Here is a 117,786-nt window from a genome sequence, read left to right as displayed (position 1 = left end):
AATGTTGCCACTACATAGTAAAGACACAATCACACCTCCACGCATTCACACATGACATGACACATAGTCTGCAGTAACAGTAGGCTCCCATAGCATTCCAATAGGTTTAAGTGTGGTCACTTGGACCAAATGAATAGAAAGTATTTTTTATCACAGAGTGACAGCAGTGTGTGGTATCCCATTCCCTCCCAGCTATAGCTCCTGTTAGTCAATGTTTCGAAGATTCATGGAGGTCAGACTTTGATAGTGACCTCTAATTCTTTTGGAGCTGGTCCTTTTCTTTATGGTAAGTATACGGTAACGGAATTACACAGTGAAGTTACTCTCAGTTTTTAGATAGTTTTAATTAGCTCCACCACTAATAAAACATGTTCATCGGTTTGTTTTAACTCTGGCCAGTTTATCTTGAACACAAATGAAAGGAGTGGCATGACATTTTCTCTGCAATATGACATTTATTCTCCCAAGAGCAGGGAAACCTTTTCATTTTACCTCCCTTTTTGCCTTTATCCAAGCACTGCAACTTTTAAATCTACGTATCCACTGAAACATTAGCTAAACACTTTTTTCCCCCCTGTACAAATTCATTGATCCAAATGAAGAAGAAGAAAAAGATCGATTTTCGTGAACTTTAAGTCACAAGCAGGACAAACTTGTTTGGTTATACATTGTAGTTCAACAGTTAATGATTAGCCCTGATTTAGTCAGACAAAAAAATCCATAGCCGCTGTCACTTCTCACCAACTGAGCAGTGCTCCTTAATATGCAGTATAGTAAAAGGACTGGTAACTGTGAATCGTGTTGGGGGAAAGCAACCTTCACCATTGGCTAATCATTGACGTGTCACGCTGTGCTTCAGTTTTTCAACTGTCCTTACAAATACACAACACCAAATCGCAACTGAATGTTATCACACCATATCCTCATAACTAGGACAAACATGATCAAGGGCCACATCAATAGGAAGGTTGTATGATTTAGATTACAACGGGATCCATACATTTCCTTTAAAACCACTTCCTTAAGGAACAACGGAGTCTGATTGAAGTGAATTTCAAAATACATACTTGCCAACATGAAAGTGCACAGAGAACTAATTTGCAAGTCGGTTTCCTCCGTGCTCATTTGGCATTGTGTTTCCATCATGGTAAGGGGTAGTGACGTATACTTTCCACACTAATTGGTTTGGGATTTGCTTCAATATGGCGAATATCTTTCACAAACAAGCCAGGGGAGCTAGAGTGGAATGAATGAGGGTGCGGGGAATGAACTGAGAAAAGAGGAGAAGCGAAACATCTTTGAGAGTCATCTAATGTCTCCCACAGTGCCTGCTTTGGTTGGCTGATGCTCGCTTTTTTTAAATCAACACACGCTGACATAGTTTCATTAGTGTAAGGCTGAGTGTGTGTGTGTGTGTGTGTAGCACTCAGAGAAGCGCAGTGCTTGTTTGAAAGCAGGTGCAGCAAATGACTCCGTTTTGAAATGTTGTAATTGTGGCCAAAAGTATATTAGTATGTAAGTAATATTACTATGTAATATTAAGTAATATTACTATGCACAGTAAGGGAATACATGACATTCCGGGTTGGTTGTACTGATGTTGCAGTGGCTGAAACTGAGCCTGAATGTGAAATGAGTTCCCGGTCTTGAATATTATTGTATCAATCAGACGAGTTTTATATCAAAGGGATATTTCTAAAGGACATGATTTACTGATAAATGCACAAAGAGGACTCACAAAGAGGAAAACAGGTGTGTTAGATATGGGTCAATCCTCTTATGCAGCAACATTTCTATGAATAAATCATCAAATCCATCCATCCCATCAAATATTTCTAACAAATAGCTTAAATTATAGATTCAGGTCTTCTTTATCACATACACAGAATAATGCACATTAAAAAAATCTTTTTTTTCTACTTTACTTGACCTTTTTTTCTGCTAGTGTAGACTGATATAAACCAGACCACCCATGAGGATGAATATCAATGGAGCGCCTGGAATTGGCTAATATGTTTTCCTAACAGGTAAACATGTCACTATTCTTTAATAATGCATAAAACCATACGTAAAAAAAAAAAAATGCACGAGAGAGAATGCAATTACAGTACCATGAAAAATACCCAGCAGGCTTCAATACAAACAGTGAGGGAAAAGATCCCATTAGTCTGTGACACATTATTGGAATTCTAGGTTCATGTGACTCATGTTGCCATTGGTTTCTATTTAAGACACATACGGACAAGTGCCTCCATAGATCAAGGTGAACGATAAAGTTACGTTTCGTAGAAAGGGGATATTAGAAGGTGTGAGGAAGGAACCTGAAGACTCCACACAGGGTGATTCAGGCCTCCATTCAGGAGCTTGAGGGCCTGCCGTCATCTGATAAGGAAAGTGTCTCATCAGCAGACTTTTTACTATGACTTTCATGCCCAGAAAAATAAAATGGACTGCATTTCAACATTCCTAAAAGGGTAATACACTGTGTTTGCGCAGTCCCATAAGGGAAGATGACTCTGTCTATAATCCAATGGGGGGCTGTAAAGTCCAGGCCTCGCTTCAGCTTGTGGAGAGGAGCAGAGAGAAGGCTAAATATCAACCGGCTTCCCAGCACTTGATCCTGAGGGATAAAGAGAGAGTCGATCTCCCGGCTCGAGATGCGGAACTCCTCGAGAAATAAACTGTCAGATCGGAGCAATTTAGTGAAATCAAGACCCTTTAGGTCTCGTGGAAAAAGTCCAATTCGTCGGAAACTGAGGAGACTGGGGAAGAGCATCTGAACAGGGAGGAAAAACAGCAGCACGGCCTCAGTTACACAATATGCTTTTCAGCCTTCTTAATATACTGTGTTTTCTCATTTAGGTTCAAGGCCGCCCGGTTTGTCGGGAAACAGAGAAGGCAGAAGGTCACTGCCTGTGGAGAAATAAGAATGCAGTATTTCTGAACAACAGCTCTCCCCACCTACAAGCTGTCATTTTCAGCATTTGCCTGTTTTCTCCAGTGAGGGATACGTCTTCCTGTTAGTGCCAGTGTAACCCATGTGTCAGAAACATTCGATGGGATTTGCTTGATTTTGCTGCAGCAGGCACCTGCAGTACAGCTTTAAGTTCTACATGTCTACATTCTGGTACTTTGGTGCTTTTGTAAGATTCATTTGATTGATTTTGCATCATTAACCAGGACAAGTTGGCCTTGGGAAAAAAAGAGTCTGTTTCTGAGCTGCATGTTGGTTTTTAAGCTCCGAGTAAACCCAAAAGCCTGAGCATTCAAAGCTGGTTTGACTCTCCGGCTCTCCATACTGCACAAATGATGAGCCAAGTGTTGTTACTACTGAATCAACCCCTCGTTATGAATATGAAATGGTTTATGTCAGAAGCAAAAGTGCAGAAAGAGATGCACGAGATCCTGTATCACAGTGCTGCCTGTAATGTCTGTACTTTGCTGTTCTGTACACTGTAAGCTAATGCCCTGGATGAAACAGAACACCAAATCAACAATCTTTACAAAATTAATTTTAATTTAGAGTTTGAATCGTACAGAAATTCAGTTTCAACCTCTTTCAAAAGCACAATGCTTTTTATGCTGTCTTGTTAGTGTCACCAGGGGGCGATATTACCATTTTCCCTTCCGAGGTGGATTTCAGCATTTTACCACTTGAGGCTTTTTGGAGGATATTTGGAAAAGCAGCAATACTTCTGAACCTTTTAAAATACAGTACAATTACAGACCTGATTCGTTTTTTAGCTCTTCAGCGGCTTAATGTGCACTCATATTAATGATTGCAAACAGCATTTTATTGTAATAGAATCATTTTTCGCAGTTGCAAATACTAAAGTGTTAGAAGCCAAATTATACAGTTTTGTTTATTAAATATTGATTAGATCATTTTACTGCTTCAGAAGAAGCTGTCTGGGCTTCAAATAAAACAAACAAACAAATAAATAAACAACAAGCAATCAGATTTGTATTTGTGTATATTCACATTCAGCATTCACATATCACATAGATTTCAATAAGAATGTCCTCAGTGTACAACATTAACAATAAATAACAGGCAGCAGACTATTTTGCAAACACCGACGAAAAACAAACAAACTACAACGGACAAAAAGAGGCAGATGTGGACAGCTGGGCCCGGGGCGATGGCATCTGAACGGACAACAAATAAAGTATTTTTTGGGTCTAGAAGGTTTAGGTTTGTCAGAATGGTGCGAAAAAATCAATGGCCTCCTGAGGGGGCCATTGATGTGCTCTGATAGGCCAACTCCTCTCTTCACCGCAGAGCAGGAAGGGAGTTGACTGGGTAAGTATGTCAGGGTATCATCTCAGGAGATGTGATGGGCTGACTTTAGGCACACAGACGATAAAAACCCAAGCTGAAGAGGTTGGCACCATCAAAACCGCAATTCACGCGGAGCTGCACTGGACCACATTGGAATGCGTTCAATGCATTCAACAACAGAGTCAGGCGGATCTGAGAAGGCCACAGTCAAAACCGGCAAAGACCAACACGAGTGTCCTGCGAGGGAAAAGAGGAAAGCTGCAGAGTTATCTGTTAATGTGATTCATCTCAGGGCAATCTAATCCTCCAGCAGTTCCAATAAGCCACACAAGTAGCGGCCTCGAAATATTAAAATTCAAGACCAGTTCCTTTTCTTATTACCTACAATATGCTGGATTTCATTTTCTCTCGTCACCTTTAAAAAAAAGAAATAGTCTCCTCTGCCCCCACTGTTTCAACCGCTCGTGCTGGATTGTCTTCCCAAGGACGAGTACAGATGTGGAGTTGTTCCTCCATGAGGGCACCACAAACTGACTGCAGGGCATCTGAGCGTTCCACTCCACAGCCGGTCTAATGTACCACGACTGTCAACAGCTACAGAAACACTCCCGCAGAGTCAATCTTTACTTGCGAATCGATGGCATAATCTCAGCTTCAAATCACGGGTGGAATATAAAATGAAACTGCTCCGGAGTTAAAGTCGGGCTGGAAAGAGGCTGATTTTGAATCGATTCCATATCCTGTACTGATACGACTGGATCTGTCAAAACTCAGTGAAACAAAAGCCAATAGCTTTGCTGAGAAAATGTTAAATCACTGTCGAGGTTTCAGCAGAGACAAGTCATGTCTCCCAGCCTTGTTATGTCAGTCCTGTATTTCAGAAGTGTAGAACTCACTGGTAACAGCTAGCTGCAGCTGTGACAACAATCATGTGATGTTCCACTGATGTCCATGTGATGTGACGTGTGTATCCCAGTGTCTCCTCCTCATTGAAGGCAAGTAAGTAAGTTCGTACAACCATTTCTCCATGAAAAGTTTTCATCGGGTCACAACATAATTCATTTCCAAACCCATTTGTTGGTCGTCCCAAAGCCGTCGGGGTCTTTGCTTGTCCCAGCAGCAGAGTGCAGCGTCACAACTGAAAGAGATGAATGGCCTCATCCTAATGTTTGGACCAGGCAGTCTGCTGCAGTCTGCTTGAGAAATCAATAAAGATTATGAGGCATTCTCTGCAGGCAGATACAATGACAAACCATAAAACACACTCTTTTGTGCGAGAAAACAACCAGAGCAATACTTTATTTTACAAAGATTATTTTGGAAGTTCTCCCTATGGCTAAATGTACAGTGAAAGGAGACATGGCAAGAAAAAATCCCAGATCAGATTCAAACCCTGGAAAACCTGACATCACACGTCTCCAATTCCTGTGAAAGAAGCTGAAAAAACGGCTGTATTGCTTATGGAAACATAAGAACTTGGCACAGGTAAAAATTCCCGTGCAAAGTTCTTCTACCGAAGAGCAAGCATCTACCAAGCGCCACTGATATTGGTGACAAGAGGTGCCTGCGAAGAGCTCAAAGGGTGTTAAAAGACAATACCCAGCCCAAAGCAAATACACTGCTCTCAAAGAAATGATTGCTGTGTTCAGTAGTCACGGGCCCAACTCTTTCAGGTTCAGTCCTTATAACTCCAAACCAACTTGTTGGAGCCTTGAAAGACGCAATTGGTAGATTTCGACTCTTTAGTAAGATCTAGCGGCAGCTGTAGGAAACTTTAGCAAATGCGAATCCTCCACAGTTTACGATTCCTCCACAAGGTCGGCTTAAAAAAAACCTTTTTTTCCTGTTTGTTTTGGTAAATTCTATATTAGGACGTGACTTACAAATTTGAAGGTAGCCAAATGTATCAATTCAAATATTGGATTTTATTTCGCATTGTGCCACTAGAAGACACTTCACACTAATAGTTTGTGCTAGCAGTCTATACGGCACTTTATTTAATTTGATTGTTTTCCAGAATAAATATCGTTTCTTTTTTGAAGATTGAGAGTACTCGAAAAATGACGAAATGAATGGGGACAATTCAAGCATTGTTTTCTACTAGAGTACAAAACAAGCAACCTAATTAACAACAAAGCAACAAAAGCTCCCGACAAGCTCTGCAGGCAGAGTATCTGACTGCAGAGATCCAGTATCTGAATAAATCACTGAAAAGTAGCGTACACCATGGGGCCAGCGGGATCTCGCTCAGTGAAAACCGCCAAGCCGAGGTTCGGGGAAGATGTCGTCAAAGTAGAGGGGCCCTAGAGGGGAAAGAATCAAATCATTAGTGGGATATGTGGACAGCACTTCCATGAAAGAGGACATTATAACAATGGCTTTCACTTCTACTCTACAGACCTGATGATAATAACTGTATTATTACTGAACTGTAGTTAGTACATTTTACATGGTCAGTTCATTTGCAGGAGAATTTTCTGTTGAAAGTTTTCTTTCTGTTCATTTCTTTTAGAACCAATACTTACCTCATAATTACATGGTAAACAGTACGTCGTCTCTGATGTGTTAGTTATGTTTCATACAGACCATAATGTTATGGAAGCATTACAGGGCACAGTATAATCTAAAAAAAGACATATTTTTTGTCTCTGCATAAGAAAAAGGTTTCTAAAAAGAATAATGTCAAGTCGTGCTGTGCGTCATGCTCACACTGGACCTATAGAGACTACATTGTTGAAAAGGATCCTGAACAAATGTCATTACATTTGTATTGTGCTGGAACATTTAGAAGAAGAGAAATCCACCTGACTGCTTGAAGCCGAGCAGCGGAAAGAAGAAGGCTGTAGTGACAGTTGGAGTTGGCACGGAGGAGAAACCGCTCCAAAGGCTTCAAGATGGTGAGGCAGAGCAATCGCTCGCTACGATTAAATATAATGATGCGGTTGGCAGAGACATCAGTGGGAGGAAAGGTCAGGCTTTTTGAAGTGGAAAGAAGTTGAAGGATGGATTGAAAAACGATTGACTCATCAAATGTCAGTCCACGGGAACGCGACACCTGCGGTGTCTCTTATTTACACCTCCACATGCATTCCTAAAGCATCTCGAAACAGCCAGACTACCTTGACAATTTATAAATTAAAATAAATTCTCCTTTTACCTCCCAGAGGGATTAGTACTTTCATAAATTAGTCATTCAAAAAAAGTTTCCGTTTTATACAATATGAAGAAGCAGGACAAGTTATCTACATTCAGAGGTTTTGGTCAGTGTCAATGAACTGTCATTTTTTTAATGAAGCATAAAAAATGTTTGCGTGTTTATTTCGATCCTGTGGTAGTGATAGTTAAGCCCTATACACCTTTTGCATTAACGCTACATTACACGGTTGGCTTAGTTTGGATGTATTTGAGTGTCTTTGTCAAACATTTACATTTTTGTTTTGATTGGACACCTGTTGTAGGATAATAGGAGCATTAAACATAAATCATTTTGAGACATCCTTTAATGGCTTGGACTAATATGCTTCTGGCCATATTTGAGGGTGGTTGGTGCAACGGCTGTTGAATGAGAAGTCATATTCGTCCAATTAGATCGTTAAGATTTGCCTTTGTGGTGGACAAATTATGATCCTTTCCACAAGTAAATGTAGCAATGCCTCACCGGAAAAATATGAAATTTCAATTCAGATTCAGGCACTTCCATTTTTAGTCAAGTAAAACCACACAACTGTGATCAGCTGCTCTCCAACAGGCATCGAGACTCTCAGATAAATGTAGTGGAGTAAAGAGGAAAATATTTCCCACTGAAATATAATCCAAGTAAAGTATAAGGTAAAAATATGATGATGGTAGTCTTGCATTAGTTATGGCTCACTGGGGCACTTAAATAGAACAGATAGATCTTTAATGTTAATAGCAGCAACACTGTTTTGTGCAGATAAAAAGGCCGATTGTGACCCTTCATGCTAGTTCAGACCATCGACTGTACACACAAGACGGTCCAGACGACTCTCAGCTGCTACACGTGGCACACTGATAGTTGCTGCTGCGTATATCAAACGCACCCTGAGAGCAACGGCGGTCCATTTAAGCTAAATACACAGTCTGTGCTTAACACTAACACACGCTGTCTTTGACTAGCATTGCTCTATTCGCGCTAATTAGCACATTCTGCTGTTAAGAAACACTTTTTGCCGCGAGCGCTGCCTGCTTGTAATATGGCAATTCAGTGTCTCGCTCACCTGCAGCCAATTACGTCTTCAGGAGCAGTCTGTGGAGCAGTGTCCCTCAGCTGTCAGCTGTTGGCCTCAAACACAAACTTCAGGTTGGGACCACACTTTCTTCAGTCTTCCTCAGTCTGTTTATGTGCTTGGCAAAAATGTCTGCTGAGGCTGCAGCCAGGTGTGTTTGGTTGTTTGCTCTTCCCATCACAGAGCTGCTTGTGGACGCTTTCTTGGCATCTGCTAACTTCTAATTTTTTTGCTAACTATGAATTTTTAAATATCAATCATTAAACACTTTTATTATAGCTTCTAAACACACAGTTCTACACTCAAATTTCTTACAGTTTAGTACGCTTTAGTTCAAAAATAATTAGCTGCACAGATGGCATCTTTGCCTGTTGCTGCATATCTAGCTGGATTGCTGGGTAAAAAGTTTCCCATCTCGGTTTGTTTCACAGTTCATTCTCTGCAGTGTTTGGAGGTGCTTTGTTGGGTGACGGCCAACATGGCGGTCGGTGTCCTCACTTAGTGGATTTGACATACTCTGGCGTCAGGTTGGCTAATATGATCGTGGTGGGGTGGAGGTAATTCTTGTCACTCCGTTATTTCTGCCGTGTGACACCAAGTGCTGATCTTTGCTGCTTTCTCGGGTTAGGAAATGACGAGGCCGGGGCACAACATCAACCTTGGGCGGTCTGCATTCACATAAATCTGTTCCATCGCGAGTCGGCCCGACTGAAATGTTAAGATTGTTTCTGCACCTTTTGAACTATGTGCCCCCCAGCCGTCTGCAGCGTAATGGTGTCACCCAATGGCGAGATTTGCATCAATGTAGAGGTTATGTCGTATAAAAGGTAATATTTAATACTGAATTGGATAGATAGATTCACATAGTAATATACTCGTAACATACTGTATCTTATAGGATGACATGTGTCTGCTGAAGTTCACTCTGGCCCTGCGAGGAAAGGATTTATCACACGAGTAACAAAATCACAACCGAACCTAAACGGCAACAATAGAGTCGAGCCCCGTCTGTCAAAACCCCTCAGGTACGATAGATAGTCCAAATAATTCCTGAAACACCACAAGCTCTTGACTTATAATGCTAGTTGTACATGCATACTCGTTGAAGTACTTTGTTTGTATTCATGTCTTTATTTAATGTTGATGAGTCACCGCTTACTTTTGAACTCCATGTTGTGTTTTGCTATGGCCCTTCAGTTATCAGCCTGAGCAGTTTGGATGACAGAGATTCTGCTGCAGAGGCCAGAGGTTGTGGTTTTGTGGCTCTGAAAGTGTTTTTCCCCCCTTTTTTTGCTGCCCAAAGACACACACACACACACACACACACACACACAATGTGCATTACTAAAGTAATCCCGCGTATTGTGCAGTTGGACAAATCAAGACATTTGTCAAACTGGTTGTCTGAAGCAGAGGCTTCAGTATATAAAGTAGAATGACAAGATGAAGTGTAGATTGCATTCAAGGAAAACGACACACAGGAAATGGACCAAACTGAACAGATCTCCTGGTAAAGCATTCATGATCATTTCTCGGGTGTGAAGACAGGGCAGCATTTTGGTCATTTTTATGTGTCACATTGCTATCCTGTCATGAATATGAATATTATGTCGTTTCCACGAGTTACCCACAAAAATCCTTTCACAATGTGGCTGTAATTCAATTTGACTCCTTTACACTGCTGAACTTTAAAAACCCTCAGCAGATGCGTATAAACAAAGACCTGGCACCTCACAGTAGTCATTAAAAGCAATACCACGTCAGCTGCATGATTGTCTGATTGTTTAAGTGTTAAAAGAAAACGCCAGGGACACGTTCACCTGGTTAGTCATTATGGATTTAATGGGATTTATTGGGACTGTTAAAATGGTATGAGCGCCTCACAAATCTCATCAAGAGTTTATAGCGTCGTCATTTATCATGTCTAGTCATTGTTTGTGTTTGTGTTGTTTAAATATGAAAAGGGTTCATGCGTTTCCATTGTCTGTAGGAGGTGAACAATACGTCCTCTACGCATTTGGGATGAAGACTTTTGACATGCGTTTTGATCAGAGGTAAGGGTTCAAAGATCCTCTACATGGTTTAATTAACTACAATGTCAAATGTTTAACATCACTGCAAGAGTGGAGATGATGAGACTGATACCACCCTAACAACATGGAATCATTATGACTTGAAGAAGAGATGAATATCTCATCTATTATTCAGTTTTTGTAGATTATTTGCAAAACAAAACGGAATCATTATCCTTCATTTTGTTCCGTCTAAGCTGAACCTGCAGTTCTTACTTTGAAATGTGGCCGTAAAGCGTTTTTTTCCAAGGTGGGAACTCAATGAAGAATTGCGTGCGGTCATGTATCTCCACACTGGTACGATCGCTGACTTCCCTTTTCCTCACTTTGTCCTTCGATGATCCTAACTGAGATGGGTTGAACTGACAAAACCTCTGTGCTGCCAAATGAGGGTGAAAACACTTTCAGAACACTGTGCCAGCTGTGGATTATTAGCATCGCATCAATATGCACAAATAATTGGAGTTTGAAGTGTTTATGCAGATGTTGCTGAGGTTACGAGTGTGTAAATGACTAACTGGGATGAATCACAGAAACACTGATACTAAGCCCTATTTTAGTGTGACAAACACCATTATTGGAGGTTGCAGACATACACGTGTACAGATTGGCATGCATTAACCTATGACTGATACATTGTACATGGTTTGTGTTATTAACACACCTTTTTAAAAAGAGGCCACAACACAGTTCACTCATTCTCCTCTGCCTGCCGTACCGCTGAAGGTACAGTTTGAATCCACTGGATGTAGCTGGTGGTCATCGAAGGGTCTTTAATTAAGACGATGCAAAAGTGCATCTGGCAAAAAAAAGCAACAAAAAATTGCTCATAAAACATCTGTGTAAACACGTACCACGTTCAACACAAAACAAAAATACAGATGTCACTGAACAAACAGAAAACCGAAGTTGGAGACAGGAGCCACCAGCTGGAGACGCATTTAATTTACAATTTAGAAAAAATAAGAAATCAATTTGATGAGTAGTTTGCTATTCAGTGTGGTCACAACGATGACACTTAGTTTATTATTTTTTTACTTTATTATTTTGTTTCACAGCATTTTCGCAGTACAATAGTCTCCAGGGATGACAGTGTCTCCGAAATGTTGATTAGAAATACTGCATGACTGACATATTGGCCGTGGTTGTCTACTTCAAAACACTAAAAACAGTATACAGCATATGTAGACAATCAAATCGACACCAATATTACTTTACACGAGCGAGTATGAAAGGGCAAAAGTACAACATGAATCAAAATCTTGCTTTATGGCGAGGCAGAAAAAAATCAAAATGGAGCAGAAAACACTGATGCAGAGAAAAACCAAGAAATAAAGGCACCCGGGTGCCTGCCCACAATAGACCTAAAGAAGAGAGGGTGTCTGGTATGATTTAATGTATAAAACGGCTTATGTTATTTGCATCTCCATGGAGAAAACATATCATAAACGATTCAGAATTCGACTTCAGTCTGAGGTAATGGTGGTAGTTTGTTATGACTGCTTGGCTCACGGAGACGCCGCACCACGAGCCAAAAAGCAACATAAATGCACATGATAATTGTTCTGGACTACGCTGGATCCTTTCAATCTCTTTGCTTCATCTTTTCACAGGCTTTTCACAGTCTGTTAACCCTTCCACACTAATGGGCAATTTAACACTCGGCGCACATGGGCCGTGGGAGGGTGGGTAAGTGGGTGAGTGGGGAGCAGCCACATACTGCTGTGCACGGAGCCTGTGGACACCAGTATACGTTTGCATGTAATATACACACAGACCACTGTGCACATGTGTCAAAGCCTTTTTTATTTCTGTTTTTTTTATCATTTGTGTATTCACCAAGGCACATAGCTTCTCTGTCATTGAGCGTACTCGGCCAGTTAAAACAATAAGAGCCACTGGACTAGAAAATGTACAGGCTTGGTACTGCAATGTTGAGATTCAGCGTTAGCTGAAGGCCAGACACTGACGATTATTAATGGCGTTCCTATGGAACTATACAGGCTGCCCCTCGGCTAATGGAGCACGGTAAAGCGACCGACCGAAATGGCTCTTCTGGCGTTTTTCTGATGCGCCTCTCTGTGTGTCTGCGTGCATGCATGTTGTTAACGTGATGGATGTGTCATAACCTTATCATTGGTAATGAGCTACGATGAAAACTTCAAACGCATGCTTGCTCTAACTTATTATAAGCAAAGCTGCAAACGTGTCAAAACATAGTGAAAACACAGTTTGACTACTCTACAGAACGGCTAGCAATCCAGATACAGCGAAGGGACACTTGGGTTACTCACAACAGGGAATGGGGCCAGCGCTTGGGGGGGGGGGGGGGGGGGGAAGAAACTCTACACAAACACAGCCTAAGGTGGGAATCTGCTCCCTCCAAGGTCCACCACTTAATGTGAATCTACTGTATGTTAAAATGTGCCTTCCATCTATACAGACGTGCAACATATCAAACTCTTAAGAAAAAAAACATACACTTGAAACACGTCCGCACACACACACACACACACACACACACACACAATAAGATGTAATGGACTTGGCCTCCTGCAAACCTGTCTACATCCGGATCAAGCCTAGCATTTGGTCAAATTCAGTTTAAGTTGTTTGCCTTCATGATAGCGGGCTTTCTGTTGACATACGTGGCCCAGTAGCCTAAGTTGAAGATGAAGAACAGAACTGGGAAAATGATGCGCGAGATCTTGTCCACTTTGCTGACACGGTTGTAGGACTTCTTGGCCTCCGTGTAGGGGTCATCCATTCTATGGAGGTATTGGTGTTTGGCCGCCGCTCCGGCGGCACTCTTGGAAATGGTCGTTAAACCTTGGTCTTTAGCCACGTCGATGGCGTAGGTGGTTCCAACAATGTTGAAGGTGTTGTTTGCCTTTTTGGACAAAGTCGCAGATTCTCTTCTCTGAAAAGGAAGAAGGCAGTAAAGGTAAAGGTTGTCAGGGGCGAAGCACCAGACTGAACAATACTTCCATTTGAACTCATAAAGAGGAAATAGAAGCAACACCACGAGACACGACACACACAAGAACAAAACAAAAGCCTAACCATATCGTTAATCCTGGCCATGTTAGCCTGAAACGGTTCCTGAAAAGAAAAGTAGAAAAGAAAAAAAGTTTACCAATTATATTAAAATTACCCAACTTACATACTCTATTCATCAGTATCTAGCTGGAAGTACTTTTGAACATGTTACACTATTAATATAGTGAATTCAAATCTGCATTATACAAATCTGGATTGCAGAAAAAAAGGTTGCGATAAAAATTCCAGACCATATTAAGAGTGTGGAAGTGATATTAATAATTGAGTTCTGCAGGAATGAGTTTCAAAACCAAGAAATGAGTCAGCATTTTTGCACCTCCAGTTCCCTCGTTTCAAAGTCACTGGGTTTTTTGAACGGGCTTTTGGTTCGATGACTGAAATAAGGTCTGTGGTCAAGAGATTTTATTAAAGTTTTGTTATACGTCAGGAAATACCAATCGAATGAATTTTGAAGCTTTTATGCGTCATAAAAAATGGTCGCGAACAAGCGGCTGAGTGAGACTACAAAACACGTCATCACGCCAACATGTCCGTCTTTAGCTTAGCGGTGGTGACCGCATTCACGCTTCAAAAAGCATCAAAGTGGTGTTCATTTGTGTAGATTATCTTGCTCAGCAAAATGTGCAATTACCATGAATGTGTGTTTGCCACAGAGCTTATTCTTTGCCATGATCCAAAATCCAATTGGAAAAATCCCATTTTGTCAAGGGGGATCCAGTGCGACGCTAACTTCCGGGTTGGTCATCCCTGCAGCACTCTATATTTTGCATCACTGCAGAACTAGGCTGGACTGGCATCTAATACTGCCAACAGTAGCAATAGCAGGATTGGAAACAAAGCAAAATAACAGTGCCTGAAAACTTCTCTGACAAACTGCCTGAAGAGGCCTGGCTGCTCTCATTCACACAAACGGCTTGCGATACAACAAACACGACAAAAGGATGTGTGTGATGAAGCTGGCTGGAGAAACTGCTTTCTTCCTGCCACTGCACAGAAATCATTAGATCGTCTTTGATATTGAAATCGCACAGGGAGACGGAATTTGATTTGCCAAATTGGTACACTGAGATAGCTAAACTAGCGTCACCAGAGGATCCTGTCAGCCTAAAAGAGTACAGTGCAGTGCACACGGTGAATGTGAAGGAACAAGTAGGGCACCGAGATTGATCACCGGGCACAGTTATAGTTTCCTGTGTGACATGCGGTGTGTGCGAGCCTGGACCTCGGCCATTTCCTTCACTTCGTCCCCACTTTAAGCTCTGCAGCGCCACTAAAGCACCGTTTGTCACGTAACCGAGTGTTTCACTTTCAGTGCTCCCTGTTTGCACTTTAAGCCCAGCTTTAATTTTTGCTCTACTTTTTCGGCTTCATTTCATTTTCCTTTCCTTTGACTCCATCTCTTAAATTAGCATAACTAATGTCCCCTCTCCCCTTCACGCTGCATCTCTTTCCCCACACAGCTCATCACCAAATGTTTTGTTTGGTCTTTATCCTCAACATTCAACCTCCCTGCACAATGGAGGCAGAAAAATGGCTTTACACGACATGTGCTACAGTGTGTTTGTTGAGTGTCTCAGCTTGACCACTTGGCCACTATGATGCTACACAAGCAGTGGAATAATATTGGCAGTAAACATCACGATAATGTCGAGCTTCAGACTGTCTGGCCGAGGTGACGGAGGCAGCAGGATTGAGGAGGACAAGCTTTCAGTGTGATCAACTTTTCTTCCTCAAGTGAGCAGGAGGAGGACGATCCTTCGAGCTCCTTTGCGAACGCAACAAGTCTGGCAGAGAACCTAACAAAGTTCGCAGACGGTTGATTGCATTAAGCAGAGAAATGGTGAGACGCTGCCTGGAGGGGTCTATCTGAAGTCAATTAGTACAGAGAGAGAGACAGAGTGTCGCTCTAATGACCCCTGGGTAACCAGACGCTCTCCCAGGTTATAGATTCCTCCGCACTCAACACCACCGCGAGCCTCCTCTATCACAGCCGTGGCTTACATCAGCAGGAAAAGTGACTGGCTACTGTATCGTGTTCTATGACCTTAATCATAGCCCCCTAATCTCTCCGGTCCTTGGCAGTAGGGACGCTCTTTGCACAGAAGCCTGACAGACGAGCCGAGCAAAGTCATTTTCCGTTGCTATTTCGCCGAGCTGTCCTCTGCGGTAATTTATATGGTCTAATTGTTGGGCAAGCCACATGTGGCATTGGGCTGTGTGGGTGTGTGTTATGAACCGAATGTGACGCAGCACATAATTTACCTCCGGCCAAAGATTCTTGCGCACTATTCAAAGTAATTTGGCTAGCCGCGGGCACAAATACAGCCCCGAACACAATGAATATATTGACCTTGTCTTTTGTTACTTCTGCAAATTGTTGCATCAGAATGCCTTCATCACTGTGGGTGTCCTGGGGGTAATTGTGCCTCGCTGTGCCCTGCTGTTTGGAGCTCAGTGTGTGCACGTGTGCGTGTAACCGACCCTTGTGACAGTCTGTCCCGGTCTAAAATTGGAGATGAGGTGTTGGCATGTTTGATAGCCTCCAGTGTGTGAGCATGCGGGTGGATGAGGACGCAAACTGTGTTTTTAGGGAGCTGCAATGTCTCCGTTTGTGTCCCCGTGTGTGTTATTTCAGAGATTTTGTAAATCTGGTAGTTGCTTGAGCTTGATCTCATCACTGCAGGTTGCGTTACAAGTTACCTAATCCAGCGTTCATGCTTAGGATTGGTGATCAGATATGACCACCTCATATTGCTATATGACAAAGGTTGTTTCTAGCAGTCAGAGAAAGCTTTGCCAAGGAGCAAATAATCAAGCATAACACCTCCAGCTCAAAGCGAAATGGAGTGGAAAACTTATCAAAAAAGGCAATAATAAGAGGCCTCCAGAAATGGCAGCTCAGTTTTTTTTGTTTTTGTTTTTTTCCACCTGAGCACACTGGCTTTCCGTTCATAACTACCGTACATAACAGTTTGGTTAAACTTAGCTGTAGCAACTTCCCTGTTGTTCAGACAAACGAGCGGCATCGTCACGCTGGAATGTGACTGCCAGGAACGATAATGACAGGCTGTGCCTCCAATTTTCTGACGACTATTATTGAAAAATCTGAGGTTGTTTGAGCCGCAGGTGTGAGCCGCAGGTGTGAGCCGCGGTGTGCGCGTCTAACGGTGATCTCTCCTCCGCTCCAGCAGCGACGCCCACCGCACAATGAGCCGGTGCTTCCTGCGTCTGCTGATGAAACCAGCAAACAATATCGAACGCAGTCGAGTCCAATCATGTGTCACGGCGCGCCGAGAATACGGAGGCTTTCAATCCCACCCAACTACCCACCGGCTAATTTCTGTAATAAGCACACCTTCAGCCGGTGGAGGGGAGCGCTAATTGGGTAGCTGGCTTGTCAAACAGAATGATGGGCCACAAAAGAGAAAAGAAAATGGCATATAGAAACTCCATAACCAGCCATGTAAATAGTGCACATTGACTCTGCGGCTCACTATTTCAGTCCTCAAATAACAAGGAAGCCTGAGGGCGGTGAAGTCATCGTTTGGTTCTATTAAGGTTGATGACTGGGGACGTACTGAGCTAAAACTACCCTCCAGCCTTATAGGTTCTCCTCCTATAGGTTCATTTTTTTATTGTAAATGTGTCATAAAGGGAAAAAGCATCTGATCCCTCTGCTTTCCAGTAGCTTGTTCTGGCGGGGAGTGTGATGGGAGTGCCACGTCTCCCTCTGTGACCCCATTCTTTTTTATCTATCATGATACTGCATGCTCAGCACAGCCCGCGAGAACGCAGCCCAGGCTGTTGCCATTAAGACGAGGCATCAAAACGAGGAAAAAAAAAAAAAAAAAAAACCTCCTCTCTACTGCAATGTAACCCTGCAAATTATCCTCACCGACTGAAAAGTTCCATAGCAGCAATACGTATTTCTGCCAATCACTCAGAGGACCAAATGTCAAGCTATGAAAAAACACTCGAGAGGCTGTACTGATTGTGTCAAACTGTTTGTACATGAGTAGCAGAAAATAGATTCGTGGCAATGTCTGCCGCAGTAGAAGAAATACGTTGTGCGTCTGTGGCTGTTAGAAGTATTCCAGCAGCTTTTACCGAGCCACTGTTTACCAGATAGGACATATTTCATGATGGTTTTAATTAGATGTTTTTTATGTTATTCCCAAGCATAACACCAAACCCAGAAGGCCATCATTGTAATGTAGCTTTACTTCTTTTGTATATTGCCACTGTTCATGTGTGCCGATCCATTTAGAGTATGAAATGCCTTAGGAATAAATCCATTATAATTAGTTTTTCCCTTTTAACACTGTTATTGTGGTGCCATCGTGGCCTGGTTTCTCCTAAAAACTCGCAATAGAACAAATGAATTTAATATGAAGCAAAGTAATGAAGTCGTACATTTTCTTGCTCTTCAGTTTCTAACATTATCGATGTTGGTGTTTGCCAGCTCTCTTGCTGTTTAGTAATCAGTGTGACTTCGTAAACCCCATTCGTTCCACAAATTACACACAAGTTATAAATGTTACGCAATTCTTAACCCAATGGGAGGATTTTTCTCATGTAACTGACCTTTTACAAAAATGATTTTGACGGGAGAAAAACACGTTTTGTAGTCTACTTCTCAGCACTGTCAATCAAACCACAGGGCTGCCAACACCTGATTCTGTCAATCATGCGGTCCATACCAAAATAGGAAAACAATGTATTTGTTCCTTTTCATTACTGGAGCAAATGAGCCTCTTTGAAGCTTTAAGCTGTGGAGAATTTCATACATTCATGCACAGGACCAAGTGCTTCAATTTAGCTCATTGCTTCTCAGTGAAACTATCGAATGCCTCTAATATATTTCATTTGATGTGGTCACTTACAAAACATCATAGAAATAATGTTCAAGCACTGAGGTTATCATGTTGCACTTAGAAGGTTTTTATTCATGCGACTTCGTCATAGCTCGAGAGAACAGCATCTTTTTTTGGAACGCCTGCAAAACCCGCCCTTAAATTGAACAAAAGAAAAAAGAACTCACCGTCACTCAACGTACTCGTAAACGAGACACAAACAGCCCAGACTATTGACGAATTAAAAATCCACCAGCTGTGATTTATTCGATTTCATGAATAAAAGTGTCAGCCTCAGGTGATTCATTTTAGATGATGCGCACTCACTTTTTAATCAGAGTGTCTGCAACGCTCCGACTAGAAGGGGGCCATGTTTTGTGGGGGGGGAAAGGAGCTAACGCTGACTTTAGGATGAGACATATGCTGCCATCGTCAATCAGGGCCAGCGTCTTTTGGAGTTTACTTCTGTTTCTGCTCCCACAGTTCCGCCCCACTGTCCCTGTTCCATTTGGCTGTTAATGAATAAATAAAAGCTCTCTTTATAGAGTACTCCGGGCTGCTTTAAGGACGGAACTTTCTATCAATGTTTCCAACGTGCAATTTGCTCACGTCGCTCCTCGTCGAGTAAATTGAGAACTTACTGAGCAAGTTGGAGCATTTCTAACGAGGTTAACCAATCAAAAGACGGAGAACAATTGCGATCATCGGCAGGAACGTAAACTCCTCTCTGGCAAAACGGATGACGCGTTTGTGATTATTAATGTTGTTTCAGCACAAAAGTGTGGCCGTGTCATATCTATTATTGAAAAAAAAAGGAAAAGAAAAGTATATATAAATAAGAATCACTCACCCTTATCTCCATGCCCTCTGTTTTCCCATCCCATGCCCAGCTGCGTTTGGTGAAGTAGTTGACTGTGGCAAACTCAATCAAGGCAGAGAAGACAAAGGCATAGCACACAGCCATGAACCAGTCCATGGCAGTGGCATAGGCCACCTTAGGGAGGGAGTTTCTAGCACTGATGCTCAGGGTGGTCATGGTTAGGACAGTGGTGACCCCTGAGGATAAAATGAAAACATCAGCAAATGGATCCTTTCTTTCCACAAACACTTAAAAGAAAAGTTCATTTTTTTTTTGTTACAACCTGGGTCTAATCTTTCAGAGGGTTCTTTCTACCTTTTTTTTCAGATATTTTGGAAACCACGAAGTCCATTTAAGACAAACTTTGGACAGGGATGAATTGTCTATTTTAGCTCAAAACAAGCAAAAGATATACAAGAGTTAAAAGGTGGTCCATTGCATTCCAGAGCTTCAACTTTACTCTACTGTGTGAAATCAGAAAGTAGAGATAAACGCTGCGCATATTTAGTGACGGCCACCTCAAGGGCACTGTGTGCAAAAGTTGGCTACGCTGAACAACGCACGTGAAAGTGAAAACGGACTCCATCTGCACACAGCGTTTCACATCCTGGCCTTTACATTCAGTGCTGCGGGGGATGAAATGTGGGTCGGACGACGGTCGCCCATCCAACCACATAAAAGCAATCACTTCATCTGTTCCAGCCTATCTCATCTGATGGAAGAATAGATGCACAGTCGGCTCTAAAAATGAATACTGTGTCGCAAGAACAGGGAGGTCAACCAATTTCAGTGAGTCAGGGGTGAGAAATTAAAATTTGTGACAAAAAGATTGATGGGTAACTACTACTCGCTCTCTTCAAGGACAGAGATTGATTTATTGTCTGCCGCTGCATTTTGCATGTCTTTGATTTTTCCAACTTTTTTTGAGAAGCCTTTTATAAGGACCGCGTTAAAAAAAGGTTGCTGATAAAGTTGCTGTTGGCTACGTTGATGATAAGATAAATGAGGGTAAAAGACATTGAATCTCTGAAACTTGATAACTGGATGATACAACACTCAACAGCAAAGAACGGATCCTTCTTTGAGCCGATCAATGCGACTGTGTGAGCAAGAAAAACAGACGTAAACACCCGCAGGGAGCCCTCCTGGATGACGTCGCAATCATTCCACTGAGAAAATGACACTTCCAGCTTCTCTAAATCTCCTTGTGCGACCGGAGTTATTTTCAAGGTTCAAGGGAAAGCGTTTGTGGAGGCGTGTGTGTGGAGAACTGAAGGACCTGTGGTTACTCAGAAAAAACTTCCATAGAGAATGCAGCACAACAACAATTGAAAGAATAAAAGGCAAATTACATCTCATCTTTGAGCATAGGGTGATCTAAGCAGACGCAATGTTCTCATCATGAATGGCGCTGCACGGACGGATTGAATGTATTAATCACAGCACAAAGGGACGTGTCATATGCAGCTCACTACTTTTTAAATAATAACTTATTAGCATATTATTTGCACAATTGAAGAGACTGGGAGGAACATTTGGTTCAATGATTCATTGTCCTCGATAGATAGATAGATAGATAGATATATCTTCCATGGTGGTCCACGGTAACTTTGGTGGGGTTACGTCTGTCTGTTTAAAAAAAAACCTGATGTCTGGTTCTTTTTATATTACAAAGAGCTCAGTGAATAGTAAACGCTCCAGGCTGCCTTGGATATAGTCGACAAAGCTGCCAAACGTCCTCTTCAAGAGATGCAACACGCATCGTCTGTCACCTGCCTCGCTCGATACGTTCCAACTTTACTTCGACTCATCTTTGATTAATTAGAGTCGGCAGTTACAGAGGCTGGAGGAACAGATTTGGAAATAATCTAAAACTAAAAACCACTCCTTCACGTCCATGTGCACCTAAATGCGCCCAGCTATGTTTGTACACCGTTACGTTAATTAGAACTTTTTTTTAAGCCCTCCAATCGTTTTGCAGTTTGCTGAATCATCTGATGATATGAACGAATGCAGCTCTTTTTGTTTTGTATTACCCCATCATATAAAAGAAAGCGCCACCGAATGATCTAACCTGTCCAATCAATCATTAAGTGCATGTTTTAGTTGTATCATCAACACAAGATGGCACTCACCAAATACAGTGCGAGCAGGAACCGATTCTCTGTTTAGCCAGAAGGAGACCTGAGACAGTATGACAGTCATGATGCACGGGAGGTAGGTTTGAATCACAAAATAGCCAATTTTCCTTTTCAAATGGAAATATGTTGTCATCACTACATATTCTCCTGAGGGAGAGGAGAGAAACAGAGAAAGAGATGGAGAGAGACACACAGGGTCGTAATTATTAATACACACAAGCTGAAATATTCAAGGTACGATTTATTAAAGTTGAAACATTTGCATCATCAAAGTAGCTCGTAGGACTGTCAGCCTCGTAGAGGAGCCAGTAAATCGTAGAAATTATATAGAAAATGCTGCTTCAGAGGATTCCAAGAGCGTGTGATGTTCACTTTGTATATAAAAGAAAAAAGTCAGACCGACCTCGCTTCAGTTTGAACTAGGACAAGCATAACAGGTGGGATTTGGAAAGGGTGGAAAAAGAAAAGAAATGACAGACGACGTCGCTGATTTGAATGTTTTTGGTCCAGATTTGACGGTCCACTTGTCCTTTCTGTGAAAAGGAGTTACAGGTTGTGGAAAAGCAGCACTTGCGCTGTTCGCATACTAGAAAACTGAGGAGAATGGCATGTCAGGGAAAAGCTTGAGATGAGGGGAAAATGTTAATAAAGAATTCTGCCACAGTTCCTCTTCGCCGTAGATGCGAAGATCACCGCCTGCGCCATCCTAACCCTTGATATTGAACATTTCCTACAGCTTTGGTTGTTGTCACTGACGGCAGCAAATGTTCCCCGAAGCACCAGCTCTCACTGCCATGTTTGTAATCTGTGTTGCAAAGATATGAGAAAAAAAAAAAAACACATTGTTCCCTGCGGTGTCTTTTCTGAGCAGACTCTCACTCTCAGAGCCGAACTGGCTCAAATCCTCCGGCTCCCTTGGCTCGCTGGAGTCCATTAGCTTTAAAGTTTAAGGAAATTACTTTTTTTTCCCACATCTACAAGCTGAAGCAGTTTATGAAAGCAATCATGTTGAGTCCACCTTGAATTTTTGTATTCGTAGCCGGACTAGTTGGTCCTCTGCAGTTTTCTTGACTTGAGGTTAAACTACAAAACAACACTATTAAAACGGGCTCAAAGAAAGTGCGGTTATCTCGACAACTTTCAACATCCTTTTTTGCTTCCCAAGGAGAACTGGCTGAGAGCCATCCAACAAAGCGGTTCCATGATAGTGTAGAGTAGACTCTAACCACAATGTCTCTGGGACTCAATAGCTCACCTCTGGAGTGCAGGATGAGAAAAACCGCTTGGCTGCAGAGGTTAAATCTCTCAAAATGGAAAGCCAGTGTTGCTCAGTTGCAATCTGTCTGTAATTACCAACCGCCCCTCTGCAGCAACCTTTCTATAGCTTTGCAGTAATAAGTACTTCAGCACTCTATCAAGTCCTCGTGCACTGTTCCCTAAAGCTGGAGGTTGATGTTGAAAATGTTGTATTGTTGTTTGCCTGTTCAATCAAAATCTATCAAAAATAATGTGGCAATTTAACATTTCTTTCTCACATTAATATCTCATCAAAAGCATGGGCTGGCAGATTTTCCCTTTCACTTCTTTGCTTACTGAAGTTAACATTGAGCCGTATCCCAAAACGGAGTGGAAATAAGACTTTCACCTCTGGCACACCTCCTCACATTATCTTTGTAAATGTGCTGAATAGTTTCCCGAAAAAGTCATTTTCTTGACGGACCCAAATAATGCAAGCTGAATCCAAAACGCCAGAAACTGGAGAAAAGTGCAGACTTTGACTGAATGAAAACAAACAAGAGTGCCAGTATATGTCAATCGAAATATATAGAGGGGAAGGCAATTTCATTTACTACATAAATAATGCAGAAAAGGCAATAAGAGTTTATATTTTCAAGGAAGGGGTTTCATCACACGACGCACTCATTTTTGTTTCACTGCTTGCAGTTTCCTCCATCAAAATAAAACTTGGTGTGTCAGACCGCCGTGAAATGTGGCTTGAGGATGGCATATAGTGTACCTGTGCTGGAACTGATGGTTTCTTTGCCAATAACATGTCCCAGTAAGTCATACTGGTTCAGCCTGGAGCCGTCCTCTGCGACAGTAACAGACAGTTCGTGTCCATGGGTCCACAGGTAGATCACCTCGTTATTGGTGTAAGCGTCTGGGCAACAGAGAGAACAGTAATTGGCACAAAATAGCTGCAAAACGAATGACATTCCCATCAGCCCCAGCCGTATTTAGTGCTAATTAGCAAATGGTAGCATGTTAACACGCTCCACTAAGATGGTGAGCGTGGTAAACACTACCTGCTAAATATCAGTCGTACAAGTACAGCCCCACAGAGTCAGCGGCATGGCTGTGGACTCTTGGGTGAGAATTGATTGAAGGGTACTTTCACTTCTAGTGGTTGAGTATTTTTGCTATGTTGCTAAAAGAACCACTTCTCATGAAAGTATCCCACAGTCTCATATTCCCAGTGGTGAGTGCAGTTTGAGTCCTCTGAAGTTTTAAGTTTAAGTTCTGAAGTTGGTATTCTCTGTCCTATTAAAGTCTGTTTTGTTGTGACCAACTGGAGTGACTTACAACTTCCAAATTTCAGAGGACAGGCGTGTGCATCCATCGGGAAATCCTCCAGGTGCATGGGGCACTCGGCGTGAATGGTCAACCTGAGGGGGGGGGAGACAATACTCCACCGGTCAGGCTGCAGCATGGTTACAAACACATCATGACGTATCTCACCAGAAACAAAACTGTGCATATTCACAGACCAAAATTCTACAGTCAGACGTGATATGAACGTGAAATAACAATATACTAATAGTAATAGCTGTATTTAATTTACTAACTAAAGTAAAAACAGAAACTATACAAGAGCAATTACACTCAAGATTACAAAACACAGTACTCACAATCAGTGTTGTATAGTAACTAATAGTGCAGTACTGTAGTGGTGAGATTAGTAACCACATGTAGGTAATGTAGTCTGTATATATGATACCATCTAGTAAAACAGCATACACCAGAGTACTTTATATATTATTATGTAATGATAATTTGTGTGTATTAATGCAGCAACACATTTACATATAGTATCATACCACTGTATACTATTGTATGGGATATGAAATATAATATAAGATGGCGTGTAGTAATACAGTATATATAACGTAATATATAGTATAGTACATCAATATAGCATTGAATATGAATATAATATAGATAATGTCTGATAAATATATATATTTGGTGTGTTGTAACAGCTGGAGGAGGAACAGACATTGCTCTCTCCTCCCTCCCGTAGACACCAGTGGTAATGAGAGCTCAGCTGACTGACAACAAAGAAAACAAAATCTCCAGAGTTGATTTCATTTTGTCCAGTGGCCGAGCCACACAACGCACTCTGGGAAGTAAATAGAGACGGCTCATATTATCTCACTTGTACATGTTTAGTCAACATGGGGATTACATTTGCTGAGTTCAAAGCAAACAGCAACCCACAGAGCCGTCCTGCAGTGGACTCGTGGCACTCATAAATGGACCACAAACTGGGGTTTTATAACTCGATTACAACGTTTATAGTGCATGCAGCAATTAAAAACTGGGTTATATGAGCAACCGGGATGAGCAAGTAAATGTAGTTTTTATATTATAATTTGTAAAACATGTAAGTCACAGTGAATGTAGCTGATCACGTCTACAGTTCCATGCTTGTATAAGTTGTGACATGTAAACTTGTACACTCTATGGAGAACAGGATGAAAGAAGTAATGTATACTCACCACTGTAAACAGTTTATTGCCTCAAGTTTATTGCAGCCCAGATATTAAAGCTAGTAACTTCACGGACCACTTCTTCAGACAAACTTACTGTTTCCAATTAGCTCCTTGTGTTGCACTCGCAACAACCCCGTCACCCTTTTTACACCCTCTTGGCTGCTCTGTGGTGCTACCTCATTACTGATAAGTGGCTCAGTAACTACCCAAATTGACGCAATACAAAATAAATCAAACTGGAGCAAACGCACCGCTGCATATCATACAGAGCTTAAACCGGCAACTAAATGATGAAATTCCTCTCATTCCTCTCGGCTGTACTGATGTTTTTTTATGTAAACCGAGACAAACTAAATAAAATCAATGAATAACAAAATGAAATTACTTTGATAAAATACAACAAAGCAGGCTGTCTTTGTGCACGACCAGGTCTACAGCCATGCTCGCGGCGTGTGAGGCTTCATTTCGGCACGTCAGTGCTTTGAGTTAGATGCTCACAGCAGCATGCGAACATGCTCATAATGGCCATGTTTACCAGGTATAATGTTATCCATCTTCACCGTCTTGGTTTAGCATGTTAGCATGCTAACATCAGCTAATTAGCTCTAAACACACAGTACAACTGAGACTGATGGGGATTAAGTTTTATAGGCATTTGGTCATAAACAATTCCGACCAAATGGGGACGCTTGATGAAATGTAATGGGATCAGTAAATTACTACAATTCTTCCTCAGGGGGACATGAATGGCATCCATCCAAGAGTTGTTTTGCTGTTTCAGTCACGATTGCCATCACCAGAGCCGCGCAACTAACATGATTACAGAGCAAGATTGACGGTAGAATATGAAGTACAAACCGTGTATTTAGTTTTCTATAGAACGTATGTTCTAAATTCAACAACTTTATGTTAAATCTCTGCTTTAAGGCAGAATTGCACCAACTGATTTACATTTATATTTGTTTCTGGTGGTTCATGAGCTGTTTGGTCCAATGTGGGGATTTAACAACAGACAAATTCTGGCAAAAAAAGCTTAAACCAAAAATACACACCAGTGCCTTTTGATGAGTACATTTTACCCATTTCATAAATTGATATTCTCTATAAGGGGAACATAATTGCTTTACTAACCAGTTTGAGGTGAAAGGAGAGCGAGTGATAAATGCTCTCACACTGAATCAAGACCGCAGCAGCACTGGCAGACAATACCAGCTCCTTCAATGCAAGAATAATGACGCAACCCTGCAGAGCGGAGGCCCTCGCAGAATTTGTCCGTTCAGATGCTGCAGACGTGCTGATGAAATGGATTTAAGCGGTTGTCTTGGGCGGAGTGTAAATCAACACAAGGAGCCATGCTGATGCGCTTCTGACTAAACTTCCTATAAAAATAGATGGATTTATATTCTAAAACCTAATGCCCGTGACGGGTGCTCAGGCAAATTTGAGTTATCAGTCTCTCCTTCGGAGTGTTACCCAGTTGTACATTTTTGACTAAAACCCCTTCAAATAATCAGCCAATGCTCCATTATGATGGCAAGGTGATCATAATGAATTACAAAATTCTTTCAAGTACGGTACTTATTAGAAAAAAAACATTTCATAGTAGCCTCAGGATTTCTTATATTTTTCAAGGTGTCAGTTGAAATGGAAAAGGTACATTTTCTTTTGTAATTTTTTAAGCTTTTATTACCCCAAATAAACCACAGGGTCTGAATGAATCCCACTGCGAATGGAACACAAAAGAGAGCCACTCCAGAACTGACGTTTTGAATGGGGGCTTGGAATTGAATAGAAATGTAGGTGCGATGGCTACTAAGCTGGGTCCAAAATATGTTGCTTTAGTCGCTCAGTGGTTTATCACACTTCATCTCACCAAACATCTACTTGGTTCTGTAAACACAACAGTCCTTGTAATGCTTAATTCTTGGCCTTGGCAGAACTGCCAACACATCATACATCTATTCTTTTGGGACTACACAATGATTTTTTTTTCATTATTTAATTTTCACCCTTAAATAGATCCTGACCTTGTAGCTGAGCATCAAAAAAGTATTTAATTCAAGTGAAAATGAGTGTTTCAAGTTTCTGATGCGAAGGCTGATTGACAGAGTTGATGATTAGATGCGTTGATAAGCAATGAATTATTCATCCAGTCGTGAGTGTTACTGTCAGTATTTTGGTTGCCGGCACTACTTACAGTGTGTTTTAGGCACGGCGTATGCACAATGGCACTCTTTGATCAAGTGATTATTCACTGAGTTGTCTGTATCGAAAAACATGTGGCCAAGACTGTCTGCAAGTCAGTTATCTGATACCGAGTCAGACGGAATGATCAGACATGATCCAGCTAGCTGCAGCAAGAAGCTCCCTGGATTTCACATGTGGTTTTAAGTGAAATGTCTTAACATCTATTAGATGAATTGCCATTAAAGTTTGCTACAGGCATTCATGTCCCACTCTGGATAATCTCTATAAACCGATACCTGCATGTCAATGCAGAATCTGTAGGCGAAGGGACAAGATTCTGCAAGTGTTCTAGTTTGTGATTGTAGTTTTGGAGTCTGAGTAGTATTGACCAACCACGCTTCAGGTAAACAGTTCTTGGAACTCATCTTAGCTTTTTTTTTATTAACCTTGCCAACTGGCTACTTGTGAAATAATCCTGTCTCTCAGCTCAAACTCCATTCGGCTTAAGTTGCTAATTGGACTGTGAACGGTGACCTTTTGTCGTGAAGGAAGTCTTGGTCCAGATATCCGGATACCCCGCAGGCTACACCGGAACCCCAGAAACACGGTCTGCTGTCCCCAGAGGATACATTAGCTCTGAGGCGGACCAGTATTCTCCTCTAAGTGACAAGCTGCTCCTCCAGTTTTTATTTCTTTTAACTGTTTATCTGATGACATTAATTGCTTAATTAAAGCAGTTAAATGGTTCATTATTAAAATCCCCACCAGCAGCAGGTAAACATGTTGATGCGTCCAATACTTTAGTTCATGACCACTAAACTGCAAAACTAATTTCATTCCCACTAGAGGTTGAAATTACAAATGACTTTGCTGATTTGAATCATTTAGTTTATTTGTTTTTTTCCATCCATCCATCCATTATCTGTTAGGGATGCACCAACCCGACTTTTCCGGCCCCGATTGCAACACCTGGGCTGTGGGTATCAGCCGATACAGAGTACATTACTGCTGGCATGGCTGTAGACTCTTCGTCTCCTTCAAGTTCATTTGTCAAAAGTGTCTCACCTCATCGTGTAGAGAAGCGTGCCGTTGTCGACCAGCCGTAGCAGTTTGTTTGGAGTCGTCATGTTGTGGGCCACCGATTTCTTTCCGTTGTGGAAAAATGTATCGGGAGTCCAGATCTTACTGGCCAAGAGGTTGTTGAGGGGTAAAACCTGCATGGGCCCGTCAAACTTCAGCCTCTCGTCCCTCCAACTCTGACGGAAGAAGACGTCGATGGTGTACTCCTGAGGGGAGGAGAGTGCAAAAGATCAGTTTGATTGAACAAGCACATGTATCCTCGATCCAACAGGATACATGTGCACACACAGAAATACATGTTTCGCCAGTTATTGTAGAATATATGGTGCGTCATGTAGTCCTGCATCATCTTATGATGACTCCGTCAACAATGCAGTGTTTACCTTTTCAGGACTGACACACAAATTAGCCTCATCTAGAAACCCTTGTTATACATCTGTTTCATGTCTTATTAATATGCAACAAAGTCTTTCTGTGTTGTCACCAACACACGAGCGATAAGTGACTGCAGGAAGTAGCCCCTCGAAAGGACTTTATTTCACATCGTTCATTCAACGGGACTCGGTGTCCTAGCAACAGACTTCCCTCATCAGCTGCGTATACAGCGGCTGTGCAGACTGAACGCAGCTGTCTTAACAGAGTGAGATGGAAATAAGCTGTATCTCACGCAACAGCTCACATTGCTGGTGATCAATAAAGTCACGCCATATGTCTTTCTCTCTCATTTGCTCAGGGCTTTTGCTCGCACGGTGAAAAGGGGGCTTATAGTGCACCGCTCACCAGTGAGCCGTCGCCGGCTTCTCCGCCCTGAAAGGAAAACTGATAAAGTCATTGCTCAGCGGCTTTAACAACAGGAAGCCATCATCCTCAGTGTGTAACAGTTTCCACTCAAGCCATCAACAGGGCCCCGCTAGACAGTGCTGGGTGGACGTCTCCTAATTGATGTGATTGGCCTCCTGGCGGCCGGCATACAGCACCATAAAACAATTACGCTGCGTGTGTCCACACGACAGTGCTCTTAATAAAGCCCCCAGAAAGCTTCCCAGACAGATAAAAGCAAGAGTAAGACAAACACATGTTTCTCTCAACCACTATACCCCCCCCTCTCAGATTGAGTTATGTCCCCCGCATTTGATTATTTGCTGTTCAGCAATGTCTAAGGCGTCTAGAATCTCTACATAGTGCCAGTCATCAAAAACAAAGCTGGTGAAGTATGTAGCCTAGAGAATTACAGGCCCATTGCTTTGGCCAGCGTCCTGTCAAAAGTCCTGGAAAGAATTCTGCTGGACAGAATACAGGACTTCATCACCTCCACAGATAACCAGTTGGGCTTCAAAGCCAAACATGGCATTGTAAACAAATACAGAGGTCAAAACTCATCAGTTCTTATGTGTTTTATTGATGCCTCCAAAGCTTTTGCTCGTGTTAATCATAGTAAATTATTTTTTAAACTGAGCCAAAGAGGTGTCCCCACATACATTGTGAGAATTCTGGCTTACTGGTATGCGCACCAGAGTATGCAAGTAAAATGGGGTAAAAGTGTGTCAGTCCCATTTTGGGTTAGCAATGGTGTCAGACAAGTTCTGTTTAATCTGTATATTGATGATCTGTCCAAGCAACTGAAAGCCTGTAATACTGGTGCATGATGGGTAATACTCTGGTTAATCACATCATGTATGCAGATGATCTGGTGATCTTTAGTCCTTCTAGCGCTGGTCTTCAGCAGCTCCTCACTATATGTACTGTGTACGGTGTGGAACATGACATCAAATACAACGCCAGTAAGAGTGCTATCCTGATCTGTCCAACTAAAGAGGACAAATGTCTAAACTTCCCTGACTTCAAATTGTCTGACAATAATCTTGGTGTCTGTAGTGAAGTAAAATATCTTGGTCATTTTTTAACAGAACACATGTCTGATGATAACGACATTTCCAGGCAATGTCGTATGATGTCTGCACAAGCAAACAGTCTCTCACGTTAGTCTGGTCTGTGTACAGATGGAGTGAAGATGTCTCTGTTCAGAGCATATTGTACTCCACTCTACACTGCACACTTGTGGTCAAACTACAAAAAAAAGAGCTTACAGAGACTTCAAGTAGCGTACAATGACGCCATGAGAATACTTTTAAAGAGGCCGAGATGGAGTAGTGCCAATGAAATGTTTGTGGCTGCACGAGTCAACACTTTCCAAACTGTTTTAAGAAATCTCATGTACAAATTCATCTGTCGACTGAATGACTCTGTAAATGGGATCATACTTGTTTTAACCAACATAAGGTTCAGCACCACACGCTACCAGTCCCAGCTGTGGCGACATTGGAACAGCTGTCTCTTTGTAAGGCATTGCTAGGCCGATGTACTTTTATTGTTTGTGTCTGTCTTTTTATGTATCTGTCTGTATGGACCTCGAGTCTGAAATAAAGTCCATCTATCTATCTATCTATCTATCTATCTATCTATCTATCCATCTATCCATCTATCCATCTATCCATCTATCTATCTATCTATCTATCTATCTATCTATCTATCTATCTATCTATCTATATTTCTATATTTCTATCTATCTATCTATCTATCTATCTATCTATCTATCTATCTATCTATCTATCTATCTATCTATCTATCTATCTATCTATCTATCTATCTATCTATCTATCTATCTATCTACACATCTAATAAAAAAACACTCATGGAAAGAGGTTTATAATATATTCAGGAAAAAGTAAAGACTTTAAATACATTTGACTCAAGTAATCATATACTTGTGCGATCTGATGATGCTTGATTACAAAATAATGTGCATTAACATGTCAACTTATACAAACTAGTGGAATGACATCACACTTTACTAGAATTAACCAGAAAGGACAAAACTCAACTCAATTGAAATTAAACAAATATTACAACACTAAATAGATGACAAGAGCTGTGGACACCGTAACGGGTGCTACTTTGGGCTAGTTATGAATATTATATTCCTGCCAATAAATCCTCCTAAATCCTCCACACTGTTCCTTTAAGTATGGGTGAAATTAATTATTTAAACAACGGTAACAGTCATCTATCTTCTTTCACACTAATTACTCCACATTGAGTTTTGGTCATGAATTAAATGCCCATTTCAGACAACAAAGGACTCTCCGGGTCACAAGAAAGACTGATGGAAACGCATAGAGGCACGAGGGCGCTCACTATATGGTGATTTATTGCTCTTTGTCCTGTGTGTCTTTGACCACAGCTTTCTGTCAACTCCACAAGAAAGTTTGCTCTATCCTGGCCAGAAAGACCCTCGAACCATTTAAATCTCCATTACCACAGTTAAACTCTTGTATGCACTTCACTATTCTGGCCCTTTTCTGTATGAGATCCAACAACAATGCCAAACCTCATCCCAATCAGTGTAAAACATCCCGTGATGAATAAACAGACAGCGAAGCCATCATTTGTTTGTTTCCGTCGGATGGGAACCTTCTGTAAACACAGTGAATTCATTTGAAGATTGAAAGACAGGAATGAGGAAGAGCGCAGTCAATCTCCACACTCGGCCAAATGGCACAATCGGTTCAAATGCCGGCTGGTGTTCCTCCAGGGACTGAGTGATTGATTGATTTCTCCTTGACAGAGGAGACGGAGCAGAGCCTCTATCCAACAGTAGTTTTCAAATGTCTGTTTTTTTTTTTTTTATAGCAACAAAGATTATGAATGGATTTACTGTAGCGAGCAACTGTCGTCGAAATGGCATTCATGGCACCTGTTACAAATAGATGCATGAATATAGAAATCGCCCACATAAAATACAGATTCCCTTTTTTATGCCTGTGTGTATAAATATATCAAATATCTGTATAAATATCCTATATATTTTGGCATCCCGCCTGTACTAGGAAGCAAAGCGACTCAAAGGATATGTGGGAAGAGAAAGAACAACCGCCCCAGGATGGATTAGAAGTGGGACCTAAAGGTGGTACGTTTATGTTATTTATACTAACAATGGATCAAATGCCTTCTAACATTTTGAAAAGGGTCACTTGTCGTGACAAACCCACAGAGAATTAACGCCGACTCTGCAGTTCATCACAGTTCTGCGGAGCATTTCGGCATCTTTCAGCTCATTGTTTTATGGATCTGGACTACAGTTTTGGTTTCTCTCTTATCAGCATCATTTCCAGACACAGCCGGCAGCTGTTTTCAGCTACGAAGCTCTGATTAACCCCGTGTACACGTCCTGCCCAGCAACAAATGGCAGACAGACAGCCGTAGCAACTAGAAGAAGAAGAAACATTCCTTTATTAGTCCCACAGTGGGGAAATTATTCTCTGCATTTGACCCATCCCTGTATATATAGGGAGCAGACAGGCACCTGGGGAGCAGTTAGGGGTACAGTGTCTTGCTCAGGGACACTTCGACACAGGACACGCTGCAGCCGAGGATCGAACCGGTGACTTTTCGGTTGGCGGACAACCCTCTCTACCCAGTAAGCCACGGTCGCCCCCCAACTACACTCAAAAAAATAATTCATTGGATGAACTCAATTAAATTGTGGGCAGGTTTTCCACCGAGGAAATATAGTTAAACCTACCTTAAACTAAAAACATCCATGCAATATAATTAAATTGAGTTAGTCCGACTCAATTTTATCAAATACAACCTAAATAAAAAAATACCATTCATGAAATGAAATTGATTTGTGTTAGTCCAACTCAATATAGTACAATTCATTGGAAATGAATTAATCAGGTAAAAAACTTTTTTTTATTTGACCCCCAATTAAGACACGAGACAAAACCTAGTTCAAGTGTTTTTTATTGAAAATGCTTAAATACATTAAATATGGTACAAATCTGACCATCCATGATTCTAGAGCCTGCATTTCATTTTTTAAATATAATTTGTTTTTTTTACAAAAACACTGATCAGAAAAGGATAGCAAAAAAATTCCAAAAGGATCTATACAGTGCATCTTTCATCGTTTTTAAATATTAAAACAGTAGTCTTGTAACAGCTCCACAACTGGTGACAAATAAATACCAAGCTATCCCAAATCCCTTGGCGCCACAAACAAAGACGCCATGAGGGTGGAGGCTATGCACTGCTCTCCAAACAGGGAATATCATTGCACTGCAGTGTAGTCACTCACCATAAACTATCATTTCCAAAAAGCACAAAACTTCCTGCAATCGATATGTACAACCACTATTGCAAGTGCTAAATTCCCACTACTTTGGTTTGTCAAGAGCAATACAGCTGTTTTCTTTCCTACCAGTACAGATGGTAGTACAAAAGGACTCCTTTACACTGAAGAATAGCCGATGATGTGTTATCATGTGCAGAAACAGGCAACTTGGACCACTTTTGGGCTACAACAGTAAAATCACAAAACATCCACAAACTAAAACTTATAGATTATAAATAACAAGGATACTCAGTCAATGGAAGTTACAGCGTATTGAACTGTGTTAGGGTCCATTTCAACTCGAGTAGAGAGTCATTCAATCAGACAACGAGGAAAATGGACGTGCAAGTTGACGTTCAAGCGTAATCACACTCAAGTTGGGATGTGGAGGTGAATTGGGCAAAACTTTCTGCGGGTAAACACTTAACCAAGCTTGCAGTGACATGTAAAAGTTCCGTAATTTACAGTCTCTGGCTTGCCTCTGTGCAGCTTAGTCAATTTTTTCAAAATGTCAGAACCAGGAAAACATCCATGAGGTCATGGATTGTCGTTGACTGGGCGGAAGATGAAAGTAGAAAACATCCAAAAGATCTGACAAGGTTCTTTGGCTTTGTCACTTGGTGTTCACCTCTTGTGCAAACATCTTGATTTTCAGCTCCTGTATCTTAGAATTCAGCTTGTGCCCATCCAAATTCATTATGACCTTCTGGAGAAGCTCAAAGATGTACTTGAAGTTGTCTGGAAAGCTTAGATTAAGGGCACAAATTAGCCCAAATCATGATGAACGCCATGATGACACTGTCTACGTTGTTCAGGACTTTAATGCAGTTGATCAAGTCCCACGTCCTCTGGCTCCCAATCTCTTTGGATCATGTAAATCCTTATGACAGTGAATGCGATGTCCCTCACTGCATCCTCAGCGGCGGAAGCCTGACAACAACACAAACACAGAAAACTTGTGTTTAAACTTGTGATTAATCCACAAACATGTGTGTATATATATATATATATATATATATATATATATATATATATATATATATATATATATATATATATATATATGTGGGTAACACTTTGACGCTACATGGGAAACATATTGCGATAAACTTACCAGATTGATAAAGAGTCTGGATCTTCATTGAGGTAGATGACAGGCTTCTCAGATGCCCTTCCCTTTTGGTGTTGATGTCATCACACTAAAGGTTCTGGATAAAAGCAGAATAAAAGCAGGCCATTTACTATTCATCAAATGTTTTTAAAAAAGCAGATATGGACAAGAAAATATTACAATAACCACCCCAATACAGTGAAACTAATATTGTATACATATGTACTAACCAAATCATTGATGGTCAGGACATCCTTGACCTTTTCTCCTTCACACCTCCTTTGCTCTTTAAGCCCTGTATCAGGGAGTCTGAGAAGAGGTCCAGCTGTGACATGAACTTTGATTGCAATGGCTTGGTGGTGATCAGCAGGAACTCTGCATTGACCTGAATAACAAACAAAATACAGCTGTTTGTTACTTGCTTATTATAATTACTATCACATTATGTGGGATTATTAGATTCAAATTGCGATTGTGAAGCCATTAATCATCAAAATGGTAAACACATAGAAACACACATTTACTTACTTAACTTTGCTGGAACAGGGAAGGGGCCTCTGCTCCACAATCTCTGGTTGAATGTGCAGTTCAGCATGTGTGATTTAGAAGCTTACTCCATGTATTAAATGTACATGGGCAATGTATGGACATGTATAGCGATAACTGCCCCTACAATGCCCATGCAACAAGAAATACCTGCTAGCTAGTTCCAAACTGCATTCTTTACACTGACACATGCAGAGTCCTAAAGAGAATAAAGATAATTAGTACATATCAAACTGAACAAATAACAATGAGAGATCAGCTTGCATCGAGCATATAACCTATTACGTGCTATCATTAGGAGGTTGCCTCAAGAAGCTTGGTAATGCTGATCAAACTGCAAAAGATGAGATAAATATATTAGTGGAGGGAAAGGCTGGAATAATCCAAAGTTCACATAAAACAAAGTCAAGTCAAAAGTGCTTTAGAGCACTCACATATATAATGTTACCATTTAGAATAGACTAGCAATTCACCTTTTACAGCAACACTAAAGCTACATACAACAGCAATCAAATCATGCAAGCGTGTTAAATAAGATTAAGACAGTCATTTTAATAAAATATCAAACTGTTTGCCTTGAAAACTCATTCGCACTCCTGCCTGCGTTCACACAGTGTAAGGTCATAGAAATACAATGAGTAGAACGGAATCGATGTTTGTCTTGGTCGTTTTACTCGTTCAAAAGAAAATAGTGCTCAACACTGTGCATTGACCGTAGTATAACAGAAAAGTTAGCCCGCTACATCGATCAGTTCTTCACAATGACGACGGTACACCTACAAACTGCCGCTGCTCTGATCCAGTTACATCGGTTTGAATGGGAATGTCCGTTCTACGCTCGTTCTATTTCTATGGCTGCTGCGCTAAAACGCCGCTGACTTCCGTGTGTTCATGCATCAGGTGCCCGCGCGAGTGAGAGGAATTCAGCGGTTTTATGAGCTCATGATTTATTCATATTAAACATTTTTCAGTGACGAAAACGTGGCTAAACCCACTACAACTGAACGCCCACTACTAGAGAGAGTGTCCTTCTGCGGCCTGCTCTGCCTGCCGACATTATGGCGCTGGAGAGGGGGAGACCGTAGTCTGCTCGTTTAACTGCTCTCCTACTGTTTTTTAGTGCACACAGTTCATAAGGAAGCCTTCGGCGCTGCGTCCAAGCCGTATTAATGACAGTACCCTGATCTCTGGTCTGCTCTATAATGCAAACCACGTTGGCTACCTAGCTTGCTAGCTAGCCTGTGTTGCCTTCGATCTTATTAAAAACGGAACAGTCGTGTGGCTAAGTTATCACGTCTGTTCCACACATTGTGGTCATTATTACAGAATGGAAGCCTTCATTGACAGCGAGGTACAGTCTAAACTACTACAACAAAATATATAAAGTTACTTACCAAAGAATGGACGGTCGGTTTGAATCTTGCTGCAGTCGGAAAGGGGGGAAAGACACTGAGAGCACGTGATCTGGTACAGGCGCAAGGGGTAGTCCCCCAACCAAACACATTTATTTTGAGTTGATACACACCATCCAACCTAAATAAATCTAATAAATGAAAGTATTCATGCATTTTATGTTAGACCCATTAAATATAAATGTGTTCATTTTTTAACTTGATATATTTAAATTAATCAAACACGATTTAAATGTGTCACCTTTAAGAAGGGCTTGAATCGTTTTTTTGAGTGTAGCTGGTGAACCACAGAGTTTATCAACTAGAGAGCCAAATATCTTTACTTTTTGTGTTAAAAAGGGAAAGATTTGTCTGCCTCTTGCAGTGTCAATACATTGAAATGAATCAGGAGAAACTATCCCCCTGTTTATTCGCATGATTCATAATGATGTAGAAATCACCGCCATTGTGCTATATGCCATAACTAAATGGGTCTCTGATGTTTTCAATTCAAGGTCAATTGCTGAACACTCGGTAAATACTGCAGAATTGTCAGAATTGAAAAGAACGCGCAAGTGGATACAAATAGGTATTAGGAAACGAGGGAACGAACAAGCTTGTCACGCACACGCAAAACATGTCTCCTTTGCTCACATGAGAGTGATAAGAGGAGCGGTGGAGAGTGAGAGAGAATGAGAGGAAGTGAGGAAAATGATAGCGGTGGCTGATAAGGTGGCAGTTAAGGTAGGATGTACACCAGACTGGGCTAAATGAGTCTCGACGTTAAAAAAGAAAACGACAGTGTCTGGTTCTCTGATGGCAGGAAGGTTGTGTCTAATATCTGATCGAATATTAATGCAGCCTTTTATCTTCAATTAATAGGTTCATTAAATTCTAAACATTTACATATTAGATCCCATTTCAAAAATGTCATTATGTTTAAGTTTTAATTTGGTTTTACTCAATAGATCTGAGCATTTTAGTCTGGTGCTTGTTTCGCTCACTTGATCTCTTGTGGTTTTACAGCGGATGTGCACGCTTTTTATTTTGCCTTTCATTGAATTATCTGGTTAATAGAACAACATATCCACCATTTTAAATGCTACATCTCTTTCCTTTTCCAAATATGTTACAAAAACACAATTCATGTCACATCCTGAAGACGGGGACCAGGACATGTTGCCGAGTCCCGGAAATTGAAATTTCCGATTATTTCTGCACAGCAACCTATCGTCCGATGGTCCTACTCGATGTACATGTTTTGTCTGCATCAGCTGACTTGCTTTGACAAGTTTGACGTGGTGCCCCCTGACGAGACGTGCCACGCTAGAGAGCCGTTTCCCCAATTTACTGTGCATAAATGTTGCATGTGATATATGTTTACAATGGCTTGTTTCCGACAGTCAACAGCAGACCGGAGAGAACACTCTGATTAGCTGGTGTGGTGGTGATGCAGACGGCTTCCTGGAGGCAGTGTATCCATGCGGCGTGGCTCATCTCAACTTCTCAGTCAAAGACTTGATTAATGTCTCGTCTAATTACTGGTCCTTCTGGCTCTCGGCTTGTCAATTAGTCTCTCTCGCTTCGCTTCTTGTGTGCCGTTCACCTTTCCCCTGCTGGGAGTGTAACCTGTGTGAGACTTCTCAATGAGCTGTGAATCCCACACCAACTCTAATTATCTTCAGTGTTCATCAGCTTCTGCATGCTCTGAGGCATAAACATGCTTTAGCACTCTCATTGTGCCAAACTAACATTTCGGGCCTCGAATATAATCAGAAAGTGGTAAACACAAGAAGGATGTGATGCAGTGAAACAAAGCTGTTTCAAAACAGCAGCGTGATGTATTTTTAAAATCTGAGACACATTATTAAATGATGGTTATTTCCAGCTGCTCTCAGGGAAATAAACATCAGTGGCTCCCATTTAACAAGGAAGTAAGACCGAAAAGAAACTTTGGTCAACATGTAGAACAATACGCAAACCCATCACCTCATGATCTTTGTAAATAGAAGTGCAGCGTTTATTTTATTCACTGGCAACGTCCACGAAGTGCTGCGCTCTGGTACCGCAGTGACGTCGTAGCTCGGTGATCGGGTGGATAATGGGCTTACAAAGACTATAGAGCTGTAAATGGCGGATGATACGATCAATATGGTTACTCAGTTCTGCCGCAAAGTCCCACAGCACAGTCAGCACTGTTTGGCCACCACATCTTAATTATTACTCCAATAATGTTAACAGAAGATCACTATAGTTTACAACGCCACTTTTCACAGCAACCATGTCGGGAAATTGGATTTTGGAACAAACTCTAAGACAGCCGACCAAAGTATTCGATATGCCATTGATTGTTTGGGCAATTAATCAGGCGCCAATTTCGTCTTCAAGCTGCATAGTTAACGATCACTGATCGACCAGATTCTAAAAATGATTCTTGGGCAATCAATGCGGGGTGCAAATTGGGCTTGATCCGCACAGTGCCGTCTTTGAGTTGCCTAAATATAACCACAAAAAACACGAGTTTCTTCATTTGCCATTTCTGTGAAAACAAATAAAATACAAATGCAGATTCCTTGAAATATTTCTGCCCTATGTTGACAAAGAGCATTTTCCGGGCAGCGTTACATTTTGATCGAAACTTCATTTTTGTTGCAGTTTTTTAGAATGGGCTGTCATGTGAATGATCAAAACAAAATGATTATAGGATGAATTATAAAAAAATATCAAAACACATCAGACTGATGAAGTCAGATGAAACAATGATTATAATAACTGAGAAGTAATAATTGTATGGTGGATACAAATCATTTGCAGATTATGTCTTGAGGAGGGAAACCTGTTTTTCCACTCGATTTTCTTGATCTACACGTGTCCCATCAGTCAAACAGCACATGTTTCACAACACAAGGCTGTCCCATCCTACACCATTTGCTCCAACGTGGTTGTCGTCACCAATATGATTGCAGTTGGGTAATCTTCTCGACGCTCAGAAACTAGGGCAAATATAATGGGTTGCTCTTAATCCAAAACGAATCACTTCCTGCCATTTGTTTGTAATATGATTGCAGGGTTATGAAGTCTTCAGTTTCTCGTGGCTCCCATTTTCACATTCAATTTAAGGTCGTTAACAGACCATGCCTGCTCTGCTTCCAAGTTGTTCTCGCCCTGAATCATATTGTGACGCTAGGTCACGAGACATGAATTATGAGTGAAAAACAATGAAGCCCTATTTTTTGGCTGAAAGGTGTAAGACATTTGCGTGAAAAGGGGCTTAATTGGGCTAGCAACTCTTTGAACAAGGTCTACATGATTGATGCAGAATACAGGAGTTCACTTCCAAATGTTAGTAACACAAAGCTCCATCTGCTCTGTTCAAAAGACCTTGGACGGCCCAGGCGTTTTGAAGTTTGAGTTTCGAGAGATTGTGATCTCGCCATCACTGACATCTTTGTCAAAGTAGGCTTCAGCTCAGCACCTGTGACAGCCTCAATCGCTTCCCATTTCATCAGAGCAGACCCGTCACATCCCGACATGAAACGGGTAAATGTGCCGTGACACTGCATGAATGAGGTGAGACTCGTGTGGGGGAGGGAGGGACAGAGAAGAAGACAGAAGAAAGATTAGCAAGAGTAAGTAAGAAAGGGGGGGGGGCTTGAGGTAGAGAGACGCATCCACCTACTTACCAGAGATCAGCGTCAAGATTGTAACTCACATTCTGGGTCTTGGTGTGACACACTGCAGAAATCGGACGCGACTCTGAACAACGCTCCCTGTTATCGGCCTAATACTCGAGTTTCACTCCGATTATGCAGTTAGCGGAAGGCAGATGCTGCGTATTGGGGTCAGAGTGAAAAGCTGAACGAGTGGCCCGCAGAGTGAGCAGACATTTCTGGGACACTTGATGTAACGGAGATGGGTAATTGGACGACTGGATGTTTACGACATAAAGTATGAGAGGCCTAGGGTATAGAGCGTGCTCTGTCTAGCAGCATCTTAGTTGTATACGTTTCTCCAGGGGTTCATGCTTCACAGTGTTGTCATGCTAGCGGCGTGACCCCAGAGATGGCATTGACAGTCGGTCAGTCCATCACTGTGGTCCAGACTGAAAGATCAGCAATGGATGGATGGATTGCTATGAATTGTTGTGTGTCTTTGGTGATCCCCTGACTCCTCATTTAACACCACTGTAGCAGGTCAGAATTTTCACAAATCCAGTGAAATATCTGTACATCTTCAAAATGTACTGCACAACATTTTGCACACGTTCATGGTTCCCAGACGATGTATCATACTGATTGTGCTGATCCCTTGACTTTTCCTCGAGTGCCACCAGCTGGTTGATTTGTGGTTTTGAGTTCAGTCTCTCAACAGCTGTTTGATGGATTGCCATTATCCCCCCCCAGGGGATCAGCAAACACCTGTTATGCTAGCATGCTAGCTCTGTCGTTGTGAACACGTGAGCATGCTGACGTTAGGCAGAGCAGTAAGTACTTAGCTTATCAATACTTATCAATAATCCATTCTATGAAGTGAACAATGTACTCAAACACTATTCTCACAGATGTTGTGTTTAAGGTCGCCTGCAGTGAATGTGGTGGGTCAACCAAACTATTTTCAAAGACGAGTGAGTAACAAGAGCATTTACAGAAGGTGCAGTAGTGTTCCCTGATTGAGGTGATTTGGTATTAAATGCACAATCCAGTGCTGTCTCAGTGTCCCATTGCTTCCTCTAGCCTCCCCCTCACACTAAGCAATAGGCTGCTCTCCACCCTCTAATCCTTAAATGTTGATCCATTCAATCGAAAACACTAGCCATGAATACATTCCTTTATGTCTTTTAACAGCTTCAAGGTTCCTAATTAATGCCAAAAATTGACACGGATAACCAGTTTTTCACTTTCATTTCCACATTGAAATAGAAGCTGATGTGTTTAACCTTTGGAGTCTGTATTTAACAGATATTCAAGCAGCAGGGGTGAGTCTAGGTTCACTTGTATTGCATAAAAAGCAATGGTGGCATTTATGGAGTGGTATATTGGTTTCCATTGAGGAGCCACTTTCAATTTAAAGCTTTTTTAACAGTTAACAAGGTTTATGAAATGACTCATTAAAGGAATCTGGTGAGAAACCACTAATGCAGTAACATAATGATACCAAGAAGGAGACAAACAGATACTTTGCATGTCCTTGGCGGCATACAACTGATTTCCCTCAGTTTATTTTAATGACTAGATAGCTGCCCAAAATTCATCTGTTAAACTCTGGCGAATTGTCTCCATTACAGCATGCTTTCCTTTGGGGAACACATCAAGGCTAGTTCATAAAAAGCTTCTCTCCACCTCTGAAATACCTCCAGGATTAGCCATCTCCTCTCCTTTAGGTGACCTAGAAAAACTGGCCAAATGCTTTTGTTTCCCAGAACCGTGTACTGCAATGCTCAACACTCCGGGGCTGTCCTGCTCCACATTCAAAACAACACATCCGACTCATTCTCAAACGCACGAACCAGAAAACACGATCGCACGACCCTGACCTACTGTAGATTTGCCTTCGTTGGCTCAGAATACCAGAACTCTTTGTGTTCAAAGCCCAAATATACTCCTTTAAAAATCACGAAAACAACGCGCCCACTCAGTACATTATACATTTACCTGATCTGTAAACCTGGTGCAGCTCTCCGCTTGTTGATGCAGCAGTTATTCTCCCAACTCAAAAGACAAACCGAGCCACCCACTCACTCCCAGAGGGTGCCCTGCCTCTTGGAAATGGGTGCACATTTCAGCAAATCAGACCACTCATTATTGAAGTCCACAGTCAAGGCCGACTTATTTAGTGCTGCCAACTATCCGCATTTGCTCACTGCACTGTATAATCGCCGGTCTTGTCCTCTGATTCCTTCCCCTGCTTAGAGGGCCTCAGAGCTCCGAGAGCTGATCTGTGACCAGCGCTTTATTCCCGAGGATATCATGCAACCCCGTTCAGGGGCTCTGCAACACAATGTAGCCTCATTCACAGAATGACATGTTAAAGTATCTGTCTAAACCTTTTCGGTGTGCCCACAACAATGTAAACAGAAAATATGAAATTGCGTTATACACTACATACGTCACAGATAAGTAAACACATGTAATCCACATTGCAATGTACATTTACAGACTTGCAGCGCGTTGTACAAGATGATACTAAGTCGTCTGTTCTGTATTGTGATGCTTCCTGAGGGCTGATTAGCCTGACATTTCTTTCGAGGCTGGAGTGTGTAAAATCTTGAAAAGCAATGCTCGAAGTCTTTATGCAGTGTTCGTGTGCAGACGCAGACAGATTACGCAGCGCAGCCTGGGGCCACAGCCTTGCCTGGGTAATGATCAGTGAAATCCTGACATCACCTAAAACTGCCGAATGCAATGCAGAAATTTAAGAAATTTGATACGTCGATGCTTCGTTTCGACATCTGTAGAAGCTAAAGGGCACATTGATTGCATTACAAAAGCACAAGTGTGTACGGACGACAGGTGTTGTTGCCTTTTGACAGCAGACAGAAAACACCTGATGTGACCTCACGAACGAAACATTTCCGCAAGTGGGTTGCCATGTCCTGTGCAGCCATCATGTGTGCCACTGACTGTCCTCTTGATTCATGATGTTGCCAAGTGGAGAATGAGGAGAGGATAAAAAATTGGGTCCAGAATTGAGACCTGAGAGACCCCAAAGATGATATCTGCTGAAAATGATAAAGCACTGTCTATTGTAATAAGGGGGGGGGGGGACACTATTGTCAGCATCAGCACAGTGTTAAAGAAGGGGGAGCATTTGTACAATTAGTAATGTGTAAAGACTAAAGTATAAAGCCTGTATTGTAGTAATAGTAATTGTTTGCTCAGTGCGCCAAATGACTGTCAAAAGAACAACCTTTTAATATTCTAATCTAAAATAATATCAATAAATATCTGCTATTTCGTAACTCCAAATAGACTGACTGCCATGGACAGATCATGAGACAACGGGCCCCTGGACATGTAAAAGGTCATTCTGTGTCTTTTCCTGATGAACGTTGTGTTTGTTTTGTAGTTGTTTTGCAACTCTTTGTGGATTCTGCATCTGTTTTTAGTCATTTTGAGTGTCTTTGTAGCCGTTTGAAGTCCAACAACAACTGTTAACGTGTCACTTCATACAGAGGTTCGCTGGACCCGGCAGGCCCGTTCAGTAATCCAAACAGCCATGCTCATGCACCGCTGACGGATACGTCCAAGTATTTTCCTCAAGATAAACAAACTATGTTAATGACTAAACATGAATGCTTCTAAAAAAAGAAACTGCAATTGTACAAGATATGCCTGAGGGGAAAATAGATCACAGCAGTGTTCGATGGTTATTGTATTAAAAAGTAGTTGAAGACAAGTGTCTGCCAGAGTCTGCAAAATTAGTTTTGTGCTAAATTTAAACCTCATCATCCTTCTTCGTAAGTGTCCCTGGTTCTAATGTCCAGTGCAGATGAGCTACGTATACAGTCCATCAACAGAGAAGTAGGAGCCACATCATATTTTATATTCACGTCACCCAGAGCTGCGCTGATTGAAAACATGTTTGTTGGCTTCTGAATCAATCACTCAGTGTAGTTAATATGCAAATGTGGATGTGATTAAGTATTTAACTGTCACTGAAATATGTAAGCTTTACCTTCTTTGTATGTGTGTGTGTGTGTGTGTTAATAGGGGGGTAATTGTACAAGTCCATTGATCACAATGATACAGCCATAATTTGATATTGACAAAATGTTGAAAATGGTCTCTGCATCTGGAAATCTGTCCAATAAATACCGCAAAAATGATCTTAAAAATAAATGAATTAGGGGCAGCAAACGGCAAAATGTTTTTAATGTTTGTTTTATTTGTGAAATTTTAAATATTGCCGTCGCATTCAGAACCGGAACCAGACAGCGTTGCATATGCGCTGTTTTAGAGAGACGATGGCGAAGCAAAATGAAGTTGTTTGTATGTGGGGTTTTGTTCTGTTACTTGTGGCAGCCGGAGGGGCAACCTCAGAGGAGAAGTGGTAGAGGGACGATATTGCCTGACAGGGAGGCGGAGCCCCCATGTCAGGGAGTGGAAAAGAGCGCCAAACCACCATCAGCCCAACAAGCAACACCTGAGGAGGAGAGACGAGGGAGCGACCACACCCTATCAGAGGAGGAGGAGGGGACTATAAAAGGGCCCCGGACACAGGAAACTAGGAGAGAGTAGGAGTGGAAGGAGACGGAGAAAAAGCCAACCCATTGGAGACAACTGCCTTACCCCTTGATCACCCTGGAACGTCTGACTACCCGCCCGGCTCCCGACCCCTGCCTGTACGACTACCCTGCTCCTGCCCGCGCCCTGGACCGTATGAGGAATACCCGTTGTGCACCGAACCGTGGAAGTGAACACCGACCATCCCTCTGGAAAGCGGACAGTGTATTGTTGAGTGTCTATCCTACCTCTATCCACTCTCTATATTCAGTAAAAACCTCACTTGCACCATTTATCTACCGACTGGTTGTGTTTATTGGTCCGTGTTGTCGTGAAACCCCCTTGCCACCCCGGGGGCTGTCGCAATTTGGTGGAGAACGTGGGCACAGTCCGGTTCTGGCAACACTGACCGATAGACCGACCGACCCAGTAAGCATGGCCACCCCGGTGCCATTTCAAGAGCTGCTAGCGGGGCTAATCGCTAGCAACCAGGAAACCCAAAAACGCCACGAACAAGCCATGCAAGTACAAATGCAAATCCTCCAAGCACAGCAGCAACAACAATACCAACAGCAAGTACACATGGAGAAGTATATGGAGGTACAAACCGAACGCGCGGAGGCGATGCAAAGCGAAATCAAGGGCATGTTACAGACACAACAGGAGCAACGTACCGTGGAGAAAGCCAACCCAGCGCGCTTCCTTCTCAAGCAGACGGCAGCTGACGATGTTGAAGTGTTTTTTCAGATATTCCAGACAACGGCACTCCGGGAAAAATGGCCAGAAGAGCACTGGGCTGAGTTGATAGCCCCCTTTTTGATCAACGAAACGCAAGTAACGTATCAGGACTTAGAGCGCGCTGGAAAAGTTGACTTCCGGGTGTTGAAAGCGGAAGCGTTACAGCGATGCGGGGTCACGCTGTTAATAAAGGCACAACGATTTCATGAATGGACATATGACACCTCCCTTTCTCCGCGAGCCCAGATGCATGAGATCAAGAGGATTACGACGGCCTGGCTGCACGCAGAGCCAACCGAGGTGTCGCCCACCGATCGTGTCGTCATGGACAAATTCCTTAGATCCCTCCCGTATGAGGCAAAAAAATTGGCCGGCCAGAGAAACCCCCGCAACCTCGAGGAACTGGTAGAGATCATGGAGGGTTACCACGCAGCACAAGCGTTAGTGCGTGGGGGAAGAAACCCGAAAGTGGAGGGGTCCACCCGCAAAGAAAAGATGAGAACGGAGGAAACTACCTATGTGTCTCCCTCCTTTCCCCCAGGCTTTCCCCGACGTCGGCCGGCGTTTGGACCGGAAGAGAGGAGGTGCTACCACTGCGGCGAGATCGGGCACATCGCCTGGGAATGTCCTCACCGCCAGGACGCACCCATGCCCACGGCCAGTGAGGGGAGTCGCCCATGCGGACTGATTACCGGATGCTGGGCCACTCACGAGGACCACATGCCCCTCACCCCGGTCAAAGTAAACGGCCGCGACGCCTCCGCGATGGTGGACTCCGGGAGCGCTATTACCTTGGTGAGACCTACGTTTGCTCAGTACCCGCTCCTAACCGGCACCCGAGCGGTCACGTGCATCCATGGGGAGACCCGCGAATACCCCACCACCGCCCTCGAGATATACACGACGAGGGGTAGATACGTCGGCACTGCAGGAGTAGTGGAAGGACTCCCCGTAGAGGTGCTGGTCGGCCGAGACCTGCCCGTGTTCCAGGAGCTGTGGCGCAGCCTGGTGGTGAAACCAGGTACGACCCCTCACCGAAAGTACAAGAAGAAAGCCATCTGTGGGCTGGGGGAGGAGATCTCCACCGATCCCCTATCGGAAGGAGTCGCCAGTGCCGTGGCCCGGGCGTTGGTGGAGGCCACCCAACCCAACCCCGAGGACGTATATGCCACAGCCGTCGAGAACGACGGACCCTCCAGCCCCAGTGAGCCCGAAGGAGAGGCGCCGCCCATCCCCGAGGAGGCAGATACCCCCTCCCTCGAAGAAGAGGAGCTGGCCGGGCTGTTTCCCCAGGACCCGGAGGAGCCCATCTTACCCGGGCCCCTCACAGGGAGGTTTGGGACGGCCCAGTTGGAGGACCCCAACCTAGCCCACGCCCTTCGGCAGGTGGCCGCCGTAGACGGACGACCACTGGACGGGGTAAGAGACCTCCCTCCCACACATTTCTCCATTTATAACGGGCTCCTCTACCAGGTAGTAATAAGGGACGGGGCCCCCCTCAGGTTGTTACTGGTACCACGTCCTTTCATACCCTCTGTCCTCCAGTTAGCCCACTCCCATATCCTAGGTGCCCATCTAGGAGTGGAGAAAACCCTGGAAAGGGTGAGGGCCAGGTTCCACTGGCCCGGAATAAAAAAGGCCGTGGAGGATTACTGCCGGAGCTGCCCCGAATGTCAACAAGTGGCCCCACAACCCCATCACAGAAACCCGCTGGTGCCCCTGCCGATCATCACCGTCCCCTTCAGCAGGATCGGGATGGACCTAGTGGGGCCACTACCCAAGACCAACCGGGGACACAGGTACATCCTGGTGATAGTGGATTACGCCACCCGGTATCCCGAAGCCATTCCCCTACGCTCTATGGCCACCAAGGGCATTGCAAGGGAGCTGGTGATGTTGTTTTCCAGGGTCGGAATACCGGAGGAGATTCTCACCGACCAAGGAACCCCGTTCATGTCTAGGATCATGAAGGATCTGTGTGGCATGCTGAAGGTGACCCAACTGAGGACGTCGGTGTATCACCCCCAAACGGACGGACTAGTAGAACGATTCAACCAGACACTGAAAAAAATGTTGAAAAAAACCATGGACCAGGACGGGAAGAATTGGGACCAACTGCTACCCTTCCTGATGTTCTCCATCAGAGAGGTGCCCCAGGCATCTACCGGATTCTCGCCCTTCGAGCTCCTGTACGGTCGACGACCCCGGGGGCTACTCGACCTGGCCAAAGAAGCCTGGGAACACCAACCCTCCCCCTACCGCACCATGGTGGACCACGTCGAGGAGATGAGGGTGAGGATGGCATCCCTCTGGCCCATCGTCCGAGAACACATGGCCGAGGCACAGGCGGCCCAAGCCCGCGTGTACAACCGGGGAACCCAACCCCGAGTGTTTAACCCAGGGGATCGGGTGTTGGTCCTGGTACCCACGGCGGAATGTAAGTTTCTAGCCCGATGGAGGGGGCCGTATGAAGTGATGGAGAAATTGGGGCCGGTAAACTACCGAGTCCGGCAACCAGGTCGGAGGCACCCGACGAAGGTTTATCATGTGAACCTGCTCAAGAAATGGGTGCGTAGGGATGCCATGCTCTGTTTCTCTCTCTCTACCCTCCCAGGAAAAACGGAGCCAGTCGAGGTACCCGTGGGAGAAGAGTTGACCCCCCGGCAGAAGCAGGACGTCCGGGAAATGGTGGATCGGTTCCGGGACGTGTTCTCCCCGGACCCCGGATACACCACACTGGTGCAACACCGGATAATCACCGAGCCCGGGAAGAAGGTGAAGCTAAGGCCGTACCGCATCCCCGAAGCCCGCCGGGGGGCGATAGAGAGGGAGGTACAGAGTATGCTGGAGGCCGACATCATCGAACCCTCGACGAGCGAGTGGTGCAGCCCTATAGTGTTGGTTCCGAAACCCGATGGCTCAGTCAGGTTCTGCAATGACTTTAGGCAGCTCAACGCCATCTCAAAATTCGATGCCTACCCGATGCCCCGGGTGGACGAGATGATAGAGCGCATCGGGAGGGCCAGATACATAACCACCCTCGACTTGACTAAAGGCTACTGGCAAGTGGCAGTAGCCCCCGAAGACAGGGAAAAAACGGCCTTCACTACTCCCATGGGACTGTACCACTATAAGAGGCTGCCGTTCGGTCTCCACGGAGCCCCCCCCACGTACCAGAGACTGATGGACCAGGTACTACGTCCCCATCGAGAATACGCGGCAGCCTATCTGGACGACATCGTCGTGCACGGGGAGGAATGGGGGGCTCACCTCCAAAGACTGGAAGCCGTCCTGAAAGCTCTGCGAGGGGCGGGGCTGACAGCCAACCCCAAGAAATGTCGCCTCGGCCTCCGGGAAGCTGACTACCTGGGGTACACCATCGGCCGCGGCTGCGTCAAGCCCCAGGTAGGGAAAGTCGAGGCGATCCGGGAATGGCCCCGCCCCCGCACAAAGAAACAGGTACGAGCATTCATTGGGCTAGCTAGCTACTATCGACGGTTTGTTCCCCAGTTCTCTGCTCTTGCAGCACCCCTGACGGACCTAACAAAAAACCGGCTGCCAGATCGGATCGTATGGACGGCAGAGACCGAGGACGCCTTCGAGAAGCTGAAGGAAGTACTCTGTTCTGAACCAGTGCTGGTGACCCCGGACTTTACGCAACCGTTGGTGGTACAGACGGATGCCTCCGAGACCGGGGTGGGTGCCGTCCTGTCCCAGCTGAGGGATGGAGAGGAGCACCCGATCACATACGTAAGCAGAAAATTATTACCGAGAGAAACGAGATACGCCACGGTCGAGAAGGAATGTTTGGCCATCAAATGGGCTCTGGGGGAGTTGAGATATTATCTGCTGGGACGACACTTTACCCTGGTCACGGACCACGCCCCCCTGGTATGGATGTCCCGTTCAAAAGACAATAACGCCCGGGTCACCCGCTGGTTTTTATCCCTTCAACCGTATGCTTTCTCTGTTGTCCACAGATCCGGGGCCGCTCATGGAAACGCGGACGCCCTGTCAAGACGGGACGCCCTAGGTTCCTGGAGCAGTCCTCCCCCCAGGTCGGATTTAAGGGGGGGGGTATGTGGCAGCCGGAGGGGCAACCTCAGAGGAGAAGTGGTAGAGGGACGATATTGCCTGACAGGGAGGCGGAGCCCCCATGTCAGGGAGTGGAAAAGAGCGCCAAACCACCATCAGCCCAACAAGCAACACCTGAGGAGGAGAGACGAGGGAGCGACCACACCCTATCAGAGGAGGAGGAGGGGACTATAAAAGGGCCCCGGACACAGGAAACTAGGAGAGAGTAGGAGTGGAAGGAGACGGAGAAAAAGCCAACCCATTGGAGACAACTGCCTTACCCCTTGATCACCCTGGAACGTCTGACTACCCGCCCGGCTCCCGACCCCTGCCTGTACGACTACCCTGCTCCTGCCCGCGCCCTGGACCGTATGAGGAATACCCGTTGTGCACCGAACCGTGGAAGTGAACACCGACCATCCCTCTGGAAAGCGGACAGTGTATTGTTGAGTGTCTATCCTACCTCTATCCACTCTCTATATTCAGTAAAAACCTCACTTGCACCATTTATCTACCGACTGGTTGTGTTTATTGGTCCGTGTTGTCGTGAAACCCCCTTGCCACCCCGGGGGCTGTCACATACTGTAATAAAACGTTTATTCCTTCATGTCACATATTCATTATTAAGGTAAAGTACAACAGCGTCGTATCTGAATGACTCAAAACATAAGGGGACAAATGGCATGGCAACCGTATTTTCTATTTTGGCAACCAAAAGCTTAAGGTTTAGTGTCGAGCCCTTCCAAGTTCAACAAATACAATTTGCACCAAATACGGTAATCCATCCAGAAGAAGTCATCAGAAATGAAGGGCATTTCACGAAAGAATTGCAGCCCTTAAGTTATCGTGTAATGAGCAATAAATCATGAAATGGACTCAGTGTCACGCAACAAACAAATCATTTTCCAGAGAAGATTATGTGTATTTGTGACAATAGCCCCCCTTTTGTGAGACCACAAAAATCTCCAACTCAAAGTTTTCCAAAACCATTAATCTTGCTACGTCACACATGCTGTCGAGCCAGCTCAGTGCTGAGCCGGAGACTCAACCCGGTGCTCAGGGCGGTCAATTAGAGCTGCATGATCAAATATGTCAAATGCTGCATAAGGTCCCAAGACAAAGCATGAACCGTCTCCGGCGCCTGCTGTTTAAAGGAGGTCATCGGCAGCCCCGAAATGGAATTAATCCACAATCGTGCCGTATAACAAGAGAGTGCTCCGACTACAGACAACATTGGTTGTCGTAATACAATGCCATAATATAAATGTCATCTTTTCCTGCCGGTTAAAACTGCACCACAGTCGATTCTGTCTTTTATAGCTGAGTCGTGAAATTAACAATATAAGGCCGAATGGCTTATACCTGCAAATCACATTAGTAATGACTTTTCAATGTGATTGTACTACCCAGCACTGTTGGGCTAAAAATATTACCCTAAACAGTATTGCCATATGAGGTTTTTAAAATATTGTACGGCTCAATAGGCCGAGTATTTTGTTGAGTATTTTCAAACATACTTTTTGGTGCCGTCAAGTCACATTATATTTGAGAGAAGGTGGACATCTCTACGACTGATACCTCCAAAACTGGGCAACTCATGGCAAAACAATCTAGATTGTTAAATAGCACTACAGGCATGAGGGGAAATATACGTATTTTTGATATTGGGGTGAACTGTCCCTGTTAAACAAGATGTTTTGTTTCCGGAGGTAGTCAGAAGTGTTGCATGCATGACTTACTTTTTCTCTTTCGCAAAGCTGGAAACGGCAAAAAACATGAGAGACGCCAGCCAAAATTAAATTCTATTATTCTGCAGAGACGGTTCCCACTCTGCACAATCCAAAATGACAAATGCTCTGCAAGCACTTCTGTCACAGTAAAGTGAACACCGATGACCTGCATAGACGTGATGACGCATGAGGATGATTTAGGAGTCAGGAAGAAGTAGAAACATGAAACATGCTCACCATGTCTGTGTCCGACACCGGCCCAAAACTCGTCACATAGATGTTTGTCCCCACTTCTGTCACACTCTCTGAGGAAAGAGACAACAAGGACCAAAAAAAAAGAAAGACAACATTACAGTGAAGTCTGTGTACAAAAAGCTTTGCTGCAGCTCCGTCTTTGTTCAGCTGATTGTTTGTGTCCACGACGGTGAAGTTTGCCGGTTGGCATTTAACGAAGCCGCTTGACACAGAAATTCTACTGTAATCAAGGGTTAGAGGACCGCTTCGAACTGAGGGAAGAAGATTTATGTAGGACCTGTGACGAATCCGTGCTCCTGTTGGACGGCTTATCTGGATTCTTGCTGTCTTTGTGCATCATTTTGTCAAAATCGTGTCAACTTCGCTGTGCCACAGATTGCAGGTTTCAGAACATAATGCGGGACAAATAGTATAAGACATTTCCCAAAAATGCATTGCTAGACAGCATTGGTAATAGTACTCTCAAGCATTTGGCCCAGGAGGGTTTCTCAATTTAGGGGCAAAATGTTGCCGTGAGCAACTTCACAGATGCTTTTGAAAGTCTTTTAGTTGAGTAAAACTACCGTTTGTTTGGCTAAAACTAGTTTTGTCCACCACAGCATAAAATCTGCTCTGGCCCCAGTCTGTCTTTGGAGAAAAGACATCCCTTTTGACCCAAAATTAATTTAGTTAGCCTGCCCCAAAATCATTTAACAGTCCCTGAGGGACAACTTACCCAGGAATAATATGCAGCAGTCAGCGTTAAGGATGCAGCTCTGTGTGTTTTTTTTTTATTTTTATTTTTTTTTTTTACAAATAATGGGCAGACTTTACTGCTATTACACAATTATGTACACATTATAATCACATTAGGCATGTTGTAGTCTATTGTAGTCTGAATCTGGCATGACGGTCACAGGATTTGTCCTCCATGTATGCTCCCAGAGGTCCACTGTAGTTCTTCAATCATAATCACATGTACCGTTGCATGTTGCGTCGTATTACAAGCGCCATTGCTGCTTTTGTTGCGTCACAACAATGATGAATGGATCGCTCTCGATACTGCGAGATGTCCCAATTGATCATTATGTGGTAAATTAGCCAGGACTTTATTTATCGTCAGCTGTGAAATAATTGTTTCCAAATACTTCACAAATGATTTGAACGCAGGGACGTGATAGTCGTGACAGATCTAAAATGTGCCCTCTTCAGTGTGGGCTGAATCAGCTCCTCTGGGCTCAATGTGTGGAGCGGGCTTTTGGGCCATTGGTGAGACAAATAGCTGCTCCCAGTGGTGCAACAGCTAGAGAGCGATGAGGCCTTTCTCCAAAAGTGAATGGATCCTCCCAGATCTAACTTGACCACCCACAGGTGAAGTCTCCAATCCTCTGGCAAAGGGCCCCCACGAGAGAAAGGGATCCACTTCCACATTAATCATTCCTGTGACACAAATAGCTCCCGCAAATGCATGATTATCACAACACCCAGTCAGCAGTTTGCACGGCGGGGGGAAACAGAATGAGTTGCCCTCTTTCTGTTTACAACAAAGCACCAGAGCGTCGGGAAGGGCTAACGGATGGCGCTGAAAATGAAATGAAATGGATTTTCTCCAGTCTCGATCCGGTCCGTTGTCTCTGAGACGGTCCCACGTGACTGTTCCTCACAAGGACGCAAGAGGAGGAGGAAGATTGGTAGCCTTGTTCATGTCCACGCTGAAGCTGTTGACTTTGACCGAGTGTTCTGGCCATGCTGAAGAGGAAACCCAACTGGTGTGTCTGTTTGCAGGGAGATGGTTGGATTATCGAAGACCTAAATCTAAACCAGAGGTCTTTCAATCGTAACGTTGCAATATATTCTGACAAAATGAGACGAAAGAAGATCTATCTGCAACACAAAATGACAGTTTTAATTAGGGCTGGGCGATAAATCGATTTAATCGATTAATTCGAATGTGTGCTTTAAGGCGATGTGTTTTATTGAAAATCGAGAAAATCGCCCCCACCCTCCCCCCCCCCCCCGTTGGGTTCCCGTAGTTGAGTGCGCGCGCATTGTTTACAAACGAAAACAATGGCGGCCAGCAGTGAAGCTCTCGTTCTTAAGAGAGGGAAGAATGTGTCTTCGGTGGTCTGGAAATGGTTCGGGTTCGTGTCATCTGACACAGAACAAACAGCCTCAAACAGAGGCATGCCGCCGAGTGGGAGAAGCGTTGCACCCTGAGGAGGGAGCAGGACCGCGGGAGCACAAGCGACGCTGTCTTCCTGGCAAAAAATATTTAGAAAAAACATGCACTACTGTTTAATACTGTTGGTTATGTTGTGAATGCACTTGATTTTGTTTACATGCACTTATTTACTGTGCAAAATATGTTATGTTGATGTTAGATCAGATGTTGCACTTTTGAAAATGTGAATGTTAAAGGGTCACATACATTTTATTTCATGCTGTGTTTGTATCAGTGTATTCAGTTAGAAAAGCTTACTGTAAAAAGTTACATTTGCACAGTTGTTTACAATGGAAGGCTACTATTTAATGCCATTTAATGTTATGTTTAATTTAATTTTATATTTAAATGATTCAGGGAAACAAAAGAGTGACCAAATACTTTTTGTATACTACAGGCACCTTTCTACAATGTTCAGGTTTTGTTTGCACTTTATTTTTATCAACCTACGAGGGAAAATCATCACAAAATAAAATAAAAAATTGTTTTCAACAGCTTCTGTCATCTGCAAAAATTTGTGGGGGAAAAAAATCGATTTAAATCGTGAATCGGATTTTTTGTAAAAAAATCGGAGATTTTTTTTTTAGGCCATATCGCCCAGCCCTAGTTTTAATGCTGTTTAGCTATTCAAGGGAATAGATAGATAGATGTACACTTTAATGTTCCATAGTGTTGAGTACTGCTGCCAAGACAGTCTGTAAAATATAGACATAAGATGATAATTCCTGTTTTTCATGAATAAAAGAACCATAAAGAAGAAATCATTTAAATGTGGCCATCTTGCTGCTTAATAAATAAAACAAGCCTATAAGCCTTCATAGAAACGTTATGAAATTCATCATATAGTGCATGCAACTACATACATTCAAGTGAACACGCGACAAAGCGCATGGCTGAGCATATGCTCCTGTTTTAAAGCGATGATGCTCTACTATGAATGAAGTGTAAGATTTCAACCAATAGGAAACGTTGTGGTCGTTCCAGTGCTTGTGGCTCATGCTGTTCTCGTGTTTGTTCTCGTGCCTGTAATGGTCTCTCGGGCCTGGTGGAAGAGCGCGTTGCGTTTCGCTGCACCACACAGGTCTCTACGTTCAGTGTCTGCACTACAAAAGGAAAGCATCCCGACCGCGAGTGGCACAGGCCTCTCGCTCGCCACGCCCTCGGAGATGTGAACCCCGGCACGGAGGCAGAATGTGACATTAACGGCTTGCGCCTGGTTCATTTCTCCGGTTGCTGTCATGGACAAGCAGCAGAGCAGAAAGGACCATTCCAGCTGGCTGGCTGAGAAATGGCAAACGCCTGCTCGAGCATGTGGACTTGCTGTTATGCAGCACCTTGGGGTGCGAATGTTTGGATGAAATGGCATCAATTAGAGGGATTTCCACTGACATGTGCTGATTTGCCAATTGGGCATTATAGAACAAAGACTTCCACCCAAGGGAAAGCAGATTTTCTGCACTAAGCAACCTGACTTCAGTGTGATCCTGGTGTTGGTGTGCTATTGTTGACAGCAGCGTGTAGACTTTCACAATCATCTATATTCTTTTTTTCCTAAACAGTGACACAGTGATCAATCTGTGATGCATCAAACATTATGGTGTTGCTCACCTCCCAGCCCAGGACGTAGTCTGTTGTCATATCCATCCAACAGCCTGTCTAGAATTCGGGTGAAAATGGTGATATTGTCTTTGCTGTCATCAGGCAACGGCTCTCTGTGTCCAACGACTGCCCTGCAGGAAGAAACGGAGACAGAAAGGTGGGATCAAAAGATGGAAATCATATAAAATGTAATAAAAAGTGAATATAAAAAGTGATATTTTGCCGCACTGAGAGTGGCATGCAGCGTCCAGTGGTGTGAACGAACGTCTGCTGTTTGTTTGTATTGAAAAGTCCATTTTACAGTCGACTTACAGGTTTCATTGTTTTATTCACCACTATACAAAGATGTCTCAATGATTCATGAACACATTATTTATAACAACTTTCAAATGCATGTTATGAGAATTAAAGTCCACAATCACCTGTCTGGTTTAATATTTCTCTCGCAGTTGATCCGCCTCAAGCGTCAATCAATATTTGGATAATAACGTCTGGTTGTGTTTGTTTTTGTTGGATTCGTCTTAACAAGCTGGAACCTCCATATTTACCAAAAAGACAGTCGATTTATGGTCATAAAGAAGGAAATACTTTGCAGCATTTTGTTCGAGGATTCATCATATGCTATCAGCCCCTGGTTATTCATTTACATGCTGTCCAATCCCCTGCAGAACAATACTGCGGTGAGATGAAAAGGCCACTCTATCGTAGGTGGAACACTGATGAGTTAATGAGTAGCGTCTTTTAATTAAACCTAAATCCCCCGAGGAGCTGACCTATAATATCCAAATAAACCCCATCAACAAGCGGTCCTGGTGCTGCTGATGCACAGCGTTGTGCTTCTTGGTAAAGACAGAGCTTTAAGGAATTTCGTGCTTGAAGAGTGACCCGAGCTGTCCCTGAATGTTGCTTAAAGGGAAGCGCTCAACAGCAAATCTGTCTTTGCTCGGCTTCTTTGAAGGGCTTAATCTGTCCGATAATAACAACTCGACATAAGAGTCCATCTGAGCTACAACACCAACAAAACACTGACTGAGTGAAGGTCACTACTTAAAGTGTATGCAACTGCAGCTGTTACCGCTTTAGGGTGTTTGCTGTTCAGAGCACGCAAGAATGTCATTTTGAATGTCTGAAAATGATTTTGAGGCATTTGGGGAAAATGAGCTTATCCAAGTAGCTATTACATATGTGGGCAATAAATAAATATCAATTAAGCATCCCGGCCCCCTCATACGAAATGGACTTGTATTTCTATTTCTAGTCTTCCAACCACTCAAAGCACTTTGCACTACATGTTTATTGACCCATTCATACACCACAGGCACAGCCCACGGGAGCAATTTGTCTTGCCCGAGACACTCGACCCCGAGCTGGGGATCGAACCGTCGATCCTCTGATTTGAAGGACAACCCGCTCAACTCTCATCAAATTACCCATATAATAAAACTTTATTTTTTGTTTCGTTAAAGTTATAATCCTCAACAGAAATGAAAACCCCACGGACTGTGTGCTGTGCTATTAAACCTTGCTTGCTGTTACCACTGTGACCACGGCTGTTGCCAATTCATATATATCAATAATTATCCTGATGATGTCAGATATTTCAGGCTCCGTATCTCCACTGAGACTCAGCTTTTTAACACTAAGCTCACAATTTTGCACCTCATTGAGTGGGGCACAGTTTGATATATTCTGGTTGTCAAGAGCATAATTAAGCTCTGCCAAAAGGGTTAGAATATGACAGTATAACAGTGTACTCGTAAATATTTGAAAGAAATATACATTGCTGGCTTTTCATTCACAAACCTTATCAAAAAGGGACAGGAATGCGTGTTCCAGGCAGCTCAAAACACACGAAAAACACCAAGTATCATCTCACTCAATAAGAATCACACATCGAGACGGAACCGGTGGAGAGTCACAAATGAATGAGAAACCTTTAGCCCCTGTGATACAATTCTAACAGTGTGTGTTCCACCCTAAAATATCCACTGCATTTGTGTGCTTTACTGAAACACACGCTGTCTCTCTCTCTCTGACTCACACGCTGAAGCACACACACACACACACACACACATGCTAACATCTTCCAGTATCAGCCAGCTGTTCAAATTCCCTGGTGAGGACAAAGCAACGGCACGTTCCCTTTTGAATTCGATATCGTTTTTAAATACACAGGGTTTATAATCGAGCCAGCCTCTTGTTTTACTTCCTCGGTCCTCTTCATTATTCTCACCTTACGCCTAATGAGGAAAGAAAAGGCGAGAACAGTCATTATATTCCTCGACTGTTCACGCGTAAAGAAAAGGATTTAACTCTGTCAGAGACTGACATTGTTGAACGTTTGTGTGAGTTTTTGCCTGAAGGAGAACAAGTTCTAACAGGAGCAGAGACGGTAACGGTGCTGCACCGCCGTGTATCTACTCTCATTTCAATGTGATGCTAAATTTGACATCCTGCATCCATGAAATATTTATTTATTAGTCATGGGTTTAGCTCATAGATAATGTTCATTTTTGTAACTGCCATGCTGTCTGATGGCATAACACTGTATCCAGTGTGCCCCACATGAGAGGACTGATATGTCTTGTGAGGCAAGCCTTCTTTTTTCTGAGCAACAACATTGTAACAAATGATTCACTCTGAAACTGCACACGTGGTTGTAAAGTGGTATATCAAGGTGACATTTACTGTTGGTGTTGGTGCACCAGTGAAGGTGGGGAATCTAACACCTTTATGATTGTTATAGGCTGGTTTTCACAGCAGACATTTAAGCTCAGGTGCAGCTAATGCTCAATTTTCTGAAGGAATTGCAGTGCGAAAGCTGGATGTTGAAAAGCTGAAACTAAACCGCTTTGCTGGCTTTAAAAGTTGAGTAACATCAGACATGTATGAAAGACGTGGAATATGTTATGGTTGGTTGAAAAGCCGGCTCGAAACTGAGTTGCCGGCCTTAGAAGTCGATTGATGCCCATAATGTATGAAAGATGTATAAGATTGTACGGTTTGCATGGATCATCGAGCTGAAAGTAGGAAATGTCTAAGATCTGTCTGTCTGTCTGTCTCTATCTCTCTCGGCCTCTTTCTGTCTATGTGTCAAACTGCGCTAATTAGCTCATCTCAGCTGTGTGTCTCCTGCTACCACATCCAGCAGACCTCAGACTTAATAGAGCAGTGAATAGTGCACAGTGTTGGCTCGAGGCAGGTTTGACTCGAAGACATCGCGCCATCAAACACGGCCCTTCGTGGTTGCTCTGTGCAGCAGGTTTTTGCCTGTCCGTGCACAACCGCTACGCACATGGGCGGAGAACGTGGAGAACTGTGAGGAGCTGTGAGGATGTTGGTTTGCTGCGAGGAGAAACGTGCAGGGAGTATAAAAGATCCGTACATTTCCTCCTCGCGATCCTGAGTCAGCTCATGGCGTCATTAGACGGGACGGATAGCAAATCAAGGATATTATATTTTCTTACAGCGTATGGACAGTTAAACAACTTTATAATGTGTGTGCAACAGACGTAGCTTTAGTGGAAGTGTATTCTCTCCGAAGGAGAGATGCGGCATTGAAATGTTACTCTGCAGATATAGTTTCTTAATTAGCCGTGTTCCGTAGAAGTCTTCTCTTTAATTATTGCTTAGTCCCGCTCTGCACCGGATTTGCGATGTTTTTCAGCTGAGATGAAAGGGACAGAAAACATTTTAGCGATTGCAAAATAGAAAAACTTGTGCAACTAAGTTTACAGGGTCCAAAAACCATAATATGTACATAGAAAGGACTTCAATGAATACCTCTCAATGCTTTCATGTCACTAGTGTCCACTTTTACTGTTATTGATGTCATTGAGTAAAGGTTCTCTAGCCACCGGCTAGCTCACGGCCGGCGCTCTGCACTGTGCTCAATCCGTCGTCACGGAAGCTTGGCACCCTCCCTCCGGTTCCTGCTCGGGCTGATACTCCGTTACTGCTCTTGCCGTTGTTTGCACTGATAGCCATGTTAGCACTGTTAGCTGTGAGTGGCAGGGTCAGCCTTCGCCATGTCAAGAGCCACGTGGAGGGAATGGATATGTTCTGAATTTCTCATTGAGCACCTTAAAGTTCACGGACGGTGCAGATCATAAAGTAGCCGGTTTCTACTGTGGAGGTAACCGGCAACGTGAGAGAGAGCGAGACGGAGAGAGAGAGAGAGAAGACGGCACAGACTTTTGTTGGCCGGTGAAATCAAATGTGTGTGTGGGCCGAGAAGTCTTGAGTTAGTTGACGGGGCATGAACTGAGTGAGTGGACTGGATCTGATCCACGGTAAGTGCTCTGAACCAGTCTGACAGGTGAAGGATTGCAGGCTTTGCCAGGGAAGAGATGTAGCGGTGGTCTCCCAGAGCTAACGGGGCGCCTGCTGCCAGCCAGGAGGCGTGTGGAGTAGGTGGGGAAGCTGGAGCCAAATGAGCAGTAATGAGAGTGTGAGATGAAGGTGCTCCACGAGCTGACAGCGATGGCAAATAGATTAGCGAGGAGGAGTAATCGTATAACGTGCCAGCTAAAGTCTGCAGATGTGCGTTCCTTTCATTGACTCATTTGGCGTGTTTCATGAGGCCAGTTATTTTATCCTCTGGATGCTGAACATTTGAAGCGGTTTGCAAAGAAATCCTCCCCCCCCCCCCCCCCCCCCCCCACCCAATGCAGTGCCCAATGCAGTGGCTCCAGATGGAGCTGCGTGAACTCGCATTGCCTCTCGTGATGTCACGTGAGTCGGAGTCGGTTGTGGCCGAAGACTACAAGTTTGAAAATTAGAAAAAAGACTGGGGGGGTGTGGAGTTGATTGAGTGAGCTCACCAGAGCGCTCCTCATCTCTGCTTCAGACTAGCAACTCGAGGCTACTAGAATAAAGCACCGGAACCTACAACCCAACTGTCGGTGACCGAGTTTCGTTATGGGTGGTGTCGGCGCTCCCATCCCAACAAACATTTCACTGCTGCTCATGCGTCTTGAATTCAAAGTGGACACCTCCGCAAATGCCTCGGCATCCTCCCCGAACTACCTCATCTCTCTCTAAGTGTCGCTCTAAGAACCCTGATACCCATCCACCGCTAACGTGCCCAGACGACGCATGCACTCGCTGAACTGTCTCGCTACTTAGAGCCTGGGGGGGCGACCGCAAATCGGGATTAGTGAGGCTGCTTGGAGCTTTGTGAAGAAGATATATTGGAAGCTGATGACTTTTCTTGACTTGTGGTTATGGGGGCCACTGGTTTATTTATTATATGTAGCAACAAATATTTAATTCCATCTTCCTGTCATCTAAATCCCACAGTGGGGGGGGGGGGGGGGGAGGCACAGAGGAGGAGATTCCTAATTAGCAGGTTCTTGATTAATAAATAGTAAATTCCAAGCTTGAATTCATGCATGTGTTAACCTTTACAACATAACTAATCTTCCTCACCAGGTCCTCCCACTCATATTTTCTCCCAGTCCACCGGCAACATATTGATGATGTTATGCGGCAGCGCATTATGCAGCATATTGTCTCTTAGCAATGGATGTCTTGTAACATTCAAAGCCTTTACAATATGACAGATTTTACTTTAATTACGTCTTTCTTCCACTGGTCTGTTTTGTGCAGATAATATGCACATGGGGGGGGGGGGGGGGTGATCATTGCTAATATACAGTAGCTTTGGCTGACTCCAGGGACAGCTGTCACATCCCTATTTGTTCATAGGTCAAACTTACTCATGTTGCTTCTTTCATCTTGACATCCACAAACTTTTTTTAAGGAAGCGCTGCCCTAAGAAGCTATTAGAACCTGGAGCTTGTGTAATGAAATGTGATATAGATAAACTGAGTGGTATTTAACATCTTTCAACGACAGAAGACTGTGATTCCTTTAGAGAATGTAAATAACCTCGCAGTGTGGCTCTCGGTATGGCAATGTTGGTCTTTCCACCATTTCGGTCCAGACCTAAAATGGATGGAATCATAGACACTTCTCACCCTCAATGGTCGCCATCTTGGCTATGTTGCGGAAGGGGAGGTTCCAGCAAACTTGGCGGAGATGGTGGCGTAAACATGGACTACACATGCAAGTTAAAGTAAAATCACGTTCATTTTTTGTCAGTTTTTTCATGCAATTGTCAAGTAAGCCAACAAGCCAGCCAGGTATTTTGGCAAGGGCGACAATCACGGTCAAATGCTGGCGGTTGCACTCCGTCTGGTTGCAATCCGCCATTAAAAAGAAGAAAAAGCGCTCAAATGTTGCAGTCGTCACTTCCGGTACTATAGGTGCACAACAGCAGTGTTAGATTTGAGGCAACATTCACGCACTACGCAAGTAAGTGCAAGTACACACAGTGTACTATACTACATGCAAGTGTACTACCGGAAGTATCTGAATTCAGACACAGCATTAGTCTTGTTAAATATATAATTCCCAAGCTTTTTACACAATATCGATTGTCGAGCTGTAGCTGAACAAAGTCCGCCCCAGTAACCTCCTCCAGCTCTTCCTGCGGGATGCCCACGAGCTCCCCTGCCAGCTGGGCTGGGGTCCCTGCAGCATGTTCAGGGTTGGCCCCTGGGCCTTATCCCAGTTGGCCGTGCCTGACACAGGCACTTGAGGGACATTTTCAGCAAACCCTCAAACCACCTCCACTGGACACACTTTGTAATGTGTGTTTGCAGTCGATGCCAAGCTAAGTTATGTGTCCACTGGGAACATTTCTTTTGAGCGCCGACTTCTTTTACAGATCGTTATCGACTTGGGAGGACAAAAATGTTGCAAATTTGAGGCGGTGCCAAGAGATTTGCATTGGCTTTCTTACTCAGAACAGAGGGCTGCTGAAACGAGTTCAACTTTGGAAAAAGGTTTTCAATAGTTGCTCAGCAATAATGTCTGTCACGGCCAGCACTTCCTCCCCAGCATCTGTTTAACACTTCCACTTAAAGGAAGAGGTGGAGGCCAATGGGGGCCTCCTTGGCCCATTGATCACCATTAGAAGCCAAGAGTTGGAGTATGTGTTTTAACAGGCACAATCTGTTCAGACAGTGGAACAAGAGGAAGAAAATAAAATCAATTGGAAAATGTTCATTTCCAGCTGGTACCAACAAATGGTCACGACACTGCTGTTCTTTACCCTGTACTTGATGGTGTTGAGGGGGAAAGAAGAGATGCTTTCTGTGTGGAAGTTGGCTCAATAATTCCTTGTCGCACTTTGCAGCCTCAGCTCTGCAGCTGTGCATAGTTTTGTTTACAGTGGGATTTTATGTCATCCACTGTCATCCAATGACTCAGATGAATCTCAAATGTCAAGCTGTTTTTAAATGCACAGTTATTATTTTGGTACATATTCTTGTCTTTAGCTGAAGAGCACTGTTCCTTTCTAGAACTGTGTTCCTCTCTCTACATTCAATGCGCATTCATCCTGTCTTTGCCTCCCACACACACAGTCTCAATTCCCCAATCCATCGCTGTAAAAGCCTTATTTGATCTCGGATTTGAAGAGTTTTCGCCTCCCGTGTTGTCCTTGATCTTTAACAAGCTTGAATACACTGCCATGACAACCAAGGTCAGAGAGGGGGCAAGGGAAATGTCTTTCCGGTGTCTGTTCAAGCTGCAAAAACGAAAGCTGACCCGTCATCTGAAAGGCTCTGTGTACATGGAAAGCGAAAAACTGGAGGAATGTTATTTGACACATAATGAGAGCTAGGTCGGCTAAGTTCAGTGTTCCCATCAAAACATGCCAAAGAACTACTCCAACATGATCAGAAAGTGCAGTGCAGGCTCAGTGGGGAGATACACCGCAAGGTTTTACTGCAATCAATTCATTTCACATTTCTTTTAAAAGGAACAAATCTATTTTTTTTTAACTGTGATTAAAGGGCATACATTTTGCAATATTTTTGGAAGCACAGCGCCACAAAATGAAGTAAGCTGGATAGGACAACGGCCTCCATACAGCAGCAGGAAATTATCTAACATAAAAGATAGGATCTGAAACGGGTGATATCAAGGTTTGTGACACCGACCTACTCTCCGAGGCGTTTGGAGAAGAAAGCCCCCGGCTCGCGCTGTCACATGCAGCACTGATATCTACAGGGATTACAACAGTGCAATCACCTGCATCAGCAGCAATGAAGAGACCATTTATAACTGTATTCTGCATAACACCCCCACGCTAGGAAGTGCTGTGAAACCTTCTTTTTCATGGAAGAGGATGCAGTAGACGAGTTCACATGGTAAACACTTTCCCTATAAAGCCGCAGGAAAGCTCGATTAAGCACAACTCAAGAGTTGGTGATCTTGAGGATGTCGTTCCCCCTTTTTTTTAAACTCAAAATCACGTTCCAATTTCAAAGGAGTATGGCGTTATTTCTAGGGGTGTAACAGTTCACAAAACTCACGGTTGGGTTCGGTACGATACAGTGGAGCCACGGTTCGGTACGTTTCGGTACAGTAGAAAACTATAAATGCCAGAGAAATGTACTTGATTTGAAAATATATTTATTCATTACAACTAACATGAAGTTATTCTTTGACTTTGAACAATGATGGAACTATACCTGAGTGACTCATCTTCTGGGGTGTCTTCTTAGCAACACATAAGCATAAAAAACAAAAACTGCTCCTTAATGTCATGTAGTATTGTTACTTACATCTTGCAAAAGAGATTTTTTATCTCAATGGGACTACCTGGTTAAATAAAGTTATTTATTTTTTTTTTTCAAACGTATTCGGTTCGTCATGTGTACCGAACCGTGAGCCTCGTACCGAACGGTTCAATATGAATACGCGTACCGTTACACCATTAGTTATTTCAGTGAGAGGAGGTGAGACAAACAAAATCCAATACATCAAACTGGACCGTTTTCACAAAAATACTGGCCACACAGGCCGTTCTGCACTCCATGTACTCCCCAACTAGGGAGTGTGCGTACATTTCCTTTTATAAATCGCCCAAATTGCTTTGATTTTAGTGATGCTGAAGCCACAGGTAAAGGACACATACAGCCGGTTTATTTCAGCCAACATATGCAACCCCAGGGCAGGGCAGCGTATGTCACAGTGTTTGGGTCCTCTGTGAAACATGGAGGCTGAAAATATTGGAGCTCCTCTCACTGATTACTCGCGTCCTTGACAGCAGCGTTATGCTTTCATCATTTTCCATCTCGGTAACACGTGTTCTCTGTCCTCATCTCTGATCGCCATGTTCCTTTTTTAACTTCATCGCTCTCTTCATTTTGCTGACTCCAGCTCAAATGTCCCCGTTTCCAGATGTAAATGATACTCATTCCATTGAACTCATGCATATCACTGACAGGTATGCTGGCGTTTTTTTGTTTGTTGTCGATGTACGGATAGGAGGGTGAAAATGCACCTTTTCGTAATGAATATTTACCAGTTTACGTTAACACATTTCACATGAAAGTTTTTATCCTTCGTTCATCGAGGTGTCGCCAGAATGGGCCTCTGCAGTGAAAGCTTTGTCCGCTGCAACCTGTGTCAGTCACAGCAGTCCGTCCGGCATGCCAACCGCTCTGCGACATCAAAGGCAGTCACATGACCCTCGGTACACACAGCCGCACCGGGACAGTACCCGGGCCAAGTTATGGAATAGATTCAACATCGATGAATCTTACTTTTAATAAAAGGAAAGAAGGAAAATCATATGTTTGCAAAAAAAAATCAGGACATTTGTGATGAGATGACGTTTGATATTTGGCGGGAGGAAGTGATTAGCACATGATGTTGGAGTGACCTTCTCATGTGATGGAACTGCACAGTAGAGAAATTAGGGCTGCAGCTACAGCAGTTATTCCTAATATTTAATAATCTGCCGATATGTTTTCCCTCTCTATAGAATGTCACAATTTCCCAAAGTCCACGATGATTTTGCTCGAAAAATGATTTTGACGATGAATCAATTATCAAAAGAGTCGGCAATTATTGATGAGTATAGTTACCATAATAACAAGGAATTAATAAGAAACCTAGAAGGTTAGCGGTCCACCGATTTTTAGCGTTGCACTCCTGTAAAATTGATATATTCAATTTATTTGTACAGCCCAAAATCATAAATCTTTAAATACAATCTGTACAGCATACGACATCCTTTAAAGGAGGAAACAACAGGAAGGAAGCTCAGGGAGAGCAAGAGGGATCCCTCTCCCAGGATGGGCATGTGTACAGAACTAACAACACAGTCAATCCATATGATACAGTGTTACATAATGAGCATTGCTATAGCAGTAGTAGACCCAATAATAGAGTAATAATAGAACACTATGGACAATTAAAAGACAAAAGTATCAAAATCGATGCAGCAGAACCAGTGATGTCATCTTTTTTTCATTAAAACACGGCACCTCCATTGCCCACAATGCAAATCCGGGCAACATGTTACGACAACCCGGTAACGCACATCGCGCCTCCACTTGCGACACCTTGGAGGAAGGTGGTAGAGCTACAGGTACGACAAATCTGTGAGGGAGGTGCTCGCACAATGCACTGTGAACAGCAGCGCTGCCGGTATCTTATAGTCGGTATAGTCTTCTTTATTAGTGCGCCTCGGGAACAACGGCTTCCTACTCTACAGCTTGAAGATGTAAGTGGATACAAACACACTTGAGAAAATGCTGAGCTTATGCAGTAGAAAGAAAATGGTTTATTCTGCCAATTCAAACAGTGAGTAATTTAAAAAGTAGTCCATAAAAGACGAGAAGTCACCCGTAGCTAATAACTGGACTGCACCCAACACTAGAACTAGAAGTGGCCCAAGCTCCCACATTTCATGCCTCTTCATCATCTTTTGTCCTTGGTGTGGTGACTTGAAGTGTCCGGTGTAGCTGTCCCCAAAACCTGTGTGATGAATCTCTTCTTGCTCGTGTTCCACCATTATGACAAGTGTGACTGTCTGGCACGGGTTTAACAGACGGAGCAGTAAAACTGTCCAGAGTTTAGGTTTGGAAAATGCAACATTCATACGATACATTTATTTTTGCTCTGTTGAGAGAAAGAACAGATAAACACCGTTGATATTTCTCTTCTTCCTCTAAGACTCTCCTGGCTCTCCAGTGATACAAAAAGTAGAGTAAATGCTTAATACGTTGTGCTTTGCTTCCAATTAAGGCTTTTGCTTTTACGCTTAAGTGCACTGAAAAGGAAGCAGCATTGTTTATAATGCGGCACGTTAGTTTCAATGTACAATCAAACACTAATTCTGCTCGATATCTTAAAGGTGGAACAGTAATTGTCTTTTTCTCTCTGCATTGTAAATGCACATTCAACACACTGAAGAAACAGACACAACAATGCTGAGTATAAATAACTACACAGGAACTTGTACTAAGTTATCTGCATGTTTTATCAGTTCCAATAAAATGCTTTTACAAGTCTTTACAAGTCTTTACAAGTCCAGCCATCTGCCAAAAACACATTTGCAAACCAAGCTCCCCAAAGTCTTAGACACCATCTGACTATGTTGACAAATATATTTCCAGTTTATTCCAAACCATGCTGTGGAATACAATGTGGCAATATCACAAGGCCGACAGTACTGCTCATTTTGCGTTCATCTGTTCCCTCTGTAACTGCAATAATACTTTGGATCGTGAGCCCCAAACCAAACATTTGCAGACCCACAGCTATGATCTATTAAACAATCACAATATTAAAAGGATGCTGATGAACATAATGCAGATAAGATAATCATCAGCTTAACTAGTGGCAATTATTATTTCATTTATATGCACAGATATTGTGGTTATCTTGATTCTGTGATGCATTTAAAACGCTCAGGCTGGATAATCAAAGCCAAGACAGGAATTCTTCCCCAAAAAGCTATTTGATAGCCAAAGTAGTCTGAACACATTTCTTTGAGTTTAAAATATGCAGCGCAGCAAAGCTTCTGTGTCTTTAGATTTTATAATGTAACTTTTGGCAAACATTGGTTTTCAGTCCATGCCAGGGAGGAATCTTCTAGCATGTTTTTGACCAGAACTCAAGCCCTGTAGCCTTGATAGCAGCAGAAAATGTTGCTGCTGCAGCATGAGAATAAACTGCTCACCTGCTTTGAGTTCACAGCAACAGGGGAGAAGTGTGTGTGGTATGCAATTGATTAAGATTTCAACCAAATTAATTAGTTTCACTAACAGCAACACAAACGCAGCCTTTTCAAAGGCACCGTTCGGTGTAAGGATTTGAATCTGCATTGAACGGACTTGTCTATCCATAGCGTTACCTCAGACAGATTCCACTTCAGAGGGAGTCGGGGGTGGATGTTGCTGTTGGCAAGCAATATGGGATCAAAATAAATGATTGGGTTTCATAGACAACGCTGCATGGAAAGAGAGTCGGAGCCAAAATAAACGAGATAAATACGACATGCAAAAGATACGGCTTCAGCGCTGTTGGAACAATAAAAATAATACGATCAAACGATATCTTGAGGGTCCATTCTGAGAGGCAGCAGGCATTTAAATTGACCGAGTGCAGACACTTTTTTTTGAGAAATCCAATCCAGCTTCAGTTCGATTCATGCCTGTCGGGGTTGTCCGCTAATTGGTAACTTTGAAGATGGCCAGATGCTCACTATATCAATCGGAAATGATCTGAAACTCAAAGGTAATTAATGAACAGATCAATGACATGTCAATGAATTTGGGATGTCGGAAGGACACTGGTTTCACATGGCTCTGCTGTTGCTTATCAGTGTACGGCTAGTCTGCACATTCTCGAAGAAATCAGGCTTTTCTTAGTCACGCACTTGACTTTTCAGTTGCCGTGTGAATTGAATATTAACAGGAACTGAAAGGTAATTGCAAAACAGATCAATGACACTTCAAAAGAATTAACAACAAAGGTTTACGCTTAAAGAACAAAATCTGTTTTAATAATTCCTTTTTAAATGAATACTATACTTCACTTGATATCGCACTCGGAGGTTGAGATGCAGGGTCTCGGGCGTATATTCGCTCATTCTTTCTGATTTAATATTAGCAACACCGAGTCAACCTTTTGACTTTCTTTTTGAAGCAGTTGCCTGGTCATTCAATCAGCCAAGTGGCTCAGCCATGAATAGATTACCCTTGTCCAGACCCGTGACACATTAACCTTGACAACACTCCCGAAACAGAATGTTACCTGTTGACCAGGTCACATCTCAAAGTGATGCCCCTCTCTGCCATGCCGTGAATAATTCATGCGAGATGGGATGAGAAAGCAAGTCGAGGCTGGACAGCTTCCCTCCAATCCATAGGCAAAGTGTACATATAGCACTCTCATCCTTATAGCTATTGATTATGTGCCACGTTGGCCAGCAGCTTGGCAATAGATTGCAGACAAAATAGATAACAAGACACCCCGAGTGTCCAAACTTGTTAAGTGTTGACTGTGGAAGGGGAAGGCCCGGGGTTGGAAGCGAGGCGAGCTGGAGGATTGAAAAGACCTTCGCGGATGGAAATGAACACGGCGCTCTCATTCACATGTACTACATGGATTCCTGGGAATAATAAATGAATCAGCCCACGTCTCTTAGTGTGCGGGAAATGAGGAAATTTGGTGATGTGCAGAATGACGGACCCTTATATGTAGGATTTGTCTGTTACACCTTAATCCATGAGGTAAGTCTCCTGCCTCAACTGCAGTAAAGCCGATTCGGAGCCCGCCGATAGCATCAGGGAGGTGGCCGTTCTCAGCGGGAAGCGGCTCTGCTGATCCGCAGATATTCTGAGAGCATGTGCACGCTGACATTCTGAGGATTATTTCCAAACCTCCGGCAACTTGAACTTTGATGGACAATTAATATACGCTTACACTTTCAGATGCAAATTTCCCCACGTTTATTGCATGTTTGGATTTCTCTGGAGGCAGCATAATGTCTTCCCTCAAATGAACCCGGGCGGAGCCTCATTTAGTACGTAGTACGGGTTAAACTGAATAAAATGTGTTAAATAAAGACTGCCGTGCAAGGGCTTTGCATATGTGGACAACATTGTGTCTCAAGTCATTTCAGAGAGATTAACATTTGTGAAAATCCTTGTCACATGCTGCGTTAGGTTCATGCATAATGAATTGCATTTGCTTCCTGGGCCCTGTTGGAAAGGGTGTGATGACAATTTCCCGTGCCTGAATATGTCAAGACTTACATTTCCATTATTAACCTGCTGCTCTCATCACATCTAATGGTTTTCCCATATTATTTATTTACATCCTGACTACTAATGCCAATGATTCTCTCCTCAATCTTCTTTTCTGGCCTCCTACTGCATGATCAAACCAAAGCCCAGGCCAGGCTTCCAGTACTTTAGCAGCAGTTCTTAACTATGGCAATATTAATAATCTATTAGCCAGTATTTGTTGTAGTTGCCAATGTGAAAGTCAAACAGTAGTTTGTCCCTCATGACGAGAAACAAAATACTTGAAAGGACAGACTTTTCTATTTTATTTGAGCCATATCTGTATAGTATTTACCCTGCACTTAGCTAAACTGCTTGACATGTTTTTTTGCCTTAATTTGTTTACATTTTGCCAAATTGGCACCATTAAAGTACACAGAGAGACACCTAGAGACACATATCACTTAGAATACTTGATACTGAAGAAAACTTTAAAAAACGTGACGATTCTCAGGCACGTGCTGGAGTTTTTAACGCATGGAAAATAATTATATCCTCAGAAAGTGTACGTCACACTGAATTTAAAGATTTGCATAATCATGTCTGCATGTTTAGATTTCAGTTATGACTCTGAAACGGGAGGACTAATGTTGACACAAATTGCGTCTCAGCGTCTCTCATCCCCTCAACCGGCCCGTGCCCCCCTGCAGAGGTGCGTCTCACAGTTTGAAAACCTCTGATCTAGATCGATGTGGAGATACCAACAAACGTGAGCATTGATATGCTACTACAGCCTCCACTCCTCTGGGAAAGCTTCCCACTATTTCTTTTTCAGAGAGAATCCCTGCAGCCCCAAAAGCAACAGTGAGGTCGTCCAGTGGTGTCGGGTGATGAGGCCTGGCTCTGAATCAGTGTTCATCCCAAATGTGTTGGATGATGCCGGGCGCTCGATGTGGGCCTGTCCAGTTTTCTCACACCAAACTGTAAAAAAACGATTTCTTTGTGCATGTGGACATTGTCATGTTGAAACAAAAAAAAGAAACTGAAAATCCCTTTTTAACTACATGGCGTAAATATCACTGTATGCTGTAAAGTATTAATATTTCTGAGGGGTTTATAGCCTGAGCCATGAAAAGTAGCTTACAAAAACAACAAAGCACATATTCTTGGAAAAGATCTCTTGCGAGTTTTGGCCAGCACCTTTTTCCTGGCGACCTATTTCTATTTAAGTATATGTAATTACAGACCCGGTGTGCTCCTAATAACCACGGAGAGCCAAGTGGCACACTGACAAAAGCGAACTTGGCTAATCCCTTCACACACACTGTTCTGATTTCTCTCCCCCAGCCGGCTTTCTTCCAGGTTCGACGAGCCTTTCCGAGCGTGCAAAATCTCAAAGTGATTTACACTCCCCGCCATAATGCTAACATGGCAACCTGGGCAATCTCTTCGTTTTTGAAATTACAAGGAGTGTGGTTAGAATGACATGCTGGAGCTTTTTCTTTTTTTGCTGACTCTCGCCGCACACAAACTGAAAACTGTGCACAGGATGCAGGAGTGAAAATGCTGTGAATGGACAATCATGGCTGCGGTGTGCTGCACAATGCAAATGAATTCACCAGTCAGTGAAATCCAGACCGATGCAGACAGTAGGAGAGCGCGAGATACATTTCCAGTAGCTGGGAGGATGAGCTCACTTCATGTTTGCTCTTTTAAGGCCTAATTTAGGACAAAATGTTAAAGTCACAGTGTTGCCCTGAAAGTCCTTGAGTGGTCTACTGAGAGGGCAGGAGAAGAGAAGGAAGACTATTCTTACCTTAATCATTCAATTTCATAGGTTTTCTCAGGCAGTCCTGCAGATTCTTTTTAGTCAACACCATTATAGAGGTCTGGTTATTTCATTTACCAAACTGACAGTCACAGCTGAGACCATCTCACTGTGTAATAACAAAAAACCTTTCTTGCCGTTTCTCTGCTTACAATATAGATTAACTTTTGCTTCTAATGGTGTTGGTTAGATAAGAATGCCTGCTGCAGCAGCGAGCCTGATTACGAAAGGTATTATTCAAGACGCATCGCCGGAACATCAACCGCAGGGACGGAGTCGGGGGACATGAAAATGGGTGGGAGGGTAAGGTAAACGGCAAACAGAGGGGAGACGGAGAGGTGAAATACGCCATGTTGTTGTACCTGGCTTCAGGAAGGAGGTTGAGGAGCAGGAGGAAGATCCACATGCCCAAGTCCAGTGGTTTAGGCTTCCAAAGTGCAGCAGCCATATCCGTTTAAAGAGAGGACTCCTGTAGAAAAGACAGAGGAGGCAGAGAGAGACGATGTCATACAGTATTCACTGACAAACATTGACTTGTCACGAGAAATGACGTAAAAATGTGTATAACTTAACAGGTAAATGAAGACGTGATGAACATCAAATGATTGAGAAATTCATACTTTATTTCTAATCATTATTTAAGCTTCAATTATGGAGCGCCACCCTACTTAACCTGCCTGCTCTTATCTGTGTTTTGTTTTTACCAGCTCTGACAGTGTCTCACTGCATTGTTTTCAGCTGATGTGTGCGTGTGTGTGTGTGTGTGCGTGTGTGTGTGTGTGTATTTGTGTCTGTGTGTCATCATGGCAAAGTATGGTCCTGGAGATACCGACTGTAGCGGGAACGACTGTTTGCAAGGTGTTTATACTTCTGTCCGTGGACATATTTCATGGCCGTGATAGGGTCATAACAATCGACTGTATATAAGAGGTGGATGTAGTCGGCGTCAAGATAGCCATTGGTTTCTGGACCGCCATTTTGAAACCTTGAGTTTTGCATTTTTCATTGGATTTTTAGCCGTCGCCATCTTGTTTTTCTGCAACCAGCAAAAGGACGTAACCCTATTTGGACTGTGAAGGCATGACGTAGCGATGCCGTATACGGCTCTGGTAGAGGTAGTTAACTGTCAATCACGAGGTAGCCACACCCTAAAACATACTCTGCTTTATGTTCCATTTGACTCTAAATGGACCATCACTTACCAAATAAACATCCTGCTGTATTGAGGAAGACTTGAAAATGGCGATTGAGACCATAAACTCATGTTTACAATGTTTACTGAGAAGTAGGGTCATTTTCTGATGGACTTCCATACACCTAGCCTACAAATCAGTGAAAGGATAGGTTTAAAATGTCACTGCTAAGATATGTACTGCACACACGTATTCTTCAGTCCATAAATGTCAGTGAGCAGTGGACATTTTTCTTCACTTGTGTGGTGATATTTGCTCTTTGCTGTCTGGAGGTAACCGTCTCCTCTCAGCCTCTGCTGATTACTTGAGATAAACAGCTATCTCATATTAGGGAAGACATCCGCTCTAATTCATATTTAGTTTTATTATTTGGCTCTTCGGTGGGATTTCCATTTTTAATGTAACTTAAAGATATTAAATGTTTCACTTTGTGGAGGTCATCTTTTATTCTTCATGTTTTCATTCTTTATGCTTTTCTTCCTTTTAGTTTTTTGGTAAAATGAGTTATTCAATTATTTTGAGGTATTTGTCCAGGTCTAGGGAAGGGTTTTAAAACATTAACAATAAGCCGTTCTTTAAAAGTAAAGCATAAGGTACAGGCCCCCCTCCCCACACTAATCATTTTGGCACAGTCCCTAACGTATCCTTACCTATAGCTTCAACCCTTACCATCACAGATGTGCGCCAAAATAATCAAATCCAACTCAAACCGAACACATCAAATATTCAATAACCCACCTAAATATTCCCAAACCTAATTACACTGCATATCATACTTCCTGTTGAACTCATTCATACATTCATTGTGAGTGCGTGCGCTGACACCCGCATGACCCTCAGCCATCGAGAGAGAAGACGTAGTTTACAAGCTCCCAAGATGCTGAGCAGCACACTCGACTCAATTTGACCAAAAAACACTTCCAGGATAATACGTCACATTAAAACACAATATACCGCAGCACCCAGTCTCCTTCTTCCTTATGTCGCCACTCTATGGCCGTTGCATAGCGACTGGATTCTAACACTGTAATCATTGGTAATTATGACACGGCGGTTTCAGTATGGACGTTTAGGGAAAGATGAAATGACCTCTCATGACAAGTACATGAGTGCAGCGTGAAATCACCAGCGAGATGAGGGGAGGAAAAGGAAGCTAAATGTCTGCAGCGGCCGCTGGAGCGTGCACACACACACACACACACACACACCTACACACACACACACACACACACGCACACACACACACGTGTAAAGCAGCTGCGTCTTACTTGAAAGGCTTTCATTGTGCTGTTGTGAGAATCAGCCCCCCTTTCATTGACGCCGTACGGAGAGGGGAGATCAAACGGCTTCCTCTGGGGTAGCGGTGTTCTGGGTGCCACTGTGAGGCACTGATCATTACAGGAGGAGTAAACAAATGAGGACACGCTTCAGGTTAGCGTTCAAACTAAAACAAAAATGCTCTAACCTGTGACCGACCCTCTACACTACATTTGTGATGCCTCCGAGTGAAACCACGTTTTTTTTGTGTTGATATCGATTGTGGCTGAGCATCAAGTGAAAGATCCACATCTTTGGCATCAAAGGAACCGCACTGAACTGGTTTGGATCCTATTTATCGGATCGATCTCAGTTTGTTTATGTAAATGATGAAGCCTCGATGAAGACCAACGTCAGTTATGGAGTTCCACAAGGTTCTGTGCTTGGACCAATCTTGTTCACCTTATATATGCTTCCTTTAGGCAATATTATCAGAAAACACTCTATAACCTTTCATTGTTATGCAGATGATACTCAATTATATATATCGATCAAACCAGATGAAACCAACCAGCTTGCTAAACTGCAAGCGTGTCTTAAGGACATAAAAACCTGGATGACCTGCAACTTCCTGATGTTAAACTCAGACAAAACTGAAGTTATTCTACTAGGCCCAGAACACCTCCGAAATCAGTTATCGAATGATATAGTTTCTCTAGATGGCATTGCGCTGGCATCCAGCAGCACCGTCAAGAATCTTGGAGTTACCTTTGATCAGGATTTGTCTTTCAACTCTCAGATAAAACTTATTTCTAGGACTGCCTTTTTTCACCTACGTAATATTTCAAAAATCAGGCACATCCTATCTCAAAGCGATGCAGAGAAATTAGTTCATGCATTTGTTACCTCTAGACTAGATTACTGCAATTCCTTATTTCCAGGCTGCTCTAATAAATCTCTTAAATCTCTCCAGCTGATCCAGAATGCTGCAGCTCGTGTACTAACAAGAACTAAGAGGAGAGATCATATTACTCCTGTATTAGCTTCTCTGCACTGGCTCCCTGTAAAATCTAGAATAGAATTTAAAATCCTTTTACTTACCTACAAAGCCCGAACTGGTCAGGCTCCATCATATCTTAAAGAGCTTATAGTACCATACTGCCCTACTAGAGAGCTGCGATCCAGTGATTCAGGGTTACTTGTGGTTCCTAGAGTCTTAAAAAGTAGGACTGGAGCCAGAGCCTTCAGTTATCAAGCTCCTCTTCTGTGGAACCAGCTTCCCGTTTCAGTCCGGGGGGCAGACACACTCACCACATTTAAGAGTAGGCTTAAGACTTTCCTCTTTGATCGTGCTTATAGTTAGGGCTGGCTCTGGCTTGCCTTGGACCGGCCCATGGACAAACTGGTATAGGCACAAACTACAGGGGGACTTCCTACACTGAGCACCTCTCTCCTCCTCTTCTTCACCTCCGTCTGTATGCATTGATGTCCCATTAATGCTCATTAATAACTTTACTTCTTCCCCGGAGTATTTGTGCTTTCTCGCCTCACAGGATGACCGCAGTTTTATCTGGACACTGGTTCTTCAACCAGCCATGGCCCGGCTGACACCTACTACGATCTTCATTGTTAACATTATTAATCCTATTACCGATACCATTAATGCACAGTACTGATTTTGTCTCTTCCCCGGAGTCCTTGTGCTTCCTCTCCTCACAGGTTTCTATGGAGCATGGTTTCATCTGGACCCTGGTCCTTCCTCCTACCATGGCCCTGCTGACTCCAACTGCTAATATCACTTTTATTATTACTCGCATTACTATTTCATACTACCGATACCATTAATGCACATTATTGACCTGCTTCTTCACCAGAGTCTCTGTGCTTTCTCGCCTCACAGGTTCCTGTGTATCCGGGTTTACCTGGACCAGGTGTTGCCTCCTGTCGTGGTTGTGTCATACGTTGAATGTGCTGTAATTACATTGAATGTGTTGTAATTCACTATCCTGTTCTACACATGACATCATTGCACTTCTGTCCATCCTGGGAGAGGGATCCCTCCTCTATTGCTCTCCCACAGGTTTCTTCCTCTTTCCTCCCCGTTAAAGGGGTTTTTTGGGGAGTTTTTCCTGTTCTGATGTGAGGGTTCCGGGACAAGAGGATGTCAAATGTGTACATATTGTAAAGCCCTCTGAGGCAAATTTGTAATTTGTGATTTTGGGCTATACAAAAATGAATTGAATTGAATTGAATTAATAAGTCCTCGCTCAGGCAGTGATGCTTGTGAGCCAAAATACTTCGACTTACCAGCCAATTATCTTCAAACATGTATTTGGGTATGTGTGATTAGAGCTGCTGATTTCTCTGCAGTTTGTAACCCCACAGTATTTTGAGAGGAGCCAGTTGTAAGAACTTTGTTTCTGTAAAATGAAGTGATACTTTCATGTCACTGCATTTGATATTTAGCATCTTCACAAGCCGTACCTTCTTATTGTAGGTTTAAATTGTGCATGAAACATCTTGACGGTTTCAATCCATGCCCTGACTGGGGATTTGACAGTAACCGATATACATTGACGTACTGCTTCATGAATCCAAGGGCCATGAGGCGTTATTGATGTAAAGATATTTACAGTCATTCTTTATGAACCGGCATGTGAGTGTCCTCGTTGCCATAAATATAGCAGCCATCCATCTATTTTCCCCCTTTTGGCTGAGAAATACTAAAGTGGGTTACTTCTGTAACATGGGACAGAGATCACGATGGTCCCAGTGAGAAAAATTAGCAAACATTGTCAAGTAAGCCATGTAATCTTAGCTATAACCTGAATATGAGAGTATCCAGGTGTTTAAAATGTTTCTTTTACATGCTTTCACCATAAACTGAGTTACTTGAGTGGCCGCTTTTAAAAACCAAATTGTAAATGTTGCCAATTAAACAGAGTACAGTTTATGCAGATTACCTTATATTTCATAATTTCAGCCCTCATCTCCCTTTCAACAGATGACGAGCTGAAGGGCAGGCCAAGTCCCAGACTGTGTCGCATTAAATCACTCTTGTGTTGCTCGACAAACGCTGGTAAACAACAGACAGCTAGATGTTTTCCCCCCGTGTGAATATCATAGTAGGCATCGGTGTTATCAACCTCCTTTCTTCCCCTCTTTCATTTCTCTCTCTGTACATTTTGGTTCGCGTTTAAACCAATTCTGGATCCATTAAAATTTTATGTTCCTCATGAAAACTCAGAGGTCAGACTTGTCATTTCCTCGTCTTAATGTCCGTCTGAAAATTGCATTGCTAATTTCCTGACGTGTATCGCAACCTATTCAAGCCACTTCCACTCACGCGAAGGGTTGTCTTTGCTCATCTCGTCTTCACGTGTCCTGGACGAATAGATCTTTTGAACGTACTCGTTCTCTCCTCCCAATGTTCAGTCACAACACAGTGTTTCAACACCGATTGTCTTTATGGTTTGTAATTGAATGGTCGGGTGGGTTCTCATTAAAGAGACGCAGCACAGAGACTGGCGGAGTCTAATAATGTGCTCAGTAAACAAGAAAAGTAAAAGTTTCAAAAGGACGAAAGAAATAAAAGCCAAGAGTTAAATTATTCTCATTAGTCACTCCATAAACTCTATCACCCCATCTCCTATAGGATCTCTGTTCTGTTCTGTTTGTTCAGTACATGTGTCCTTAACACGAGCAGCAATTAGAGCAGCAGTAGCATCATCCAGAAAGCTTACTACAGCACTCTTACAAGTGTCATCAAATTCTTTCCACAAAAAAAAAAAGAAAGACAAACGGGCATTAAAAGACGGGCTGCCAGCCTGTCGTTCACAATTCTGCACCCGATTTACAAATACCTGTCATGCAAATGAGGGGCTCAGTGCGTCAGCGGTTCCCTGAGCTCGGATTGTGCTTGAAACATGAAGGAAAAGGGGAAAAGACACGGTGCTTTTGTTGGCAAATTAAAAATAGCTTGCCTAAGGTGACAGTAAAGAAACTCTCCATTTCCACACTCTTCCAACATTTGCTTTCAATTCTGTCAGTTTTTTTTTTTCTTCTTTTTTTACTGCAGTGAGTAATGTAATCACGTTTGACAGAATTAAAAAGGCTCTGAATGTTTTTGATGCAAATTAGATGAATAATCTGACTGGATGACTATGGCGTGAGGTTTGTTAAACAATACAGACAATAAGTGGTAAAATAATAAGTGGCAGGGCCTCGTTTGCTTTTTGAAAGATGTCAGTTGGGGACAATTTAGTTGAGTTATTTTCATGGTTTGGCAGTCAGTTGAGATCTAAAGGGAACTGAAATGTCATATTGTAGAGTTAATGGTGTGCTTTCTATGCAGGTAAATCCCCAGTGGTGCAGCTACTGCACATGGAGTCAAAGAGCAGCTGAAGACCTCATCAGCCAATAAGCACTGACTGCAGTAATTGTTGAATTTAGGACACAGCTCTACAGTCACGTAATCCAAGTGGCTGTTGACTAAAAATAGCCCTAAATCCTGTCACATTTGGTTTGATGTGATAGTCTAGCGCCGAGAATCGAGCAGTGATCTTTGTGGTCTGAAATTCAACAACATATTTTAAAAAATAGATTTTTTAACTGCACCCACTGTGGTGGAAAACACTTCTATTCACAGTTGAAGAAGACAGTCTGTCAGTCATTTCTGCGCTTACTTACTACAACTTTTTCAGTCAATCCCGATAATTACCTGCTTCTCATGGCAGATACTGACAGATAATATCGCACGTTTGCATTCACCTGCTGTTAACCCAAGGTAGGCAGTTTTCAGGAAAAGGCTAAATGCACGTACGTAACCTGTAGGAGTCGTTCATTTTAAACATTGTCCACAGTAACCTGTACAACACCGTCCCGATTGTGATTGTGATCCCAATGCTGTTATATAGAGGCACATCTATGAAAGGCAATAACTAACAAGTGGCTAAATGAGACAACAAAACGTCATCAAGTCGTCGAGTACACTCGCGCTCATGTTACCGTAGCGTAGCTCGTTTATAATCCCTTTACTTCTGCCGATTACATTCGCGCTTCAAAAATCAAAGTGGAGTTCATTTGTGAAGATTATCTTGCTGAACAAAACGTGTCTGTGTCATAAACTTTCTTTGCCACGAGAGCAAATTTTCTGCAATAATCCCCAAAAAACAATGGAAACATCCTGTTGGCTTTTTACCACTTAACAGTGTTAGATAACATATCATCCTCAACTCGGTTCAAATGGCCACATTTAAAACATGGAGGGTGGTGTCAATGGTAAGAGAGGGACACACAGGTGGACCTAATGAGCGGGGACAATTTTTATCTCTCTTTATTGGGATTGTGGGCATGAGCGTTATTATGATCATTAGGCCTCATCGTTGCCAAATGATCAATGTCAATGCTGCAGAGCAAAACTGTCTCGACCAGGGCGCGTCACTATTATGTTACACCAGTGATCATTTGTCAAGATTTAGGTTTGTTCCTCCCAGACTTGTAATGAGAGTACAGTGGATGCATTATGAGCACAGCACCGTATGGCAATTCGCCTCTCTGATTGTTTTTAGGGCAGGACAAAGATAAATTTCATGCTGTCATTTTCATCTTGCTGAGCCAAGGTTTAGCTGACTAATGTTCAGTGTAAGTATACTGTTCACAGGCGCTGAAATGCACTATAAAACTGTAGCATAAAACAGCCCAAGTGGTCCAGTTTAATCAAAGCCAAACATATTTTATCCTCTTCTGAATTTAAGGAGAAGTGACTTGATATACGTTTTTATTTGCGCTATACTTGGCAGGAATCTAAAGAAAAAAGCCTCGCTGTCTTTGCCAAGCCTTCTTGGAAAAAGCTTATTCTCCCTTTGACTGCATGGGTGGAATACTCTACGACATCCTAAAACACACTGTTGTCCTTCATTAGCATGAATGAATGAATAGAAATATATACCAGATGGAACTTTTTTTTTCAACAGAAATAAATTTGGACTTGCCATGCCGTGTGCGTACAATTTACCCGAAAGTAGAGAGGGAATAACAGAAATCTCGTTTCCATAATTAGGCCAGAGTGCTGAAAAGCAAAACACTGTCAGAGCCCTTAAACATTTGTAATTTGACATTCAGAAGGAGCTCAGACCTTTTTCCAAAAGTAAAATAAAACCTGCTAGCACAAGAATGTGGCGGTGATAATACAGTGCATGTGACAGTGAATCTGACTTGATACGTTTTTCAGGGGCTGTGAAAGAGACATGAAACTTCCTGTAAGCACTTTCGTGTACAGTAGTGTTTAAACCCACTGACATGCCGCCTCTGCTTCCATAAAATCATGATGGCTTGCTGCTCTGGGAAATGGCCTCATATAACACTGCTCCCTGGCCCGCATGATGTGTTTCAACCCAATTTTCCTTCCCTTTTCACATGTAAAAGTGAGGTTGGAGTGTTAGCTGGATCTAACACTACCATCTGTGTCCCAATGAAGCTGATGTGGCTAACACCTTGGTTCAATATTACTATAAGCCATCTACAGGTCCCACCTGTCACGTCGCTAATGGTTAAGAACTATAATGCTTACAGTTGAGCATGTTTGCACACGCGGAGCCCAGCTGGGTAATTCGCTGTACATACTGCTGAATCTACAATATTTGATATCCATTCATCAAATCTGTTAAGTATACAATCTATAAATGAGTGTTCCCAGACACTGGTACCAACTGAGCTCAATGAACAGCATTAACTCAATAACCCTGATGATTAAAAAGACAAACACATTTCATAGGGAACCTGCCCTTACTCTGGATATTTATTTACCCATTAATAATTGACGGGTCACAATCAGTTATTCTTAAATGGACTCCAGTTGGAAAAGCAATACTTCTGATATGTTACTGAAATCACACATGATTATAAAGGAACTGTAATGGGGCGTCTGTCCCTGCAGTAACATGCATTACACTGTTGGGAGGAAGAGATCTGATCAGATAAACACAATGATCATGTAAATCAGTGTGACTTTAACAATTAGAGACACGGAACACCAAACTAATGGTGATCTGCTTTGTAGTCATTGCAGCCATGAAGTAAAAAGAAACAAAAACGACTGGAAAGCAGCTGTTAAACCGTGGACAGGGCGCCTGCCTTGTGGGTGAAATCTGTCACGGTTCATCAAGATTCCTAGTGAAGAGCAATACCTTCCCGAGCACTCACCATGTGCACATGTATTACCTCCAGCCTTGTTACGCTGTCTGCAGCTCAATGCCGGCGCAATTCAGATGGCAGGCCTTCACTGTTGGTACTTTTACATTCTGTTAATCGTCTTAATGACAACGTTGTTACTGGTTTGTGTTTTAAATTTCAGAAAGTAGCATTTCACGTGTAGTAATGGAGAATAAGTAGGACGTGTGAGCACTCTTTTGGGCTGTAGTTGAAGGTGCAAATGCCATATGTGGGATTGGGGGAAAGAAAAATCACGATTAGAGGGAACACTGTGTCTGGCTCGAGTAATTCTCAGCTAATGCTGTTTTAACATCATCATTAAATAAACCGAAAAAAGGGAACAATAACATCATTAGCAGTGGTTCTACTGCTAAGATACATGTTAAAATTAGCTTAGAAGCTAGCGAGTCGGACATGTACTGTTAAAAGCATCTTGCCGTTCAACCTTTTTTGTTAACAGTCCTAGTGAGAGGTAGGTCAAAGGTACTTCATCCATATTGTAGCGACCCTGTCAGTAACAGCTGGTAGCAGAGGGGTTGCTGGTAGCAACTGTTCTGTGTCGGGAGCTCGTAAATGTTGTGTTAGACCGGAACCGGAACCGGAAGTTGCGGTTGTTGTGGTGGAGAAAAGCTACGGAAAAAAAACGTATATAAAGCGCACCGGACTATAAGCCGACGCCTCAAAGCGTGGGGTAAAAAGTAGCGGCTTATAGTCCGAAAAGTACGGTACTTGCAATTGGCATGTACTGTGTGTACCATGTGTCCATATTGCGTAGTGTTATTGGTACTCCCCTCTGCAAGCTGGGAACATCATTATAAGTGGATGTTATGTAATGAGGAGGCTTCATCAGTGATAGAAGGTATCGATGTATTGCAGTAGGCCCAAAAGGAGGATGTCATTGAGTCACGTTTACACGATATTCAATAAAAACAAAATCACAAAAAAGCCACTGCTCGTTGGGATATTTGCATGAATAAATAAGCGACTGTTTCAGAAACCATTTCACATATGATGCATCCTTTTTTATTTCCTCTTCCTCATTCCTTACAACTTTTCAAACTAATGTATGACACATCTGTTTCTGAACGCTAAGGAAACTGAAAAAGCAGAACGATGGATGTTAGAACAGGGCTGTTGACGTGAGAGTGCACTTCATATGACAGTGACTCAACAAATGGCAACGAAGGCTGAACACGGTGAGACTTTTTCTCCTGCCGCCTGCATTGACACGCATGTTTAGCCTGTCGGATCACAGTGGCGTTGACACATCTCCGTTGTGTGCAGGGAATGATATTGCAGGTCATCGCTGTAACCTACCGCTGTGAGGCTGCTGTGGGAATCCAGATGAGTGTGGGATGGTAGCGTACAATACAGCATGCAATACCGTGTCAGTGGAGGGAGAACAAAGGGAATTGGATGTGGACTATATGGTGCTCTGGATGCACAGAAAAAGGGGGGAGACCAGGTGTAGGAGATAATGCGGTACTTGAACCAGCAGATGTAATTGAGCTTGTTCCACTGGTAAACAGCATGTTCCACTTGTTTGCATGGCAGTAATTGTTTTATGATTAACCCCCTGAATGCTGACTTAGTTCATTTTCAAATCCATTTGTATGTATCTCACTGGTTGCTTTAGGCCAAGTGGGTCTGCTGGCCCCATATACGGCTCCTTTACTGCAGGAGTTAACCCTTGACACATACCACTCAGGAGAAAATCTATTTTAAATCAGTAATGACCAATAAAAAAAAAGCTTTAAATAGGCAGTGAGAACTCTCATTGACCTGAAGTCTTATTACAATCACAAATACTGGATTTCACAGCATTCCCAACACCTGGAGCGATGAGCTTTCTAAAATGGGAAATTATGGAAAAACTTTCCTCAAAATGAATTTCACGATAAAAATTACATTTTAAGTGACAATCCATCTTTAGAACTCGAAATATAAAAAGGAATATGCTAACAAGTTCAATCGAAATTATCACAATAAATCATTTCAAAACGAATGACATTGTGTGCTCAAACTAATGATGTGAAAAGACATAAAATGAGAGAAAACATATCCATCACTTGGACGACCAGACAAACAGTTGTCCACTACGCGAGACGCTGAGTCACCGCTCCATCAAATTTGTCTCCCAAAGGAACGCTGGCTTCAAGCCAGGAAGCAATAAATTATGAATCGTTATTGCACAGGTTACATTCTTGTTCGTTTTTTATGTTAAGTATCCAATAAAGTACATTGCTAACGAGACATTTCACGACGAGCCCAGAAGCAACAGCGTCTCGGCTATTTAAACTTTCACACTGTCTAGTTTCGTTAATGAGCTGAACCCTCCGTGTCACATTGGGGTTTTCGGGCGCTATGCAAAATACCTTTTCCAAACTACTTTTTTCCAACTGCTCCTCTGAACCACTCTAAAATCAGCTTCCTATACTAATGAGCCGTTAATTTAATGTACTGCATAGGCTCGAGCTTCAGAGGTCTCAGATCGTTATCCTTTACATCGCCAACAGGTGGGCCTCACTAATTGGTGAACGACTAAAAAGCACCCTGATTGGTCCAAAAAGGCAAAAAAGCAGTACATAACAATAAAATTCACAAGGTCATTACCCCTGAAACAAACTTGGGATATATTGTGCCACACTGATAATTAAGTACATCACCAGCCTTTTAAAATTTTTTGTCCATTAAAGCTAGTCCACCCTGACTTATTAAAGCACAGCTTTCTAGATCGTAAACTAAAAAATCTGAAAAATGTAAAAAATGTAAAAAAACACCAACGATATCTCAATGCAATCCATTCACAAGACTGGCAGATAGTCCACCAAAGTCATCAGAGAAACAGGGTAAGACATGATGAGAGGCCACAGGGCAAACATCCATCTTAACTTCATCTTTCCTTTTTCAGTCTTGTGGTTTCACAAAGATTTAAGACGCACCAGAGCAAGATCACGAGATGGGCTGCTCTTCGATCGATGTGACTTCCATGCCATCGCCATCAATCAAATGCCCCATATATCCCTTTGTATCACTACTGTGACAAAATGGTCCGTGCATGAACATGGCAGGTGTTGCCCGGACTTTCACTCCTCTTGACTTTTCCGCTTATCGCTGGAATATGGGTTTGATGGACTGGCAGCATTCACGGTACCCGGACAATGAATCCTAATGACTTTGGTGATACCCTAACGATTACTGTATGAGGTTGACTTTTGTGATTTTGCGTGAAATTGACAACTATTGGATGGGTTGCCATGGAATGAAAATCCCTTGACTTCTCCTCTAGAGCCATCCACAGCATTTGTGTCGTCAGCATGGCTGTAGGCACTTAGTGTTGGTGTAAAGTGTTTTGCAGGAGATTGCCATCCGTGAGCGTCTTGTTAAGACAAGTGGTTATTGATAACTTAAAGGAGTCTCTAAACGTGTCAAAACATTGTCATGAAATTGAAACGGCGACCACTGGAGCTACGATCCATCAGGCAATGACATTGTCCCAAAAGAGTCCATAAAATATTCTAGAAACCCTGGAACTTCATGAGAGTCAAGTGGGCCTTTAACACTGAATCCATCCAACTTTAGGGTGCGTCTGTGAAGTGGCTTGATCAGTAGCTATCGATCACACTAACGGGTAAAGTATTCACGGGCAGGTTGGCGATTCAGTGTAAGTAGAAGCTATTGCCATTGCTAACATGAAGGACAGCTCTGTAGCCCAACTGTAATTGGAATTGGAATGTTTCACTCTAATGGCCATACGAAGAGAAGGAGAGTTCAGCACACGCACTAGACCGGCCCAACAGAATAATTTAAGCCATGAATCAAACATCTACGCCGTGGTTCACCTTGAAGCTCCGTTGGCTCATCTTTGCCACTTAGACGGAACTTGTTGTGTTGAATTCTGAGTCTTGTTTTCTCATCAAATCCAAACAAGGATATACTGTAAGACTTCTATTAGGTTCACTACTACTTTAAGATGAATGAAGCGGCTTTCAAAAGCAACAAGCTTATTGTATTTCTGGATTACTATCGTCTGATCTGCTGCTATAGTAAAGCCCCAATTCATGTTTCTAACCTTACAAGGGAAAAGGACAGTATTCTATTCCTCTCCTCAGCATTTCACTTTCTCTGCAGCACAATTATTGACTGATATCATGTATTAAATAAATAGGAAATAAAGCGAAAAGCTGGATTTTCACCTTGCCAGTTTCTTAAATAACCCTTGGATGCTTCATAGGTCTGCAGTATTTCATATTGAAGAAGTATGCAATCTGTTGTAAAGATTTGCCATGAAATACAGAGAATCAGCATAATCTGATCCAGTTTAAGACTTTGAACGGGTTGTTCAGTGTCATGTGTGTGTTATTAGAAATGTCCATGTACTGAATAAATACCGCCCTTTGACTGAATTTTAAATAGGCAATTCATAATTTAAATTATCGTCATTCAGCCAGATATGAAGGCGTGTATGCCACAGGCAAGAGCTGGCCACCCATTTCCCCCTGTATGACACAGAGGGATATTACTGATGGTGTTCTTCCCTGAAATACATTAGGCTTGCAAGAAATATTTCATCTTATCTCAAGAGCAGACTGTGCCTCAAAAAAAACCTTACGCTGCAAATGTGAATCCCACAAATCAAGGCATGCGCACACATCACATTTTATTACCTTCTTATTACACCACACAGATGGGTAGAAGACATATTTAAATTAGTCCATGAATGTTTGTATATAATTAAATTCATAGCTTTTTGCGGGATCCTCCAACGTTGTAAGTTACCTCTCGCCCGGTCGAGATGATGATCAGCTTTCCCTCCAGTGTGAATGAGGTGAGTGGGGCTCTGAACGGGGCTGCGATCAGCTTTTTGGTCCCGCTGCCTCTGTGGACGAGATGTTTACCGGGGCTTTTGTGTGGCCAGTAGGATCCCACTTTGTGTGAATGATGGCAGCTGTGAGGGTGCCTCTGGCAAGTGCGACTCCAACTAAGGCTGCTTGGTCTCATGTAGCGTACAGCACCAGCTGCTCAGGCTGTGCAGCACTCCAGCGAGTATGACTGATTGAGGCTGAGGTAAGCACGTCTCTGGCGAGTGCAACTCCGGCTGCAACTGTGGCAGATCTCGCGGCAAACGCCACGCGCGCTGCAGCTGGCTACTTGGACTGCGGCTGCATTAGCCCGACTGTGGCAAGTGTGACTGAGTATCTGTGACGTGCACGATTCTGGGTGCTCAGTGTGGGCTGACAGACTGTGGTGAGTGGTTCTGGTGATCAAAGCAGCTTTGACTGCTGGTGCAGCAAGTTATCGCTCCGGTGGAGTTGGCTGGTTGAGCAGAGGCCGAGATGAACACAACTACAAGTGCGACTGACTGCAGCCGGGTGAGCGAGACTCAATTATTAAGCACCGTTCACTCTGTTTTCCAGCAGCAATGAAGGGTGAGGCTGATAAGCTGCAGTTCTACTGCAACCTGGAAACACACTCACCAGTGTGTGTTACTGTTCCAAGTAGCGACACACAAGCTTTGGAGCCATTTTGTATGTTGTTGTGTGACTAATCATTATGAACTTCACATTGTGAATTATGCCAAGTAATTTATTGTTTATTCTAAAGATTATATTTAAATTCCCAATTGATATAACAATTAGTTTACTTCCAAAAAATAAACCTCTTTTCTGATTAATATTTCAATATTTTATTCAATCATCTCTTAAACACAAACAACAAGATAATAGAACCTTTTTGTCAGATGCCGAATCAGAAAATGACGAGTCATCACATTCAAAAGGACTGCTGTGACAAACGTTTCACTGAACTAAAAACATCTGTATTTCTGCTTTAGTATTTGAGTTCGAACTTTAAATGCTCATGTAATGGATGCATTTCATCACTGGAGTAGTAATAATTAAGATTATTGTAATGTTAGTGGAACCCGCTTTCTCACTCCTACGTGGCCGTTAAAGTACAAAAAAAAAGAAAATAACTGCAGAATAACAATGTCAGACGACGCGTGGTGCAAAGTTGCAGTACAGAAATGACAAAGTGCTCCGGGATGCTTTCGCTTGCGGAGGTGTTCGTGCATAACAGTTAAGCCACTTAACTGGCTGTGATAAGCCACTTCCAGTTTACAGAGTTTACAGAGCACCACCATGTCGGGTTGCTGTCAGAAATCCTTCCAAACTTAAGTGCAGCGTGGACGAGGCTTTTATGCAGCAGCTTGTTCTCGGGACGAACGCGTGCTTTGACCGGGCCATTCCTGCGATGCGGCGTCGCACGTCATGCAAATTAAAGTGTTTTTGAAATCGATTATGTCTACGACAAGCCCTAGTACTGTATATAGAAGAAGAAACATTCCTTTATTAGTCCCACAGTGGGGTAATTATTCTCTGCATTTGACCCATCCCTGTGTATATAGGGAGCAGTGGGCTGCCAATGACAGGCGCCCGGGGAGCAGTTAGGGGTACAGTGTCTTGCTCAGGGACACTTCGACACAGAACACGGTGCAGCCGAGGATCGAACCGGTGACCTTTCGGTTGGCGGGGGTGGCCACGGTCACCCCCCAATACAGTACATTCAGTATAGCGTGTTGCTAACTTGAAACTAAGAAACCTCTTTCCTGTCACATAATGGTTAGTACTTGTCCTAGTAGTACTTGTTACTACTAGTTTCTGTCACATAGGACAAAAACAAAGTAATTCCTTTGCATCTTCCTGCTTCATTGGGGGAAAACAGATACACACAAGGAATAATGGTGCGTCAGTACTGGGGAGGGGTTGTGGAAATAAAGTTTGTCAAACTAAATAGACACTTAACTTATATTACCCTATATTAACTTATATATTATTATATTTACACATAAAACCAGAACATAAATCATCACCGAGTGCGCCTGGTGTTTGTTTTTCTTTCTTGTGCCTCTGAAAGACGAGGCAGCTTTCATTTATTTTGGTGCCACTTATACACAGCAAACTAGTAAGATCACAGTCTGGTCTCAAAATAAACGGCAGCTGATACTCCCAACAAAGCGGCGAGTACTTTCAATTTCCGAGGCACTTCTCACAGTAACACATTCGTGTCTTTGAACTCATCGGAGAGAATGATAAGAACATTAAATTCTAAATTCTGCGGTTCAAAAGCAAAGATCAACATGGAGTGCTCCCCGGGATCCACATGGAAATATGATGGTAGTATAAGACATATAAGTATTTCTAAAAAAAAACACCTAAAATTCCCTGACGCATGGCAATATGGAGCAATATATCAGAGTATTTAATTATTAATAACAAGGTATTGTGAAGAAGCGGGTGTCTTGGTGCTTTTGTGGGTTTTCGGTGTCTTTCATGGCCTGTCCGCCGGTATCATTGTTGCAACAGAAACTCACTGCAGCGTCTAATGTCAAGCCTCGGTGCTTTCATCTCTTCAAACTCGTTATTATACTCGTCACCAATCGATAGAAAACTCGAGAGTCTGATGAGACTGGTACGGAGACAATTGATTAATCAATTACTCGATCGAGTGAAAATAATTGATTGCCATTTTCGAAGATTCATTGTTTTTGTCGTTTTGTTTCTTACTGGCCATTATCAGCATGGACTCCGGTGTTGAATTGATGTGTCGCTTTTATTTACTGTATTTCCATGCACTGTTCTTCGAGGTCAGTAAGACTCCAACAGATTCCTTGGAGTTTGTATTCACTAAGGGCGTCCTTTTTTTCCCCCTCTCCTTCCTCAACCATAATTGAAAACTTGCAACGGTACTTCTTAAAAACTGAGACCATTACCCGACACAAAGCACTAAACACATGCATTGAAAATTGGAGCGATCGCATGAAGTCTGCCAAAACAGGGAGATGCAATATTAAGACAGGAAATAACTACACATTGGAATTCTCTCTGATATGGTAATCAAGCTTTATCTCTGGCTTGGTACTGAATTTGTATGAGGATATTACAAGGTTACCGGATCTGAAGAAACAAACCACCCTTGTCATTCAAATACCCTGAGAAACAACGCAAGTACAGGGCATTAATAATTAATTTGAAATTTTGAAGGCGCAACGACCAATCTGAATTCAGGAATCCAGAATGTATAAACAGACACATATCGTGCATTTAAAGCTTTGATATACAGCTAGCAAGAGGTAGCGAGGGCCATCGACTGGACAGAGAGAGCCAGGCATTGATCAAAGGCCTCTAATGATTCACTAGATGACTTAGTATGGACAGTAAAGATGTGGACACCAGCTGGAAAGTGATTGGTAAATGATCGACCAGCAGAATATTGTAAACATTCAGGGGGGAATCCCCCCCCCCCATTTACAGCCGCTATAAGCACTATTTTCCGAGCCATTTGAGATAATAGAATGTTTACAGATCTGGTTCCGAAGGAAATAAATCATCCTGTCGAGCAGACATCCTCCTTTGTATCTCATTGTTCTTATATCAAATTGATAACATAATAAATGCTGAGGATTTCACTCCTCGCACCCGAAACGAGGCACAAATTCGCTACAATTTGAAGTTCTACACCAAGGAACACATGTTTAGCAGACATATCTGCAACCTTTGAATCTATCAATCATGTCATATGTTTGTTGCAGCCCTAAACAAAACTACAATTTGCAATCATGAATCCTGTCTCACAATGTCCTCTCGATATGATTCCGCGGAAAACAAAAGTCATCGTATTATTGCGTTACTCTCCGCCCCTCCGATCCCATGCACCAGTAGCAGGACTGGAAAAGGCCGTGCTGTCCAGTAACCTGCGACAGCTTTCTACAGCAGGAGAACTGTGTTCACATTCCTGGCATCAAGCCAAACTCATTCAAGGTGGGTGTCAGAATCTGACAAAGTTGTCCGTTCGCCTGTTTGTGATGTTCATGGATATGCATCGAGGCAAAGCCGAGGTCTGACTGTCAGTGACATTAGGATGCTGTTCCAGACAAATGTTATCCTTTCTGACTGTTATTTGTGTCTTTGTTTTTTTTTACATTTGTGCACATTAAATTACTAGATGTAGTTACACATTCTGCTGAATAGAAAGCTTATGTAGACAAACTGACACGGCAGTGGCATTTATTAATTCATTTTTATTTGAGGAGATGAGAAAGTCTTTGCACAGATTTTTTGCTGCAGTTCATGTAGATAGTGAACATTTTCAGGCAGGATAAAAAGCTGATAAAAGCTCTTCTGCTAGACTGGTTCCAACCAGGTTAACCTTTAGATCTATGAATGATATTTTGTTGAGGTATATTGTTTCTACAATTCACTTTCATGGTCTGTCAAATGTAATAAAGTAGACCCGTCTCTTGATGAAAGTGCTTGCGGGGTCAGGATATTTGAGAAAAACGACTTTATTGCTACATCTCCCTTAGCTGCAAACAGTTGTTGGTTGAGATTTAAAAAAATATGGTCCTTTAATGTAATCTTATTTATTTTTTTGAGGTTTGTAAATAAATCTGTAGCTTTCGTGTTTATGTTTTTAAATTCAAACATTCAAGTTTTGGTCAAAGTGTGTATGCTTTAGCGTCAAAATGCTATTTTCCCCAAGCTCTTCTGAGAACCTTTCTTCATTAAAGAAGCAGATAAAAGTTCCGGCACGGAAGCGAACAAATGTACTGCTGTGAGATCGCCAAGTTAGCTCGGATCCAAAAGTCACACAATAACACAAGTAAACGGCGGTATCTCAGCAGGTCCCTTGTCTTGTGAGGTCAAACGTTGACTGTTTTTGTCAATTGAAGACGGCGATATAACGGCTTAGATTCCCCTTTAAGAAGGGCTGTCTGACAGCAACTTAAAGAGGTTCAAATATTCTAAACATGTACACTTAGATTGATTTAAAAACCCAGAAAAGAGAGCAGATGGACCCGCCCTTTGATAACATTCATAATGACTCCAACACCACAATGCCTTCTTGATCCATCTTAACCATGCCACTGCTACAAAGTGTTCGAAAAAGCTGCAGCGAGGCTTTTAACTCAAGCGAAGAGACAGAACCACATCTCCCCTGTTTTTAGCATCTTGTCACTTTGTCATTTTTTTTTTCAGAACTGCGAATGTGTTTTGGTCTTTGAAAGACTTGCCCGCAACTTGTCTCTGAACTTAAGGTCCCCCATGACAGAAAATCCTCAAGCACGATCCTGCTGACAGTTTCTTCGTCAAGGTTGTGTGCTCAAGGTGACCATGCTGTTGCTGTCAGGGCTCCTTAGCTTATGAACGAGCTTCCAGCTAAGTGGAGATGCAATTAAGGCCTTTTTATCATCGTTGATGTTTACTCTTCTTACGTCCCTGCAGCCTTTTCTGATCTCGGTATTTTTGCATTAGCTATGACTCCCTCTGTTTATTGAGGCATTTTTGGTTAGTCAGTCATTATAACCTTGACTAACAGATTTCCTGTGGCGAATGCAGAAAATCTGATCGTCATTGTTCTTGACAGGAATCATGTATGGTCCAATTTAAACTGTAAAATCCCCTTGTGCATTAAAAAGATACATTTCAGCAGCCGTCATCACACCTACACAGTGTTGCACGGCAATGCAATAGTGCTGCAAAATAATCTCTGTGAAGGCGATTTCTCCATGCCATACCTGGTGCAATAAAGAGTAGGCTGAGACAGCATGAGGGTGGCCAAACGCTACGCACATTTAAAAAAAAAAACACAATCATCTGGCAGCCTGGGATGAAGAAAAAGAAGAATAATACTATGGTCTCGGTAGTGAGCTAACTTGTAACGAAGGGAGCTGTTGATTTCTGTGCAGAAATGTGCTTTGAGTTGGATTGAGTTACATAAGAACATTGTCCTCTGATGTCATACCAGGGTACGTTTAACTCTTCATCCAACGTGATGAAGAGTTCTAAACATGGCTTAAACGACCAACCTCCCTCTGCACAGGCACTCACTTTACTGTTCACTAAAGCTACCAACTGACAATGATTTTTTATTGATATGCTGATTTATTTTTTCTTGTTTGTTTGCTCTATAAATCTGTTTGTCGCAGGACAACCACAAAGAAACGTGTTTCGTCGTTCCCGTCTCACTGGCCGGTTTGTAGCTCGACAACCCTGCACAGCTTCCCAAGCCGTAAAAATGATCGGTGTTAAAGTTGGTGTCACCCCCGGGACACTTGGGACACACTCAATTTAATCGGGGTCGATTAAAATAAAAAACCAAAAGACAATTAAAGCTCCTCTCCTCTCTTAGCACCACAGAAAGCCCTGAAGACCGTCGGTTTCCAATAATCCCCCTCTCCATATCTCAAGCCAAAAACACTGGGTAACCGAGGCAACAGCTGTGCGCATCACCTTTTTTTGTCTCTCTCCAACGTGTGAGACAAAAGTGGTGCCGGAAGCATCACATTTTTATTTGCAATCGCGGCACCTGTGACTGAGATGGTCAGATATGAAGGAAAACAACGATAAAAAACTAAATGTTGGAGGGGTTGGAGTACAGGAGGTCATTCAACCGTGGAAAGTTTTAATTGTCTGTACGTGTGTGTGTGTGTGTGTGTGTGTGTGTGTGTGCCTGAAGCCTCAAAAGAACACCAGAAGTGCGCCACCACTCCCTCTGCACACATCACAGCTGACTGCAATGTGTGCCTTGCAGCTTGATTCACAATATACGCAACCACTGTCTTTAAACCTCAAGCTCCACTGTATTTCTCAACTCATCTGGATCAGGAACAGAATCTGACCGCTTATTGTGTTTCACTTGAAAAGCTTAAAAAAAAAACCCCTCTCAGTTCTCGGCCAACTTCAATCAAAGTCCAATATTTAACGCTTAACTTCCTTTTCTTGTGCAAAGTGATCAAATGAATCCACCACTTGAGCAATTCTTCACGAAACAAACAACGTTTCAAGAGGTTCCTCCGTTTTAGATCAAGCAATAAACCACAAGAGGCATTGATTTACAGTGATTTGACAACAGCTGTGGGGCGTTGTTAGGCTCCATTTCAGGACTTGGATGTGTATAGTACAACGTCAGACATTTTAGGAGTTTCTCAGGGTCTGCAGACATCGTGTCGACACAGCCGGTCCTGATATGAAGCTTTAGGCTCCGGGAAGATGATATTTGAGATATTTTGGCTGTCAACCTTCATAAGGCCAGAGTAAACCATGAAAGATGTATGGGGTTAAAGGGGAACGACACCTAAATTAAGAATTCCAATATGTTTTTTTCCCATGGCCTTGGGAAGTGCAATCAATATTTGTGAACATGAGCTACTGCACTCTCTCTCGCTCAAAGCCAGAAACCAGAGAAGTAACTCTCAAACGTATGATGCCAGTTTGTCAGTCGTGAATCAGAAAATGTACCCCCGGGTGCTCTGTGTCATCTATAACGTATTTCCCAATTTATTTTATTTTTATACTTTATGACATCACAATTTTGAGTTTTATCACTCTAGTTTTGGGATTTGGGAGAGTTCATGTGTACTAATATTTTCGGACTGTGTTAGACTACAACATATCTATTATAAACATAGCTGTGTAGTTCCCTTTTATGGATAGCAGGTGAAAATAAGCAAGAGCAAGGTGGCATTATGTTTGCTACAACCTCCACTTACATATGGATTTGACTTCTTTAAAACAAGTCTATGAAATCAAAATCAGGGAGTTATACTTCAACAACAACTGCAGTACGAACAAACATGCGGATTTCTAGTGTCTCCGATCTCGAAAAATATAACTCAAACGCCTCTTCTGATCTGTGATTTCTTGCTTTTTTTGTTTGTATAACCCGATTCTGCGACTCCTGTGAACAGGAGTGTGAGAAACAAAAGTTAACATCTGCGGTGACAATGCTATTGTTAGACGCTGAATGCTCACGATAGAGTGCTAAACTACGCAAAATGTTGCTCAAATTTCTTCATTTGTATGCATATCTGCCCCCCACAGATGCTTTTGACAAACATGCTGCAGCTAAATACTTTCATATACCGAATCTAATATCGATGATAATCTAACAACAACAGTTTCAACGGCGTAACTGTGCAACCGCGGCAGCTCCAACAGCCTTTCATCAAACAACCAGTCGATGATTTGCTCTGCACATGATGGACTTGTTGAAAATGTTTTATGCTGTTTTGGCAGGCGGTTCCCGTCCCTATATCACTTTGGAATGTGTGTTCACGTGAGATCGCTCTAGTCTAGGAGGCCTCCGTCTCTCATCTTCTGCCAGAAACACAGTAACACGAGAAATTTGTTTGTGGAGCTTTTTTTTTTACGTAACAAATTAAAGCCAGAGGAATCTGTGAAGGATCGAGATCAGTGACAATCACAGAAATGATCATAAATCAGCGGGCGTCTGGAGGAAACATCCCAGTGTGAAAAGCCTCCGTGCTTAATCTCACCGCACATAAATGGGGAAATGATGGGAGCTCACCAAGCCAGAGAATGAGTGAGGTAAGTAAAACTCCTGCAAGCAGGGAACATGTTGGGGAATTAAGACAGATGCAAAAGCACTCCACAGCCGTAAAATATTCAATGTGTTCCCTTCATCCGACAAAAGATGGTTCGGTTGTGCTGAATAAGGGCGTCTCTGTCTGTATTAACCCCAGCATGGCCTTCTCATTGCCCCGCCTTGTTCCGCTTCTCTACGTCTTTTTCACGCTGTAAATTTCCTCCTCGAAGCTCCTCGGTCGTGACTGACATGACCGCGGTCGAGGCTTCAATACACTTGGAGAGCTCCCGCGATTACTTCCTGTCAGCTGTGATCATTATCATGGCTTGACAGGAGCTTGATGCCACGGCCTCTTGATGTGGTGGATCTCAGTGCAAACGGCAGTGGAGGGGAACGTTGTTATTTAGCATGCTCAGTCATTTACAAACATGTTGTAGACATTAACATTCATTTATGGGTAGAATATTTGCCTCCTGCAATAAAAAGAGAGAGAAAAAAGAAAAAAGCAACACTCTGGGAGACATTACCCTTGTTTATTTTGTGATCACTGAAAATACTTTCCATTTTACCGCATCGTGCCTCACTGTGCCTCCAGAAACGATATAGAAATGCAAATCCTCCGAACAATCTGCCGCCATCTCCGCTACATGTTTTGTTTGACTGCATCCTCATGCAGAATCCAAATAATGGCAATTACAAACAGATCCTCCAATCACGTCGCCTCGGACGTCGAGCAGACAAGCCGCGGAAGCACAACATATCCGTTCTGCATCTCTCAGAAAAAAAAGGTGAAAGAAAATCTGCTCTCCCTGACACATTCCACGCTGGACAATACATCTGAGTTTGCTTCCCTTCCACCACGCAGCCATTTGCTGTGAAAGGGGTGTGTGTGGGGGGGGGGGGGGGGGGGGATTTCTGCTGTGTGCGTCTCAACAGATGAAGGAACTGGCTGACAAAAGTCATTTACTTGTGGTCACACTCCTGAGTCCAGGGAGTCATCACATTATGAGGCAGCAGCAAGGGGGTGGGGTGGGGGGAGGGGGGAGGGAAAGGCTGAGAGGAGCTACAGATGACTGTGCATTACATCAAACGAGAGAGGTGTGGTAAATACATGAATATGTGATGTGCAGAGGAGGAACACTCCGGTAAATGTGACGGGCAAAAGGACAGAGCCAGAGAGCGGGGAAATCATCCTCCGAGCGAGAGGCTTCTCACAACCCCGCGTGGATGTCCAGCAATTAAGACCGGAGCACGGCCTCCGACATTGGCTGGATGAAAAGCAGGAGAAGATGAGGCGAAAAAGAACGACTGCAGCAATCATAATTCGACTCGCTGCGAAATGTCTGCATGTCAGGCCTGCTTTTTTAACCTGCGTGCCAACATTCTCAACATGCAGAACCAACAGGTTTGTTTGTCATGTGCAGCTCGTCTGGATAAGTGCCAATTAGCAGGTTGTGCACACAGAGATGCAGCACAAATGCTTTTTTAAGAGCAATGGCCGCAGAGCCATGCATCAACACCACTCCATGGTGTTTATGTAGTCTGCCTGCGACCCAATTTCACCTGATTTGGGGAGGGGAGAGGGGGGTGGGGGTTGCATGTGCTTTTGCAACGGTCTGGGATGTGTCGGAATATTTGAATGATTTAAGCTGTTGGGTTTGATTTCAGAGAGACATCATTGCTCATATGTGGCTGTTAACACACAACATAGCATGCATGGTCACAGGCAGAGAGGAGGGGTGAGGGAGAGAGTGACGGACGGAAACACACACACACACACACACACAGACAAAGAGATTATTCAAGAAGGGATTATGTGTTTTTTTAAGGCGGGTTTATGCTTCCTCAGCCAAACACACAACATTGAGTTTGAGTCATTAGGAGAAACATATTAAGTAAAAAGACGCATGGCCACATGGAAATGTTTTTTTCTGTCAACATCTGTTTTTTCAGTTAAACTTATCAATACAGCCACACAAATGGGGAACCACTGGCATTCATTATATTTCATGAGCATGTGTGTGTCTGTCTCTGTTCGTGTGTGTCTGTGTGTGTGTGTGTGTGTGTGGGGGGGGGGGGGGTTAACGGGTGTTTTGTTCCAAGGTTAAGTTCCCCTCTGCTCAACAGGCTTGTTTCTGACAGGATTGCTCAACTCTGGGGTCAGAGCGCGAGGCTGGGTGCAGGTGCGGATTTACGAAGGGAAAACGTCGCGCCCGCGCGCGCCGTCGTTTTGATTGCCCATTACAGGAAAGTAACAACTGCCATAGTGTCGCATTGTGTTGCCGTTTGACTGTCCTGAGAAAGTCAAGCTGGAGAAAGCCATTTAACACCGCCATTGTCTCAGTTACATTCCCAAACAAAGATCCCCCCCCCCCCAAAAAAAAGAAGAAACCCCCCACATGTGTTGCTTTACACTGCCAAAACAACACTGAAACCGAATCTTCACCATGCCAGGCAAACACGATACAGCATGCAGCGCCGCATCCTCACATCAGCACCATGTCCTCTTAGGCATGCGAGGGGGGGGGGGGGGGGGGACCTGTTAAACCATCAATTATACTGCGGTAGCTGTACACAAACAGCAGTTGTTGCATGTGAATGAAACATTGCCGCGGAGCACATTTCCAATCATCTCCGGCTATTCTCCGGGAAAGCGACACGTGCGAAACCCAATAAATGACGTCACACGAAACACACCACAGGTAAAGACAAGCATTAAAAAGAAATAATAATCTCACCAGCAGCAATAAGGGATGTGCTCTCCTTGTTGGTTCTTCTCCCTCTCGCGCTCTCTCTCCAGACTGGGTTTCCTTGGAGTTAATGAGGTTCTTCTGACGTTTGGTCCGACTGATTTCTTTCTCCCTCAGCTGTTGTTGTCCACTGGGTTTGGGATTTTTTTCTTCTTTTTTTTTTTTTTCTTCTTCTTCTTCTCCAGCGGTGAAACAATAGAGAGATCGGCGTCCTCTTCGCAAAGCTCTGCCCTTCTTCAAACTAACCTTCCAGCCCCCCTCCTTCTACCCATCTCAGATTGGCGCCGGTCAGGAGGGGCAAACCTTGAACCCAAGGGGCTGCTTTAGAGGCGGGGATCTGTCACGCGGATCAATGCCCACATGGACATGCGGTGGACGTTTGCGGGAGGGCTCACTGTTAACCGACCGGCTTGTCAGTGATGCTCTCGGCAGGACTCTTTCTCTCCCTCCCTCCCCTTCACCCTTCCTCCTCCTCCGCCTCCTCCCCCTCGTGCGTTATTGCACAGCTGCCTCCCTGGCGAGACGCGGCGGTGAGTGGGCCCACTTATTCAGCGGGGCTCCGCGCGGTTTGAGCACTGACGCAGGTGCCCAAGGTCCAACCGCGACTGACAGAGATGCCAAGCCTGCGGGCTGCTGCTGACAGTGATATAGCAATCTCATCTGAGTCACTGCAGTGGGGACGTGGGAGCGGATCATTCCCACTGCGTGACCTTGGGTTGGTGTCTAATCGCAGAGGGGAGCTAAGGGGGGGAAAGAAAATCTGGGCACGGTGGGAAAAAATGAAACAAAAAAATGAGACTCTCTCCTTCAACTCAAAATATGCGCAAGGTGCCCTTTTGCAAGGCATGTCAATGACACCTCTAACCCTTGCCCATGCAGCGGCAAATAGTACAAGACTTGCACTGAGCACAACTCCCTGGTGTGTTTGTGTGAGCAGCAAGCGGTCTCTGACCAGATTGTTGTAACAAGATCAAATATATTACAACATGGTAGAAATATGCAAAAACCGAAACGGGTGACCTGCCACTCAGATTCACAGCTCACATTTAAATGAAATGTCACAGCTCCATGCTTTCATCATTGCACAAATAAATTTTGTTTTCCAACAGCAAAAGACCCCTGTTCCAGTAAAAAGCCCTGCTGTGAATACTTTTGTATACCACACATGTTGCTTTCATGTATTCTTTTATTCAGTTGAATCGTTGTTGGACAAATAAAATGGTGGTTGACTCTTAACTTTACAAAGTGAAGTGACCTGAGACAGAGACCTGCTGAGTGCTTCATAACAATTCAAAGACTTCGATTATGTCTCGGTCTGTCACAACTTTGATTCAGCTTTGATTCATAACATTACCATGTTACACATTACAATAGAGCTCAACCTGCCCTTAAGTGTGCAGTGTTACTGCTAAATGTTACAGTGTGCTGTATAAAGTATTCTCTTTGAATAAAGCCACACCGGTTATGTTCCTCTTAAACACATTTTGTTACATTTGTTGGATTTCTTTTAACATCCCAATAGCAAACAAAGAACAAAATGATTTGACAAAAAAAAAAGGAAATCTGTGTCTGTCGCAGGATTTTCAAAAGCCCGTCCAATCATTTCATTTTTCCAGAATGACATGATTTGATTTAACATCGTTTGGGGCTATAGTGCTGATAGCTGCTTACACTGGAAAATAGTTGGCAACCCTGGGATGTGTTTGTCGGTTGAATAATTAGCTTTAACGTTCATGAATAATAAATGAGCGAGTTTTGCAACCGAGCCCTCTGAGACTAAAGTTATCAGATCAGCTCGGTCGATGCTCAAACCTTTAGGTGACTTTAGTAAGACTGCAGCCTTCAGTCTTGAATACATTTAACAAGATTGACAATAAAATAATAAAAGGATGGATTCACTTTTTTTCAAACAGATGCTATTTTAAGTTTGTTTCCCCATCATTTATAATAGTCCATAGGGCGACTTTGAAAACCCTTTGATTTTGAGAAACTCGTGACTTTAACACAGTTCAGCAACCGTTCAACAGCAAACACGCGATGAACCGCCCCTTTGAGCCCCTCTGACTTAAATACAGCACTTTAACCGTCACCACTTTGGCCGCCCATTGCATGGCTTTCCTTCACGGGATTCCTCTCTGTGTGGTCCACCACAAGGCTTCTTGCATCCTTGTCGCTAATTAAGTTGCTGTGGAAGGGTTTCCCCCCTTCGTTCTCGCTGAGGGTATAAGGTTGTTGGTGCCATTTACATTCATCATTTTCATTTATTGTTTCATTGTGAAGCCCTTTGAGACTGTAATTGCAATTAGAGGCTGAAATAAATTTGATTTGCCGTGAGCTCCTGTGGGTGAGGAGAGGAAGAGGCCGGCTCTGCCAAGGAGCCTGCCAGCCACAGATAGAGACACAGTTTGGGTGTCTGACTTTAGGCCCTGCGTACTTATTTTAGGGTGAAACTCATCCATGCGCCCCCAAAGCTAAATGTTCCCTGCATATCATCTATGCCACCTGCTGTGTGCGCTGCCTTCTGGCTTATTTCTTTAATCTCTCATCTTATTTGTTTTTATGTGTCGCCTCCCAGCACGTAAGAAGTTCGGCCAGCCGAAAGCATGACATTTTCACACCGCATTTTTGTCTTACCTCCTTTTAAGTTAATATATGAGGGTGAGCACGAGCGGTACAACGAATCAAGCTCAATGTGCCATCTCCACGCTTTCTACAGTTACCAAGTGCCTTACAGTTTGCTCCCTTTCAATAAATCCTTGAGCCTGCATAATCATGTCTTCCAGCTCATAATTATAAACTCTGGAAAACTGACACTGAGATATGTGTATGTCTTGGCTGCTTTTGTTAATTAGTCCCAGCTTGCGGACAAAGATGTGTTGGCTTTCGGAAAAAGAAAAAAAAACTGTATGCAGAAAAAGTGCCACAGTTTATTCAACAATGCACTCGGTAAATATTGTGTAATGCCGAAAAGGATGCACCCGGCGGCTCCGAGGTGTGAACACGTGTACCTGAATGTCAAGCTGGCGGGCAATCTCGCTCTTGCATCCAACGCCTGGCTTTTTGTTTTCTCACCCACTTTCTTCTTCTTCTTCTTCTTCTCTTTGCAACTAATGCGTGTGACCTTTTTGAAATTCCGTAATCCTGAAAACGAGGTCTCCCATTGTCGCATATTGAAAATTCAACCTAGGGTTGTTGTCGTCGTTGTGTGCGCCGAGCCAGGTCCGACCGTCCGAGCCACAGGTGTAAGGGTTGTCAGGGCTGCTAAATAAATGCAAGATGTTTCGAAGACTTGCTGCTTTTTTCTTTCACGAAGACGAAGCGGCGCGTTAGGATTCGTGCAGATGGGCGCGTTATGTCGCCGGATGAGATCATTCAGTCAATATTACCCGCCATGGAGCCCCGTGGTGACAGCTCTGAGTAGTCCCACCATCATGCACAAGACAATGTCATGTAGGCGATGTGTTGAATGTATATATTTGCAGGCAAAGCTCGTGTTAAGGAAGGAAACGCAAGTTATGCACGCCACATCAGCTGACCATCAGCCTATTCTAAGTACTGTCAGCATTTAATGCCAGGCCGCTCATTGGCGCTGTCAGCTCTTCATTTAAGCCATCAGCTCGTCTGTCATTCAGTGGTTCTGCCACGCTGCTCATTGTGTGGATGCTCTCTTCCCTTGTAATCAAATACACTTGCACTGGTATGTTTCGAGGCTGTCCTCAAAACAACTTGCACTCCACATCTCGGCGGTATTGCGCTTGCGGGGCTCTGCTCTCTCTGAGATGCTTCTGATGGAAATGGGCACATTTGCCACAGAGCCTTGTGCGTGTAAGTGCTGAAAATATCGCTTTAGGAGGAGTTGAAGTGAACAAAGGAAGTGCTGCGATCATGACAGAAAAACCAAGCGTCTCGAATCCTTGTCGGCCCTGTAATTAATCACCAAGTGCTTTGGGATTCAGTACATAAACACTGTTAGCTTGATGCTAATTGCTTTTGAAAGATATTGTTGCTTGTTAACAAGTCCTCAGTCCATCCATCAATGTGTCCGCTCTCGGCGAGCTTTCGCCCCGTCGCCTTGCTCCTATACAGTAAACACAGCGATACAAATCGGTCATTTGGCAGCGTGTGTCCTGAAATGACCCAAGTTTGTTCGGGTTACATATACAAACCGCCGACAGTTCAATTTGAATGTATAATGGCACCACGACTGCCACTTTGTTTAATGCTCCACAAATGAATCCCCCCCTCGAAGCAATTTGAATTCAGATGATATTAGCTCAAAATAATCCCAGATGGGACTCTGGCATTTTCCACACGAGGCGTGTGGCTGCTCTCAGGACAAGAGGTGCTCTTGGCCAAACGCGTCGCTCTACAGGAGCAACGCTTCTCAATCCCGGTTCTTGGCACTCGTGGCACTGCTGATTTTCTATTCCATCACCTCGTTAATTGGAGCTCGTTGCATTCTCCTCAGTCCTTAATCAGCCCTTGATTAGATGGCTGAAATGAAGGCCAGGAACACATTTAAACTGAAAAGGCCCTCCACGGATGTCCCCGGATGTGTACATGTAGGCTACACAGCCGGCCCCGTGAGACTAGGCGAGCACTGCTTGTCCCAGAGCTGTGATGAAGGCTATTTGGCTGTCGAGCACAGAACACAAGTTGACATTTGTTCTCTGAAAACAGTTCTCTGGAGATTATAGGTTTGTGCGGCAGGATCAGACCGACTTAAGTTCCGTGTTTTGTATTTGTGCTGTTTATTTCACAAGGGACAACTTTTCTACCTTGCCGAAATACTGTCAGCAAGGCCGCAGTAAAGGACCATGGGCCCTGGGACAATGGCTTTTTTAAGCCTTTTTTTAAGAATTTCTAATTTAGCTCCTTTTTTCAAAAACATATATGCCTATGTAGAGTATTAAATGTGTAAATTGTATTTGTGTTCGTGATTCTTAAAGCTAGTTGTGATGTCATACAAGCATACTTAACAGCTCAATCTCCCCACCACATTCAGAAGCTGTACAGTATCGAAACCTAAACATCCTTAGCATTTAACAGCCTAAGTTACTTATTCTATTGCTCTTTATAGACGTTAACAGGAATGTCTTTTCTCACATTTTATTACGGTAGCACAACCATTTTAACAATGTACAGAAGCTGTGTCACTCCAACCATAGCTGAACTCATTATCAGTAAACAACCATCTGCCTTCAAGAAAAAAGAAAAACAGATATTTATTCGGTGAGCTGTACGTATCTGCTCAATTAAAAACTGGCATATGGATAAAGTTTCCTGTTTCATCTTCACGTCTATCAGAAAACCTCTCAAGTAATTTAATCCCATATCAAGCAGACGTTAATTATAACCCTAAAACTGAAGCTTCAATGAACTCAGCTCGGTCTTGTCTGCAAATCAGCCTCTAGAATTCCGCTGTGGTTGACTCAGCAGTCTTCCACCTCAGGAGACTTCTGACAGCAGGATCATTTAGAAACATTGTTTGTGTCAGCTGTCAATCAGGAGCTCTTTATGCCAATAAAAAAAGCTGGAAACTTACACATGCAAACACATCCGGTGTCTTTACCGATGTACGACTTCTTCTGACGAAACTGAAATAGGTTCTATTTGTTTCTGTTGATCAATCCTCCAAATCATCACCGTAGTATGTGACTCATGACAACACGTTTCAAACTATTTGATGTCTCCATCAACAGCATGTGCCCAAAGCCAGAAACATATCGTATTGGAATTGTTAGAAATTGAAACTATAAGAATTTCCTTACAAGCACAGCCTGGAAGCTCTGGACTATATACCCGGGGGGTGAAACTGTATAATGCTGTCGATTTCTCTTTGTGTGAAGCTGCATCAATCTCAGCTGCCAGCTTTCAGTTATCTTACGTATTTAAGCCTCTGAAGTTCAATAGAATAATAAGGACATCATAAATAATACACAACTAATGTCAATATTAAAGGAATGAAATTCAGAAAAACCTTGTCTCTGTGAGAATGCGATGGTAATAGTAATTCAAGGGTGAATACGATCTGCTAATACTGTTCATGCAATTCTAATAATGTTGGAAGACAAGCTACATTATGAATGCCTCTTTTTAATACAAGAGGGATTTCTCATATTCTAATTATGTGATTTTAGAATAGCTGGGTGATGGAAAAAGATTTGCATTCACGCTTATTGTTTTATTGTTTTAAGCGGCGCTTTTGTCTTTTACCACACAGATCAAAGCAGGAAGGATTAGGAGGATGACATGCAGCACGCGTCTTGCTAGGTGCATGACAACATGTCAACAGTAAGGCCAGTTACACAATGAGCATTGTTTGATTTGTATCTTCGTTGAACACAAAGTTTGATCCTGTCTCAAGTCAAAACACAATATCCGATTGTAAGTATTTCATCTCCAGGCCGGCCCTGGTGGTTTGAGCTACACGTAGCATCACTGAAAAAGAGCCCAGCCAGCTCTGTAGGCTTCAAAGAGTTTGCTGCTGTGATGTGGGTTTTACCAAGGAGAAACCGTGGTTTCAAGATTTTTTTTATGACTCCTGTGTAGATCCTGCAAGGATTTCTGAACACAGATTTGGCACTGGCAGCGTAGCCATTTGCTGCAGAGCGCGGAAGTAGTCATTCAAATTGAACCAACAGAAATTAATTATTGATGTGTCATGAGAGACAACCATACATCATTCTGCCATTTTAGGTGGGGAGAAAATAAGAAAGAATTATTGAGTAGGCACAAGTTAGCTCAGCCTGGGTACACAAGGGACTGCGAGCGCACTAACGTCAATGTTCTGCAGTGCCAAAGAGAACAAACGCCAGCCTGTAAGACGGGAGTCCATCGTTCAGCTTTCTGTTTACTTTGGAGGGCTCACTCTGTGCCATAGGAAGATGCAGTAAACGCTTTAGATCAGGCATATGGAAGTAAAAAGCACAAAGGCAGCGGAAACACTCTGAGCCTGCAGCCAGGGCTCAACAGTGAACAGTTTACAGCTTGGAAAAATGTGGCCGGGGCTTTCATCAACAGCCAAAGGCATCTTCAGAGGCAGATAAAAAAGAGCATCGAGCGGCTGTGAAGGAAGCGAAACAACTTTACTGTATCTGGGACCCGAAGTCTGAAAATTCATCTCAAGGGTTAGGTGGCTTCCAGCAGTTTGTGATATACAGTGATGGCAGTTTGAGGTTCGTGAAATGCAGTTCCTAAAAGTCCTGATCCACTCCATCCCCATGTTTCTAGGTCAGGTTGGAAGCTGTTTCTGGTTTTTATACCCACTAACAACGCTAACACAAATCACCACCGGATCTTTGAGTCTTAAGAAATTACGAAAAAATATTGATCATACCCGGTTTACTGTCGATCAATGAAGACCGTTTGATGACTGGAATTGATCAGCATGGTGGCAGAGAGAGGCTGACAAGAAGGGTCATGAGCTTTACGATCACTGAAGGAGGTAACGAAAGGCTCTGGAGCAATTATCTTGTTCGCTCTGGGATTCTCTGTATGATCAATGGACCGATGTGACCTCATGTCTACAATCACGTAAAGTCTCCAGGAGCCTCCCGAATGTGTCGGCCCTGTCAACGAAAACAGTGCGATAATCAACACCGGTGAGTTCGTGTGACTTTAAGCCCCGATTCAAATGTCACAACTCAAAAAGCACATCAGCACAGCCGCTGCGAGATCAAACAAGTGCTGGTTGGAGAAGTGTTTGTGTGTGTGTGTCACAGAGGTGTGCGTGGGTTTGACAGAAGCCAGTGTAGTGAGTGCAGTCAAGACAGCAGCAAGGACTCCAGTGAAGCATGTGAAATCAACAAAAGCAACTCTGTGGTAGCTGTTAGTCATCTTGCGGTTTAACAGGTCAGAGAGCAGCGCTGTACTTGTGAACGACGGTTGTCGTCACTCACGATGATATTTTTGCATTCATTCTGGATTCATGTGATTGTTTCACGTAGTCTATAAAATGTGAAGAACATCAAAACATTTAATTGAATTAAAAAAATATGCCCATGACATCGTCAGATTGCTTGTTTTGTCCAACCATCAGTCCAAAATCGAAATATATTTAATTTGCAATGATGTGAAAATGAAAACCTTAAATGAAGCGAATCCTACACGTCTGACACTTTATTTTCTATATTAGATGTATTGTTCACGTCATTCTCGTGCGTTTGTTTCCCCGCTCGCTGGTCGAACCAACCCTCAGTCATGCCGTTGCTCTAAGCAGAGACGTGGACCGACTTCTGGAGATCAAGAAAAGAGTGAATGTTTTACCTCTCGGCAGGTACGCTGTGAACACACGCTAACTATCCGACACTGAGTTTCACCCACAGAGAGGACCAGTTAATGAGAATGATTCTTGTTGTTTTCAGCGGGGCCATCGCTGGAACACCTTTTGACATCGACAGGGAGCTACTGCGGAAAGGTCAGGCCACTTGTGTAAAATAAAAAAAAACTGAAACAACGTCCTGTCTGTAGAGTTGGAGTTTGATGGCATCAGTCTTAACAGCATGGATGCCACGGGCCAACGGGACTTTGTTGGTACGTGAACCATACGTGTGTGTCGGCGCTCTCATCCATTAAAATGAAATAGTCTTTCCTAAGTGACCTCATGTTCTGTGTGTTTCTTTAGCGGAGTTCTTGTTCTGGGCTTCCTTGTGTTTGACCCATCTCAGTAAGATGGCCGAGGACCTGATGCTGTACAGCACGAAGGAGTTCTCCGTCGTCTCGCTCTCTGACGCTTACAGGTCAGTTCCTGTTTTGTATTACGTGGTCCTAATTTACAGTTTACATTTGGAAATAATAATAAATATGTTAAAATGTCTGGGTGAATTCTAACGGTGAGTGATGTTTGTCAAACAGTGATCACTGCACTTGATGATAAATGTGTATATCTGGTCATTTTGACAAAAATACATTGTATTCAACGACTGTTTAAACCTCATGTTGCATACTGTATGGTGGCAAATGAAAATATGAAATCATTGCTGTCACTGAAGTTGTCCACCTCCACTTTCAATCTGGCCTTGTGAAGTTCATTCTGAGTCTTAATGCTGGTGTTACTGCTGTGCTGTACTCTTCATGAAGCCCAGTCATTTATTGAGCAGTTGAAACTCGTGTCGCCCTCATATTCACTCCTCTATATTTCTATACTCGTTGTGTATGTAGCACAGGCAGCAGTCTGATGCCCCAGAAGAAGAATGCTGACAGCCTGGAGCTGATCAGGAGTAAAGCAGGACGCGTCTTTGGCAACGTAACACCTCCGACTAAAGATACTCTTTGTTAGATCGTCTTGTTTTTCTGTTCATTGAAGGGCCCACGTTGGCAGTTATGTTGTGTCAGCAGAGCTCACGTCCACTGCCTTTTTTGATCAGATGGTGTAAAAAAACAAACAAATGATGCTGAAATGGCTCCTTTAAAAATAAAAGGTGATATTTTGGTATAATTTCTGCAAACATGTGATCATTGCAATTCGTGCAAGTGAAGACCACGTGTCCCATAAATGCTAAAGTTGCTTCCTGTTGCAACAATGTTGCTTATTTCTATGCTGTTCTCTTTCACTGATTAGAAAAGGATTCATGTGTAAAGCTAATGTTGTATTTTTCTGCAGAATCAAAGCTGTCTTGTCAAACTGTTGACTGTCTTTATTTCAGTGTGCAGGGTTCATGATGACTCTGAAGGGCCTGCCCAGCAGCTACAACAAAGACCTGCAGGTATGAAAGTGTGTCTTTGTGAGCTTTCACTTCATTGTTTCTCTGGATATTTCCTCTCTTAACTTGTTTTGTCACGCTGTCCTCGTCATCCTTCACCAGGAGGATAAGGAGGCCGTGTTCGACTGCTATGATACGGTTCACGCGGTGCTGCAGGTGACAACTGGAGTCATGTCCACTCTCAAGGTCAGAGACTTCAGTGTTGATTATTCTGAAAAACTTTGCTGTGGATGCTTTCTTTTACTTTGTATAAAAACCTGACCTCTCTCTGTTTGTTTCAGATTAACCAGAGTGTGATGGAAGCCGCCCTCAGTCCGGACATGTTGGCTACTGACTTGGCCTACTACCTTGTGAGGAAGGGGGTGAGTGGTGTTTAGGTATACTCCCATCCAAATGCAAATTGTAAGAAAAGTAATTTTAACGACATTTGATTCAATAGAAAATAAAAGACGATGTTTGTTGAATCAAACAGTGCAATGTGAATATTCTTAAAATGCTGTCAAGATTATATTAAATCAGATGGGTACTCGCCTTCATGCAGACTGTTCCACTAAGTGAGAAACAACATCTTAGCTACGTCAAGGCTTTTCTGGTCACTCTATTTAACAACAACCACAGAGAACAGGTGGATGTAAAATGCTTTATATGTGAGATAGCTATAATATTTGACATGGTGTTACGTGTATTTGTGTGTTGTTGTGTAACCGTGTGTTCTTCTGTGTTGCAGGTGCCGTTCAGAGAGGCTCATGGTATTTCCGGTAAAGCTGTGTTTGCAGCTGAATCCAAAAATATCGCCCTGAATCAACTCACTGTGGGTGACCTGAGTGCTGTGAGGTGACTCTCTTCTTCTCATTCTCACACACACACAACCAGAAAGAATAACACCCATTGTTTAATGGAACAGGATTTTCTACAACAGCCACTTGGATTTTCTCACATTGGCCCTCTCTTTTATCTCAGCCCTCTGTTTGGAAGTGACGTGTCGTCGGTGTGGGACTACAGCAGCAGTGTGGAGCAGTGCAGCGCCCCCGGAGGCACGGCCAAGAGTAGTGTTACTGCACAGGTAGAACACCTGAGGACCTGGCTTCAGAAGCACACCCAGTGACCTCGACCTCATCTCACTTCAGTCTTTTGAATCACGTTTAGACTGCCACAATTTAGATTATTAGCAAATGTCAGATTGAGGTAAAATGGACGTATTTATGATTTATGACTTGAGAACCATGTTGCCTTTCAATTGTCTCCTCTCTTCTTTTTAAGTACCACAGCTATGATGTTTCAGTTGATCATGGACCGATCATAAGTGTTACAAAGGACCCGACAATAAATAAATGTTACTCAAACTAGCAGTGTGTTACACGTTGATCCATTGAAGCAACTGATTTCCACCACACAGACTCAGGATGCTGCTTAATCCCAGAGAGGCTCCTGTTAACAAATGAAAGTCATGAGAATGGTTTCAGTGATCCGTCTGCCCAAAGATATAACAGCAGGTGTGGTTTGGTTAATTTAATGGTAACCTACATACCGGTACTATCACTGTCAATTTAGAGTTCATGTAATAAAACTCACCTGTTGATTAGCTCCACACAAAGCATGTTGTGGTGACGTAAAGCAGATTTAGTTTAATAGGATATATATTTAGTTTTATAGGTTCTATTCAAGTTTTAGGCAAAAGTGCAAAACATTTCACGGTGTTTGTACAGAAACACTCACTCAGTGATCAGTGTCAGACTAATGACATGAAATCCACGATTGGTGCTTCAAACACCAATCAGATCATCCTTCAAGGGTTCATATCAATGTGATGGTTTGTACTGTCAATTGTTTTTCATAGTTAATCTAACATTGCTCCCCAGTGTTAATCTAATAAGTGTTTGTTATGTATAAAGCATTGCATTCAGCACTTAGTAAGAGTCATATAAGCAGGAGTCGTTATGCTGGCTGAGAATTACAGGCATTTATGTACATTTACAACTCAATAGTTTGTTCCAAACATAAGCAAGTGTACAGTACAATTGAAATGCCTTCATCCTCTAATCTGCTACATTTAATTATCTGACAGTGAAGAGAACCATACTATATCTAGCTGGTATCGCTCCACCTCCTGCACCAGCTCCGACTCTTTCCCCGCTAGCGAGGTGACGTTCCACGTCCCTAGAGTTAGTCCATGCCGCCGGCGATCGGCATGCCCAGGCCTCCCGCACGACCCGCCGCCCGGTCTGCATAGCACCCGACCCCGATGCATGTCCCTGCGGGTGGTGGGTCCACAGGGTGGCTGCTCCATGGTGTTTATTCGGGCTGAGCCCGACCGGGCCCCATGGGCAAAGGCCCGGCCACCAGACGCTCACCTACGAGCTCCCCTCCTGGGTCTGGCTCCGGGAGGGTGCCCCGGTTTCCCTGGTCCGGGCGAGGTGGCTAAAGTCCGTGGGCTATCTATTGGTCGTTTTGAACCGCTCTTAGTCTGGGCTCTCCCCTGAAACCTCTTTGCCTTGGGCTAATGCCCCGGACAACATAGCTCCCAGGATCACTGAGCCACTCAAACTCCTCCACCACGATAAGGTGGCGATTCGCGGAGGATATATATATATTTTTTTTTTTATTATTATTTTTATTTTTTTCCTTTTTTTTAAATTTCTTTCCTTTTTTTATTTTTTTTTATTTATTTTTTAATTTATTTTAATTTTATTTTTTAATTTTTTATTGACTGCACGGGTACTTCTACTTTTGGTACTTTTAAGTACACCTTGCTTATTATAACATACTTGACGAAGGTTTTGAATGCAGGACTTTTACTCGTCGTGGATTGTTTCATCAGTATGGTATTAGTACTTTTACTGGAGTGAAGGAACTGAATCATTTTTCATAAATGAAACAACTGTACTTCACATTTTAAACATTGTAAAAGATGCTACATTTTCATAAAAGATCTACAATATTATTCTAAACACGAAATCAAAGCAGCTAAATTCACATCTACAACATTATAAGAGTCATTGCTAGAAAAAGCAAATCCTCACATTTAAAATGGTGTAATGGTGAATGTTTGACATTGTTCCTTCATACATGCGCTGCAGGTCCACTGTTCAGCTTTTCAGAATAAGATGTATATGTTTGAAGGTCTAAGAACAACCAGAAAAACTGCTAAATTGTACGAAGCTTCACATTTTTGCTGGAATTTTACAGATTGTGGTCTGATGTGAGGGCTTCTTTCATTTTGAGTATGTCATCATGTTTTCATTTCTCTGAGTGCAGTACTTCACAGCATGGAGATGCTCTGTTTACTGAGTGGAAAGATTGTGGCTAATAACACTGCCTGGTTCCAACGAGGCACACTGAAGCCATTCTTCCTCTTTATGCGCTCCCACAAGGGACAATTAACAGAAAACAGTGTCAGGTTTTCACAGTTACTCAGTTGATACTCTACACATGGCTTGACATTTAAGGACTCTCTGTCCTCTGAATTTGATGAATGAACATTTTCATAATGAGGTGGCTGTGCCGTCACACTGCAGGACACTATTTTCAATAACACATTTCAAACTGAAAAAAAAAAAAAATAGCCCAATGTTTGCCTCGGGCACAGAGTTGCAGAGGAGTAAACCAGTTTGCCAGAAATTTAATCCCTCACCACTGGGGCCGTGGGGCTGTGATGTCAAGGTGAGAAATGCAGACTTGAATCAGGAAAACATCCAGTACTAATGATCAGCTTTTATATAATATGGGTGGAGTAAGGGACGATTAACTGTCTGCCTTAGGGGTTTCACACGACTGGGCACGACTGGTCTTATTAACCCCACACCTGAAACAAAGAAATTGAATAAATTGACCGTTGATTCTCGTCTTCTACGTCTACCCGGCACTGTGTTTGCTGCCTGTGGTATTCTCAGGGAAAGGCTTTTTCTGCTTCCCTTACACGAGAAAATGACTTTGAGGTGGTAACTCCTCCTAGTTTGCCGCTGACAGCGTCCATATTTGGTCACAGGAACTATGCTGTCAATCCAAATACCGTACGGTTGCTTCTGTATTTACGGTGTAGTTTAGGTTCACTTAAAAAAAACAAAAAATAACGGGCTGAAATTGCAGTAATTATCACCAGGTGGTATTGGTGACCATGCTGTTGTTTTCAGGTCACAGTTTTAGCCTCATGAATGCCAATGTTGGTCTGTCCTTAATTTTAGTTCAGACTGAAATAGCTCAACAACTATTGGATGGATTGCCATGAATTGGTACAGAGCTTCAAGTTCCCCTGAAGATGAACTGTGTTCGTCCTTTGACTTTTCACCAAGCGCCATAATCAGGTCAAAATATGAATTTGTCCAATCCTGCAAAAGTAATGACATTCACATCAGTCTCAGATGCACTTTGTGTTCAGAACTACTTCGCTAATGTTAGCATGCTGAATGAAGATTGTGGGTACGGTATTGTCATCTGCATTGTTTTCTTCTAAGTTTGCCCTGTCCAGTCCCACTGTCTCTTTCAAAAAGACATCGGTATGTCTCCGTTTTATAACTGTTCCAGTTGAGCTCCTGGCACACAGTAGCAATAAGAAAACTATGTCAGAGAAACCCATTTCCCCCACCACACAAGTACATTCAAATGTGCCTGATGGATGGATGGCAGATGGATGAATAGACATCATAGAATCACTGTCCCAATCTTATCGCATATTGTGAACATAATCTTTCTCTTGTTCAGGGTAAGAACTGACATGTTGCAGGCAAGTGCACAAGGCTTGTCAGAGATGCTTCCCCAGCAGTACAGATGGTGGAACAGTATAAATTGTGAGAGCTTGTCAGGGATCTTGCCACAAACAGCAGCAGCAGCGTTAAACAGTTAGTGTGATGGGATATAAATTTTGATGGCGTCTAGCTGCAAGTGCTTATTACCGCTGGTTGAGAGTGCTCACCCCTTCAAGGGAGCTGTGTGGAACGCTGGACCACAGTATTGCACTTTTGGATGCACATTTTAAATACAGCCATCTGAATTATTAACAGTTAGTGATCACACTTTTGTATGGTAGATTAAACGGTGATTGATTCAATTTTTTCAACAGTCATTTTGGACATTGTTTTTGCTTTATTTCACAGCTGAAATTCAGGGGAAGAATTGATTGGAGAGAGAGAGAGAGAGAGAGAGAGAGAGAGAGAGAGAGAGAGAGAGAGAGAGGATGCTGGTATGGGACTATGGGATGCTGCTTTCATGGTACACGGTTTAGTGCGCTAAGCCACCGGGAGACCCATTGCAATCTCTGTTTTAATGATCAAGTGAAGACAGTGGTTCAGTCCTTTTCTCTTTCTCCTTTATCGTCCCTTGCTGCCCACAACAAAGCTATCGTTGCTTTCATCTCTTGTCTAGATTACCGGTCGTTGATCCCATCCGCTCCCAGCCAGAAGGCACTCCACCTTCTGCAATTACTGCAACATGCAGTCGCTGTACTTTGAGCCAATCAACACAGCCCGGGACCATATCATGCCGATGTAAGCCTCACTACGCTCGTCTGCACATCGCTTCAGAAAGTCCAATTCAGACCTTTTAATTCCTTATGAGCCTGCAGTGCAACCTCAGATCGTCTCGGTGGGGATCTCAGGGACGTCTGCGGCTACGTGTATATACATTTAGATAATCACCACATGTCATGTCAGCCCCTCTTATCACTAAAGATTACCAACAGATGGCTTACTGGTCAATAACTGGTGAACTTTATCTCGTGTTTCAGTCATGCAACTCTTTTCTTCACCTGGTTTGCAATTTTCTTCTAATTAGAAAGTTGACATTGAATATAACTGCAACATATTTCACTTGCTTATTCCTAAAGCTGCACACTATAGATTTGGCGGTGCACATTTTATTACGTGCATTCTTCTTCCTTATCAAAAGCCCGTGCCTACAGTCAGCTGTGTTAATCTGGCCGTGTATTGAGTTTAAACCTGAAAGCTGAGTTCTAGCGAGACGAGAAACATTAGACCACGACTGGGTTGATAAACCGAGGTATGAACTCTCTGCACTATAGTATTTACTTCTTGACTTCAACTTTCCAACAAGCACAGTGGAGCTAAGTGGAGTTAAGTGTGTTTTCATCAACAACAACAGAAAGGAAACCACCACCCATAGTTTACATCACAAGACTGGATCAGGCCCAGCTGTGCATGCACGACTCTCTCAGCAGCGTTACCGAAGCGCCAGCCAAATGTTTTATCACAGCCGATTGTAAGAATGCATGTTGGGCATTTCCTTTTATCTAACTGGAACAACCCTCTCAGTTTGCCAACTTGCTGTACTCAGGAGAGGGTCTTGTTTTTGATGAAAATAAACAGTGATGAAGAATTTCCATCAGATGAAATACAACAAAAATCTTTGGCAATGATTTATATCAATGATATTCAATTTGGGATTTGATTCCCTTGTGCGATGACAGAAACATACCGGTACAAGGGATAGTGTAAGAAATAAACAAATTTAATGTAATAGCAATGACGTTTATTTATGAATTAAATTATCTTCAGATGTGCTGTACCGCATCTGTGATTTGTTTTTTCCATCTCCTTTGTTTTTTACTTGCTTTTTTTTGTTTGTTTTTCACTGGAAGCGTCTTTTTGATTGTTTGATTTGATTCGAGCTGCAAAGTCCTTGTCCAGGTTTTAGTCCCCCACCAAAACGTGAATATCCAGCCTTACGTGCTTAAAGAATGAGTTTCAGGGGTTTGCGTAAGCTCAAGATTTTACCGTTTTTTAAAGATTAACACAGGGATGTAGAAGTGAGAAACACAAAACGAGAAAGATCGGGAAAATAGTATCATTTTTATGATTTAATGGCATTCGTGGTTACGCAATTACTCCTGCACCCCCTAATCATATGCTGAGCTCTAATGTTGGGGATTAGCCGTGGCCTATTTTTCCTTCTCACACTACAGAAGCTCTTTTACTTCTCGATAAGTTTCTACCATTTTCTCATCCTGTTCCTCTTTTTGCTCTTTATTACTGTATCACAACTCTCAATGAACTCGCAGCAGCCCAACACACATGGTAATTTAATCGTGGTGCTGGTGCAGCTTTAACGCTAAGCTGCAAAGCTGAAGGTATTTCAGTGTGTGTGCTCTTCTTTCACTGGTATTTCTCTCTTACAATTCCTCTGCTGGGATTTTACGTGCACATGACCCAGTGTCGTTTTTCTTTTAACACAGTATACAATGGGGTGAGGGGAGGGGGGGGGGGGGGGTTCTTTCACTCATCACAGCACCCTGTCCCTTCAGGTCGATTGGCTCGTCCTGTTCCATCAGCGACTGTTGCCTCGGTACTCTTTAATCTGTGGGAGCATTCTGGGTCTGTTCCCTTGTTATTTGTGCTGTTGAAGCGCCAGAGCACTCTGTGAAATCACTGCCTACAGCTACAGTAATTGTTTTTGCTATCAGCGCCTAACATCCAAAATGAATTAGGGAAACAGCTTTTGTGCAGCCCCCCCCCCCCCTCCTATCTTCTTTTGGACAGCGGGTGTGATGTGCAACTGCTTGTACCGTCTTTCTCCCGATGTGTTGAGACAATGGTATGATGGATATGGTCGCGCTCTGTGCAGTGCTGTGATTTCTTTTCGTAACCAATACCATGAAAACGGTATTCATAGCATCCTGATTTAAATTTAGAAATGGTCTATACGAACTGAAATTGGATCCCCCAAAAATAAACATGAAAAATGACGAATCCCAGTCAGCATTCATTTGGTTTTGAAGGTCAAAAGACATCAAAACCTACTAAATATGGTTGTAAAGTGGGAGTTTATTCGACATGTGGATTATATATAATCCTGATTCTGTGTTAGAGATGTTAAATGGCTTTATTCACATGTGAAATATTAATTGTAATGTAGACTTCTTATTCACTTAAACTTTTCAAGCACTAACCCTGCCAACCATTGATGGATTGATTGAGATCATTTTTGATGTATACGCCTGTTTATTAACCTCACTGATGATGTCTCCAGTTCAGATACATGTACTGTACATCAGCTTATGAATCGGACTGTGAGAGACAAAATCTGCCGACCTCAGATGGAACCCCGCAGACCTCTCCCACACCTTAGAGGTGAACGAGTTGTCGAATCCCCCAGAGCTTCCCCCCTCTGGGGGGGGGGGGGGGGGGGGGGAGTTGCGTTTAGTTAGCTGCAGTCTGATTTGTTGAGCTTGCTAACCACCTGTAGCAGACCGGTAGCAGAGCTGAGATGCTGCAGCTTCAGGGCTCGGTGCTAACTCATCACTCAGGCTCAGGATACGACGTCCTCACTGCTGCATGTCTCCAACAGGTTGCTGCAGTCTCTCAAAGCTCTTCACCATATACCCAGATAGCTCACCACACATCATGAACCACGGGTTCCTCTTTTTTTTTTGTCTTTCGACGCCGCTGGTCAGCAGGTATCATTGAGATTGTTACCATGGAAACAGGGGACTTTAGAGTTAAGGGTGGCCAACTTTCTTAGCTTTAAACAAGTCGTTCTTCATTTGTGTTTCTTGACGTTTGTATCATTTGCACATAGGACATATAATCTATTCCTCAGAGTGGCTTGCTCATGCCGTTGCTTCTCTTTAGCTGAAGATATTGAAGTGGCTTCTGCTAATGTCTCCGATTACACTGGTCACCTCTTTAACTGTCTACTGTGCTGTGATATGTCACAGTGTTACTGTAATGTGCAATTTTATGATAAATGCTTTGAAGTGGCTTATCTTGCACCGGGTGTGTAATCTAGACAAATAGCTGGTTGCATATGCAGACTGACTCCCTGCTAGTACATGCACTATATAGATAAGTCATGCACGCCGTGTACACAGCCTCCTTTTGCTGTTAAGGGACAAAGGCCGAGAAGAGAAGAGTCCGTAATGTTAACAGCCAATGCTGGACAGACTATTTGTTGGATTCAGGTGCAAAGTGACCTTGGCCATGTCTGGAATGGTGATACTGAGGGGAGGACTGACAGTGAATGTAAATCGCGTACCCCTTTAGCTGATTAGAGTGCCTTATGCAGACTAACCGGACAAAATACGGAGGACCGCCCAAGTCCATGGGTGCAAAAAATGTGCCACAAATAATGCATCTGCCTACCAAGAACAGGTCTCAAAAGAGGAGGACAGGTTTATGCACTGATTTAAAAGGGTGTGTGTCCTTGGTAAAGAGAAGGGTGTGTGTCCTTGGTAAAGAGAAGGGTGTGTGTCCTTGGTAAAGAGAGCACTTGCCATCACGACCAATGTGACAAACGGCGGCTGCGGGCTGGGAATACCAAATGTTGAAATAGGACAGGCTTTTATCACAGACGTACTGCACAAATGTGAGGAAGTAAACGACGTGAGGAGTGTTCGGATGGGTGTACTGCGTGTGTGTGGCTCGCACCCATCTCTAAAAATGTCCTCATACACAAAAGGCCCCAGGGAAGTTAGAGTGATGACAGAAGCTACCAGGTGGATTTTTTCGCAGTGTAAGCTGTGGGAGATGTGTGAATATTTGCGTTCTCTAAGATGAAGGGGCGTGAATCTGGCTGTATTTAGACAGCTATTTAGTAGCACTTCACCATGAAACGGAGTTCTGTGAGTGGTAATGAGGCGGCTTCTTTTCCGTAGTCGTGATGAATTGTAGAGCCAGTGAGCTGTAGAAGTTAGTACCAATATGTGTACTACCGCTGCTGCTCTTTGTGAATCTGCCTAAAGGAACCACAGTTTGCATGAGAGACGGTCCTTAAAACAATGGCCCAACTTTTTAACCACGACCCAGGAGGTCAATGCGAAATCAAGAATAGCTCACGACAGTGAAGTCATATCTATTCCCCCTGAAGCCAGCTCAGCAGAGTTATGAATCACAGTCACGATTCAAATCTGACGTCTCCATTGTTGCGTCGCCAGTCACTGCACAGAATGCGTTTCTTTTTGTCGAGATCTTGCGACAGTTTGAACACACACTTGTAAAAATGAGATGGCAACATAAATATGTTGTTTAGAGCATTTATATATTATTCAAAGAAAGTATTCAAATAAGCAGCCAACAACACATTTGGCCTGTACTCCAGCAGTCTCCCATCTCAGAAGACGTACTTTTTGTGATTTGACGTTTTGTTTTTAGGATTTAGCCGATGCACGGTTATAAAATACAAAACATTATTAAGGATTAAACAAGTGGTTCCCGGCCTTCTTGGATTATGGCCCCTTCCATAACAAACATGATCTGCTTGGAGCCACTTGTTATGTTTTAGAAGCTGTTAAAAGTTCCACCAAAGAGACGGCTGTGTTTACTAATAGTTTAACAATTGCAATGCTCTCTCACACTCTTTATTGGCATATTCCAATATTCCCCAGAAGGGATTTTTGAGTCACAAAAAAATGTTTTCCACTTCATCACACACACAACTTAATTTTATCACAATTGAACAGATAATTTACATACAAATGTATCTAATGTGCCAATGACAAGGTATCTCTTAGAGTCCTAAAGCCCAGGAAACTTGATTTAAAATAGGAAGTATTTATCTATAATGTGAAATATTTATGACTAAATAAGCATATGTTCGTGTTAATATTTGGAAAAATAACATTCTTAGTTATTACTTATTAAGAGTTCAACAGTCAAATCTTCAGCTAATCTGCCTCATCAGGACTGTGTAGGAGTGGTTTGATCAGATGTGATTGAACAAACAACAACTGTGCATGAAGCCAGAGTACGGAAATCTCTCGTATGAAACAACCAAAAGCGGATCCAGCTTTGGCCGAAAATGTAATGTTCATGCATG

General features: G+C 43.0%; 2 protein-coding genes and 1 long non-coding RNA gene across 6 annotated transcripts; 1 reads left to right on the top strand and 2 right to left on the bottom strand.

Moving 5' to 3' along the window:
- Nucleotides 1-13,088: 13,088 nt before the first annotated feature.
- On the bottom strand, nucleotides 13,089-97,573 carry gabra3 (gamma-aminobutyric acid type A receptor subunit alpha3). 2 transcript variants are annotated; one of them, XM_079283572.1, is made up of 11 exons: nucleotides 97,310-97,573; nucleotides 71,886-71,992; nucleotides 55,606-55,727; nucleotides 51,780-51,847; nucleotides 28,540-28,760; nucleotides 24,098-24,180; nucleotides 23,532-23,675; nucleotides 21,509-21,661; nucleotides 19,365-19,570; nucleotides 13,665-13,703; nucleotides 13,089-13,521 (listed from the first exon to the last, which is right to left on the bottom strand). In XM_079283572.1, the coding sequence occupies exons 2-11, from the start codon at nucleotides 71,969-71,971 to the stop codon at nucleotides 13,201-13,203; spliced, it is 1,443 nt and encodes a 480-aa protein (XP_079139698.1). In that variant the 5' UTR covers nucleotides 71,972-71,992; nucleotides 97,310-97,573; the 3' UTR covers nucleotides 13,089-13,200. The 2 variants fall into 2 exon arrangements, with proteins under 2 accessions (XP_079139698.1, XP_079139699.1); XM_079283573.1 differs by lacking the exon at nucleotides 13,665-13,703.
- Nucleotides 33,344-37,033, bottom strand: LOC306788175. Of its 3 annotated transcripts, none has more exons than XR_013772579.1 (5): nucleotides 36,782-37,033; nucleotides 35,370-35,586; nucleotides 35,072-35,226; nucleotides 34,845-34,938; nucleotides 33,344-34,660 (listed from the first exon to the last, which is right to left on the bottom strand). It is a non-coding gene; the product is annotated as an uncharacterized lncRNA (long non-coding RNA). The 3 variants fall into 3 exon arrangements; XR_013772580.1 differs by having other exon boundaries at nucleotides 35,370-35,721; nucleotides 36,782-36,813; XR_013772581.1 differs by lacking the exon at nucleotides 36,782-37,033 and having other exon boundaries at nucleotides 35,370-35,993.
- Nucleotides 97,574-104,881: 7,308 nt separating the features above from the next.
- On the top strand, nucleotides 104,882-108,130 carry LOC306788046 (argininosuccinate lyase-like; the record flags this gene model as incomplete). The annotated part of the gene is made up of 11 exons (XM_079283374.1): nucleotides 104,882-104,925; nucleotides 105,459-105,599; nucleotides 105,688-105,740; nucleotides 105,794-105,856; nucleotides 105,948-106,062; nucleotides 106,484-106,568; nucleotides 106,969-107,028; nucleotides 107,128-107,211; nucleotides 107,307-107,387; nucleotides 107,753-107,859; nucleotides 107,986-108,130. 11 exons carry the CDS (start codon nucleotides 104,882-104,884, stop codon nucleotides 108,128-108,130), a joined length of 978 nt encoding a protein of 325 aa, XP_079139500.1.
- Nucleotides 108,131-117,786: the final 9,656 nt, after the last annotated feature.

The sequence above is a fragment of the Melanostigma gelatinosum genome (genome assembly GCF_949748355.1).
Source record: "Melanostigma gelatinosum genome assembly, chromosome: 14".
Lineage (NCBI taxonomy): Eukaryota > Metazoa > Chordata > Actinopteri > Perciformes > Zoarcidae > Melanostigma > Melanostigma gelatinosum.
Note: the sequence above shows the minus strand (reverse complement) of the source record. Positions and strands in the feature narration are given on the sequence as shown.

What these genes read in the sequence shown, in the direction of transcription:
- gabra3 (XM_079283572.1), bottom strand. Translation starts at nt 71,971, where the DNA reads ATGGCTGCTGCACTTTGGAAGCCTAAACCACTGGACTTGGGCATGTGG. An exon ending in AACCTCCTTCCTGAAGCCAG is followed by an intron (nt 55,728 to 71,885) that starts GTACAACAACAT and finishes TTCTTCCTGCAG; the next exon opens with GGCAGTCGTTGGACACAGAG. An exon ending in AACCATCAGTTCCAGCACAG is followed by an intron (nt 21,662 to 23,531) that starts GTACACTATATG and finishes CCTCTCCCTCAG; the next exon opens with GAGAATATGTAGTGATGACA.